The sequence below is a fragment of the Anolis sagrei genome, chromosome 11 (assembly GCF_037176765.1).
Source record: "Anolis sagrei isolate rAnoSag1 chromosome 11, rAnoSag1.mat, whole genome shotgun sequence".
In the NCBI taxonomy this organism is placed as follows: Eukaryota; Metazoa; Chordata; class Lepidosauria; order Squamata; family Dactyloidae; genus Anolis; species Anolis sagrei.
In genome coordinates this window covers 3835264-3979442 of record NC_090031.1, presented here as the reverse complement: position 1 = coordinate 3979442, position 144179 = coordinate 3835264, and the positions used below count along the sequence as shown (strand labels likewise).

The window sequence follows — 144179 nt, the reverse complement described above, 5'->3', positions numbered from 1 at the left end:
TCATTATCTATCTTTCAGGGTTTCTCAACTTTCTTTCTTTCAGTATCCCTCTATCTAATGATAAATCAGGGTTTCTCAATATCTATCTATCTATCTATCTATCTATCAGGGTTAATCAATATCTATCTATCTATCTATCAGTTTTTCCTCAATATCTGCCTATTTATCAGGGTTTCTCAATATGTATCGATCAATATATCAGGGTTCCTCAATTTTCTTTCTTTCTTTCTTTCTTTTTTTCTTTCTAGGTTTCTCAATATCTCTATCTATATCTATCTATCTGGGTTTTTCAATATCAATCAATCAATCAATCAAACCATCAGGGTTTCTCAGTATCTTTCTATCAATATATCAGGTTTTCTCGACTTTCTTTCTTTCAGTATCTATCTATCTATTGGTAAATCAGGGATTCTCAATATCTATCTATCTATCTATCTATCTATCTATCATTTTTTCTCAATATCTGCCTATCTATCAAGGTTTCTCAATATTTATCTATCAATATATCAGGGTTCCTCAATTTTCTTTCTTTCTTTCTTTCTTTCTTTCTTTCTTTCTTTCTTTCTTTCTGGGTTCCTCAATATCTCTATCTATCTATCTATCTATCTAGGGTTTTCAATATCTATCTATCTATTTATCAATCAGTCAATCAATCAATCAGGGTTTCTCAGTATCTTTCTTTCAGTATCTATCTATCTATTGATAAATCAGGGTTTCTCAATATCCATCTATCTATATTTCTATCTATACATTGGGGTTACTCAATATCTATCTATCTATTAGAGTTTCTCAATATCTACATATCTATCTTTCAGAATTTCTCAAATTTCTTTCTTTCTCTTTCTTTCTTTCTTTCTTTCTTTCTTTCTGGGTTTCTCAATATCTATCTATCTACCTATTGGGATTAATCGATATCTATCAATATATCAGGACTTTCAATATCTATCTACCTATAGTGAGAAAGAGAAATAAAGCATTCCTACACACACACACACACACACACACAATGTAGAAAATGCAGCTTTCTGCACAAAACCATCAATTTGGACACAAAATAAGTCCGAACTAGGCAAGATGTCCACACATACACAGAGGGCATTAGAAAAGCATTGTTTTGGACCAGTTCTTCCCCAAACGCACCCTAATCATCCCATTGGGGGGGGGGGGGGAGAGGGTTCACTTTCCTCTTGCCGCTGCTGAATATTCAAAGAGTGCGGCTTTAATTAAAAACTTTAATTAAAAGGCCTTGGGAGCTTTATTAGGCCATTGATCTAACGCACCGCCGCGTGAGTTCTATCAGAGGAGAAGGTCTTTGCTCCCGTTTAGAAGAGACAGCATGGCTTCCCCCTTTGGCTAAATAATATTGACAAAACGTATGAAGAGGAGCGAAAGTTGCAGGTTTCGTGACCGTTCACGCTGAATTCAAAAGTAATTCAATTGACTCCTGGAATATTTTGGACTGCGACTCCCATCATCCATACAAACGAATGCAACACAGTTAAGAGATGCATTCAATGATGAAGAAAACAAGAGATTGTTGCGGGTTTTGTGATCAATTCAAAAGTCATTCAATGCACTCCTGGAATATTTTGGACTGCAACTCCCATCATCCATGTAAACAAATACAAAGGAGTTAAAAGACATAATACATTATGAATACGAGCAAGAGTTGCAGGTTTTGCGACTATTCAAACCAAATTAAAAAGTCATTCAATGCACTCCCAGAATATTTTGGACTGCAACTCCCATCATCCATTTAAACAAATACAAAAGAGTTAAAAGACACAATAAGTTACGAATAGGAGCAAGAGTTGCGGGTTTTGTGTCCATTCAAACCAAATTCAAAAGTCATTCATTTCACTTGCGGAATATTTTGGACTGCAACTCCCATAATCCATTTAAACAAACACAGGCAGGTAACCAATACATTATTGGGTTGCTGTGAGTTTTCCTGGCTGTATGGCCATGTTCCAAAAACACAGAAATGCTGGACCACTCTCATAACCACCACCATATCAGACTACACAGAGAAGTCACTGAAATCCACAAGCATGTGGACAATGTCAACAAAAAGGAGGAAACCATGAAAACAAACACAACCTGGCTACGAGGTTTGAAAAACTCTAGAATCATGACAGTAAACAAAGAGTAACACTCAGAAAATGGGAGAATTCCAGACAGGAAACAATCAGGGCCAGTTAACACCTCCCAACAAAGGATTCCCCCAGGCAGGAAGCAGTCAGGCTTTGAAGCTGCAAGGCCACTCAGTACTAATCAAGGTGGCCAACTGCAACATTCCAACAGACAAGAGTTTTTTCTCCCACCCTGTACATCATTCCACAGGTATATAAACCCAATTTTCCTAGTTTCCAACAGACCTCACAATCTCTGAGCAAGACTGCCATGGATGTGAGTGAAACGTCAGGAGAGAATGCTTCTGGAACATGGCCACGCAGCCCGGAAAACTCACAGCAACCCAGTGATTACTGCCATGAAAGCCTTCCACAACAAAAATTATTATTATTATTATTATTATTATTATTATTATTCTCAGAATTCTCCAGGCTATCAAGGTTTATCATTTCGACCACATTCTTCCACTCCCTGACCATCCTTTTATAAGCTTTTATATAGGGAAATATGATGTATTTATTCAATTTTATTAAACTTATTTACTGTATTATTAGAAGTCCTATTTAACTTACTACATAAGAGTTTTGTTAAGTTGTCTCAAGCTTTGCCGTTTGGTTTGGCATGGTGATCTGGCCTAAGGGCTTATCAATAAAATGTATTTATTATTTGTTTATTATGGTTTTAACCTCGATTGTTTTAGTATTAATGTTGTTTAATACTGTTTTCATATTTGTATGTTTGTATATTTTAAGTTGTACTGATATGCTTTTAGTTGTGAGCCACTTTGAGTCTCCGTATGGAGAGAAAAAGCAGGATATTATTATTATTATTATTATTATTATTATTAATTCTCTGGTCAAGTTGGCATTGAAATAGCTGACCTTCTGTGATGGGCAGTTGTGTGATTTTAGTTGTGAGCTGCTGTGAGTCTCTGTATGGAGAGAAAAAGCAGGATATTATTATTATTATTATTATTATTATTATTAATTCTCTGGTCAACTTGGCATTGAAATAGCTGACCTTCTGTAATGGGCAGTTGTGTGCTTTTAGTCGTGAGCTGCTTTGAGTCTCTGTATGGAGAGTAAAAGCAGGATATTATTATTATTATTATTATTATTATTATTATTATTATTATTATTTCTTCTCTGGTCAAGTTGGCATTGAAATAGCTGCCCTTCTATGATGGGCCAAGAGCTCCGCCTAATGGTCAGTTCGAAGAATGCAATTCCAAATTTCCAAGAAGGGATATCTCTGAGGGATTCTGTGAGTTGTAGTCCATTCGATTATACAGTGGTTCTCATCCTGTGGGTCCCCAGATGTTTTGGCCTTCAACTCCCAGAAATCCTAACAACTGGTAAACCAGCTGGAATTTCTGGGAGTTGTAAGCCAAAACACTTGGGGACCCACAGGTTGAGAACCACTGGATTATAATATGGCCCCAGTATCCACGATCTCAGATTTCACATTGAAATAATATTTCAGTATAGTGATATAGTATAATATAGTAATGTATAATAATAATATTGTGCTATGCTAATTATATAACATCTATATAAATAAAAATGTAATGTTCGTTTGTGGGATTAACAGAACTCAAAACTCACTGGGCGAATTGACACCAAACTGGGCCACAAGACACCTACTAACCCAATTTTCTGAGTGACCATCACTCAAAAATTTGATTTTGTCATTTGGGAATTGTAGTTGCTGGGATTTATAGTTAACCTACAATCAAAGAGCACACTGAACTCTACCAATGATGGAATTAAACCAAACTTAGCACACAGGACTCCCATGACCAACACTAGAAGGGTTTGGTGGGCATTGACCTTGAGTTTGAGAGTTGTAGTTCACCTACATCCAGAGAGCACTGTGGACTCAAACAATGACGGATCTGGATCAAACCTGGCGTGAATATTCCATATGCCCAAATACACAGATGGAGTTTGGGGGAAATAGACCTTGACATTTGGGAGTTGTAGTTACTGGGATTTATAGTTCACCTACAATCAAGGAGCATTCTGAACCCCATGAACGACAGAATCGGGGCAAACTTCCCACACAGAACCCCCATGACCAACAGAAAATACTTAAGGCCATCCAGTCCAACTCCCTTCACCAGGAAAAGAAAACGTAAACAAAGCCCTCCTGACAAGGAGCCATCCTGCCATAGATATAGATAGATATGATTCACACACACAGAGATATAGTATTTGAAAGGGACCCCTAAAGAAAGACAATATGTTCCATGTTCCAGAGTAGGCAAACCAGACAATCCCTACATCAACACTGACAAAGAAACAACAAGAAGTACTGTTTATCCACAAACATAAAGAAATTCCATATATTAGAAACCTTTTTTTATTTATTTTCAAGATCACCAGACTGGGTCACAGCAAAGCGTGGCAGGGGAAAGCTAGTATTATATATACATATAATATTGGCAATAATATTATAATGTAATACTATACGATAATACAATATAAAATATATAATAATAATATTGTAATATGGTAAAACTAATATATTAAATATAATTACTGCTGATAATATATAATAATATATAATGATATTAGCTGTCCCCTGCCACGAGTTGCTGTGGCCCAGTCTGTTGATCTGGAAAATAAAATAATGAGAAAGTGTTGGTTTCTAATATTTATAATTTCTTTATGCTTGTGTGTAAACAGTATTTCTTGCTGTTTCTTTGTCAGTACTGATGTGGAGAGTGTCTGGCTTGCCCACCCTGGAACATTCAAGATATCATTGTCCTTTAGGGGTCCCTTTCAAATCTATGATACTATATATCTCTCTCTGTGTGAATCATATCTATCTATCTATCTATCTATCTATCTATCTATCTATCTATCTATATCTATGACTGGATAGCTCTTTTACAGGAGGGCTTTGATTGTGTTTTCTTTCCCTGATGAAGGTAGTTGGATTGTATGGCCTTAAGAATTTTCTGATGGTCATGGGGGTTCTGTGTGGGAAGTTTGCCCCGAATCTGTCGTTTGTGGGGTTCAGAACACTCTTTGATTGTAGGTGAACTATAAATCCCAGCAACTACAACTCCCAAATGACAAGGTCTATTTTTCCCAAACTCCATCTGTGTTCATATTTGGGCATATTGAATATTTGTGCCAAGTTTGGTCCAGATCCATCATTGTTTGAGTCCACAGTGCTCTCTGGATGTAGGTATACTACAACTCCCAAACTCAAGGTCAATGCCCACCAAACCCTTCCAGTATTTTCTGTCGGTCATAGGAGTCCTGTGTTCCAAGTTTGGTTCAATTCCATCATTGGTGGAGTTCAGAATGCTCTTTGATTGTAGGTGAACTATACATCCCAGTAACTACAACTCGCATTTGTCAAGGTCTATTTTCCTCCAAAAGTGCCTCAAGAGCGCCCCTGGGCAAAATCAACTATACTGCAAATGCTTACTTCGAGTAATGGGTTGAGCCGCCCCTGATTATACAATAACATAATATAATATAATATAATATAATATAATATAATAATAATATATAATAATATATAATAATAATATTGTAATATAGTAAAACTAATATATTAAATATAATTACTACTGATAATATATAATAATATATAATGATATACTGTTTTATTATTTTATATTTTAAGTTGTAATTTTTTGATTGTGAGATGTTTTGAGTCTCAGTATGGAGAAATAAAGCAGGATATACACAAACAAACAAAGAAACAAAACATTTTAACAGCAAAACTTATTAAAATGAAGAGTTTCTGGTACAAGAATCCCAAAGAATAGTGTCGGAGGACCTAGAAAATGCCTAGAAAGGATGGGTTGTTGTTGGATGTGGATAAACAACATTCTGGATAATAGCGAACCCTATTGAAACAAATAACTTCTGGCTCAAGGATAGCATAGAAATGTGCTGGAGGACCTAGAAAATGCCTAGAGATGACACATTTCGTAAGACATCAATAAGCAAAGCCATATAGAATAGCAAAACCTATTGAAATGAAGGACTTCCATGCTGGAATCCCATAGATTTGTGCTGGAGGTGCTAGAAAATGCCCTTCGTGCAGAAAACAGCCACAATTCATCTTTCCCGGCGTCTCTAAGTTATTCCGCCGTTGATTAAATTAGTCAGTGCAATCAGACCCCAGAGTGATTTAATTGGGAGAATTCATTTGAACCTGACGGCTTTATGGGTGTCTGATGAAGTATTTAGCAGGTGGTTTTGGGGAGTTGGCATAATTTGACTTTAAATCATGCGCAGAAAGAGCGGTGACTATTTATGAGCAAAATAAACTCCTTTTTAATAAATAAATAAATAAATGCACGTATTTATAATCAGGGATTATATTATTGTCAAAGCGAAAGTAGTATTTGAAGCGATTCCGATCCAAGTGGCACCCTTCTCCAGAAAGCACTTAGGAAAGGGACTACAATATATAATATATTAGTATTATAACATTACAATATTATTATAGATAAAATAATACAATATAATATTATACAATAATTTAATTAATTAATAAATTTATTAATAAATTAATTATTAATTAAATTAATAATTTAATTAATTAATTAATTATAGATTATTATATTGTATTATTTTTCATATCACACTAATGAGACTATAATGTATCGTACAATAATGTTGTTTTACATTATAATTTTATCATTATATGTATGCACATTATATATTTACAGTATTTATATTATATTTATTTACAATATTTACAATTATATTGTTAGCATAGCACCATAACAGTATATTCTTAAGTATTGTCGAAGGCTTTCATGGCTGTAATCACTAGGTTCTTGTGGGTTTTTTCAGGCTATATGGCCATGTTCTAGAGGCATTTTCTCCTGACGTTTCGCCTGCATCTATGGTAAGCAAACTCAGAGGTAGTGAGGTCTGTTGGAACTAGGAAAAAAGGGTTTATATATCTATGGAATGACCAGGGTGGGACAAAGAGCTCTTCTCTGCTGGAGCTAGGTGTGAATGTTTCAACTGACCACCTTCATTAACATTTGAAGGCCTGGCTGAGCCTGGGGGAATCTTTTGTTGAGAGGTGTTAAGATGTGCCTGGTTGTTTCCTCTCTGCTGTTTTGCTGTTGTAATTTTAGAGTTTTTTAATACTGGTATATTCTTATATTGTCTCTACTGAGGGGGCTCCCAAGTGATGTTGCGCCTGTTACCTTCTCCTCCTTCTCCTTCTTCTCTGACAGGAATGGAAAGGCTTCTCAAAAAACAACTAGGCCTCCTAGGCCCCGCCCACCCACTCCCGTTGCTAGGCAACCGCTTCCCGGCTGGCTCGCGCGCAGGCGCACACGCCCTGGCTCCTCTTTCCGCGCTGAGGCCGCCGGCGCCGGGTGATGACGCCATCCCCTGGCGCGCGGGAAGATTCTCCTCAGAAGAGGCGGTTAAGGCAGGCGGGAGAGCCAGCGCTGCCTCTTGCCGCCATGGCCGCCCGGAAGAGACCCCGGCCCCGCCGCCTGCCTCTCCGGTGAGTCCCGCAGGAGGCCTCCTCGCTCTCCCCATGAGCAGGCCTCGCCACAGGCCCAGGCCACCGCTTCAGGCCTGGGTCCCAGGGTTAGATAGGCCGCAGCCGCCTTCCCAGCCAGGAGGATGGTTGTGGGCGGTGGGTCTTGACATTGTGGGGGATACGGCTGTGTGGAAGGGAAGGGAGGGCCGCAGAGGCACGCACAGGGAGGCCGGACACATTCGGTCCTTGGGGGAGTTGAAGCCCAAAACACCTGGAGGGCCGAAGTTTGCCCATGCCTGACAGAGAGGGAGAGAGGAACAGGTACAGTGTATGTAAGTTGGAACAGGTACATTGTAACTACAGCCATTTAGATAGATAGATAGATAGATAGATAGGTGTGTGTGTATGTATGCAGGTACATTGTATGTAAGCTGGAAGAGATGCATTGTAACTTCAGCCATTTAGATAGATAGGTGTGTGTGTGTGTATACAGGTACATTGTATGTACGTTGGCACGGGTGCATTGTAATTACAGCCATTTAGATAGATAAATAGATAGATGTGTGTGTGTATACAGGTACATTGTATGTAAGTTGGAACGGGTACATTGTAACTATCCATTTAGATAGATAGATAGATAGATAGACAGAAAGACAGACAGCTGTATGTGTCTGTATACAGGTGCATTATATGTAAGTTGGAATGGGTACATTGTAACTAGCCATTTAGATAGATAGGGGTGTGTGTGTGTGTGTGTGTGTGGTACATTGTATGCAAGTTGGCACAGGTACATTGTAACTACAGCCAGTTAGAGATAGATAGATGTGTGTGTGTGTTTACAGGTACATTGTATGTAAGTTGGCACAGGTACATTGTAACTAACCATTTAGATAGATAGATAGATAGATAGATAGATAGATAGATAGACAGATGTATTTGTGTGTGTGTGGTATATTCTATGTAAGTTGGCACAGGTACATTGTAACTACAGCCATTTAGATAGATAAATAGATAGGTGTGTGTGTGTGTATGTATGTATGTATACAGGTACATTGTATGTAAGTTGGCACAGATACATTGTAACTAACCATTTAGATAGATAGATAAATAGGTGTGTGTGTGTATGTATACAGGTACATTGTATGTAAGTTAGAGTGAGTACATTGTAACTACAGCCATTTAGATAGATAGATAGATAGATGTGTGTGTATGTATACTGGTACAGTGTATGTAAGTTGGAACAGGTACATTGTAACTACAGCCATTTGGATAGATAGATGTGTGTTTGTGTGTGTGTCCGTGTGCATGTGTGTGTATACAGGTACATTGTATATAAATTGGAACAGGTACATTCTAACTGTAGCCATATATATAGGTCAGTGGTTCCCAACCTTGTTTTGATCAGGGATAACTTTAACCAGGGACCACTCTCCAACCCAGAAGGGTTAAGAATCAGTTTTTGGTCAACTTTAGATTCTGTTTTGTTACTTGAGATGCTGAATAGGAAAAATGGAGAAACACCCCTGTGGGATTTGTTTTGCTCTCTGTTCCCCTGTTCAGAAAATTTCCCCTTGCTTTCCATCTGTATTATAATTGAATTTTGGAAAATGTGGCTTGTTGTGGAAACAAAGATTGGGGGGTAAACCTTCAACGGAGATCCCTTTTCCCCATAATAATGGCTCTTCCAAGAGCAGATTTCCTTTCCTTCCAAGGGTTAGATTTCCCTCAGTTCCTGTTGTCTCACCTCAGTCCTTAACTATGAATTGTTTGTAAGTTGGATATTTGTAACTCGAGGACTGCCTGTAGATGTAGGTTGTTGTCTATGAAAACATAAGACTTCCCCTGAAAATAAGCGCTATTGCCTTGGTTTGGGGACCTCCTGCCCTAGTGCATCTTGAGTACAAATTACTCAAATGTAACGCGCACCTCATTTTCCAAAACCCTGGAAAAAAAAATGATTTCCTGGTGAATGCAATTTGTAGCGGCAAAAAGTGCACGCTTTGTCATTTGGCCAAAAAAAGTGCTCATTGAAGTTGCTGCCTGATTAGGATTCTGTCTTTAAAAACAAAAGTTTTAGGACACCAAAGCTTCCAGCAATGGAAAGAAAAACCTTGGACTGCATCTGTGCTGTAGAATGAATATAATAATAATAATAATAATAATAATAATAATAATAATAACTTTATTCATACCCCGCCACTATCTCCCCAAGGGACTTGGAGCGGCTTACATGAGATCAAGCCCAACAATACATGATAAAACAACAAACAATAGTAAAAACAAGCAATAAGCAAAATAAACAATACAATTAGTATAACTCAGACATAGACAATAACACAGAAGAATTGAAAAAATCTATGGCTGGGCCTTTAATTGCTTTGGTTCAGTGGTATGGAATGATGTGGGCAGAACTTTAACAAGGTCCCTTCAGGGAGATAGGGCAGGCTACAAATAAAGTTATTATTATTGTGATTTTGAGCCTTCTCTGACAAAGAGGCTAATGCTTCTACCAATCTCAGGATTGCATAGCATTGGGCCATGGCTGTTAAATTAGATATAATATCCCTCAAAGAGGAGCTTCAGGTGCAACTACTGAAGCAGCATCCCCATTGGCTTTGGGTCAGCACGAAGATTACTGTATGGTGCGAATCTAAGTTTGGAGAGGTCATTTAGCCAGAAAAAGGTGAGCATTAGATTCGAGTAAATACAGTATTTTCAGGGAAATACGGTATGCAACTGTATTTCTTTTTGTCTTTGTGAATGGATGGCCAACTTTCTTGTCCTCTGATGCCTGTCAAGGTATTCCCTTCCTTCCTTCCCCTCTTTCTCTCTCTCTCTCTCCAATGGGCTCTCTTTCTCTTCTTTCCTGCAGGGAAGTCCCTCTCTCCCGGCGCATCCTCGCTGCTCTGACGCTCCCGGTTCAGCGTCCCTTCGTCTTCCCCCCGCTCTCCTCCGTGGAGGCCCTCCAGTCGGCCCCCCTCTCTCTGACTCTGTGAACAGTGGGGTGGCCCTCAATGCCGGTCATCCCCATTCCCCGTCGGGTGCGCTCTTTCCACGGGCCCCACACCACCTGCCTGCACTCAGCCTGCGGGCCGGTCCGGAGTGCACCCTTGGTGCGTACCAAGTACCACAACTTCGACCTCTACCTGAAGTCCCGCTGGATGTACGGCTTCATCCGCTTCTTGCTGTACTTCAGCTGCAGCCTCTTCACCTCCCTGCTCTGGGTGGCGCTCTCCCTCTTGTTCGGTCTCCAGTACCTCGGCATCCGGGTCTTCCTCCGCTTCCAGTACAAGCTCTCCGTCATCCTGCTCCTGCTGGGGAGGCGGCGGGTGGACTTCGGTCTCCTCAACGAACTTCTCATCTACGGCATCCACGTCACCATGCTCCTGGTGGGCGGCCTGGGCTGGTGCTTCATGGTCTTTGTGGATATGTGAATAATAAAAAAATGCGGGCGCATGTCCGCCAGGGACTTGAAACCCAGTGCGCTGCGTCTCTGTGTTGACCATTCGTTCAACTGGGGATATTTCAAATTTGGTGGAGTGCGGGGAAATCAGGACTCCAGGGAGAGCAGAAAATTACAAAGAAATACATTTCTGTGTATTGTTGAAGGCTTCCATGGCCGGAATCACTGGGTTATTGTGAGTTTTCCGGGCTGTATGGCCATGTTCCAGAAGCATTATCTTGTCATGTTTTGCCCACATCTATGGCAGGCATCCTCAGGTTGTGAGGTCTGTTGGAAACGAGGCAAGTGGGGTTTATCTATCTGTGGAATGATGTCCACGGTGGGAGAAAGAACTCTTGTCTGTTGGAGGCAAGTGTGAATGTTGCAATTGACCACCTTGATTAGCATTGAATGACCTACCAGTTTCAAGGTCTGGCTCCTTACCACCTGGGGGAGGCCTTTGTTGGGAGATGATCAGCTGGCCCGAATTATTTCTTGTCTGGAATTCCCTTGTTTTAGAGTGTTGTTCTTTATTTACTGTTATGTGTTTTTTTAAATACAGGTAGCCAAATTTTGTTCATTTTCATGGTTTCCTCCTTTCTGTTGAAATTATCCACATACTTGTGGATTTCAGTGGCTTCACTGTGTAGCCTGACATGGTGGTTGTGAGAGTAGTCCAGCATTTCTGTGTTCTCAAATAATATCCTGTGTCCAGGCTGGTTCATCAGGTGCTCTGCTCTGGCTGATTTCTCTGGTTGAATTAGTCTGTGGTGCCTTTCGTGTTCCTTGATTCGTGCATGGGCAATTCTGCTGGGTTGGGTGGTTCCAATGTAGTCTTGTCCACAGTTACGTGGTACACGGGGACTCCTGCAGAGGTGAGAGGGATCCCTTTTGTCCTTTGCTGAATGTAGCATTGGTTGAATTTTCTTGGTGGGTCTGTAGATAGTTTGTGTTTCTTCATCAGGTTTCCTATTTGGTTAGTGGTTCCCTTGACCTCACAACTTCTGAGGACGCCTGCCATAGATGCAGGTGAAACATCAGGAGAGAATGCTTCTGGAACATGGCTGTACAGCCCGGAAAACTCACAACACAAATACATTTCTATTTTTTTTAACCTGAGAGAACACCTCTCTAGTACAGGCCCTCCCCAACTTACAAATGACTCTTAGTTAAGAAAGTAGAGGCAGAGAGGACAGGAAGTGCAGGAAATCTATCAATCAGAAGGGAAATGCTCTCCTGGAAGAGTTGTTATCATAGGGAAAAGGTGTCTCAATTGCAGCTTACTCTCCAATCCTTATTTCCACAGCAAACCACATTTTCCAAAATCTAATTCTCACAGGGACAGAAAATGAGATGGAATCTTCTGAACAGGGGCACAGGCAGCAAAACAAACCCCAAAGGGGCATTCACATAGAATCATAGAGTTGGAAGAGGCCTCATGGGCCATCCAGTCCAACCCCCTGCCAAGAAGCAGGAATATTGCATTCAAAGCACCCCTGATAGATCCAGCTTCTGTTTAATAGCTTCCAAAGAATGAGCCTTTATCACACTCCGGGGCAGAGAGTTCCACTGCTAAGCGGCTCTCACAGTCAGGAAGTTCTTCCTAATGTTCAGTGGAATCTCCTTTCTTGTAGTTTGAAGCCATTGTTCCATTGCGTCCTAGTCTCCAGGGCAGCAGAAAACAAGCTTGCTCCCTCCTCCCTGTGACTTCCTCTCACATATTTATACATGACCCTCATCATGTCTCCTCTCAGCCTTCCCTTCTTCAGGCTAAACATGCCCAGCTCTTTAAGCCGCTCTTCATAGGGCTTGTTCTCCAGACCCTTGATTGTTTCCCTATGCAGTCCAAAGCTAATAAATGTATATATTTGGCTAGAGTCGCACTCAAAAAATGTCCCTGTTCCGTCTTGCATACAAATTCAACTTAAGAACAAACTATATTGCATTTATTTACTAGCTGAGGTACCCAGCGATGTCTGGGTTAGATCTTCATTACTGTTTTTTTTTTTTAAGATTATTTGCGTTTGTTTTTATGAAGGGCCCCATTAGAAAACACATAAGGATGTGGGCGAACTACAGCTCCCAACCTCGTCAGTATCTAAAATTGGTCATGTTGGTTAAGTGTGTCATGTTTGGTCCAGATGTGTTGTTGGTGGGAGTCACAAGGCTCTTTGGATGAGGTTCCTTCTTGGAAATCACATACAAACAGATAGATATCTGAACGGATAGGTAGATGCCTACATACATACATCCCAACAGATTTACACTTTTATTATATACTAGCTTGGGGACTCAGTGATGCCCGGGTTATTTGAAAAAGTCATTTTAAAAAAATTAATGGTCCCATTAAGAACAACTCCCATCATGCCAGGTTAACCCCCTCAAACTCCAAATGTACTTAAAGTTGGTCATGTTGGGCATTTGTGGAAAGTTTGCTCCAGATGCGTCATTGGTGGGGTTCAGTGTGCTCTAAAGTTGCGGGGTGAACTACAACTCCCACCATGGTGGATAGGTTTCCTCAAACCCCCTCCTGTAGGATCAGTTGGTCATACCAAGTTTGGACCTGGTTCTTTTGTCGGTGGGGGTCACCTCCAGATGTAGGTGAACTTCAACTCCCAGAAATCAAGATGAATTCCCCCAAAATTGCTCCAGTATGTTCAGTTGGTCTTGGTTCTGTGTGCCAATTGTGGTCCAGATCCATTGATAGTTGAGGTCATAGTTTCTTTGGCTGTAGGTGAACTACAACTCCCAAAAATCAAGGTCAATCCCTCGCAAATTCCCCCAGTATCCAGATTTGGCCATATTGGGTATGTGTGTGAAAATGTATTTTCACTACTTCTACTTCAACCAGAGAAGTCAGCCATAGCAGAGCACCAACCTGGACACAGGATACATTGCTACATATAACTATGAACTTAAAATCCATTAAAATGAATTATATATGAAAATGAACAAAATCTGGCTACCAGTATTAAAAAAACTCTAAAATTACAGCAGCAAAACAACCAAGAGGAAACAATCTGGGACATCTAATCACCTCTCAACAAAAGATTGCCTCAAGCACTGCCAGGCCATTAAATGCTAATCAAGGTGGTCAGTCGAAACATTCACACCTAGCTCCAACAGACAAGAGTTCTTTGTCCCACCCTGGTCTTTCCACAGATATATAAATCTTTTTCCTAGTTCCAACAGACCTCACTACCTCTGAGGATGCTTGCCATAGATGCAGGCGAAATGTCAGGAGAAAATGCCTCTAGAACATGGCCATATAGCCCGAAAAAACCTACAACAACCATATGTGTGTGAAGTTTGGACCAGATCCATAATATTTGGTCCAGATCCATAATAATAATAATATTTTAATATATATTTTTTTCTTATTTATTTATTTACTGTATTTATATACCGCCTTTCTCACCGGGGGGGGGGGGGGGGGGGCTCAAGGCACTTTACAACATACAGTACACAAAGAAATAATAGTAACTAATTGCTACATATAACTATGAACTTAAAATCCATTAAAATGAATTATATATGTATATATCAGTCTTGGGCAATCCATGGTTCTAAATGGTTCTAAAGTACTTACAAAACTAAAGTTCTGGTGGTGAAAATTTCAGAACTCTAACAAAACTCTCAAAATTTCATAATAAATGGCAGTTCCTAATTGGTTCTGTCATTAAAATCACCAATAATGAAATAATAATTAAATTTTGAAAGTTTTGTTAGAGTTCTGAAATTTTCACCACCAGAACTTTAGTTTTGTAAGTACTTTAGAACCATTTAGAACCATGGATTGCCCAAGCCTAGTAAATATATGTAAAATATAAAGATAGATATACTGCATATAGATTGATAAATAGAGATTGATGAGATATAGATATTGACAGTCACAGTGCTCACCCCTCAATTGGGAAAATATAGCTTAGGGGGGAGAAGACATCTAGGTATAGATGAAGCACACATATGGGATAGTAGACACAAAAATACTACAGAATCAAGCTGCCAATGCACTAAAATAATATAAAATAATGTAAAACATAGAATCATAGAATCCAAGAGTTGGAAGAGACCTCCTGTCCAACCCCCTGCCAAGAAGCCATCCAGTCCAACCCCCTGCCAAGAAGCAGGAATATTGCATTCAAATCACCCCTGACAGATGGCCATCCAGCCTCTGCTTAAAAGCTTCCAAAGAAGGAGCCTCCACCACACTCCGGGGCAGAGAGTTCCACTGCTGAACGGCTCTCACAGTCAGGAAGTTCTTCCTCATGTTCAGATGGAATCTCCTCTCTTGTAGTTTGAAGCCATTGTTCCATTGCGTACTAGTCTCCAGGGAAGCAGAAAACAAGCTTGCTCCCTCCTCCTCCCTGTGGCTTCCTCTCACATATTTATACATGGCTATCATATCTCCTCTCAGCCTTCTCTTCTTCAGGCTAAACATGCCCAGTTCCCTAAGCCGCTCCTCATAGGGCTTGTTCTCCAGACCCTTGATCATTTTAGTCGCCCTCCTCTGGACACATTCCAGCTTGTCAATATCTCTCACCATAAAAAGAATAGCTAAAAAGAAAAGGAGTTGTTGATGGTGAGAACCGTTTCCTTGCTTTCCTAAAAAATAAAATCCCTACCTTCTATATATCGTATGTCTTGTCTCTCGGGGTGCATCTGCACAGTAATTTGATCTCATTTGAACCGCCATGGCTCAATGCTATGTGGGACTGGCTCGAAAATGGGCTTCCAGGCTGTATTTGTGTTTCTTTTCCAACACGCTCTTTGATTCTCTTTGGGGGAGAATCCTGGCGGCCGGACAAGGGCCCGCGAATCAGGTGGCGTTGCTCTATTTTGTTGACTCTGTTTCCATAGATCTCAAGCAGGGCGTTCTCATCGCCAGAAAATTCCCTTTTCGTTCCTGTTCTTCACCCACCAACATCTTGCTTTGGAGCAGAAGACTGGGAGCGGAAAATGTAATTGGAAAACCTCCTTTTTATATTAATGTATTATTATTATCATTATCATTTACTTTTATCATCTTTTAAGGAGCCCCCGGTGGCGCAGTGGGTTAAACCCCTGTGCTGGCAGGACTGAAGACCAACAGGTCTCAGGTTCAAAACCGGGGAGAGGCGGATGAGCTCCCTCTATCAGCTCCAGCTCCTCATGCGGGGACACAAGAGATCGATGGAGTCAACCAGTAGCATCCAGCCCAAGGGGGTTAATAGTAGGTGGCCTGGGAGTTGTAGTTTAGCAAGGATGGTAAAAGATTAAAACATCCTGGCGTCCCCTGGGCAATGTCCTTGCAGACGGCCAATTCTCTCACACCAGAAACGACTTGCAGTTTCTCAAGTCGCTCCTGACACAACAAATAATAATAATCTTTTATGTCGATAGTAAGCTTTTTTTAATTTTTATTAGCTCTTAGGCCATATCACAATACCAAACCAAACAAAAAGGCTTGATACAATGGGATTATTGTTACTATATTTCATTATATATTTTTATCTATTACATGGATAACAAACTTTTTTCCCAGGGGCATCTATTATTATTGTTGTTGTTGTATTATTTTTTATTATATATTATGATTCCATGCAGTCATGCTGGCCACATGACCTTGGAGGTGTCTATGGACAATGCCGGCTCTTTGGCTTAAAAGTTGAGATGAGCACCACCACCCCAGAGTTGGATGCAACTGGACTTAATGTCAGGAGAAAACCTATACCTTTTCTTCTTATACAGTATAGGTGTCTTTACGATCCAATATTAGGGTATAGTATGAGTTAGGCCTATTAACTGAGAGTCTGTTTTATTGTTGTTGCTGTTGTTGTCATTTGAAACACAACAAGATGAGTCCACAGCAAACAAAATCATTCTGCTGGCTTTTGTATTGGATCACACGTCGGACACTTCCCAAGTGTCTAGGACTGTTGTTGTTGTTGTTGTTGTTGTTGTTGTTGTTGTTGTTATTATTATTATTATTTTACTGACACAAAAACACAGTATGTCACAGGAAACGAGATCTCTATGCTGGATTTTGTATCACAAAATCACAAGTTGAACACTTCCCATCTAGAACTGTGTGATGTATATTATTATTGTTGTTGTTGTTGTTGTTATTATTATTGACACAAAAGCACAGTATGTCACAGCAAACGAGATCTATATGCTGGATTTCGTTATCACAAAATCACAAGTCGAACACTTGCCAAGCGTCTAGGACTGTGTGATATTATTATTATTATTATTATTATTATTATTATTATTATTATTATTATTATTATTAACTTTTGCCACCTTTTAAATGGATAGCAAACCTCCCTGGATTACTGTTATATTTTATTACATACTTACATACATACATACATACATACATACATACATACATAATAGTAATAATTCGGAATGCTCAGGTTCAGAGGAAAATATGATGATATAATAATAATAATAATAATAATAATAATAATAATAATAATAATAATAGACAATAATTATTCTGAATGCTCAGGTCCTGAGGAAAATATGATGATGATGATAATAATAATAATAACAATAATAATAATAATAATCAATAATCATTCTGAATGCTCAGGTCCTGAGGAAAATATGATATAATAATAATAATAATAAAAATAATAGTAATTCTGAATGCTCAGGTCCTGAGGAAAATATGATGATGATGATGATATAATAATAATAATAATAATAATAACAACAACAACAATAATAATAATAATAAACAATAATTATTCTGAATGATCAGGTCCTGAGGAAAATATGATATAATAATAATAATAATAATAATAATAATAATAATAATAATTCTGAATGCTCAGGTCCTGAGGAAAATATGATGATGATGATGATGATGATATAATAATAATAATAACAATAATAACAACAACAATAATAATAATAATAATAAACAATAATTATTCTGAATGCTCAGGTCCTGAGGAAAATATGATATAATAATAATAATAATAATAATAATAATAATTCTGAATGCTCAGGTCCTGAGGAAAATATGATGATGATGATGATATAATAATAATAATAATAATAATACAATAATTATTGTGAATGCTCAGGTCCTGAGGAAAATATGATATAATAATAATAATAATAATAATAATAATACAATAATTATTGTGAATGCTCAGGTCCTGAGGAAAATATGATATAATAATAATAATAATAATAATAATAATACAATAATTATTGTGAATGCTCAGGTCCTGAGGAAAATATGATATAATAATAATAATAATAATACAATAATTATTGTGAATGCTCAGGTCCTGAGGAAAATATGATATAATAATAATAATAATAATTATTATTATTATTGTGAATGCTCAGGTCCTGAGGAAAATATGATATAATAATAATAATAATAATAATAATAATTCTGAATGCTCAGGTCCTGAGGAAAATATGATGATGATGATGATGATGATGATGATATAATAATAATAATAATAATAATACAATAATTATTGTGAATGCTCAGGTCCTGAGGAAAATATGATATAATAATAATAATAATAATAATAATAATTCTGAATGCTCAGGTCCTGAGGAAAATATGATGATGATGATAATGATGATGATGATGATATAATAATAATAATAATAATAATAATTCTGAAATGCTCAGGTTCTGAAAATAACAACAATAGACATACTGCTAATAATACTAATAGTGGACAATATATACTGATTGTAATGATACTAATATTAGTAGTAATCTTTGCAAACTCTTGGCCTGACAACAGTTGGGGGGTGAAATTGGCCATGTTTCTAGACCTCATAAAGCCAGTCGTTGGGTCTTTCCTGCGTAGAGTCGATTCTGTTTAATTCCCTTTAATTTGGCTTCTCCGTCCCGCGCCGTCCATCACTCGTGGCCCCCCGAAATGGCTTTCTTTTCCCATTTAATCGCCTTGGACGCCGGATACGGATGCTTTTCGAAATCCCTCCTGTCACGCCATCCATCAGATCCATATTTACAATCGCTCATTAAAACCCGAGTGTACATTTCCTCCTTCCTCTTTGGAATATTAATGCCACTCTCATGAATATTCATCGAGGGAAAGGGGTGTGTGTGTGTGTGTGTGCGGATGTCACTTGACATCGAGAGGCGCCAGGCCTATGTGTCCGCATTGCAGAACCAAAGTGATATTGATCCCCAAAAGAGGAAGGTCTGTAACGGCTTGCAGCGTTGGGATTTGTAGTTTCCAGACCGTCTTCGAACCCAGAATGGAAAGGATGGCCTGGAAGCCCATTTGCATTTCTAACTTCCGAAAAATGGCTCAAGGCGCAGGAATCACATTAATGCGGAGGGTTTGGGGAAGGAAAACAGACTGAAAACGAGAGTCATATTTTGCATTGATGGCTATGAGAAGCCTGGCCTAGATTCCCAACCACAGGCCTTTTCCGACGTTTATTTTTGGGCCGCCGGCGTAACCGTATTGTAGTTCCTGCCGTTCCAAAATTGAGACTCTTTTCATTCTGAATTTGCAAGGCACGGAGGTAAAAAAGTTGCACATTAATAGGCTCCTCTGCCTATTAATGTGCAGGAAAGAGCACTGAAACCAGGGTTGCCAAATGAACTCCAAGCAAGGGCTCCTATGCCTATTAATGTGCAGGAAAGAGCACTGAAATCGGGATTGCCAAATGAACTCAGAGCAAGGGCTCCTATGCTTATTAATGTGCAGGAAAGAGCACTGAAATCAGGATTGCCAAATGAACTCAGAACAAGGGCTCCTGTGCCTCTTAATGCGCAGGAAAGAGCACTGCAATGAGGGTTGCCAAATGAACTCAGAGCAAGGGCTCCTATGCCTATTAATGTGCAGGAAAGAGCACTGCAATCAGGGTTGCCAAATGAACTCAGAGCAAGGGCTCCTGTGCCTCTTAATGAGCAGGAAAGAGCACTGCAATCAGGGTTGCCAAATGAACTCAGAGAAAGGGCTCCTATGCCTCTTAATGTGCAGGAAAGAGCACTGCAATCAGGGTTGCCAAATGAACTCAGAGCAAGGGCTCCTGTGCCTATTAATGTGCAGGAAAGAGCACTGCAATCAGGGTTGCCAAATGAACCCAGAGCAAGGGCTCCTATGTGTATTAATGTGCAGAAAGGTGCACTGAAATCAGGGTTGCCAAATGCAACCACAGCCAGGGCTCCTATGCCTCTTAATGTGCAAGAAAGAGCACTGCAATCAGGGTTGCCAAATGAACTCAGAGCAAGGGCTTCTGTGCCTATTAATGTGCAGGAAAGAGCACTGCAATCAGGGTTGCCAAATGAACTCAGAGCAAGGGCTCCTATGTTTATTAATGTGCAGGAAAGAGCACTGCAATCAGGGTTGCCAAATGAACCCAGAGCAAGGGCTCCTGTGCCTATTAATGTGCAGGAAAGAGCACTGAAATCCGGGTTGCCAAATGCAACCACAGCCAGGGCTCCTGTGCCTCTTAATGTGCAGGAAAGAGCACTGCAATCAGGGTTGCCAAATGAACCCAGAGCAAGGGCTCCTGTGCCTATTAATGTGCAGGAAAGAGCACTGAAATCAGGGTTGCCAAATGCAACCACAGCCAGGGCTCCTGTGCCTCTTAATGTGCAGGAAAGAGCACTGCAATCAGGGTTGCCAAATGAACTCAGAGCAAGGCTCCTATGCCTATTAATGTGCAGGAAAGAGCACTGCAATCAGGGTTGCCAAATGAACTCGGAGCAAGAGCTCCTGTGCCTATTAATGTGCAGGAAAGAGCACTGCAATCAGGGTTGCCAAATGAACCCAGAGCAAGGGCTCCTATGTGTATTAATGTGCAGGAAAGAGCACTGAAATCAGGGTTGCCAAATGCAACCACAGCCAGGGCTCCTGTGCCTCTTAATGTGCAGGAAAGAGCACTGCAATCAGGGTTGCCAAATGAACCCAGAGCAAGGGCTCCTGTGCCTATTAATGTGCAGGAAAGAGCACTGAAATCAGGGTTGCCAAATGCAACCACAGCCAGGGCTCCTGTGCCTCTTAATGTGCAGGAAAGAGCACTGCAACCAGGGTTGCCAAATGAACTCAGAGCAAGGGCTCCTATGCCTCTTAATGTGCAGGAAAGAGCTCTGCAATCAGGGTTGCCAAATGAACTCAGAGCAAGGGCTCCTATGCCTATTAATGTGCAGGAAAGAGCACTGCAATCAGGGTTGCCAAATGAACTCAGAGCAAGGGCTCCTATGCCTCTTAATGTGCAGGAAAGAGCTCTGCAATCAGGGTTGCCAAATGAACTCAGAGCAAGGGCTCCTGTGCCTATTAATGTGCAGAAAAGAGCACTGCAATCAGGGTTGCCAAATGAACTCAGAGCAATGGCTCCTGTGCCTATTAATGTGCAGGAAAGAGCACTGCAATCAGGGTTGCCAAATGAACTCAGAGCAAGGGCTCCTGTGCCTATTAATGTGCAGGAAAGAGCACTGCAACCAGGGTTGCCAAATGAACTCAGAGCAAGGGCTCCTATGCTTATTAATATGCAGGAAAGAGCACTGCAATCAAGGTTGCCAAATGAACTCAGAGCAAGGGCTCCTATGCCTATTAATGTGCAGGAAAGAGCACTGAAGTCAGGGTTGCCAAATGAACTCAAAGAAAAGGCTCCCATGCCTATTAATGTGCAGGAAAGAGCACTGCAACCAGGGTTGCCAAATGAACTCAGACCAAGGGCTCTTATGCCTATAAATACGCAGGAAGGAGCACTGAAACTAGGGTTGCCAAATGAACTCAGAACAAGGGCTCCTGTGCCTATTAATGTGCAGGAAAGAGCACTGCAATCAGGGTTGCCATATGAACCCAGAGCAAGGGCTCCTGTTCCTATTAATGTGCAGGAAAGAGCACTGCAACCAGGGTTGCCAAATGAACTCTGAGCAAGGGCTCCTATGTCTATTAATGTGCAGGAAAGAGCACTGCAATCAGGGTTGCCAAATGAACCCAGAGCAAGGGCTCCTATGCCTATTAATGTGCAGGAAAGAGCACTGCAATGAGGGTTGCCAAATGAACTCAGAGCAAGGGCTCCTATGCTTATTAATATGCAGGAAAGAGCACTGAAACAGGGTTGCCAAATGAACTCAGAGCAAGGGCTCCTATGCTTATTAATATGCAGGAAAGAGCACTGCAATCAAGGTAGCCAAATGAACTCAGAGCAAGGGCTCCTGTGTCTATTAATGTGCAGGAAAGAGCACTGAAGTCAGGGTTGCCAAATGAACTCAAAGAAAGGGCTCCTATGTGTATTAATGTGCAGGAAAGAGCACTGCAATGAGGGTTGCCAAATGAACTCAGAGCAAGGGCTCCTATGCCTATTAATGTGCAGGAAAGAGCACTGCAATCAGGGTTGCCAAATGAACTCAGAGCAAGGGCTCCTGTGCCTCTTAATGAGCAGGAAAGAGCACTGCAATCAGGGTTGCCAAATGAACTCAGAGAAAGGGCTCCTATGCCTCTTAATGTGCAGGAAAGAGCACTGCAATCAGGGTTGCCAAATGAACTCAGAGCAAGGGCTCCTGTGCCTATTAATGTGCAGGAAAGAGCACTGCAATCAGGGTTGCCAAATGAACCCAGAGCAAGGGCTCCTATGTGTATTAATGTGCAGAAAGGTGCACTGAAATCAGGGTTGCCAAATGCAACCACAGCCAGGGCTCCTATGCCTCTTAATGTGCAAGAAAGAGCACTGCAATCAGGGTTGCCAAATGAACTCAGAGCAAGGGCTTCTGTGCCTATTAATGTGCAGGAAAGAGCACTGCAATCAGGGTTGCCAAATGAACTCAGAGCAAGGGCTCCTATGTTTATTAATGTGCAGGAAAGAGCACTGCAATCAGGGTTGCCAAATGAACCCAGAGCAAGGGCTCCTGTGCCTATTAATGTGCAGGAAAGAGCACTGAAATCCGGGTTGCCAAATGCAACCACAGCCAGGGCTCCTGTGCCTCTTAATGTGCAGGAAAGAGCACTGCAATCAGGGTTGCCAAATGAACCCAGAGCAAGGGCTCCTGTGCCTATTAATGTGCAGGAAAGAGCACTGAAATCAGGGTTGCCAAATGCAACCACAGCCAGGGCTCCTGTGCCTCTTAATGTGCAGGAAAGAGCACTGCAATCAGGGTTGCCAAATGAACTCAGAGCAAGGCTCCTATGCCTATTAATGTGCAGGAAAGAGCACTGCAATCAGGGTTGCCAAATGAACTCGGAGCAAGAGCTCCTGTGCCTATTAATGTGCAGGAAAGAGCACTGCAATCAGGGTTGCCAAATGAACCCAGAGCAAGGGCTCCTATGTGTATTAATGTGCAGGAAAGAGCACTGAAATCAGGGTTGCCAAATGCAACCACAGCCAGGGCTCCTGTGCCTCTTAATGTGCAGGAAAGAGCACTGCAATCAGGGTTGCCAAATGAACCCAGAGCAAGGGCTCCTGTGCCTATTAATGTGCAGGAAAGAGCACTGAAATCAGGGTTGCCAAATGCAACCACAGCCAGGGCTCCTGTGCCTCTTAATGTGCAGGAAAGAGCACTGCAACCAGGGTTGCCAAATGAACTCAGAGCAAGGGCTCCTATGCCTCTTAATGTGCAGGAAAGAGCTCTGCAATCAGGGTTGCCAAATGAACTCAGAGCAAGGGCTCCTATGCCTATTAATGTGCAGGAAAGAGCACTGCAATCAGGGTTGCCAAATGAACTCAGAGCAAGGGCTCCTATGCCTCTTAATGTGCAGGAAAGAGCTCTGCAATCAGGGTTGCCAAATGAACTCAGAGCAAGGGCTCCTGTGCCTATTAATGTGCAGAAAAGAGCACTGCAATCAGGGTTGCCAAATGAACTCAGAGCAATGGCTCCTGTGCCTATTAATGTGCAGGAAAGAGCACTGCAATCAGGGTTGCCAAATGAACTCAGAGCAAGGGCTCCTGTGCCTATTAATGTGCAGGAAAGAGCACTGCAACCAGGGTTGCCAAATGAACTCAGAGCAAGGGCTCCTATGCTTATTAATATGCAGGAAAGAGCACTGCAATCAAGGTTGCCAAATGAACTCAGAGCAAGGGCTCCTATGCCTATTAATGTGCAGGAAAGAGCACTGAAGTCAGGGTTGCCAAATGAACTCAAAGAAAAGGCTCCCATGCCTATTAATGTGCAGGAAAGAGCACTGCAACCAGGGTTGCCAAATGAACTCAGACCAAGGGCTCTTATGCCTATAAATACGCAGGAAGGAGCACTGAAACTAGGGTTGCCAAATGAACTCAGAACAAGGGCTCCTGTGCCTATTAATGTGCAGGAAAGAGCACTGCAATCAGGGTTGCCATATGAACCCAGAGCAAGGGCTCCTGTTCCTATTAATGTGCAGGAAAGAGCACTGCAACCAGGGTTGCCAAATGAACTCTGAGCAAGGGCTCCTATGTCTATTAATGTGCAGGAAAGAGCACTGCAATCAGGGTTGCCAAATGAACCCAGAGCAAGGGCTCCTATGCCTATTAATGTGCAGGAAAGAGCACTGCAATGAGGGTTGCCAAATGAACTCAGAGCAAGGGCTCCTATGCTTATTAATATGCAGGAAAGAGCACTGAAACAGGGTTGCCAAATGAACTCAGAGCAAGGGCTCCTATGCTTATTAATATGCAGGAAAGAGCACTGCAATCAAGGTAGCCAAATGAACTCAGAGCAAGGGCTCCTGTGTCTATTAATGTGCAGGAAAGAGCACTGAAGTCAGGGTTGCCAAATGAACTCAAAGAAAGGGCTCCTATGTGTATTAATGTGCAGGAAAGAGCACTGCAATGAGGGTTGCCAAATGAACTCAGAGCAAGGGCTCCTATGCCTATTAATGTGCAGGAAAGAGCACTGCAATCAGGGTTGCCAAATGAACTCAGAGCAAGGGCTCCTGTGCCTCTTAATGAGCAGGAAAGAGCACTGCAATCAGGGTTGCCAAATGAACTCAGAGAAAGGGCTCCTATGCCTCTTAATGTGCAGGAAAGAGCACTGCAATCAGGGTTGCCAAATGAACTCAGAGCAAGGGCTCCTGTGCCTATTAATGTGCAGGAAAGAGCACTGCAATCAGGGTTGCCAAATGAACCCAGAGCAAGGGCTCCTATGTGTATTAATGTGCAGAAAGGTGCACTGAAATCAGGGTTGCCAAATGCAACCACAGCCAGGGCTCCTATGCCTCTTAATGTGCAAGAAAGAGCACTGCAATCAGGGTTGCCAAATGAACTCAGAGCAAGGGCTTCTGTGCCTATTAATGTGCAGGAAAGAGCACTGCAATCAGGGTTGCCAAATGAACTCAGAGCAAGGGCTCCTATGTTTATTAATGTGCAGGAAAGAGCACTGCAATCAGGGTTGCCAAATGAACCCAGAGCAAGGGCTCCTGTGCCTATTAATGTGCAGGAAAGAGCACTGAAATCCGGGTTGCCAAATGCAACCACAGCCAGGGCTCCTGTGCCTCTTAATGTGCAGGAAAGAGCACTGCAATCAGGGTTGCCAAATGAACCCAGAGCAAGGGCTCCTGTGCCTATTAATGTGCAGGAAAGAGCACTGAAATCAGGGTTGCCAAATGCAACCACAGCCAGGGCTCCTGTGCCTCTTAATGTGCAGGAAAGAGCACTGCAATCAGGGTTGCCAAATGAACTCAGAGCAAGGCTCCTATGCCTATTAATGTGCAGGAAAGAGCACTGCAATCAGGGTTGCCAAATGAACTCGGAGCAAGAGCTCCTGTGCCTATTAATGTGCAGGAAAGAGCACTGCAATCAGGGTTGCCAAATGAACCCAGAGCAAGGGCTCCTATGTGTATTAATGTGCAGGAAAGAGCACTGAAATCAGGGTTGCCAAATGCAACCACAGCCAGGGCTCCTGTGCCTCTTAATGTGCAGGAAAGAGCACTGCAATCAGGGTTGCCAAATGAACCCAGAGCAAGGGCTCCTGTGCCTATTAATGTGCAGGAAAGAGCACTGAAATCAGGGTTGCCAAATGCAACCACAGCCAGGGCTCCTGTGCCTCTTAATGTGCAGGAAAGAGCACTGCAACCAGGGTTGCCAAATGAACTCAGAGCAAGGGCTCCTATGCCTCTTAATGTGCAGGAAAGAGCTCTGCAATCAGGGTTGCCAAATGAACTCAGAGCAAGGGCTCCTATGCCTATTAATGTGCAGGAAAGAGCACTGCAATCAGGGTTGCCAAATGAACTCAGAGCAAGGGCTCCTATGCCTCTTAATGTGCAGGAAAGAGCTCTGCAATCAGGGTTGCCAAATGAACTCAGAGCAAGGGCTCCTGTGCCTATTAATGTGCAGAAAAGAGCACTGCAATCAGGGTTGCCAAATGAACTCAGAGCAATGGCTCCTGTGCCTATTAATGTGCAGGAAAGAGCACTGCAATCAGGGTTGCCAAATGAACTCAGAGCAAGGGCTCCTGTGCCTATTAATGTGCAGGAAAGAGCACTGCAACCAGGGTTGCCAAATGAACTCAGAGCAAGGGCTCCTATGCCTATTAATGTGCAGGAAAGAGCACTGCAACCAGGGTTGCCAAATGAACTCAGAGCAAGGGCTCCTATGCCTCTTAATGTGCAGGAAAGAGCTCTGCAATCAGGGTTGCCAAATGAACTCAGAGCAAGGGCTCCTATGCCTATTAATGTGCAGGAAAGAGCACTGCAATCAGGGTTGCCAAATGAACTCAGAGCAAGGGCTCCTATGCCTCTTAATGTGCAGGAAAGAGCTCTGCAATCAGGGTTGCCAAATGAACTCAGAGCAAGGGCTCCTATGCCTATTAATGTGCAGGAAAGAGCACTGCAATCAGGGTTGCCAAATGAACTCAGAGCAAGGGCTCCTGTGCCTATTAATGTGCAGGAAAGAGCACTGCAATCAGGGTTGCCAAATGAACTCAGAATCAAGGGCTCCTGTGCCTATTAATGTGCAGGACAGAGCACTGCAATCAGGGTTGCCAAATGCAAAGGAATCCCAGGGAGCAGAAGTGGGCAAGGATCCCATTCCCTTCCAAGGCAGAGGCTCCCTTTGGGGCTGGGAAGTTGGCCACCCGGGGAGGGGCCCTGGGCTTCTTGGCCTCGCCCCCAGGCCTTCCTCCTCCTCTTCCTCCTCCTCCTCCTCCGCCGCCATAATCCCTTCCAGCCGGGAAGAGGAGCCAACGCCGCCAGGAAGGAAGGAAGGAAGGAAGGAGGAAAGGAAGGAAGGAAGGAGGAAGGAAAAATAAAGGAGTGCAGGGGACTCCCCTCTTCCAAGCCTTCAGGTAGCTCATGGGGAATTGGATCCTTTCCCCGGGGGGGGGGGGGTTATAGGGGACCCCCATCCCAACAGGAGTAAGCAGTCCACCCCTCCCAGTTTGGTATTTAAAGGGGAGGAAAGTTCCCCCAGTTCCCCCCAGTTTAATATTTACTGGGAAGGGATATCCAGAGTCCCTTTCTCCCAGCCTCTCCCCAGTTTCTTTCTAAGTTTCCCCAATATCTCCCCAGCTTGTTTATAAGTTTCCCCAGTATCCTCCCAGTTTGTTTATCAGTTCCCACAATATCTCCCCAGTCTATTTTATGTTCCCCCAGTATTCCCCCAGTCTAGTATATGTTCCCCTAATGTCTTCCCAGATTAATTATGGGGAAGAAAGTTTCCCCAGTACCCTCCCAGTTTGTTTGTAAGTGCCTCCGGTATCTCCCCAGTTTCTTTCTAAGTTCCCCCAATGTCCTCCAGTTTATATATTCCCCCAGTATCCTCCCAGTTTGTTTATAAGTATCCCCAATCTTTCCCCAGTCTAATAGATGTTCCCCTAATGTCTTCCCAGTTTAATTATGGGGAAGAAAGTTTCCCCAGTATCCTCCCAGTTTGTTTATAAGTGCCTCCAGTATCTCCCCAGTTTATATATAAGTTCCCCCAATGTTTCCCCAGTTTATATATAATTTCCCCCAATATCTCCCCAGTTTACATACAAGTTCCCCCAATATCTCCCCAGTTTATATATAAGTTCCCCCAATATCTCCCCAGTTTACATACAAGTTCCCCCAATATCTCCCCAGTTTATATATAAGTTCCCCCAATGTCCTCCAGTTTATATGTTCCCCCAGTATCCTCCCAGTTTGTTTATAAGTATCCCCAATCTTTCCCCAGTCTAATAGATGTTCCACTAATGTCTTCCCAGTTTAATTATGGGGAAGAAAGTTCCCCCAGTACCCTCCCAATTCTCCCCCAATATCACCCCAGTTTATATATATGTTCCCCCAATATCCTCCAGTTTATATTTATCAGTTCCCCCAATATCCTCCCAGTTTGTTTATAAATTCCTCTAATAATCTCCCCAGTATATTTATAAGTTTCCCCAGTATACTCCCAGTTTGTGTATTACTTCCTCCAATATCTCCCCAGTTTAAATATAAGTTCCCTCAGTATCACCCCAGTTTATATATAATTTCCCGCAATATCTCCCCAGTTTATATATAATTTCCCGCAATATCTCCCCAGTTTATATATAAGTTCCCCCAATATCTCCCCAGTTTATATATAAGTTCCCCCAATATCTCCCCAGTTTATATACAAGTTCCCCCAATATCTCCCCAGTTTATATATAATTTCCCCCAATGTTTCCCTAGTTTATATATATGTTCCCCCAGTATCTCCCCAGTTTATATACAAGTTCCCCCAATACACCCCCAGTTCCCCCAATATCTCCCCCACTCCTGGTTTGGACTTTGGGGTCTTGTGGAATTTATTGTTATTATTCCCATTCCAGACAAGGAATGCTGATATTATTAGTATAATTGTTATATTTTGAAACACATTATTGTTGTTGTTGTTGTTGTTGTTATTGTTGTTATTATTATTATTATTATTATTAGTCCAATTTCAGATAAGGGATGCTGAACCTGTGTTGTTGATGTGGCTGTTGATGTTTTATTATTTCTGTTTTGGATAGGGGATGCTCAAGCATTATCGTTATTATTATTATTATTATTATTATTACACCTTCAAGATAAAGGATACTCAACTGTTGTTGTTGCTACCACTTTTGGATAATGAATGCTGAACCTGTTTATTATTATTATTATTATTATTATTATTATTATTCCAGTTCCACATAACAGCCGCTGAACCTGTGTTATTGTTGTGGTTGTTATTCCAGCTTCTGGATAGGGGATACTCAAGTATTATTATTATTATTATTATTATTATTATTATTATTATTATTATTATCACTATTATCATTACAGCTTCAAGATCATGGATGTTCATCTCTTGTTGTTACCACTTTGGGATAACTAATGCTGAACCTGTGTTGTTGTTGTAATTATTCCAGTTCCAGATAATGGGCACTGAACCCATGTTATTGTTGTGATTGTTATTCCGGCTTCTGGGTAGGGAATGTTCAAGCATTGTTGTTGTTATTATTATTACTATCATTATTACAGCTTCAAGATAAAGGCTGCTCAACTGTTACCACTTTTGGCTAACGAATGCTGAATTTATATTATTATTGTTGTTATATTGTTATTGTTGTTGTTATTGTTATTATAATGATTACACCAAAGGCTGCTCAACTATTATTATTATTATTACCACTTTTGGCTAATGAATGCTGAATTTATATTATTGTTGTTGTTATATTATTGTTGTTGTTGTTGTTGTTGTTGTTGTTGTTATATTGATTACACCAAAGGCTGCTCAACTATTATTATTATTACCACTTTTGGCTAACGGATGTTGAACTTATATTGCTGTTGTTATATTATTATTGTTGTTAGTATTATTATTACTGCACCTTCAAGATGCTCAACTGTTATTGTTGCAACTTTTGGCTAACGAATGCTGAACCTATATTGTTGTTTTTGTTGTTGTTATTCCAGTTCCAGATAACGGGTGCTGAACCTGTGTTGTTTTTCTTGTTGTCTGTTTGTTATTCTACCTTGTCAATAGGGGTGTTCAAGCATTATTTGTTGTTGTTGTTGTTAATAATAATAATAATAATAATAATAATAATAATAATCTACCTTCAAGATAAAGGATGCTCAACTGTTGTTGTTGTTACTACTTTTGGCTAACGAATGCAGGGTCTATATTGTTGTTGTTGTTGTTGTATTATTATTATTATTATTATTATTATTATTATTACTACAACATCCTCAAGATAAAGGATGCTCAACTGTTGTTGTTGTTACTACTTTTGGCTAACGAATGCAGGATCTATATTGTTGTTGTTGTTGTATTATTATTATTATTATTATTATTATTATTATTACTACTACATCCTCAAGATAAAGGATGCTCAACTGTTGTTGTTGTTACTACTTTTGGCTAACGAATGCAGGATCTATATTGTTGTTGTTGTTGTATTATTATTATTATTATTATTATTATTACTACAACATCCTCAAGATAAAGGATGCTCAACTGTTGTTGTTGTTACTACTTTTGGCTAACGAATGCAGGATCTATATTGTTGTTGTTGTTGTTGTATTATTATTATTATTATTATTATTACTACAACATCCTCAAGATAAAGGATGCTCAACTGTTGTTGTTGTTGTTACTACTTTTGGCTAACGAATGCAGAATCTATATTGTTGTTGTTTTATTATTATTATTATTATTATTACTACAACATCCTCAAGATAAAGGATGCTCAACTGTTGTTGTTGTTACTGCTTTTGGCTAACGAATGCAGAATTTATATTGTTGTTATATTATTATTATTATTATTATTATTATTGTAATAATAATCATAATACTAATAATAATAATAAATATAGATTCTGCATTCGTTAACCAAAAGTAGTAACAACAACAACAATTGAGCATCCTTTATCTTGAGCACAAGATAACAACACCCTCAAGATAAAGATTGCTCGAATGTTGTTGCTGTTGTTACGACTTTTGAACTTGTATTGTTGTTATTGTTATATTATTATTAATATTTCTATTGCTACTACTAGCTCAGTTTGGGGTGTATGTGGGGAGGGGGGAGGCTCTTGACCTCTGTCTAAGTAACTTTTACAAGTATTGTCGAAGGCTTTCATGGCTGGAATCACTGGGTTGTTGTTTGTTAACAAACAAGGACATGTAATCACCTCTCAACAAAAGATTGCTCCAGGCACTGCCAGGCAATCAAATGCTAATCAAGGTAGTCAGTTGAAACATTCACACCTAGCTCCAACAGAAAAGAGTCCTTATTCCAGATATATAAACCCTTTTTTCTTAGTTCCAATAGACCTCACTACCTCTAAGGATGCTTGCCATAGATGCAGGCGAAACGTCAGGAGAAAATGCCTCTAGGATATGGCCATACACCACGAAAAAATAGGAGGAAGTGCAGGACGTCAAGCTGCCCTTCCTTGTCTTTGTATGCGTCTCTGTCTTTTTCCCCAGGCCTTTTGGTTTTGTTTTGTTTTCACTCTTTCGCCCCAGGAATTTTCTCCCTCCCTTCTTCCTTTTTCTTCCCCCCTGAAAGGACCCTTTGTGCTTTTGGAACATAATAGGTATTTTGTTGAAAAAGAACTTTTTTGCTTTCTGCCTTTCCAGGCTGAAAAAGCAGGCCTTCCATCCATTTCAGAGTCTCATCATCATCCACAGATCCCATCATCCACAGCTTCAATTTTTCAAAGACTGCCCCAAATGAATATCCCTTATCCAATATATTTAGGATATTGGATAATGGGAAATATTATTATTATTATTATTATTATTATTACAGTTGTGCTTCTTTTCTAAAAAAAAAACAGGAAATTATTATTAATAATATTAGTAGTAGTAGTAGTAGTAGTAGTAACAAAAGCAATAAATATTGATTTCCCTATTTTTTGGAAAGGAATACCAAATGTGAAATAATAATAATAGTTATTCTTTTCAAGTTTGTGCTTCTTTTCCAAAAACAGGGATGATGATGATGATAATAATAATAATAATAATGGGTTGTTGTAGGTTGAATATCCCTTACCCAATGTATTTTGGATCAGAAGCCTTGGGAATTATTATTATTATTATTACATTTGTGCTTATTTTCTAAAAAATACAGGAAATTATTATTAATAATATTAGTAGTAGTAATAGTAACAAAAGCAATAAATATTGATTTCCCTATTTTTTGGAAAAGAATACAAATTGTGAAATAATAATAATAGTTATTCTTTTCAAGTTTGTGCTTCTTTTCCAAAAAAAGGGATAATAATAATAATAATAATAATAATAATAATGGGTTGTTGTAGGTTGAATATCCCTTATCCAATATGTTTTGGATCAGAAGCCTTGGGAATTATTATTATTATTATTATTATTATTATCACATTTGTGCTTCTTTTCTAAAAAATACAGGAAATTATTATTATTAATATTAGTAGTAGTAATAGTAACAAAAAGCAGTAAATATCGATTTCCCTATTTTTTGGAAAGGAATACCAAATGTGAAATAATAATAATAATAGTTATTCTTTTCAAGTTTGTGCTTCTTTTTCAAAATCAGGGATGATTATGATAATAATAATAATAATAATAATAATAATAATAATGGGTAGTTGTAGGTTTTTTTGGGCTATATGGCCATGTTAATAATAATAATAATAATAATAATAATAATAATAATAATAATGGGTTGTTGTAGGGTTTTTTGGGCTATATGGCCATGTTAATAATAATAATAATAATAATAATAATAATAATGGGTAGTTGTAGGTTTTTTTGGGCTATATGGCCATGTTAATAATAATAATAATAATAATAATAATAATAATAATGGGTTGTTGTAGGGTTTTTTGGGCTATATGGCCATGTTAATAATAATAATAATAATAATAATAATAATGGGTTGTTGTAGGGTTTTTTGGGCTATATGGCCATGTTAATAATAATAATAATAATAATAATAATAATAATGGGTTGTTGTAGGGTTTTTTGGGCTTATGGCCATGTTAATAATAATAATAATAATAATAATAATAATAATGGGTTGTTGTAGGGTTTTTTGGGCTATATGGCCATGTTCTAGAGGCATACTGATATAATGATTAATACTAATAATTTAATAATAATAATAATAATAATAATAATAATAATGGGTTGTTGTAGGTTTTTTTGGGATATATGGCCATATTCTAGAACCATAATGATACAATGATTAAGACTAATAATTTAATAATAATATATAGCATGTATAGGTATGTACATGTACAAATCAATGGACCTCACAACTTCTGAGGATGCTTGCCATAGATGCAGGCAAAACGTCAGGAGAGAATGCCTCTAGAACATGGCCATATAGCCCGAAAAAACCTACAACAACCCAGTGAATTCCGGCCATGAAAGCCTTCGACAATAATAATAATAATAATAATAATTATTATTATTATTTCATATTTGGGGTGCCTTTCCAAAAAAATAGGAGAAGCAATATTTATTGTTGTTACTGTGATTGTCGTTGTGGTTGTTACTGTTACCTCGTGTGCTTCTTTGTCAAAAAAATAGGGGAAATTAGTAGTGTTGTTATTGTGGTTGGTTGTTGTTATTTTCAAGATTGCGGTTCCTTTCCAAAAAAGGAAATTGTTGTTGTTGTTGTTACTGTTGTTATTATGTTTGCATTTCCTTTCCAAAGAAAGGGGGAAATTGTGTCGTTGTTGTTATTATAATTGCTAATTTTATTATTTATTTATTGTATTTACCGTATTTTGCATTATTATTATTATCTATATAAATAAAAATGTAATGTTCGTTTGTGGGATTAACAGAACTCAAAAACCATTGGACGAATTGACACCAAATTTGGACACAAGACACCTAACAACCCAATGTATGTCCTTCACTCAAAAAAATTGATTTTGTCATTTGGGAGTTGTAGTTCCTGGGATGTATAGTTCACCTACAATCAAAGAGCATTCTGAACTCCACCAACAATGGAATTGAACCAAACTTGGCACACAGTTCTCCCATGACCAACAGAAAATACTGGAAGGGTTTGGTGGGCAGAGTCCTTTGGTTTTGGAGTTGTAGTTCACCTACATCCAGAGATCACTGTGGACTCAAACAATGATGGATCTGGAGTAAAATCTACACAAATACTCAACATGCCCAAATGTGAACACTGGTGGAGTTTGGGGAAAATAGAATCTTGACATTTGGGAGTTGTAGTTGCTGGGATTTATAGTTTCACCTACAATCACAGAGCATTTTGAACCCCACCAACGATAGAATTGGGCCAAACCTCCCACACAGAACTCCCATGTGGGCCACAGCAACGCATGGCAGGGGACTGCTAGTTATTATTAAAAATAATGTTTGCACTCCCTTTCCAAAACGGTGAAGTTGCTTGTATTATTATTATTATTATTATTATTAATGTTTGCACTTCCTTTCTAAAAAAAAGGGGGGTTGTTTGTGTTGTTGTTGTTGTTATGTTTGCACTTCCTTTCCAAAAAAGGGGGAAATTGTGTTGCTGTTATTGTTGTTAATTTCAAGATCGCGGTTCCTTTTCAAAAGAGGAGAAATTGTTGTTGTTGCTATTACTATTGTTATTATGTTTGCATTTCTTTTCCCAAAAAAGGGGAAATTTGTTGTTGTTGTTATTATTATAATTATTAATTTGCACTTCCTTTCCAAAAAGAGGCGGAAATTGTATCGTTGTTGTTATTATAATAACTACTAATTTTATTATTTATTAATTGTATTTATTTTGCATTATTATTGTTATTATTAAAAAATAATGTTTGCACTCCCTTTCCAAAATGGGGAAGTTGCTTGTATTATTATTATTAATAATGTTTGCACTTCCTTTGCAAAAAAGGAGTTGTTTGTGTTGTTGTTGTTATGTTTGCACTTCCTTTCCAAAAAAAGGGGGAATTGTGTTGTTGTTATTTTTATATCATTAACGTTTGCACTTCCTTTCCAAAAGGGGGGTTGTATTATTATTATTATTATTATTATTATTATTATTATTTGAAACACAACAAGATGAGTACACAGCAAACAAGTATTATTATTATTATTATTATTATTTGAAACACGGGGAAGTTGCTTGTATTATTATTATTAATGTTTGCACTTCCTTTGCAAAAAGGGGTTGTTTGTGTTGTTGTTGTTGTTGTTGTTGTTGTTGTTGTTGTTATGTTTGCACTTCCTTTCCAAAAAGGGGAAATTGTGTTGTTGTTGTTGTTTTTATATCATTAACGTTTGCACTTCCTTTCCAAAAAAGGGAGTTGTATGTATTATTATTATTATCATCATTATTGTTATTAACACAACAAGATGAGTACACAGCAAACAAGATCACTCTGCTGGCTTTTGCATTGGATCCCACGTTGGACACTTCCCAAGTGTCTAGGACTGTGTGATGCATTGTGGTGGCCTTTTTGCAGCTGACAGCACCGATTGTGTTTAAGTGCAGGCCAAGATCTTTAGGCACTGTACCCAGTATACTGGGGGTTGTATATTATTATTATTATTATTATTATTATTATTTGAAACACAACAAGATGAGTACACAGCAAACAAGATCACTCTGCTGGCTTTTGTACTTGATCCCACGTTGGACACTTCCCAAGTGTCTAGCACCGATTGTGTTTAAGTGCAGGCCAAGGTCTTTAAGCACTGTACCCAGTATGCTGGGGGTTGTATATTATTATTATTATTATTATTATTATTATTATTATTATTATTTGATGCACAACAAGATGAGTACACAGCAAACAAGATCACTCTGCTGGCTTTTGCATTGGATCCCACTTTGGACACTTCCCAAGTGTCCAGGATTGTGTGATGTATTGTGGTGGCTGACAGCGCCGATTGTGTTTAAGTGCAGGCCAGGGTCTTTAGGCACTGTACCCAGTGTGCCGATCACCACTGGAACCACCTTGACTGGCTTTTGCCAGAGTCTTTGGAGCCACCAGATGGTCATTTTGTCAGCGCCGATTGTGTTTAAGTGCAGGCCAAGGTCTTTAGGCACTGTACCCAGTGTGCCGATCACCACTGGGACCCTCTTGCCAGAGTCTTTGCAGTTTGATCATAATCATTATTATGTTGGCACTTCCTTTCCAAAAAGGGGAAGTTGTTTGTATTATTATTATTATTATTATTATTAATAATAATAATAATAATAACTTGCTTCCCTCCCAGTGTGTCTTCTCCCCCTCTTCCTTCCTCCCGGGCTTTTTGTGTTTGGTGCATTCATGGCCATTCATCCTTCAAAACAAGAAAACCAAGCCCGCTAAGTGCTTTCCCCTGGGTGGCGCGGGCGGGCGGGCGCTGTGTTCCTGAGCATGCGGTGGTTAAGAAGTGCACTTGGAGGCCCCCGAGGATTCCTCCAAATGGCTTCCACCAAATCATAATCAGATATAATAAAGTAAATACATTGGCTCCGGGAAATACGTGAGCCTCTCTCGGTGCGCAAAGTACAGGAGCACTTAAAGGAGTGACGTCCTCTCCCTTCTTTGCCGGAGCACTTGCTCCTTTCCCCAATTCGATTCGGCTTTATTTTATGTCTCGGAACGAGGCGTTTCGCTAAGGACCGGTAGATGGATCCGCTGGCCGGCGTCCAGGACTTTGGGTCTTGGGACCTGAAATGGGCGTTTTGGCCCTGAAATACTGAAGAGCGGCTAGGCTTGGGAAAGTTGGGCGGTGATTTGTAGTATCCTCTGGTGATTTTTTAGTTTCCTGCAGTGATTTGTAGTATCCTCTGGTGATTTGTAGTATCCTCTAATGATTTGTAGTTTCCTCTAATGATTTGTTGTTTCCTGCAGTGATTTTTTTAGCATGCTCCAGTGATTTGTAGTTTCCTCCGATAATTTGTAGTATCCTCTGGGGAAAAATAGTTTCCTTCAGTGATGTGTAGTTTGGTGATTTGTAGTTTCCTGCACTGATTTTTTTAGCATGCTCCAGTGATTTGTAGTTTCCTGCAGTGATTTGTAGTATCCTCTAATGATTTGTCGTTTCCTGCAGTGATTTTTTTAGCATGCTCCAGTGATTTGTAGTTTCCTTCAGTGATTTGTAGTATCCTCTAATGATTTGTTGTTTCCTGCAGTGATTTTTTTAGCATGCTCCAGTGATTTGTAGTTTCCTCCGATAATTTGTGGTATCCTCTGGGGATAAATAGTTTCCTCCAGTGATTTGTAGTTTCCTCTGATAATTTGTAGTATCCTCTGGGGAAAAATAGTTTCCTTCAGTGGTTTGTAGTATCCTCTAGTGATTTGTTGTTTCCTCCAGTGATTTGTAGTTTCCTCCAATAATTTGTGGTATCCTCTGGGGATAAATAGTTTCCTTCAGTGATTTGTAGTATCCTCTGGTAATTTGTATTTTCCTTCAGTGATTTATGGCACACCCCAATGACTTGTAGTTTCCTTCTGTGTTTCTTAGCATCTTCTGGTGATTTGTAGTTCCCTTCAGTAATTTGTAGCATGATCCAGTGCTTCATAGCATCCTCTGGTGATTTGTAGTATCTTCCGATGATTTTTAGTGTCTTTTGATGTTTTATAGTTTTCTCTGGTGATTTGTAGTATCCTCCAGTGATTTGTATCTTCCTGCAGTGATGTATAGTATCTTTTTGTTGATATCGTTGCTTCTATAAGATCCTGAGCTTTTGCTGCCAAACGGTGCCTTTCTGAACTGCAGATCCCAGGGTTCTGTGGCTATAGGCTGATAGAGTGTGACCCAGGGTGCCCCAGCATACAAGCTGCACTTGCACTGCAGGATGAACTACAACTCCCAACATAATGGGTCAACCCCCCCCCCCCCAAACATTATTTTGTGTTAGTCATGTTGGGTTTGTATGCCAAGTTTGGTCCAGATCCGTCTTTGGTGGGAGTCATGGGGCTCGCAGGATGTGGAGTGAACTATAACTCCCATCACCCAGGGTCACTATAACTCCCAACATCCCAAGTCAATTCCTCCCCAAACCTCTCCAGTATTTCCCAATGGTTGAGAGGGGTCTGTGTGCCAAGTTTGGTCCAGATCCATCGTTGGTGGGAGTCACAGGGCTCTCTGGATGCGGGGTGGACTATAACTCCCATCAACCAGGGTCACTATGACTCCCAACATCCCCGGTCAGTTCCCCCCAAACCTCTCCAGTATTTTCTGATGGTTGAGGGGGGTCTGTGTGCCAAGTTTGGTCCAGATCCGTCATTGGTGGGAGTCACAGGGCTCTGGATGCGGGGTGGACTATAACTCCCATCAACCAAGGTCACTATGACTCCCAACATCCCTGGTCAATTCCCCCCAGACCTCTCCAGTATTTTCCAATGGTTGGGGGACGGGGTCTGTGTGCCAAGTTTGGTTCAGATCCATCATTGGTGGGAGTCACGGGGCTCTCTGGATGCAGGGTGGACTATAAATCCCTTCACCCAGGGTCACTATAACTCCCAACATCCCGGGTCAATTCCCCCCAAACTTCTCCAGTATTTACCAATGGTTGAGAGGGGTCTGTGTGCCAAGTTTGGTCCAGATCCATTTTTCGTGGGAGTCACAGTTCTCTCGGAAAGTGGAAATCCCATACGAACATAGATACATTCATGCTACATATATATATATATAGATATAGATATAAATATATTGTTTACAGAGCCTTGGCTTGTGATTCACGGTTCCCAGCAAGTGAGCAATCGGGAGGAAAGGCGCCCAAGAAACATATTTTGACAGTGATCTCACTGGAAAAGGAGAGACAGATGAACAAAAAAAATTCCCCTTCGTTTGTATATTTTTCAGTGCAACACCAGGAACGGGCAAACGTTGTTTCCCCTGATTTTCGGACACAATTTTTCGGCCCGAGGAACGTCGCACTTGCTTTAGGAGCCGAGTCTCTCTCCAAATCCGGGCCATATATAGTCATTTTTTTTCTCCACTCCTTCTTTTCAAAATCAACCTCCATCGTAAACGGTTGCCAATGTGAAAATCCAAACTGCGAAGTTGTAGTGACCCTGGGTGATGGGAGTTATAGTTCACCCTGCATTGAGAGAGCACTATGGTCCCAATCCTGTCCCACTTTAAATATCGCAGTGCTTTGGAGAGAATTGACCCTGGGTGATGGGAGTTGTAGTGACCCTGAAAGATGGGAGTTATAGTTCACCCCACATCCATAGAGCACTGTGATTCCTGCTAACAAAGCATCTGCGCCAAACTTGGCATACAGACCCATCATTGAAGTGGTTTGGAGAGAATTGACCTTGGATTTTGAGAGTTGTAGTGACCCTGAATGATGAGAGTTATAGTTCACCCCATATCCACAGAGCACTGTGGTCCGCGCTAGTGACGGATCTGGGACAAACTTGGCACACACACCAATCAGGAGCAACATTAAATATAGGAGTGGTTTGGAGATAATTGACCATGGATGATGGAAGTTATAGTTTACCCCTCATCAAGAGAGCACTGCGGTCCCCGACAATGACTGATCTGGGCAAAGCTTGGCACACCGACCCATCATGAGCAGCTTTAAATATTGGAATGGTTTGGAAAGAATTGACCCTGAATGATGGGAGTTATTGTTCACCCTGCATCCATAGAGCACTGTGATTCCTGCCAACAAAGCATTTCGCCCAAACTTGGCACAAAAAGCATCATCAGCAGCTTTAAATATTGTAGTGGTGTGGAGAGAATTGACCTTGGATTTTGAGAGTTGTAGTGACCCTGAATTATGAGAGTTATAGTTCACCCCATATCCATAGAGCGATGTGGTTTCCGCCAATGATGGATCTGGGCCAAACTTGGCACGCACACCCATCAGTAGCAGCTTTAAAAATTGGAGTGATTTGGAGAGAATTGGCCCTGGATGTTGGGAGTTATAGTTCACCCCACATCGAGAGAGCGCTGTGGTCCCTGACGACGACGGGTCTGGACCAAACTTGGCACACAGAACAGCCATGAGCAGCTTTAAATATTGGAGTGGTTCGGAGGGAATTGACCGTGAATGGTGGGAGTTACAGTTCACCCTGCATCAAGAGAGCACCGTAGTCCCCGGCAACAATACATCTGGGTCAAACTTGGCACACAGACCGATCATGACTAACTTTTTACAGAGTTTGGAAGGAATTGACTCTGGATAATGGGAGTTATAGTTCACCCTGCATCGAGAGAGCACTGTGGTTCCCAACGATGACAGATCTGGGCCAATCTAGGCACACATACCAGTCGTGAGCAGGGTTTAGATATTGGAGTGGTTTGGAGGGAATTGACCCTGGATGATGGGAGTTGTAGTCTACCCCATTCTAATACATTTTCTAATGGGACTATTTATAATGTCCAAAACCAAACAATCACTACTTCTTTGGTTTACCCTTCAAAATCCCTAACCTGGGCATCCGCCAGGGACCTAACTGATGGATGGATGGGTGGATTGGTGAATGGATAAATAGGTAGGTAAATAGATGGATAGATGGATAAATAGGTAGATGGATGGATAAATAGGTAGGTAGGTAGGTAGGTAGATAAATAGATGGATAAATAGGTAGGTAGGTAGGTAGGTAGGTAGATAAATAGGTAGGTAGGTAAATAGATAAATAGATGGATAGATGGATAAATAGGTAGATGGATGGATAGATAGATGGATGGATGGATGGATTGATAGATTGATGGATTAATGGATAAATAGGTAGGTACGTAAATAGATAGATAAATAGATGGATAGGTAGGTAGGTAGGTAAATAGATAAATAGATGGATAAATAGGTAGGTAGGTAGGTAGATTGATAGATTGATAAATAGATTGATTGGTAAATAGATGGATTGATAAATAGGTAGGTAGGTAAATGTTTGGATAAATAGGTAGGTAGGTAGATAGATGGATAGATGGAGAAATAGGTAGGTAGGTAGATAAGTAGATGGATAGATGGAGAAATAGGTAGGTAGGTAAATAGATAGATAGATGGATAAATAGGTAGGTAGGTAAGTAGATGGATGGATGGATAAATAGATAGGAAGGTAAATAGATGGATAAATAGGTAGGTAGGTACATACATAGATAAATAGATGGATAGATGGACAAATAGGTAGGTAGGTAGATAAATAGATGGATCGATGGATAAATAGGTAAGTTGGTAAATAGATAGATGGATAGATAGATGGATGGATAAATAGGTAGGTAGGTAGATGGATAGATGGATAGGTAGGTAGATGGATGGATAAATAGGTAGGTAAGTAGATAGATGGATGGATGGATAAGTAGGTAGGTAAATAGATGGATAAATAGGTAGGTAGGTAAGTAGATGGATGGATGGATAAATAGGTAGGTTAATAGATGAATAGATGGATAAATAGGTAGGTAGATACATACATAGATAAGTAGGTAGGTAGGTAGATAAATATAAAGATAGACAGATAGATACATACATAGATGGATAAATGGGTAGATAAATACATAGATAGATAGATGCATAGATGAAAGGATGGAAGGATAGATAAAGATATATATATATACATACACGCATGCATGCATGCACATATATATCTCCAAACATATATATCTCCCTTCTTTGCAAAGTTTCCTTGTCCTTTTCCAAGTGGGTTCAGTTCAAAAACAATCAAATGGGAATATCAGCACTTTTAAGCCGAGGGGGACGCAATGGATGCCTGAGCAAGCTTTCCGAAATTAACATTTTAATTGTCAGGCGTCCTTTTTAAATCTTCCTTCAAACGCCGAACGACTTCAAATAAAATTAAATAAAGTAAAATAAAAGAGGGAAGAAAGTGCTGAGAACAAAAGGGCCGGGTTTCACTCCATAATGAGAATTGAAATAAATGGGAAGAGGGCTCCTCCACGGCACATTAAGGGGACGGCCGCACTGGAGTTTTCTGCAAGCGCCAGGAAAATTCGAAACGGGAAGAGGCAAAAAGAAAAAAAGAAGAAGAAGAGAGAACGTATTATAAAAGAGCATAAAAGTAATGAAGTCGGGGCCTTACATGCCTTAAAAGTCTTGATTTTTGGATGCTAAGCAGGGCCAGCCCCGGTTGGTCCTTGGGTGGGAGACCGAATTGCAGCGAGAGATCGTAATCTTTTATTTAAAAAAGTCATAGACATGGCAATAGTATAATAATAATAATGGCCTAATAATAATAATCATAATAGTTATAATAGTAGTAGTAATAGTAGTAAATTTGATTGATTAGCCCATAGTAGTAATAATAATTAGAATACATTTGTATCTCGCTTTTCTCTCTGGATTGAGACCCAGAGCAGCTCAGGCTATTTGTATATTATTATTATTGTTATTAATACATTTATATCCCACTTTTCTCTCTGAATTGAGACCCAAAGCAGCTTAGGCTATGTGTTGTTGTTGTTGTTGTTATATTTGTACCCCACTTATCTATTTGAATCCAGACCCAAGCTGCTTGGACTTTGTGTATTATTATTATTATTATTATTATTATTATTATTATTATTGTATCCCACTTTTATCTCTGGACTGAGACCCAAAGCAGATCAGAATATGTATGATGATGCTAATAATAATATACCTTAGGCACATAGCCTGAAGTTCATTTAATATGCAATATTTTTCATCGGCCTTTAACAAATACATGGAGTCACGAGGAATCAAAAGTGAGCCACATAATGTATTATTAGTATTTTGGATTTCAGAATTCCAAATAAGGGATATTCAATAATAATAATAATAATAATAGTTGAAAGTAATTGCCAATAGTTGAAATAAGTTGAAAGTCATTGCCTAATAATAATAATAATAATAATAATTGAAAGTCATTGCCAATAGTTGAAATAAGTTGAAAGTCATTGCCAAATGATAATAACAGTTGAAAGTCATTGCCAATGTTTGAAATAAGTCATTTCCTAATAATAATAATAATAATAATAATAATAATAATAATAGTTGAAAGTCATTGCCAACATATGAAAGAAGTTAGAAGTCACTGACAGTCAAGGTGGTCCCAGTGGTGATTGGCACACTGGGTGCAGTGCCTAAAGACCTTGGCCTGCACTTGAAAACAATCAGGGCTGACAAAATTACCATCTATCAGCTCCAAAAGGCCACTATGCAACAGCCAGCAGAGTGACCTTGTTTACTTTGTACTAATCTTGTTGTGTTTCTAATAGTAGTAATAATAATAATAATAATAATAATGCCATTGCCAATAGTTGAAAGAAGTTGAAAGTTATTGCCAAATAATAATAACTGGGGAGGGGGGGGGGGCTCAATCCGATCTTTGTCATCTGAAAAGGGACCTTTTCCAACTGCAGATAAGGAATGCTGAAGCAATCTCAATCTGCATTGGTTCTTCAGTGTAGACGTGTTTTGTCAGAAGTGGAGCAAAAAGAAAAAAAGAGAGAAATGTCAAACCCAGAGCAGAGCATTGATTATTATTCATTATTATTCATTTTCAAGACACCTTTTTTTTTTCTTTTTCTGGCAAAGGGAAAACAACAACGGCGCAAAGTCGGAATAATCAGGGCTCCTGCTTTGAATTTGCATCCGGAATTGGCTGTTGTTTTTCCCCCTTCTCTCGGCATGAAGAAGAAGGGGGAAAAACATTGAGAAACATGTCACTGCAATATGCAGACGGAGCTTAACTCTTTAGGGAGGAGTTCCTAGTACACTAAGGCTCCCATATCCTATAGCCTCAGCCTCTCTAGGCATTGTTTTGGTCCTCCACTGCAACTCTGTGACATTATTGTGCCAAAGTCATGCATTTCCATGGGGTTCACTGTTATCCACATCTGACAAAACGTACACTGAGAGAGAGAGAGAGAGAAACACACGTCATTCCTGCGCCTGAATTGGGTTTGATTTCATTAAATCCTTTACGACAATAATACTAATAATGCAGTAATATAATAGATATAATTGCTATCAAAAGTTATAATACAATATAATGTAATAGTATTATAATAGATTATATATGTATTCATATATGAAATTACAGACATTGTTTATATACATAATATATACTACACACACATACACACACATATTCCTTTTATGCTACTATGTATACCTTTAATATTATAGAACCTTATATAAAACTGGTATTATATAATACACATAAATTGATTAGGTATGTGTAATACAATAATATTACTAATATATATATACACATATTCCTTTATAATGTCGTATAGGTAAAGGTAAAGGTAGTCCCCTGACATTCAGTCCAGTCATGTCTGACTCTGGGGTGTGGTGCTCATCTCCATTTCTAAGCCGAAGAGCCAGCGTTGTCCGTAGACACCTCCAAGGTCATGTGGCCGGCATGACTGCATGGAGCGCCGTTACCTTCCCGCCGGAGCGGTACCTATTGATCTACTCACATTTGCATGTTTTTGAACTGCTAGGTTGGCAGAAGCTAGGGCTGACAGCGGAAGCTCACGCCGCTCCCCGGAATTGAACCTGCGACCTTTCGATCAACAAGCTCAGCAGCTCAGTGCTTTAACCCACTGCGCCACCAGGGGCTCCTGGTGTCGTATACACCTGTAATATTATAGAATATTATATATATTTATGTATAACATTTTATATATGATTAATATTATTAATATAATACAATAATATTATTAATCTATACCATGTGTAGATATGTACACATGTATCTATATCCCTTTTGTGTTGCCATGTACACCTGTACTATTAAATAATATTACTTACTTACTTAAGCAATCCCTCGTTGGCCGAGTCTTCCAGGATCAGTGTTCTGGTGGGTCCGTAGATTAATGTGGGGCCCTATTGTTGACCTGCATGTTCTCCTGCAGTGAGGGCATCGGTTTCCAGGTGGAAGGTGGTCTCGGTCGGGGTCAGCTTGATGCGCCTTCCTCTTGGCACGTTTCTCTCTTTCACCCTCCATTTGTGCCTCTTCAAATTCTGCAGCACTGCTGGTCACAGCTGACCTCCAGCTGGAGCGCTCAAGGGCCAGGGCTTCCCAGTTCTTAGTCTCTATTGCAGAGTTTTTAAGGTTGACTTTGGGCCCATCTTTCAATCTCTTTTCCTGTCCAACAACATTCCGTTTTCCGCTATTGAGTTCAGGGTACAGCAACTGTTTTGTGAGACGGTGGTCGGCCATTTGGACAACGTGGCCGGTCCAGTGGAGTTGATGGCGGAGGACCATCGCTTCACTACTGGTGGTCTTTGCTTCTTCCAGCACACTGACATTTGTCCGCCTGTCTTCCCAAGATATTTGCAGGATTTTCCGGAGGCAGCGCTGATGGAATCATTCCAGGAGTTGCATGTGACGTCTGTAGACAGTCCACATTTTGCAGGCATATAGCAGGGTTGGGAGGACAATAAATAGGTTTATCAACAAGCCCCTTGGTATCCCTATGGATGTCCCGGTCCTCAAACACTCTCTGCTTCATTCGGGAAAAATGCTGCACTCTCGGAGTTCAGGCGGTGTTGTATTTCGGTTGATGTTGACTTTGGTGGAGAGGTGGCTGCCAAGGGAGCAGAAATGGTCAACATTTTCTAATGTTACACCATTAGGCTGTATTTCTGGCATTGGAGAGGGGTTGGCTGGTGACTTCTGGAGGAGCACTTTGGTTTTCTTGATGTTCAATGGCAGGCCAAGCTTCTCGTATGCTTCTGCGAAGGTGTTGAGAGTGGCTTGTAGGTCTTCTTCTGAATGTGCACAGACGACGTTGTCATATATATATATGTATATTGTTGATAATATTATATAATAGTACAGGTGATAATATATAACCTTTTATTATTGTATTATTGTAATAGTACAGGTGCAATATATACCATATATAGATATGTACAGGTACATATCTATATTCCTTTTAGGCTACCATGCACACCTGTAGTATTATATAATTTAATTATTTATATGTATGTATGTATATAATATTATGCATAATGATTAATATTAATAATGTAATATTAATATATAATGATATTTACGAATGCATATCTATAATCCTTTTATGCTGCCATGCACACCTATAATATTATATAATATTACAAATATAACAGTAATATATACTATATATAGATAAATACAGACACATATCTATATTCCTTTTATGCTGTCACGCATGCCTGTAATATTATATAATAATGCTATAATAATAGTTTACTGTATGTAGGTATATACAGACATATATCTACCTTTTATTCTGCCATATATGCACATATATGTAAATTATATATATAAATATTAATAATATAATATAATATTATTATTAATAATACCACATATTATTGATATTAATTATTAATATTATATTAATAATACTATATATAGATATATACATACATGCACATATATGTAAATTATATATATATATATATATAATATTAATAATACCACATATTATTGATATTAATTATTAATATTATATTAATAATACTGTATATAGATATATACATACATGCACATATATGCACATATATGTAAATTATATATATATATATAAATAATATAATAATATTAATAATACCACATATTATTGATATTAATTATTAATATATTAATAATACTGTATATAGATATATACATACATGCACAAGTGTACACACACATATGTATGTGTATATATATATATATATATGTATATATTCCTTTTATGCCGCCATGTACGACTTTAAGAGCCCAGGAGGCACTGCGTCCGTAAAATCCACGCGTATCATGTCTTTCTCTGGGAAAGAAGAAGAAGAAAGGCGCCTCGACGGGATTAATCACCGTCAGCATGAAATCTAAGTCGTAAAGTCGGCGCTAAAAAGACGGTAAAATTAAATGCCGACACGCTTTGCTTCTGGGAAGCCTCGGCTTCTGTTGCTTTATTGCCGAATTTCGGATCTCATCGGCAAATGTCCGTTTCATCTTCCTCTCCTTCCAAACAGAGGAAGATAGCAAGACTTTTAAGTTCCCTCTGATGTATGGAATGGCCAAGGGGGAAATATGGAGATATATATATGTGTGTGTGTGTGTTGAACAATTGGACAATGCAGATTTACTCGCCGCAAAGAACGGGGTCGTGTCTGCGTTTCTTGAAAAAGGAAATTACTCTTGTTTTTTAGGGCCTGCATTGGAAAAAAAACCCAGTGGTTGGATTATATGCTCGAAAAGCTGCGTTGGGCCTCCATGCAAAGTTGGTGGAAGTTCATTTGGGGTGTTAAGTAATATCAGTTTGGTAACAAAGCCAGCCTTTCCTGATGTTTTTTTAAATGAATTATCCCATTACAAAATGCATAAGGATGTGGGTGAACTGCAAATCCCAAAATCGTGGGCCAGTCACCCCCAAACCCTGCCAGTATTCGCAGTTTGCCATGCTGGGTCTCTGCGCCAAGTTTGGTCCAGATCCGACGTCGGCTGGGTTCAGAGATCTCTCTTGATGCGGGTGAACTACAACTCCCAGATTCCAAGGGCAATCACCTCCTAACCCTGCCAGTATTCGCAGTTTGCCATGTTGGGTCTCTGCGCCAAGTTTGGTCCAGATCCGACGTCGGCTGGGTTCGGATAGCTCTCTTGATGCGGGTGAACTACAACTCCCAGATTCCAAGGGCAATCACCCCGTAACCTACCAGTATTCACAGTTCGCCATGTTGGGTCTCTGCACCAAGTTTGGTCCGGATCCAACGTCGGCTGGGTTCAGAGAGCTCTCTTGATGCGGGTGAACTACAACTCCCAGATTCCAAGGGCAATCACCCCCTAACCCTACCAGTATTCGCAGTTGGCCATGTTGGGTCTCTGCGCCAAGTTTGGTCCAGATCTGACATCGGTTAGGTTCAGAGATCTCTCCTGATGTGGGTGAACTACAACTCTCAGATTCCAAGGGCAATCACCCCCTAACCCTGCCAGTATTCGCAGTTTGCCATGTTGGGTCTCTGCGCCAAGTTTGGTCCAGATCCGACGTTGGCTGGGTTCAGAGAGCTCTCTTGATGCAGGTGAACTATAACTCCCAGATTCCAAGGGCAATCACCCCCTAACCCTGCCAGCATTCACAATATGTTCAGCTGGTCATGCGCCTTCCCTGTGCCAAGTTTGGTTCTGGTCCATTGTTGGTGGGGGTCACCATTCTCTGGATGTAGGTAAACTATAACTCCCATAAATCAAGGTCAGTTTCCCCCAAATGTGTTCAGTATGTTCTGTTGGTTATGGGAGGACTGTGTGCCAAGTTTGGCCCAGGTCCGTCATTCGTGGGAATTGCAGAGGTCTTTTGGGAACTGAATCAAGTGAAGATACTGCAAATCCCATCATCCATGGTCCATTCTCCCCCAAACTGCACCAGGTCGTAAAGTGGGTCATTGGGGGGGGGGTGTATGCCCAGTTTGGTCCGGCTCTGTTATTTGTGGAGTCATAGTGGTATCTGGAAGTGAGTGAAGGTACTGCAAGTCCCATCATCCTTGGTAAATTTGGTCCCGATCCATCGTTGGTTGAGTTCACAGTGCTCTCTGGATGTAGGTGAACTACAACTCCTATAAATCAAGGTCAATTCCCCACCAAACCTGGTCATGGGGGTTCTGTGTGCCAAATGTGGCCCATTGTCGGTGGGAAGTCACAGTGCTATGTCATGATGCAGGGTGAACTACAACTTCCATCATGTTGAGTCAGGCCCCCAAGCCCCTCCAGTATGTTCCTCTGTTTGCTGTGTGCCATAGAAAGGAATAGGAAAGGCTTAAGAGGGAGGCAGTGGGCGGGGTCATGCAAATTCCACACCAATGGAGAGAGAAAGGAACACTGGGATGTCTGTGAAATAGAAATATTTCACATATATTCGAAAAGTAAATCCCAAAAGCAAACTTTTGAGCCGATATTTATCTCTCCGGAAGGGAGAAGAAGAGGCCGGTAGAAGGATGCGGTTGAAAACAAAACTAGGGACGTAGAAAAAAAGGGAAGAAAGGGGGGATTGAGAAAAGATTGCTGCCAGTTTCCTGTGTTTCTCAATGGTTTGGGGGCTGTGATTTCTCTCATTCTTCCCACTAAAAATAGAGCACGATCCTCCCCTCGTTGCGCAAAGGGGCCTTTATGGTGTCTTTTCCTTGGATGACCCCTTAAATGCCTAGAGAAAGACCCCTCTAGGGATATTATTGGCCCTCCTAGCAATTCTGTGGTATGTTTCCCCTGGCAATGTTCATATGACCTGTAAATGGCGGGAGAGACTCTTCTAGGGATATTCTTGGCCTTCCAAGCAATTCTATGGTATCTTTCCCCTGGAGACCCAGTCAATGTCTAGGAAGACTCCTCTAGGAATATTCTTGGCTCTCCAGGCAATTCTATGGTATCTTTCCCTTGGAGGACCCATTCAATGCCTCGTGAAAGGTCCCTCTAGGAATATTTTTGGCTCTCCAGGCAATTCTATGGTATCTTTCCCCAGGAGACCCATTCAATGCCTAGTGAAAGGCCCCTCTAGGAATATTCTTGGCTATCCAGTCAATTCTATGGTATCTTTCCCTTGGAGGATCCAATTAATCCCTAGAGAAAGGCCCCTCTAGGAATATTCTTGGTCCTCCAGGCAATTCTAGTGTGTTGCTCCTGGAAGTGATGATAGAGTTGCCTTGGAAGACACAGTAAATTGTAAGAAAACCCCCTCTAGAAATATTCTTGGCCCTCCAGGCAATTCTATGCTAACCTTTCCTTGGAGGACCCAATCAATGCCTAGAGAAAGGCCTCTCTGGGAATATTCTTGGTCCTCCAGGCAATTCTATTGTGTGTTTCTCCTGGAAGTGATGATAGTTGCCTTGGAAGACCCAGTAAATTGCGAGAAAACCCCCTCTAGAAATATTCTTGACCCTCCAGGCAATTCTATGCTAACCTTTCCTTGGAGGACCCAATCAATACCTAGAGAAAGACCCCTCTAGGAATATTTTTAGTCCTCTTGACAATTCTATGGCATCTTTCCCTAGCAGGACTTAATCAATGCCTAGAGAAAGATCCCTCTAGGAATATTCTTGGCCCTCCAGGCAATTCTATGGTATCTTTCCCTTGGAGGATCCAATTAATCCCTAGAGAAAGGCCCCTCTAGGAATATTCTTGGTCCTCCAGGCAATTCTATTGTGAGTTTCTCCTGGAAGTGATGATAGAGTTGCCTTGGAAGACCCAGTAAATGGCAAGAATGACCCCTCTAGGAATATTCTTGGCCATCCAGGAAATTCTTTCCCTTGGAGGAGCCAGTCAATGCTTAGAGAAAGACCCATCTAGGAATGTTCTTCGTCCTCTGGGTAACTGTATAGCATGTTTTCCCTGAAAGTGATGATAGAGTTGCTTTGGAGGACCTATCAAATGCATAGAGAAGATCCCTCTGTGATTTTTCTTGGTCCTGCAAACAATTCTATGGTGTGTTTCTATAGAGCTGGCCTGGAGGACCCAGTAAATATCCAGAGAAGACACTTCTAGGAATTGTATGGGTATATTATTGTATGTTTTCCCAAGAGGTAAGCATAGAGTTGCCCTGGAAGATCTAACATAACTCCTAGAGATTGCCCCTCTAGGAATATTAATGGTCCTCCAGGGAGTTCTGTGGTATGTTTCCCTTGGAAGTGACCACAGAGTTGATCAGGAGGAGCCATTAATATCAAGAGAAAACCCCTCTAGGCATTTTCTTGGTCCTCCAGACAATTCTATGGTATGCTTCTATATCATGCATGGGCAAACTTCGGCCCTCCAGGTGTCTTGGACTTCAACTCCCACCATTCCTAACAGCCTACCGGCTGTTAGGAATGGTGGGAGTTGGAGTCCAAAACACCGGGAGGGCTGAAGTTTGTCCATGCCTGTTCTATAGTCATCTTGTAGAACCCAGTAAATGACTAAACAAGACCCTTCTAGGAATTGCCTTGCTCCTCAAGGTGGAAGTAACCATAGAGTTGCTTTGGAGGATGTAGTAAATTCCTAGAGGTGACCCTTCTAGGCATGTTCCTGGTCCTCCAGGCGATCCATAGAGCCAGCCTTGGTTCAGGGCCTCCCAGGATTCCTTAGCAGCATTGAGCCTGATGGTAGTTGAAGTGGCACCAAAGTGATTCAGTTCTGCAGTGTGGACAGTCTTGCCCGTTTTGGCGCCCCGGCTGATGGATCCCGCACTGAGGAAGTGTTAATAACTCCCCCCTCCTCCCCCCGCTCTGTCTTTAATATTCATAGCCGGCTTTATTTGCATATCGCGCCATAAATAGCAGCCGCGCGGCTCACAAAGTGCCCCGTTTGCATTTCTAATTGCGCCGAGAAATCAAAGGGAATATTTCATCCCTGGGAGGGGCTCGGATCTTCCTTTACACTTTGGATGGCGAGAGATGCAGAGATAGATAGATAGATATTAATAAAAATCCTTGCCAAACACAAGAGGAGAAATGAGCCTTGCCTCTGAGCATGTAAAGGCTGCAAAGTGGGGGGGGGGGGGGTGTGGGCGGGTCAGGTCACCTTTGATGCTTTTTGTCCTGCCCCGCTTTGCCTCCATCCCTTTCTGAGGCTGAGAGAGTGTGTTTTTTTTCACCAAGCCAGGAATTCAGACCCTGGCGTTTGATGCTCAAACCAATAGAAGCCGCCTCTTCCCTTTCCTGCTTTGCCCCTCCCATCTGAGGCTGAGAGAGCCAAGCAAGGGGTTCAAACCCAGGTTTGCAATGCTCACATCTATATTTACTGAGACAGAGAGTGTGACTTCCTGTCTCTGAGGCTGAGAGGCCATGACTTCCCATATCTGAGGCTGAGAGAGTGTGATTATGTATCTGAGACTGAGAGGGTGTGACTTTCTCTCTTTGAGGCTGAGAGAGTGTGACTTCCTGTCTCTGAGGCTGAGAGAGCGTGACTTCCTGTCTCTGCAGCTATGAGAGAGGGTGACTGCCTGTCTCTGAGGCTGAGAGAGCATGAGAGGGTGTGACTTTCTGTCTCTGAGGCTGAGAGAGCATGAGAGGGTGTGACTTTCTGTCTCTGAGGCTGAGAGAGCATGAGAGGGTGTGACTTTCTGTCTCTGAGGCTGAGAGAGCATGAGAGGGTGTGACTTTCTGTCTCTGAGGCTGAGAGAGTGTGATGTAAGGAGATTGTGAGTTGCTGTATCATAGTCAGAGCACGAATTCCTGTCTTTGGGGCTGAGAGAATGTGACTTCCTGTCTCTGAGTGAGCATGACTACCTTATCTGATGTGAGGAGAGTGTGACTTCCTGTATCAGAGGCTGAGAGAGCACAACTTTTTGTCTCTGAGGTAGAGAGAGTGCAACTTCCTGTCTCTGAGGCTGAGAGAGTGTGACTTCCTGTCTCTGGGGCTGAGAGAGTGTGACTTCCTGTCTCTGTGAGAGTGTGGCTTCCCATATCCGAGGCTAAGAGAACGTGACTGCATCTGAGACCAAGAAAATGCAATTTCTTTCCTCTCTCAGCATGGCCTTATGTATCTGAGAAAGTGTGATTTACTTTCTAAAGCTGAGAGCATGTGACTTCCTGCCTCTGAGGCTGAGAGAGCGCAATTTTATGTATCTGAGGGTGAGAAAGTGCAATTTCCTGTCTGAGGCTGAGAACATGCGGCTTCCTATATCCGAGGTCGAGAGAGCGCAGCTTCCTGTCTCTGAGGCTGAGAGAGCTTGACTCTGGATATCTGAGACTAAGAGAGAGTGACTATGCATCTGAGACCAAGAAAGTCCAATTTCCTCCCTCTGAGGCTGAAAGAGTGCAGCTTCCTGCCTCTGAGGCTGAGAGAGCGTGACTTTATGTATCTGAGGCTAAGAGAGTGTAACTTCTTGTCTTTGGGGCTGAGATAGCGTGGCTTCCCATATCTGAGGCAGAGAGAGTGTGACTATGCATCTGGCACCAAGAAAGTACCATTTTCTGAGGCTGAGAGAGCGCAGCTTCCTGTCTCTGAGGCTGAGAGAGCGTGACTTTATGTATCTAAGGCTGAGAGAGTGTAACATCCTGTCTTTGGGGCTGAGATAGTGTGGCTTCCCATATCCGAGGCCAAGAGAGTGTGACTATGCATCTGAGACCAAGAAAGTCCAATTTCCTGCCTCTGAGGCTGAGAGAGCGCAGCTTCCTGTCTCTGAGGCTGAGAGAGCGTGACCTCATGTATCAGAGGCTGGGAGAGTGTAACTTCCTGCTTTTGTGGCTGAGATAGTAGAGAGTGTGACTATGCATCTGGCACCAAGAAAGTGCCATTTTCTGAGGCTGAGAGAGCGCAGCTTCCTGTATCCAAGGCTGAGAGAGCGCAGCTTCCTCTCTCTGAGGCTGAGAGAGTGTGACTTTATGTATCCAAGGCTGAGAGAGTGTAACTTCCTGTCTTTGGGGCTGAGATAGTATGGCTTTCCATATCCGAGGCCGAGAGAGCGTGACTATGCATCTGGCACCAAGAAAGGGCCATTTTCTGAGGCTGAGAGAGCGCAGCTTCCTGTCTCTGAGGCTGAGAGAGCGTGACTTTATGTATCCAAGTTTGAGAGAGTGTGATGTTTTGGCCGAGCAAGGCTTTCGAACCCAGATCTGCAATGCTCATCCCTTTCTCGTGCCTCTCCCTCTGAGGCCGAGAGAGTGTGACTCCCTGTAGTCGAACCAGGTGTGTGTGTGTGTGTGTTCTTGCCAGACTTTCACCTTAATGGGCTTTTTGGAAAACCCCTTTCCTCCTTAATGGGCTTTTTGAGCTCCTGCCTTGCTGTTCCTGCTGCCTGTGCTGCGATGCCAGCCAGCGCTGGGTTGCATCAGAGGCGGGCATGGCTCTCCTGCTTTGGCGCTTTTCTGCTGACTCACAGAGTAACTTGCCAAAAGGAAAGGGAAGGGAAGGGGGGGGGAGAGAAGGAGAGAGAGGCGCACCGAAACACGCAATTGCCGCACAACAACACGCAGCCGGGCCATGAGAAGCAGGAGGGCGACGCGTGTAAGTGCCATCCCTGCCCAACACACATCTTCCTTTCTCTCCCCCCTCCCCTTACTTGCTTTATTATTTCAGGGCGTTGTGCCGGAACGTATTGTATTCCTCTCTCTTTGCAATGCACCATTATTGATGGAGGAGGTCTCAAAGGCATTATGTCATCCCCCCAAAAAACTGGCATTTCTGACCATTTTCATTTGCAGGGATGTCTAGAAATATAAATATATATACTCCTGTGCTGGGATTCCCTCCTGCAAATGGCACGCAAACCGATTTCTGCTCCCAAAGGGGTTTTTATTTTTGCTGATCTCTTGGGGCCCTTCAACTTTTAAATATAAATAGAAATTGTATATATTAAGATTCATTGTTTACCTGCTCGGCCCTTTTATTTCTGGCTTCCTTTTTGCCCTTGTTTCTCAACGTTCGGTCGGCATATTAATACAACAAAACCCACACTAAACTCAACTTTAGTGTGGGTTTTGTTGCCATTTTATGCCAGTGTTCAAAGATTGTGAATTTTGGGGGCGTTTAAAGAGGAATTATTGGTGGGCAGAACGGGTTTCTGGGAGGTGATTGTTCCCTCCAGAAAGTGTTGAATAATAATAATAATAATCATCATCATCATCATCATTATCATTATTATTATTATAACACAATAAATAAAAATTATTATTATTATGATTAAAGATTCAATGCAACTCAGGCTGTATTATTATTATTATTGCTATTATTACTGTTATTACATTTGTAAACCACTTTATCACTATTTTGAGAAACCACACTACTCAAGGTTATTTATTATTGTTTTTATTATTATTATCTCTTGTGTGTATTATTATTATTATTATTATTATTATTATTACATTTGTAAACCACTTTATCACTATTTCGAGAAACCACACTACTCAAGGTTATTTGTTGTTGTTGTTATTATTATTATCTCTTGATCGAGACTCAATACAACTCAGGCTGTGTGTATTATTATTATTATTATTGTTATGACTATTACTATTATTACATTTGTAAACCACTTTATCACTATTTCGGGAAACCACACTACTCAAAGTTATTTGTTGTTGTTGTTGTTACTATTATTATTATATCTTGATCGAGACTCAATACAACTCAGGCTGTGTGTATTATTATTGTTACTATTATTACATTTGTAAACCACTTTATCACTATTTCAAGAAACCACACTACTCAAGGTTATTTGTTGTTGTTGTTACCATCATCTCTTGATCGAGACCCAAAGCAGCTCAGGCTGTGTATTTTTGTTATTTTTATTACATTTATAAACCACTTTTGGTTTCAATAAACCACAAAACTCAAGGCTATGTGTTGTTTTGTTGTTGCTGTTGGTGTAGTATTTGTATCACTCTGAATCCAGACTCAAAGCTGCTTGGGCTATGTCTGTTATTATTATTACATTTATAAACCACTTTATCTCTGTTTTGAGGAACTGCACTACTCAAGGCTATGTGTTGTTGTTGTGTTGTTCTTATATTTGCATTAATCTGAGTCCAGACTCAAAGCTGCTTGGGATATTGGTCCATAGTTGGTCCATAGTGGGCTCTAAATGTAGGTGAACTACAACTCCTATAAATCCCTCCAAAGACCTCCAGGACTTTTGGTGGATTCGATAGGAAAGGATCTCTCTAGGAATCTCTCGGTCCTCTGCTTCGATGCAAGTCAACGTTCGGTTAGACTATGATTGCGTGGCCATCTGTCAGGAGGGCTTGAATTGAGCCTTCCTCCAGTGTATAGTTGAACTGGATTACCTATGGCCTTCCCTTCCAACTCTTGGACTTTAACAGAGACTCGATGGCCATCTGTCAGGAGAGATCGGATGGTGTCTTCCTGTAAATTAGATGGCACTTGGACTACCATAGATGACCTTTAAAGCCCTCTTCCAACTAGATTTCAATGGAGCCCTTGATCAAAGTCTGGATGGCCATCTGACAGGAGGAATTCGATGATGTCTTCCTGCATAATGGAATCGGGGTGGACTAGATGACTGTTGGCTGCCCCTTTCAACTATAGGATTCAGTTGGATTGAGTCTCCTTCTCCAAAATTTGGATGGCCATCTGTTTGGAAGGCTTGGGTGGTATCTTCCTGCATAATAGAATAGACTAAATGACCCTAGGGTACCCCTTTCAAGTCTAGGTGTCAAAGTCTGATGGTTTCTGCTTCGCTCGAGGTTTTATGGCCATCTTTCAGGAGGGATTGGATGATGTCTTCTTGCATAATGTAATGGGGCTGGACTAGATGACCTTTAGGGTCCCCTTCCAATGCTAGGATTCAGTGTGATGGTTTCTGGCCATCTGTCTGGAGGGCTTGGATGCTGTCTTCCTGCATAATAGAATGGGGTTTGACCTCTAAGGTCCTCATTGAACTCTTAAGTTTCAGAATCCAATGGAGTCCCCATCACTGGAGGTTTTTATGGCCATCTGTCAGGAGGGCTTCAATGGTGTCTTCCTGCATAACAGAATGGAGCTGGACTAGATGACCTTTAGGGTCTCCTTCGAACTCTAGGTCCCCATTCTAGGTTTCAGAGTACCGAGATCTGGATGGCCATCTGTTGGGAGGGGTTGCATGCTGTCTTCCAGCATAATAGAATAGACTAGATGACCCTTGGGTGCCCCTTCCAACTAGGATTCTATGTCAGATAGGATCTGCTTTGCTGGAGGTTCATGACTATCTGTCAGGAGGGCTTGGGTGGTGTCTTCCTGCATAATAGAACGGGGGTGGACTAGATGACCTTCAGGATCCCCTTGGAACTCTTAAGTTTCAGAGTTGGAACTCTAGGTTTCAGAGTACTGAGATCTGGATGGCCATCTATTGGGAGGGCTTGCATGCTGTCTTCTTGCATAATAGAACAGACTAGATGAGCCTTGGGTGCCCCTTCCGGCTCTAGGATTGCACGTCAGATGGGGTCTGCTTCGTTGGAGGTTTCATGGCCATCTATCTGGAGGGATTGAGTGGTGTCTTCTTGCATAATAGAATGAAGTTGGACTAGATGACCTTTAGAGTCCCTTTCGAACTCTAGGTCTGATGGAGCCCCTTTCACTGGAGGTTTTTGTGGCCATCTGTCAGGAGGGCTTAGATGATGTCTTCCTGCATAATAGAATAGACTGGATGACCCTTGAGTGCCCCTTTGGGTGCCCCTTTTAGGCCTGTGCATGGCTAGTACATAGCACTCTGTGCCTCTATGTGCCTGGCTTCTCTCTCCTCTCCATTTCACTGCCATCTGTCAGGAGGGCTTAGATGGTGTCTTCCTGCATAATAGAACAGACTGGATGACCCTTGGGTGCCCCTTCCAGTTCTAGGATTCAGAGTCTGATGGGATCTGCTCTATTGGCGGTTTAATGGCCATCTGTCAGGAGGGCTTAGATGGTGTCTTCCTGCATAATAGAACAGACTGGATGACCGTTGGGTAACCCTTCCAATTCTAGAATAGACTAGATGACGCTTGGGTGCCCCTTTGGGTGCCTCTTCTAGGACCGTGCATGGCCAGTCCATAGCACTCTGTGTGTGCCTCTATGTGCCTGGCTTCTCTCTCCTCTCAATTTCATGGCCCTCTGTCAGGAGGGCTTAGATGGTGTCTTCCTGCATAATAGAACAGACTGGATGACCCTTGGGTGCCCCTTTGGGTGCCCCTTTTAGGACTGTGCATGGCTAGTGCATAGTACTCTGTGTGTGCCCCTATGTGCCTGGCTTCTCTCTCCTCTCCATTTCATGGCCATCTGTTAGGAGGGCTTAGATGGTGTCTTCCTGCATAATGGAACAGACTAGATGACGCTTGGGTGCCCCTTTGGGTGCCCCTTTTAGGCCCGTGCATGGCTAGTCCATAGCACTCTGTGTGTACCTCTATGTGCCTGGCTTCTCTCTCCTCTCCATTTCATGGCCATTTGTCAGGAGGGCTTAGATGGTGTCTTCCTGCATAATAGAACAGACTAGATGACGCTTGGGTGCCCCTTTGGGTGCCCCTTTTAGACCCGTGCATGGCTAGTCCATATGGCTCTGTGTGTGCCTCTATGTGCCTGCCTTCTCTCTCCTCTCCATTTCATGGCCATCTGTCAGGAGGGCTTAGATGGTGTCTTCCTGCATAATGGAACAGACTAGATGATGCTTGGGGTGCCCGTTTGGGTGCCCCTTTTAGGCCCGTGCATGGCCAGTCCATATGGCTCTGTGTGTGCCCCTATGTGCCTGCCTTCCCTCTCCTCTCCATTTTATGGCCATCTGTCGGGAGGGCTTGAATGGTGTCTTCCTGCATAATAGAACAGACTAGATGACGCTTGGGTGCCCCTTTTAGGCCCGTGCATGGCTACTCCATAGCACTCCGTGTGTGCCTCTATGTGCCTGGCTTCTCCTCTCCATTTTATGGCCATCTGTCAGGAGGGCTTAGATGGTGTCTTCCTGCATAATAGAACAGACTAGATGACCTTTGGGTGCCCCTTTGGGTGCCCCTTGTAGGCCTGTGCATGGCCAGTCCATATGGCTCTGTGTGTGCCCCTATGTGCCTGCCTTCTCTCTCCTCTCCGTTTCATGGCCATCTGTCAGGAGGGCTTAGATGGTGTCTTCCTGCATAATAGAACAGACTAGATGACGCTTGGGTGCCTGTTTGGGTGCCCCTTTTAGGTCCGTGCATGGCCAGTCCATAGCACTCTGTGTGTGCCTCTATGTGCCTGGCTTCTCTCTCCTCTCCATTTCATGGCCATCTGTCAGGAGGGCTTAGATGGTGTCTTCCTGCATCATAGAACAGACTAGATGACCCTTGGGTTCCTCTTCCAATTCTAGGATTCAGAGTCTGATGGGGTCTGTTCTGTTGGCGGTTTCATGGCCATCTGTCAGGAGGGCTTAGATGGTGTCTTCCTGAATAATAGAACAGTCTAGAACAGTCCCCTTCGGGGTGAGAAGGGCGGGGTACAAGAACCCCAAATAAAATAGATGACGCTTGAGTGCCACTTTGGGTGCCCCTTGTAGGCCCGTGCATGGCCAGTCCATATGGCTCTGTGTGTGCCCCTATGTGCCTGGCTTCTCTCTCCTCTCCATTTCATGGCCATCTGTCAGGAGGGCTTAGACGGTGTCTTCCTGCATAACAGAATAGACTAGATGATGCTTGGGTGCCCCTTTGGGTGCCCCTTTTAGGCCCGTGCATGGCCAGTCCATGGCACTCTGTGTGTGCCTCTATGTGCCTGGCTTCTCTCTCCTCTCCATTTCATGGCCATCTGTCAGGAGGGCTTAGATGGTGTCTTCCTGCATCAATGGGAACAGACTAGATGATGCTTGGGTGCCGCTTTGGGTGCCCCTTTTAGGCCTGTGCATGGCTAGTCCATAGCACTCTGTGTGTGCCTCTATGTGCCTGGCTTCTTTCCCCTCTCCATTTCATGGCCATCAGTCAGGAGGGCTTAGATGGTGTCTTCCTGCATCAATGGGAACAGACTAGATGATGCTTGGGTGCCGCTTTGGGTGCCCCTTTTAGGCCTGTGCATGGCTAGTCCATAGCACTCTGTGTGTGCCTCTATGTGCCTGGCTTCTCTCTCCTCTCCATTTCATGGCCATCAGTCAGGAGGGCTTAGATGGTGTCTTCCTGCATAATAGAATAGACTAGATGACACTTGGGTGCCCCTTGTAGGCCCGTGCATGGCCAGTCCATATGGCTCTGTGTGTGCCTCTATGTGCCTGGCTTCTCTCTCCTCTCCATTTCATGGCCATTTGTCAGGAGGGCTTAGATGGTGTCTTCCTGCATAACAGAATAGACTAGATGATGCTTGGGTGCCCCTTTGGGTGCCCCTTTTAGGCCCGTGCATGGCCAGTCCATGGCACTCTGTGTGTGCCTCTATGTGCCTGGCTTCTCTCTCCTCTCCATTTCATGGCCATCTGTCAGGAGGGCTTAGATGGTGTCTTCCTGCATCAATGGGAACAGACTAGATGATGCTTGGGTGCCGCTTTGGGTGCCCCTTTTAGGCCTGTGCATGGCTAGTCCATAGCACTCCGTGTGTGCCTCTATGTGCCTGGCTTCTCCTCTCCATTTCATGGCCATCTGTCAGGAGGGCTTAGATGGTGTCTTCCTGCATAATAGAACAGACTAGATGACCTTTGGGTGCCTCTTGGGGTGCCCCTTTTCGGCCCGTGCATGGCTAGTCCATAGCACTCCGTGTGTGCCTCTATGTGCCTGGCTTCTCTCTCCTCTCCATTTCATGACCATCTGTCAGGAGGGCTTAGATGGTGTCTTCCTGCATAATAGAATAGACTAGATGACGCTTGGGTGCCCCTTTGGGTGCCCCTTTTAGACACGTGCATGGCCAGTCCATATGGCTCTGTGTGTGCCCCTATGTGCCTGGCTTCTCTCTCCTCTCCATCCCAGGAGGAGTGAAAACAACCCCAAACTGCGCCAGCTCTGCAGACTGTTTGGAATACTTCAAATGCCTTGACACTCTGCCGCCGCATGTCCTAGATGGCTTTGCGGCGCAGCGAGGAGGAGGACGACGACCATTCGTATGCAAAGCTGCGCCATAAATTTCCCCCAAACATATCTCTCTCTCTCTCTCTCTCCTTTCCCCGGAGTGGCATTTCATCAGCATACAGTACAGTATTTCTGCCATCTTTGTTTGCATTGCAGTGACTCATCAAAAGTCTGTTTTGGGACCCACATCTCCGGCACCGGACTCTTTTCCCTTCTTCTTTCTTTGCCCTTTTCTTTCTTTCTTTTTCCCTATCCTCCCCCCTTGAAAAAAGAACTCGCCTTGGCTTTGAGTTCCCCTATGAAAGGGCTCCATTCATTGCAGAGAATGGCTTGAGTGTTGGAGAGAAGAAGAACGGCATCCGGAGATGCTTTTGTGCCGAGATTTGACTTGGAGAGAGAGAGAGAAAGAGACACACACATACACACACACACTGGAGGCTGGCCTTTTGGTTATGATTATTGTCATCATTACCAAACACACACACAGACATGCAAACGCGCAATTTCCCCGGGAAGAGCGTACGGAAACACGGATTTCAAGGTACGTTCCTGCAAAGAGGGGCGGAGAGGAAGAAGGAAGTTTTTTTGGAGAGGTTTTGTGTTTATTTTATTTGCAGGGCTTTTTTTGTGCATTGCAGAGGCAACACAGGCAACAACCCGTTGTGCGGCCCTTCTCTCTCTCTTTCTTCTACTCCCAATTGCACTCCAAACAGGATTAAATAGGACTCCACGTCGGGACCAGTCTGGCTTGCGGGTTTAATGCGACCCAATGGGACATCGGCGTGAGTTGTAGTTTAATGCGACCCAATGGGACATCGGCGTGAGTCGTAGTTTAATTTGGATCCTGATTTATGTCGGACTCTTTGTGACTTCTTTGGATCGCAGATAGGACTCTCTGTGCATCTTGAGTTGGATCGTACCTTAAACTGGACTCAATATGGATTATAGATCTATTTATTGATCTATTGATTAAATATGGGTATTGGTTGTCATTTCAGTCGGACTCAATTGGGGCACTGATTTGGATCGTAGTTTAAATACAACTCAATACTAAGACCAGTTCTTATTTGAATCCTGATTTATGTCGGACTCTTTGTGACCTCTTTGGATCACAAATAGGACTCTCTGTGTGTCTTGATTTGGATCGTAGCTTAAACCGGACTCAATATGGATTATCGTTTGGTATTGGTTGTCATTTCAATCGGACTCAATTTTGCCACTGATTTGGATCATAGTTTAAATAGGGCTCAATACTAAGACCAGTTCTAATTTGGATCCTAATTTATGTCGGACTCTTTGTGACTTCTTTGGATCGCAAATAGGGTTCTCTGTGAGTCGTAGCTTAAACTGGACTCAATGTGGATTATAGATCAATAGGATTCAGTATGGGTATTGGTTGTCGTTTCAATCGGACTCAGTTGGGGCACTGATTTGGATCATAGTTTAAATAGGACTCAGTACTAAGACCAGTTCTTGTTTGGATCACAAATAGGTCTCTTTGTGGGTCTTGATTTGGATCGTAGCTTAAACCGGACTCAATGTGGATTATAGTTTGGTATTGGTTGTAGTTTCAATTGGGGCACTGATTTGGATCATAGTTTAAATAGGGCTCAATACTAAAACCAGTTCTAATTTGGATCCCGATTTATGTCGGACTCTTGGTGACTTCTTTGGATCATAAATAGGTCTGTCTATGGGTCATAGCTTAAACCGGACTCAATATGGATTAAACATCAATATGATTCATTATGGGTATTGGTTGTCATTTCAGTTGGACCAATTGGGGCGCTGATTTGGATCGTAGTTTAAATAGGGCTCAATACTAAGACCAGTTCTAACTTGGATCCTGATTTATGTCGGACTCTTTGTGACTTCTTTGGATTACATATAGGACTCTCCGTGTGTCTTGATTTGGATCGTAGCTTGAACTGGACTCAATATGGATTATAGATCAATAGGATTCAGTATGAGTATTGGTTGTCATTTCAATCTGACTCAATTGGAGCACTGATTTGGATCGTAGTTTAAATAGGACTCAATACTAAGACCAGTTCTAATTTGGATCCTGATTTATGTCAGACTCTTTGTGACTTGTTTGGATGCAAATAGGACTCTCTGTGTGTCTTGATTTGGATCGTAGCTTAAACTGGATTCAATATGGATTATACTTTGGTATTGGATGTTGTTTCAGTCAGACTCAATCGGGACGCTGATTTGGATTGTAGTTTAAATAGGGCTCAATCCTAAGACCAGTTTTTATTTCGATCCTGATTTATGTCGGACTCTTTGTGACCTCTTTGGATCACAAATAGGACTCTCTGTGTGTCTTGATTTGGATCGTGCCTTAAACTGGACTCAATGTGGATTATAGATCAATAGGATTCAATATGGATATTGGTTGTCGTTTCAATTGGACTCAATTGGGGCACTGATTTGGATCGTAGTTTAAATAGGACTCAATGCTAAGACCAGTTCTAATTTGGATTCTGATTTATGTCAGACTCTTTGTGACTTCTTTGGATTGCAAATTGGTCTCTCTGTGGGTCGTAGCTTAAACCGGACTCAATGTGGATCCGATATGGGTATTGGTTGTTGTTTCAGTCGAACTCTATTGGGATGCTGATTTGGATGATGGTTTAAATAGGACTCAAAATATTGGTTCTAATTTGGATTCCTGATATTTTTTTATTATTATTATTATTATTATTATTATCATCATTATTATTATTATTATTGTTAGGACTTGATATTGGTTCTCATGTGGATCCTGGATGTGTATAGGACTCTGTTTTGAAACCAGTTTGGATTGTGCTTTAAACTGGATTCAATAAGTTACCGATGTGGATTGTAGTTTCGACTGGACGTCATAGAGGTGTTTGGATTGTGGGTTAAATAGACCTCAGCAGGGATTCTGGTTTGGATTGTGGTTTCAATTGGACTCAGTACTGGTACAGATTTGGATCGTAATTAAAATGGGACTCAATATCGGCACCAAACTGGATCCTACTTTCAACCAGACTCACTGTGATTAGGATGATAAATAAATAGGATTCAGTATGGGCATTTGTTTTGATTGTCGTTTAAATGGGACTATAAAAGTAGTGCTTCGGATTGTCGTTTGTATTGGACTCGGTCGAGATCGTAGTTTAAATTAGACTTAATATAAGTGCCACATAGAATCATAGTTTACATGAGTCCTGATTTGGATCCTAGTTTAAATCGGACTTATTATTGCTGCTGCATTTGGAGTTTGGAAGCATCCTTTGGGGTTTGTGCCGAAGTCCAGCTTCATTAACTCCCATAATAGGAAACCCCATAAGATCTCCAGGCTGTTGATGGGGTTGTCTATTGCACCCCAAGGGGGGAAAACATGCTGTGATGCTCCCTCGCTTTTCTGATTTAATGTGGGTTGTTTTTTAGGGGATGCCCTTCATGGCTGCGAGACGATCCCAAAATAGCTCTTGCTGCAGTTTTGATGCAACGTCGAGAAAGAGAAGCAACCCTTTGCAGCCAGGTGGGATCCCATGCCAATTGGGAGACCCCAAACACCAAGGGCCATATGGGGATTCTATAGGAACCAAGCATCCCTGTCTCTTTTCCGTCCTCCGTCTTTATGATATGATGCCAAACTACTGCAGTGTCGAGACATTTAAATGTGGCACAAAAACTTGCCACATTAAATCCCGGGAAAAGAAAAACACCTGTTTTTTACCATTTTCAAGCCTTTAGGGATTATTTACATTTTGGTTTATGGACTTTTTGGGGGTCGGTGAATTATTGCCCCAGAATTTGGGTGTTTCATCTCACTTTTGGGGTCAGGGGAATATTCGTCCCTATTGGATATAATGCAATGTTTCTCAACCTGGGAGTCGGGACCCCAGGGAGAAATCGCGAAGGGGTGGCAGAGGGGTCATCAAAGACCATCACAGTATTTTCTATTGGTCATGGGGGTTCTGTGTGGGAAGTTTGGCTCAATTCTATCATTGGTGGGGTTCAGGATGCTCTTTGATTGTAGGTGAGCTATAAATCCCAGCAACTACAACTCCCAAATGTCAAGGTCTGCTTTGGGTATTTGTGTCAAATTTGGTCCAATGAAAATACATCCTGCATATCAGATATTTACGATTCACAACAGGAGTAAAATTATTATGATTGGTTGGCCATCTGTCCACCTTGATTGTGCTTTTCCTGCATGGCAGGGGTTGGAATAGATGGCCCATGTGATCTCTTCCAGCTCTGTGATGGTGATCATGATGATGATGATGATGATGATGATGATGATGATGACGACGGATGGATAGCCATCTGTCTGGGATACTTTGATTGTGTTTTTCCTGTATGGTATATTGGGGTTGGACTGGATGGCCCATGTAGTCTCTTCCAACTCTACGATGGTGGTGGTGATGACGACGATGGTGGCTGGATGGCCATCTGTCAGAGATACTTTGATTTTGCTTTTCCTGCATGGCAGAGAGTTGGACTAAATGGCCCATGTGGTCTCTTCCAACTCTATGATGGTGGTGGTGGTGGTGGTGGTGGTGGTGACGATGATGATGATGGCTTGATGCCATCCATCAAAGACGTTTTGATTGTGCTTTTCCTGCATGGCAGATTGGGGCTGGACTGAATGGCCCATGTTGTCTCTTCCAACTCTATGATGGTGGTGATGATGATGATGGCTGGATGCTATCTGTCAGGGATGCTTTGATTGTGCTTTTCCTTCATGGCAGATTGGGGTTGGACTAGATGGCCCATGTGGTCTCTTCCAACTCTATGATGGTAGTGATGATGATGGCTAGATGCCATCTGTCAGGGATGCTTTGATTATGCTTTAATTTCATGGCAGATTGGGGTTGGACTAGATGGCCCATGTGGTGTCTTCCAACTCTATGGTGGTGGTGGTGGTGGTGGTGGTGATTATTATTTTTATTATTATTATTATTATGACAATGGCTGGATGGCCATCTGTCAGGGATACTTTGTGCTTTTCCTACATGGCAGATTGGGGTTTGACTGCATGGTCCATATGGTCTCTTCCAACTCTATGATGATGGTGGTGATGATGATGGCTGGATGGCTATCTATCTGGGATACTTTGTGCTTTTCCTGCATGGCAGATTGGCCTTGGACTGGATGGCCCATGTGGTCTATTCCAACTCTGTGATGATGATGATGATGATGATGATGATGATGATGATGATTGGATGCCATCTGTCAGGGATGCTTTGATTGTTCTTTTCCTGTATGGCATATTGGGGTTGGACTGGATGGCCCATGTAGTCTCTTCCAACTTTCTGATAGTAGTGGTGGTGAGGATGATGATGATGATGATGATGATGATGGCGGGATGGCCATCTGTCAGGGATGCTTTGCTTGTTCTTTTCCTGCATGGCATATCGGGGTTGGACTAGATGGCCCATGTGGTCTATTCCAACTGTGATGATGATGATGATGATGATGATGATGATGATGATGATGATGGCTGGATGGCCATCTGTCAGGGATGCTTTGCTTGTGCTTTTCCTGCATGGCAGATTGGGTTTGGACTGGATAGCCCATGTGGTGTCTTCCAACTCTATGATGGTGGTGGTGGTGGTGGTGGTGGTGGTGGTGGTGGTGGTGATGATGATGATGATGATGGTTATTATTATTATTATTATTATTATTATTATTATTATTATTATTATGACGATGGCTGGATGGCCATCTGTCAGGGATACTTTGTGCTTTTCCTACATGGCGGATTGGGGTTTGACTACATGGTCCATGTGGTCTCTTCCAACTCTATGATGATGGTGGTGGTGGTGGTGGTGATGATGGTGGTGGTGGTGGTGGTGGCTGGATGGCTATCTGTCTGGGATACTTTGTGCTTTTCCTGCATGGCAGATTGGGGTTGGACTGGATGGCCCATGTAGTCTCTTCCAACGCTCTGATAGTAGTGGTGGTGAGGAGGAGGAGGAGGAGGAGGAGGATTATGACGATGACGACGGTTGGATGGCCATCTGTCAGGGATACTTTGTGCTTTTCCTACATGACACATTGGGGTTTGACTACATGGTCCATGTGGTCTCTTCCAACTCTATTATGATGGTGGTGGTGATGATGATGATGATGGTGATGATGGCTGGATGACCATCTGTCAGGGATACTTTGATTGTGCTTTTCCTGCATGGCAGATTGGGTTTGGACTGGATAGCCCATGTGGTCTCTTCCAGCTCTATGGTTGTATTATTCTATGTCTCCTTTCTTGTTTCCGTTCTCGGTCTGACCCTGTGCCGCTTTCCTCTCTGCAGATGCGCCCTCCTTGTGACTCCGCTGCCTCTGCCGTGACCGCGTGAGGAGCCTTCCACCCCGGGCGCCATGTCGTCGCAGCTGCTGCACATCGAGATCCCCAACTTCGGCAACACGGTGCTGGGCTCCCTGAACGAGCAGCGGCTGCTGGGCCTCTACTGCGATGTCTCCATCGTGGTCAAGGGCCAGGCCTTCAAGGCCCACCGGGCCGTCCTGGCGGCCAGCAGCCTCTACTTCCGGGACCTCTTCAGCGGCAACAGCAAGAGCGCCTTTGAGCTGCCCGGCTCGGTGCCGCCCGCCTGCTTCCAGCAGATCCTCTCCTTCTGCTACACGGGCAAGCTGACCATGGCGGCCAGTGAGCAGCTAGTGGTCATGTACACGGCTGGCTTCCTCCAAATCCAGCACATTGTGGAGAAAGGCACCGACCTCATGTTCAAGGTCAGCTCCCCGCACTGTGACTCCCAAACCGCCACCGCCGAGGACCCCGGCTCCGAACCCCAAAGCCCATGCAACCCGCTGCAGGCTGCCCCGTACGCCGCTGCGGCCCCGCTCCCGCTTCTAGCCAGGGTCAAGCACGAAAACCTGGAGTTGCACCCCAAAAGGGGAGGCGGCGGTGGTGCCACCGACAGTGGGGGACCCCTGAGGCTGTCTCGGGTCTCGTATTACGGGGTGCCCGGCCTGGCTGCCCTCGTGCCCGGGGCTCCCACGGCAGGGCCGTACTCGCAAGGGGAGCGAACCAGCCCTGGAGCCAGCAGCCTACCCACAACCGACAGCCCCACGTCCTACCACAACGAGGAGGACGAGGAGGAGGACGAGGCCTACGACACCATGGCCGAGGAGCAGTACGGCGGGCAGCAGATGTACATCAAGGCCAGCGGCGGGTATGCCGGTAAGGTCCAAGCGCTCACTACCTTAATAAGTCGGATATTAATCATATTACTAATAGGGGTACACCCAGAAAACCCAAGCGCTCACTACCTTGATTAGGCATAAGAGGAAAGTGGGGTATCAGTACTATTTATTTATTATTTTATTTACGACATTTATAGCTCGCCTTTCTCAACTATACAGCGACTCATACTACTACTATTATTATTATTAGCGGGAGGTATGTTCATAAGGCCCAAACACTCGCTAGCTCAATTAGATATAAGAGGAAAGTGGGTATTAATTATAATACCATTATTATTAAGAGCAGGGGTACACCTGTAAGGCCCAAGAACTCGCTACCTCGATTAGGCATAACAGGAAAGTGGGATATTAATAATACTTCTACTATTGTTGTTGTTGTTATTATTATTATTAGCGGGGGTGCACCCGGATAACCCAATGCTCATTGCCTGGATTGGGCATAAGAGGAAAGTGGGATATTACCGTAATAATAATACTACTATTATTATTAGTGGGAGGTACGCCCATAAGGCCCAACACAAATAGTAATAACAGTATTATTTATAATATTGATATTATTTATAATAGTATTATTATTTGTAATAATACTAGTATTACTATTATAAATAATAATAATAATATAAATAATTATACTTTTATTACTATCATCTATATATATAAAATGCTCTGTGCATAATGAGTACCTTAAAAACAAAACAACCAATGGATGAAATCACACCAAATTTGGCAACAAAACGTCTCACAACACAAGGAGTGACCATCACTCAAAAAATTATGATTTTGTCATTTGGGAGTTGTAGTTGCTGGGATTTATAGTTCACCTACAATCAAAGAGCATTCTGAACCCCACCAATGATGGAATTGAATCAAACATGGCATACAGGACTCCCATGATCAACAAAATACTGGAAGGGTTTGGTGGGCATTGACGTTGAGTTTGGGAGTTGTAGTTCACCTACATCCAGAGATCACTATGGACTCAAACAGTGATGGATCTGGACCAAATTTGGCACAAGCACTCAATACGCCCAAATATGAACACAGATGGAGTTTGGGGAAAATAGACCTTGACATTTGGAAGCTGTAGTTACTGGGATTTATAATTCACCTACAATCAAAGAGCAAAGAGCATTCTGAACCCCATGAACAACAGAATCGGGGCAAACTTCCCACACAGAACCCCCATGACCAACAGAAAATACTTAAGGCCATCCAAGGCCATTTTCCAGATCAACAGACTGGACCACAGCAACGCGTGGCAGGGGACAGCTAGTTACATATATATCTGTATAGATATATAAGTATTAATATAGTTTATTAGTATCTATGGATCTCTATCTCTATGTGGGTATCTCTATGTAGATGTAGGTATAAATATATTTTATGGGTATCTGTCTGTGGATATCAATTTCTCTCCTCCTCCCCCCCCCCCCGTGTGTGTATGTGTGTGTGTGTGTGCGTGTGTATATGGGGGTATATATCTTATATACATATTGATATTCACACACACACACATATATGAGTATAAATATATTTTATGGGTATCTGTCTCTTTATGGATATTGATTTATCTATCTGTGTGAGCATGTGTGTGTGTGTGTATATAAATAAAAATATAATGTTCGTTTGTGGGATTAACAAAACTCAAAAACCACTGGGGGAATTGGCACCAAATTTGGACGGCATACAGCTAACAACCCAATGTATGTCCTTCACTCAAAAAAATTGATTTTGTCATTTGGGAGTTGTAGTTGCTGGGATTTATAGTTCACCTACAATCCAAGAGCATTTTGAACTCCACCAATGATGGAATTGAACCAAACCTGGCACACAACACTCCCATGAACAACAGAAACACTAGAAGGGTTTCATGGGCATTGACGAGTTTAGGAGTTGTAGTTCACCTATATCCAGAGAGCACTGTGGACTCAAACCATGATAGATATGGACCAGACTTGGCACGAAAATTCCATATGCCCAAATATGAACACAGATGACGTTTGGGGGAAATACACCTTGACATTTGGGAATTGTAGTTACTGAGATTTATAGTTCACCTACAATCACAGAGCATACAATCACAGAGCAATTCTATCGTTGGTTCAACCCCACCAACAATAGAATTGGGCCAAACCTCCCACACAGAACCCCCATGTGGGTCACAGAAACGCGTGGCAGGAGACGGCTAGTATATATATATGTGTGTGTGTGTGTGTATATATATATATTAGTATCTATGTATGGATATTCTCACACATACACATATATATATGGGTATACATATATTTTATGGGTATCCAGCTATGGGTATCTACTTATGTGTAGATATCTATCTGTGTAGATGCATACGGGTATAAATATGTTTTATATACCTTGGAAACTAAGTCGGGTCAGGCCTGGATGGCGCTTGGAGGGGAGTTGTAGTTACTGGGATTTATAGTTCACCTACAATCACAGAGCATTCTGAACCCCACCAAAGATAGAATTGGGCCAAACCTCCCACACAGAACCCCCATGTGGGTCACAGCAACACATGGCAGGGGACGGCTAGTATATATATATATATAGTATAGTATAGTGTGTGTGTGTATATATATATATATATATATACACACACACACACACACACACTAGTATGTATAGTATATATAGTGTGTGTGTGTGTGTGTGTGTGTGTGTGTGTGTATATATATATATATATATATATATATACATACATACACACACACACTAGCCGTCCCCTGCCACGCGTTGTCTATTTCCCCCAAAGTGTGTGTGTGTGTGTGTATTAGTATCTATGTATGGATATTTACACACACACACACACATATGGGTATACATATATTTTATGGGTATCCAGCTATGGGTATCTACTTATGTGTAGATATCTATCTGTGTAGATGTATATGGGTATAAATACGTTTTATATACCTTGGAAGCTAAGCTGGGTCAGGCATGGATGGCGCTTGGAGGAGAGACTGGCAAAAGCCCCTCTGGAGATTCCCTAGGAAAACCCTACAAAAGTCATGGGATCAAAGATTGACTACGACTTGAGAAGACCAACAACCAGGGGCTGTTTGTCCTCAGGGGTTGTTCCTTTGGGCCAAATTTCCCATTTTCTCATTGTCCTTCTTTCCTTCCTTCTTTCTTTTGGGATTAACTGGGGCAAAACAAGGGAGGGTTCCCGTTCTGCAGCGAAAGCACAACCTTAATCCAATGCCGCAGACAGGCTGTTTGCATTGATTTGACGCCTCAAATATTTTTGCTCCACTGTTAGAATCATAGCTAGGAATCTCGGATTGGCTTGACCAATATGAAAAATACAAACAGGGTTGCATCTTGTATATTATCTCATTTCTGCTGTTTGTGTTGCAAGCCTGAGTGTGAGCGCTTTGCCTTGTGGTAGGGCCGAAAGAATCAAATGGAGGCATTTTTGCTGATGAGGCAGCTTTCCTTGGCAATGCGGCTGTGATGGAGAATGTTTCCGCCTGAATTTACCCCATTTATTTGGCTTATAGTCCTCAAAGAAAACTGTTTAATGTCCCCGAGGACTTCTAGGTATTTCCAATTAGGGAAAAGATGCTCAGGGAGTGGGGTGGGGAATTAATATTTATAAATTCAGATCTTTTGCATGAATTATACTATTTTAATAATGATATTGTCATTATTACCATCATATTTATTAGTATTATATTATTCTTATTATTAACATCACTGTCATCATCATTTAATATGTATTATTATCATTATTTAATATTATTATTATATCATTATCATATTTATTATTTATTGCTATTATCATTTAATATACATTATCATTATTTAATATAATTATCATTCTATCATTATTATCATATTTATCATTTTGTCATTATTATCACTATCATCATTTAATATGTATTATTATTTAATATTATCATTATTACCATATTTATTATCATATTATTTTCATCACTGTCATCATCATTTAATATGTATTATTATCATTATTTAATATTATTATATCATTATCATATTTATTATTAACATATTACTATTATCATTTAATATGCATTATCATCATTATTTAATATAATTATCATTCTATCATTATTATTAACATATTTATTATCATATTATTATCATCACTGTCATCATCATTTAATATGTATTATTATCATTATTTAATATTATTATTATATCATTATCATATTTATTATTTATTACTATTATCATTTAATATGCATTATCATCATTATTTAATATAATTATCATTCTATCATTATTATCATATTTATTATCATTTTCTCATTATTATTATCACTATCATAATTTAATATGTATTACCATTATTTAATATTATCATTATTACCATATTTATTATCATATTATTATCACCACTATCATCATCATTTAATATGTATTATCAACATAATTATATAATCATCATCATTATTATCATATTATTATTATCACCATTATCATCATCTTTTAATATGTATTATTATCATTATATCTTTACTCTTATTATCGAATAGTTATCTATATGTAAAGCCACCTTGAGTCCCCTCCGGGATTGAGAAAGGCGAGGTATAAATGTGGCAAATAAATAAATAATATTGGATATTTATTATCATCATCATCATCATCATCATCATCATCATCATCATCATGTCATTATTATGATTTTTATTATCATGATTCTTTAATATTTATTATTATCATTATGTCCATAGCGTTGTGTTGGAGGACCTAGAAAATGCCTAGAGAAGATGCATTTTGTCATATAAATCCCGGTGCTAGGATAGATATGACAATTGATAGGAAAAAAGCAAACCTTCTATCCCATGTAGTACTCACTAAACCCTCTTCACAGTTTCAAGTATACAAAGCCAGAGTGGAAATCTCTAGGATTTTTCTCAGTCCTCCAAGTAATTCTATGGTATGCTGACAGTGACCACAAAGTTGACTTGGGTCAAGTTCCTAGTGTAGGAGGACCAGCTCTAGGTCTTCCAGTGCAATTCTATTATGTGTAGTTGGCCTGAAAGCTACCATAGAGGTGACTTGGGGTCAAGTTCCTAGAGAGGACAAACTGTTTTAAGTCTTCCATGTGATTCTAGTGTATGGTTTAAGTCTTTCATGTGATTCTAGTGTATGCTTCTCCTGAAATTACCATAGTGACTTGGGTCAGATTCCTAGAGAAGACCACCTCTTGGCCTTCCAGTGCAGCTCTATGATATTTTTCACTTGAATGACACCATAGTTGACTTTGATCAAGTTCCTAGAGAGGATTAACTCTAGGTCTTGCCTGAAAGCTACCAGAGAATAGACTTGGGGCATCTTCTTAGAGAGGACAAAGTCTTGTATGTAGTCCAGGTGATTCTAGGGTATGGTTTTCCAGAAATTACCATAGAGTTGACTTGGGTCAAATTCCTAGAGAGGATTAACTCTAGGTCTTGCCTGAAAGCTACCAGAGAATAGACTTGGGGCATCTTCCTAGAGAGGACAAAGTCTTGTACGTATTCTAGGTGATTCTAGGGTATGCTTCTCCAGAAATTACCATAGAGGTGACTTGGGTCAAGTTCCTAGAGAAGACCACCTCACAGCCTTCCAGTGCAACTCTATGATATTTTTCACTTGAACGACACCATAGTTGACTTTGATCAAGTTCCTAAGAGGATTAACTCTAGGTCTTGCCTGAAAGCTACCAGAGAATAGACTTGGGGCATCTTCCTAGAGAGGACAAAGTCTTGTACGTACTCCAGGTGATTCTAGGGTATTCTTCTCCAGAAATTACCATAGAGTTGACTTGGGTCAAATTCCTAGAGACGACTAACTCTAGGTCCTTCAACACAGCTCTGGTATGCTTAGTCTGAGATAGATAGAGTTGACTTGGGTCAGATTCCTAGAGAGGATCAACTCTAGTATTTCTAGAGGCGGCCAACTGTTGGTCCTAAAATGCAACTTGACCCAATGCAGAATATCGTGGGATTGTTTACTTCCTTTCACCTGGAAATGAAGCTTCGATTAATGCAGGCTGCAATGGTACTCTGCCTTGGTTGCTGCAGCACCACGCTTGCGGGCTCCTGCTCCGTTCAGGATGGCCGATACTCCCAATACGCCATTTCACGTCTTGTTTTCCTTTCTCCCCGAAAGGGCCTCCAGAGAAGCCGGAGCCGGTGCCCTTGGAGAGCCGATCCTGCGTCCTCATCCGCCGCGACTTGGTGGCCCTCCCAGCCAGCCTCATCAGCCAGATCGGCTACCGCTGCCACCCCAAGCTCTACTCCGAGGGCGACCCTGGCGAGAAACTTGAACTCGTGGCAGGTACGGTGAACTACAACTCCCATCATCTAGATAGATAGATAGATAGATAGATAGATAGATAGATAGATAGATGCAGTCTAGGATCGTATTGGCCTTTTTCGCTGCCTCATCACACCCTTGACTCAGGTTCAGCTTATGGCCTCTTAAGATCCCGTTCATTCATATAATGGCACTCATGTATATCCAATATTAGTATCGTATTCGCCTTTTTCGCTGCTGTATCAAACTCTTTATTCACGTTCAGGTTGTGTTCTCCTAATACCTCTTTCATACACGCACACATATATATAGAGAGAGAGATTGATTCACCTATGTATATCCAATATTAGATATAGATGTATATATATTTAGAGAGAGAGAGAGATGCGGCCTACAATCGTATTGGCCTTTCTTGCTGCCGCATCACACTCTTGTTTGTGGCCTCCTAAGACCTCTTTCATTCACACTCATGTATATCCAATATTAGTATGAGATATATGTATGTATGTATGTATGTATTTGTATTGGTGCAGCCTAGAATCGCAGTAGCCTTTTTTGCTGCCGCATCACACTCTTAACTCATGTTTAGATTGTGGTCTACTAAGACCTCTAGATCCCTTTCATGTATATAGATTGCTTCACTTATGTAGATGGTGTATTATATATGTGTGTGTGTGTGTATGTATATAGTATATGTATATCTGTATTGATGCATCCTAGGATCGTATTGGCCTTTTTCGCTGCCGCATCACATCCTTGACTCAGGTTCAGCTTGTGGTCTCTTAAGATCCCATTCATATATATATATACATATATATGTGTGTGTGTGTGTGTGTGTGTGTGTGAATGAATATATATAGGTAGGTAGGTAGGTAGGTAGGTAGGTAGGTAGATAGATTTACCTATATATAGGCAGATAGGTGTGTGTGTGTGTGTGTGTGTATATATATATATATAGGTAGATAGAATAGAATACCTATAGAATACCTATATATAGGTAGATATATATATAGGTAGATAGAGTACAATGTATATAGGTATAATATATATATAGGTAGGTAGGTAGGTAGGTAGATAGATAGATAGAGATATATAGATAGATAGGTATAGATATATATAGATATCTAGATATAGATATATAGATATAGTTTCACTCATGTATAACCAATATTACTATGATATGTGTGTGTGTGTATTGATGTGGCTTAGAATTGTATTGGCCTTTTTTGCTATTGCATCACACTCTTGACTCACATTCAGTTTGTGGGCTCTTAAAGCCCCTTTCATATATATAGGTAGATAGATATATAGTTTCACTCATGTATATCCAACATTAGTATGATATATGTGTGTGTGTGTGTGTGTGTTGATGTGGCCTAGGATCGTATTGGCCTTTTTTGCTGCCCCCTCGCACTCTTGACTCACATTCAACTTTGACTCCCAAATCCCTTTCACTTATTGTCAAGCCCTCCACCCAGATACTTCCCTCCTCCTCTTGATGCAGCCTGGCCTTTCTCGCTTCTCTGCCCCCTTCCCAGGCTCGGGCGTCTACATTACCCGAGGGCAGCTGATGAATTGCCACCTATGCGCTGGCGTCAAGCACAAAGTCCTCCTGCGGCGCCTCCTGGCCACCTTCTTCGACAGGTAAGCATATGGCGGAGGGAAGAAGCAGAGCCACACTGGAATGAGAAGGAAAGGAAGGCATCAGTGGGATCTTTGGAACTCCTTCACCTTCTCTTCCTTCTCCTCCTTCATTGTCATCTTCTCCTTTTTCTCCTTCTCTTCCTCCTCCATCATCACCTCTTCTTCTATCTTCTCCTTCTCCTCAATTGTCATCTTCTTCTCCCTCAGCTTCTATTCCTTCTCCTCCCTCTCTTCCTTTATCTTCGTCTTCTCCTTTTTCTCCTCCTTCTCTTCCTCCTCCATCATCACCTTCTCTTCTTCTCTCTTCTCCTTCTCCTCAATTGTCATCTTCTTCTCCTTCAGCTTCTATTCCTTCTACTCCTCCTCTTCCTTTATCATCATCTTCTCCTTTTTCTTCTCCTCTTCCCCCTCCATCATCACTTTCTCTTCTCCTCTTTCTCCTCCTCCTCCCCCTCCCCCTCAATTGTCTCCTTAATTTTTCCCCTTCAACTTCTCTTCCTTCTTCTTTTCCTCCTCTTCCTTCTCCATTTTTCTCCTCTCCTTTTTCTCCTTCTCTTCCTCCTCCATCATAACTTTCTCTTTTTTTCTCCTCCTCCTCCATTGTCATCCTCTTCTTCCTCTCCTCCTCTTCCTCCTCTGCCTTTTCTTTCTTCCCCTCCTCTTCCTCCATTGTCATCAGGTTCTCCTCTTCTTTCTTCTTTTCCTCCTTCTCCTCCTCCTCTTCCTCCCCTATATCTATCTATCTATCTATCTATCTATCTATCTATCTATCTATCTGTCTATCCATCCATCCATCCATTTGTCTGTCTCTATTTCTTCTTTTCTTCCTTCTCTTCTTTTTTCCTTATCTATCTATCTATCTATCTATTTGTCTATCCATCATCCATTCGTCTGTCTGTCTATCCATCCATCCATTCGTCTTTCTGTCCGTCCATTTGTCTGTCCTTTTGTCTATCTATCTGTCTATTCATCGATCAATCTATCAGTCTGCCTGTCTGTCTATCTTACCATCCATCCATCCATCCATTCGTCTGTCTATCTATCTATTTGTCTATCCATCATCCATTCATCTGTCTGTCTGTCTGTCTATCCATCCATCAATCCATCCATTCGTCTTTCTGTCCGTCCATTTGTCTGTCCTTCTGTCTATCTATCTGTCTATTCATCGATCCATCTATTGGTCTGCCTGTCTATCTATCTTACCATCCATCCATCCATTCGTCTATCTATCTATCTATCTATTGATCAATCTGTCTGTCCATCCATCCGTCTATCTATCCATCCATTTGTTTATCTGTCTATCTGTCTATCGATCCATTTGTCCATCCATCCATCTATATTTCTTCTCCTTCCTTTTTCTTCTTCTCTTTCACCATCACCTCCTCTTTCTTCTCCTCTTTCTTCTCCTTCTCTTCTCCTCCACCGTCTCCTTATCCTTCTCCTCCTCCATTTTTGCCTTTGTCTTCTTATCAATGGCTGTGGTAGAGGGAAGTGGGTGAATGGGATATTTTTTACCGCTGCTCTGCTCCTGACCTTCGGTTCCATTCTTCCTTCTTCCGGAAACAGGAACACTTTGGCCAACAGCTGCGGAACGGGAATCCGGTCTTCCACTAGCGATCCCAGCCGGAAGCCCCTCGACAGCCGGGTCCTTAATGCTGTGAAATGTAAGTGAGAAAATGGGCAGAAGTATGTGTGTGTGTGTGCATATATATAATTGTATATTATATATATTAAATTGGGCACTATTTGTGCCAAATTTGGACCAGTGAATGAAAATACATCCTGCATATCAGATATTTACTTTATTTATTTATTTAGTTGCAACATTTATACCCCCCCTTCTCACCCCAAAGGGCTTGCAAGATATATATACATACAATATATTATATTATTATCATAGCACAATATCAGTATTATATATTGTACTATACCATTATATTGTAATATTATTAGTAATATTACATGTAATATAAAATATATAATTATAATATAATATTATTAGTATTATATTGTATTACATTATAATATTATAAATATTGTATGTTTCTATATAAATAAAAAGGTAATGTTCGTTTGTGGGATTAACAGAACTCAAAACCCACTGGGGGAATTGACACCAAATTTGGACACGACACCTAACAACCCAATGTATGTCCTTCACTCATAAAAACACTGAAAAACACAGCAGAAGGGACTTTAAAAGCCCCAAAAAGCTAAATGTCGAAAAGCTAAATGACAATACAGAAAAAAGGGAAGAAAGAGGGAGGGAAGGTGAGAAAACAAAGAAAGAAAGAAAAGAAAGAGGGAGGGAGGGAGGGAGGGAGGGAAAGAAGGAAAGGGAGAAGGAAGCAAGGAAGCAAAGAGAGCCGGAAGGGAAGAGGTAGAGAAGGAAGAAAGGAGAGAAAGAGGGAGGGAAAGAAAAAGGGAGGAGGAAGGAAAGTTAGAGAAGGAAAAGAAAAAGGGAAAGAAAGAAGGAAAGAGGGAGCGAAGGAAGGGGGGAAGATGGAGAGAAAGAGAGAAGGAAGAAAAGAGACAACAGAAGAGAAAGAAAAATGAGAAGGAAGGAAAGAGATAGAGAAGGAAGGAAGAAGAAAAGGAAGGAAGGAGGGAGTGAAGGAAGGAGGGATTGAAGGAAGGAGGGAAAGAAGGAGAGAAAGAGGGAACGTTGGCCACAGCAACGCGTGGCGGGTACAGCTAGTATACAAATGACAATACAGAAAAAAGGGAAGAAAAGAAAGAAAGAAAGAAAAGAAAGAGGGAGGGAGGGGGGGAGGGAGGGAAAGAAAGAAGAAAAGGGATAAGGAAGGGAAGAAGTAGAGAAGGAAGAAAGGAGAGAAAGAGGGAGGGAAAGAAAAAGGGAGGAGGAAGGCAAGTTAGAGAAGGAAAGAAAAAAGGGAAAGAAAGAAGGAAAGAGGGAGCGAAGGAAGGGGGGAAGATGGAGAGAAAGGGAGGGAAGGAAAGAGATAGACAAGAAAGGAAGAAGAGGAGGAAGGAAGGAAGGAAAGAGGGAGTGAAGGAAGGAGGGAGTGAAGGAGAGAAAGAGGGAACGTTGGCAACAGCAACGCGTGGCGGGTACAGCTAGTATACAATCTATATAAATAAAAATGTAATGTTCGTTTGTGCTACCATCAGAACTTAAAAACCACTGGGGGAATTGACACCAAATTTGGACACAAGACATGAATTTATGTCCTCCACTAAAAAAAACCCCCCAAAGAAACTGCAGTAACCCCAAAAATCTACACAAGGGAATAGTGGCCATTACAGCACTAAGAGCCAAGCGCGTGTGCACGCACGGCCATACAAATAGAACTGGCACAGCGAGCGGCACCCAGCTCCCTCCCTCACTGTGGCCAGACGTGGCCCGCGCATGCACACACACACACATATATGGATGGATGTTGGATCACTGGTTGGTGATATATTCACACACACACACACACACACACATAACAATACTTTATATATTACTATTATATATATTTCTATATAATACATATATATTATATATATTATTTTTATATATACTACTATATAATATAATGTTGCTACTATATATTACTATATTAAATAGACTCATAGAATAGAGTTAGACGGGACTCTACCGTGGTATTGGGGGAGAACAGACAGGAAGGAAGGAGAGAAGAAAGGAGGGAGGGAAAAAGGGAAGGAATGAAGGAGGGAAAGGTGGAAGGAAGGAAAGAGAGAAGGAGAGAGGGAAAGAAGGAAAGAGGGAAGGAAGGAGAGAAGGAGGGAAAGAAAGAGGTACCGAAAGAAGAAAAAAGAGAAAATAGGAAAGAAAAAGGAAAGGAAAGGCAGGAAAGAGATAAAGAAGGAAGGAAGGAGAAAAGGAAATAAAAAGGGAAAGGAGGAAGGAAACAGGGAGGGAAGAAAGGAGACAAAGAAGTAGAGAAGGGGAGGGAAGGAAGGAAAGAGAGAAGGAAGGATGAAACCAAAGAGCGAAAGAAGGAATGAAAGCAAGAGGTAGAGAAGGAACAAAGGAGAAAAAGGGGGAAGGAATAGGTACGTACCTCTCTTTCATAATAGTTCAGATATCTACCTCTACTTTGAAAATTCTTACTATAGGCCACAGCAACGCGTGGCAGGGCACAGCTAGTATATTGTATTATATTATATTATATTATATTATATTATATTATATTATATTATATTATATTATATTATATTATATTATATTATATTATATTATTAGCATAGCACAGGAGACAAGGAGGAATTGTCCTCATGCCCCCCCCCCTTTCTCTTCACTCTGGCCCAGAGCAGCAGTTGGTGCTGGGTGGAGGGGGTCCCCAACTGATGACATATGCAGGAGACAAGGTGGAATTGTCCCCTGGCCCCCTCTCTCTTCCATTAGGATTCATAATGGGAGCAAAATTACAGCTATGAAGTAGTTACAGTAGTTTGGGGTCACCATAACATGAGGAACTGTATTAAGGGGTCGCAGCATTAGGAAGGTTGAGAAACACTGCCTTATGGTGTCCTGGGGACCCCAAATCCTCGCTTGACAGTCCTTGAATGAACGCTAAACAAAGTCCTCCCTTTCCTTGGCAGTGTACTGTCAGAACTTCGCCCCGAGCTTCAAGGAGAGCGAGATGAATGTCATCGCGGCCGACATGTGTACCAACGCCCGCCGGGTGCGCAAGCGCTGGCTGCCCAAGATCAAGTCCATGTTGCCGGAGGGCATGGAGGTCTACCGCTCTGTCATGGGAGCCACCGCCGCCGCCGCCGCCAATGGTCTCCACTTGGACCCGGATTTCCAGCCGCCCACCGCCCAGATCTTCGAACAGCGCATCTACGCCGAGAGGCGGGGCGAGTCCGGGACCATCGTGGCGCTGAGAACTAACACGGTCACCGTCGACCAGGGCAACGGGTCCGGCCCGCTGTTCGAGGCGAGTGACGAGGGCGAACCCGTCACCGCCCTCCGAGAGTCTGCCGGCGATGAAGCGCTGGCTTCGGAGGAGGAGGCCCAAAGCTCCGCGGTGGCACCTTTCGAACCCGGATCGGGGCCCGGCAGCCGGCCGGAAACCCCGGCGAGACGACAAGACGGCGCTTACGGCGGGACTTTATGAACGGCGTTGAGTTCGGACGAACGGAAGGGGCTCGGCCGACGAGGGATCGATCATACTAAAAAAAGCTGCTTGCATGCGTTATTAATTAATAACAGAGAAATAATAATAATGATAATAATGATAATAATGTGACCGAACCCGTGACCTACTGAACTGCTACTGTTGCCTGAACAAAAATGTGATTTTTTAAAAAGAATTATTATTATTATTCTGCTTGTCTTTAGAAAGAAAAAACGATGAAGGAAAACAAAAACCAACATATCACGGTCCTGATAATACTGTAAGCGACTCTAGGTCTAAGGAGAGCAAACATAATCCTGGGCTCCTTTTTTAAAAAAATATATGATAATTCCCAAGGTCAAAGTCTAGAAGATGGTAGCATTCCTATCCCAGAAGAGCTATACCGCATCCCTGAAGGTTTTCCATCCGATTGTATCAAGACGGGACAAATGGGAGGAACGAACGAACGAGGAAAAGGTGAAACGAGAATGCGCCAAAACGCCGTCTTTTGGGGGATTTTCATTGTTTGGTTTGTTTTAATTTGCGGACAAAGGTACAGTTGGTTGTTTTGTCAACACACATTCATCTATCTCAGGCATGGGCCAATTTAGGCCCTCCAGGTGTTTTGGACTCCAACTCCCACAATTCCAAACAGCCTCAGGTTTGAGGCTGTTAGGAATTGTGGGAGTTGAAGTCCAAAACTCCTGGAGGGAGGGCCTAGGTTTGCCAATGCCTGATATAGCTAGATAAACAGCTTTGGATTTATCTGAGCTGGCAGGAAATCCCCTCTCTCTGCACACAAACACATGAACAATGAGTTTAGTTAATTGCCTTGGCTTGGGAAATGGCCAGAGGGGTTTGCGAGTCCAAAACACCCGGAGGGCCCAAATCTATCTATATCAGTGGTTCTCAACCTGAGGTCCCTAGATGTTTTTGGCCTACAATTCCTAGAAATCCTAACAGCTGGTAAACTGGCTGGGATTTCTGGGAGTTGTAGGCCAAAAACATCTGGGGACCCAAGGTTGAGAACCACTGCTCTATATATTGTTGATACACCATTGGTATCCACAATATAAACCGAGTATCCCTTATCTGAAATGATCCAAACTTCGGTGGCTGAGATGAAGGCACCTATTTGCTTTTTGATACAACACAAAATATAGTTTCATGCACAAAATTATTTTTTAAAATTACATAAATTAATGTATTTATGTTTAGTTTTATCTATCTGCCTATCTATATGTATGTATATGGATATGTGTATGTGTGTGTATCTCTAGTTGGCCTTTAGTATCCATTGGAGCCCCCAAAGGCGCAGTGGGTTAAACTGCTGTGCTTCTGAACTTGCTGACCAAAAGGTCAGCAGTTCCAATCCGGGGATCAGGGTGAGATCCAGCTGTTAGCCCCAGCTTCTGCCAACCTAGCAGTTCGAAAACATGCAAGTGTGAGTAGATCAGTAGGTACTGCTTCTGTGGAAAGGTAATGGTCCTCCATGCTGTCATGCCAGCCACATGACCTTGGAGGTGTCTGTGGACAACGCTGGCTCTTTGGCTTAAAAAGCTGCTCCTCGGATTCGAACCGCTGACCTTTTGGTCAGCAGTCCTGCTGGCACATTGTGCCACTGGGGGCTCCAGGCTTTCAGATAAGGGATACCCAAGCTAGAAAAATGCCCAGCTTGGAGTTTGGGAGTCTTCCGAGTTGCCTTTTGTTTCCTTTCCATTTCCTCATTTTGGTTTCCTCCTTTTCAACGTCACGTTCTTCCGCTTTCTTCCTTCGCTTTTGGCTTTCGTTTTGGCGAAGCTGGCAGGGTTCCGGGATTGAAAGCGATATCCAAGGTCTTCCGCTTGTGTGTGCGCGTGCGTGTGTATGTTGTGTAGTGCCGAGCAGAACATTCCGAAATTATGACGATCGTTACGATTACGAATTCCCATTTTTCCCAATATGGGGACAGTTCGTCACCTGGGCCCGTCATTGTCAAATGGTGTATTTGGCGCCTTGTTTTTGAAGTGGAATTGCACTCTGAATGGAACGTTTCTGGCGACCGAAGTATGAAATAGAGGACCTAGGCCTTCTTGGTTGGAGATCTCTCAAGTCGCCACTATTTTGGCGTGTTTCCTTCCTTTCTGAATAGGAAATGGCTTTGCTTGGAGCCGTGGGTTTTGCAATTTGGGGTGCGCCGGCCAACGGCATCCACTTTTGAAGTCTTCATGGTTGTGGCCAATTGGGATGTCGTCCTTATCTCAATCAGCCTCAGTGGTTAGACAGGTAGAGTTAAAGCAGTTGGTCTCAACTTGGGGTCCCCAGATGTTTTTGGCCTTCAACTCCCAGAAATCCTAACAGCTGGTAAACTGGCTGGGATTTCTGGGAGTTGTAGGCCAAAACACCTGGGGACCCACAGGTTGAGAACCACTGAGTTAAAGGATGGAGGAGATATGCTATGTTTCCCTTTGCAGAAAGGTGGAAAAGGTAAACGACAGGATAGAAAGGGAATGGAGACCCTTAGGCCTTCTGTTGGTTGTCCCCCTTCGTCTGAGATATCTCAAGTCGCCGTAAGTTGAATATGATATGGCCGAAATGGGTGCGTCAACCATATTGACTCCCCCTTTGAGGTCTTCTCAGTGCATTATAGGGCTGTGATGGGTCCCAATTAACCCTCAATGGCCAGAGTTCCAGTGATGGAGGAGTTCTGCCATGTCTTCGTTTCAGAAAAGGTCAAAGATTGGAATGGGTTGCTCTATGAGTTGGTGTTGAGCTTCATCTCTCCGTTGGCCTCTGTGTCCGAGACGGATGAAGTCCAACTTGGCGTATAGAAGCCATATTGACTTCCCATTTGAGGTCTTCACAGTGCATTATAGGGCTTTGATTGTTCCCAATTAATTCTCAATGGCCAGAGTTCCAACGATGGAGGAGTTCTGCCATGTCTTCCTTTCAGAAAAGGTCAAGGATTGGAATGAGTTGCTCTATGAGTTAGTGTTGAACGTCATCTTTCCATTAGCCTCTGTGTCCGAGACGGATGAAGTCCAACTTGGATAATTGAAACCTTCTTAAAAAGGGGAACGGATTGGTAGCCGGTATGTGAGAATATGGCAGAGGAGGTTGGGATGGGATCGACATGAAGGGACACCAAATATATAGTTATATATGGACAGCTTTGGAGAGGTTTTCACAGAAATGTTTTGTTCTGATTCTTTTTTTTTTGCCCAGGTCAGGATAGATAGTTGAGCGTCTTCAACCCAGGTTCTGGGTTCATGGATTGTAGAGCCGGCCTCACAAGCGCGTAAGATGGATAAAGCAATGTATGGTTTAAGAGCAGGCAAGGCAGGGATTGTTGCCGTTTGGAAATTAGGAATTTTGCCACATTTCCCAACAGCTCCTTCTCACCAAGGCGGCCCTCTCTTCCTTTCCTTTTGATGCTCATTGCTTGCCTTTGGCCCCATTTTTGGAAGGATTACCAATTCCTATAAGCTTGGTTTAGAGTGTCATTCGAACCAAGGAATCCTGGTTTGTTGCTCTGTTTACGAAACAGGATTTGGAAACAAACCCTAGTTTGTGATCCTGGCTTGTGTTGGAAACCGGGATTCTAGATTTTTCATTTTATCTTGATTTGTCGCTCTGTTTACAAGCCATGGGTTGTGATCCTTGCTTGTGTTGGGAATTGTGATCCACGCTTGACATTTCAGCCTAGAAAGCCTGATTTGCTGCTCCATTTACAAACCCCAGTTTGTGATCATAGCTTGCGTCAGAAACTGGGATTCTAGGTTTGTCGTTTTTACCTAATCTTGGTTTGTCACTCTGTTTACAAACCCTGGTTTGTGATCCTGGCTTGTGTCGAAACCAGGATTCCATGTCTGTCATTTTATTTTGGCAATCCTGGTTTGTTTTGAGAAATGGGATCCACACTTGGCATTTCAGCCTAGGAAGCCTAATTTGCTGCTCCATTTGCAAACCCCAGTTTGTGATCTTGTTTTGAGTCGGAAACCATGATTCTGGGTTTGTCTTTTTTCCTAATGATCCTGGTTTGTCCCTCTGTTTACAAACCCTGGTTTGTGGTCAGAAAAGCAAGGTTATGAGTTTGTCATTTCAGCCTAGGAATCCGGGTTTGCTGCTCCGTTTACAAACCCTGGTTTGTGATCTCGGCTTGTGTCGGAAATGAAGATTCTGAGTTTGTCATTTCAATATAGCAATCCTGTTTTGCTGCTTCGTTTACAAACGAGGATTCAGAAGCAAACCCTGGTGTGTGATCCTGGCTTCGGTCAGAAACTGAGATTCTGTGTTTGTCATTTCAATCTAACAATCCTGGTTTCCCATTCTGTTTACAAACCCAGTCTCGTGTGGAAACCAGGATCCTATGCTTGTTTCTTCAACCTAGCAATCCTGGCTTGAATATAAACCAATATTTGGAAACGAGCCCTGGCTTTTGTCAGAAACCCAAGGGTTTGAGTTTGTCATTTCAGCCTAGGAATCCTGTTTTGCTGCTCCGTTGACAAATCTTGATTTGTAATCCTGGCTTGTGTCGGAAATTGGAAACCAGGATGATGGATTGATTTAATTGGCGGGACATGGAAAGAAGGGAAGGAAGAGAGAGTCACAGATTGATACTTGAATGGCTCCAGAATAAGTCTCACATTGCACAAAAGAATAATAAGTATTTTTGTATCGAGCACAATTTCATTGTTCGTTTTCGTTGGGGTCGTGTTTATTTCCTTCTCGTTTTTGTACATTCAAAGGAGGAAAATGAGAGAGAGAGAGAGAGAGAGGTGGAAGTGCGTGTGGACAAATGTGAATAGTTTTCGGGGCGTTTTGTTTTTCTTTTCGAACTTCCAGGGGTGGGTTTTGCATTTTGCACTGAACACACAAACAAACACACAATACTCCTCATTTGCGGGGGGGATTTTGCGGCATCTTTTCGAAGCAGGGAGAATGTCTTGAAACCGAAAACAAACCCCACAAATCCTTGGGAGGAATCGAATTTTAAGAATGTAAAGGGAGCGCGAAGCCCGTCGTTATCAGGCTTTTCCGAGTGCCTTAGCCTTGTTTCCCTCAAGGAGAAAACAGAGATAAAAATATATATATTCAAAATATCAAGATCCGTAGACGAACGCTCTCCCTCCAGGCCCCCAAATTTCTCCTCCTTTGTTTACAATAGTGTTAAATAATGTCACTATATAGAGTCTGGGAGCTACTTTCTGACTGTAATAATGCATTAATGTGAATGGAAATGGCATCCTTTTAGACCTAAAAAAGAAAAAAAATCCAGAAGCATAAGTATTTATGGTATGTCTGCACCTTTATTCCTAATGCTTGACTGTTAGCAATATTACATGTGTATATTATATAAATATATATAAATATATATATATTATATATATATTTAAAAAGTTATATCAAGCACCTTTTTCAAAGAAGAGGGGAAGAAGGAAAAAAAAACCGGCGAAGCCCCCGAACCGGATGGACTTTTCGTCGCAACCGAACTTTGGACTCCTTCCGCTCCTTTTTTTCGTCTGGAATGAAGAAGCAAAACAAAAAAGGCTGCCTACTTCACCACCTAACATTGCTTTCTAGTTTAGCATGAATTTTCCAGAGGCTGCTTTTATAATATAATCCATGTGCAATTTTTCCAGGAAGGGAAGAGAAGGGGGAATAGAGCGTTTCCTCAAAACCAAAAGTTGGAACGGGAAAAAACCCATTGAAACCATGAGATAATTGCAGAAATCTGATCTCGTTGCCAAGATGAGACAACGCAAAGCCATATTTTTGCCGTTTCTTCCACTTTGGAGATCAATCTCCGACAGTTCTTCTAAAAGTATCTGCAGAGCTAAAGGAGGAAACATTAAGCCTTTTAATTTGTCTTGCCCATAAAAAGGCTTGAAAACACTGTTGTAAAATCCATATATCTTCCTGGGATGCTGGACTACGTCTCCTTTCCTGGCACTGGGGGACGATGGGGTCTGTAGTCCCAACGTCCGAAGGTCTGGAGAAAACCAGTCCCTTCTGGGTCGCCAAAAAACACACGTTCCTTGATTTGTTTCCGTTCCATCGTAAGGAATCGTCTGGGAACGAGGATGCCGTTTCCTAGTCATTTGTCTTGAAATCTTTATTGTGATGACGACCACAAAATGAGGAATGCTGTTGAGTGGAGAGATTGGTTTCTTTTGCCAATGTCATCTTTACAGACATTTGCTTTCGGTCCAGCCCTTTGCGGACTTTCGAAACCAACGCAAACATTGGGGAACCCTTTCTGGTCTCTCTCTTAACCCAGGCCAATCTTTTCCCCGATTTGTCATCCGACCGCCAAGCCCTGCTTTCCAAAGCAAACCCTCTTCAAGGCTCCTGCGAATGTCGAGGTCTGCATATTCCGGAGATTCGGTTGCGTCTGGTCCCGAAAGTGGCAGGAAAATGTTTTTCCTCATCTCTCGGTCGTTCAAGGCCTTTCTTTTCAACCCGGAAACAATGACTTGAAATGGGCCTCGTGGAAGAATGGTGCCGAAAAGCCATCTGGCGTGCCTTTTGTGACTTTCTACTCCTTTCCGTCGATTGGTGCTCAGCTTCCCGGTTTCTGAGAAATTGAGAAATTGTCTTTTGAAGAGGAAAATACCAGAATTGCGGCCAAATTTCTCGGAAAGTGCCATACTGTGAAACTACGAATCCCCATGAGCGGTGGGGACAGCCATGTCTCAATATTTGAACGTCTTTGTCCATCTTTATGGGGAAACCGAGCTATTCTTGACGCACAACATTTGTGGCAATGGTGCGTCCCTCCAGGGTCGCCAATTGGAAACCACAGAGGGCTCTTATACCTTTTGGCGTGAACAAACAGGGATTTTGAGTCTGTCGGAAACAGATAGATAACATGTTATTTCTCGATAATGGATTGCCCTTCTTTCAGTAATGTGATTTGAAAATGGGACTTGATCATGGGTTGCCTTTCTCCCCAAAACAAGATGCAACGATGTGCCATCTTTCCCCCAAAATTGGGACTGTCAGACTGTCATTGGCTGCCTTTCTCCCCAAATTGAGAGTAAAAAATGACCGCCTTTCTCTCAATATTAGGACTCAATAATGGGTCACGTTTTTCCTGAATATGGGACTCAAAAATGGACTATCGTTCTCCCGATAATATGATTTATTAGTGATCTACCTATCTTCCGAAAATGGGACAATAATGGGCCACCATTCTCCACAAAACAAGATGTAGCAATGGACCACTTCCCGCCCCCCCCCCCCCAAAATTGGGATTTGATAATGGGCTACCCTTCTTTCAATAATGTGATTTGTTAATGAGCTTTCTCCCAAAAATGGGACTCATAATGGGCTGCCTTTCCCCCCAAAACAAGATGCAACAATGGGCCACCTTTCCCCCAAAATGGGAGTAAAAAATGGCTGCCTTTTTCTAGATAATGGGCCACATTTTTCCCAAAATGGGGACTCGATAATGCTCCGCCTTTTCCCCAATAATATGCTTTATTAATGAGCTAACTTTCTCCCGAAAATGGGGCTCAATCACGGTCCGCCTTTCTCTCCAAAACGAGACACGACAGTGGTTTTCACCAAAATTGGGAGTCGATAATGGGCTGCCCTTCATTCAATAATATGATTTATTAATGAACTTACTTTCTCCCAAAAATGGGACTCAATTGTCGTGTCTCCCCAAAACGAGACCCGACAGTGGGCCACCTTTCCCGAAAATCGGGACTTGATGATTGGCTGCCTTTCTCCCCAAAATGGGAGTCAAAAATGTCCGTCTTTCAATATTGGGACTTGATGATGGGCCATTATTTTTCCCAGAAACGGGACTCGATAATGGGCCGCCTTTCTCCCAATAATATGATTTCTTGTAAAAATGAGACTTGATAATGGGCCACCTCTCTCCGCAAAACAAGACGCAACAACGGCCCACCTTTCTCCCAAAATCGGGACTCAATAATTGACGGCTTTTCTCCCCAAAATAGAGTTTAAAATGGCCGTTGTTCTCTTGGTTTTGGGACTCGATCGTGGACCTCTTTTCCCCCCAAAACAAGATGCAATGATGGGCCATCTTTCCCCAAAATAGACCATGTTTTTCCCAATAATAAGGCGTGACAATAGGCTTCCTTTCTCCCCCAAACGAACCTTGATAATAGGCCTCATTTCTGAAAATTGTACTTGATAATCTTAAAATCTCTTAAAAACGAGACTCAGTTATGACTTCTCATTTCACCCCAAATTGATTTTATATATAAACATTCAGACTGAGAAAGAGAGCAAGGACAGGGCCAGGCAGGACTCTAATGGAAGGGAGTTGCTGAATTGGGAGCCTCCACCCAAAAGACCCCGTTTTCCTTGGATTTTCCCCAAAACCAGCTTAAAAGGTATGCAGAGAAATCCTATTTCCTAGAGGTTTGTCAAGGCGTCACAAAAAAAGGTACAAGAGCCGCCTTCGCTTTCCATCCTGGCAACTCTTTTTGGAAACCGGTGGACATTCACCGCAAAGGAGAAGCATGACTCGGAGGCATACGAAAACAATCTAATTTTGCACAAGGATCGGGTCCTCTTTCCGCTTTGTAAACATGTATTTCTTGCACCAAAAAGGGGAGAGAGAATTGTGGGACGTAACAATACTGTATTCCGAGCAACGGCTGGTTCTTTTCCATAGCAGTGAGGCCGATGATCCGCTCCGGAATCTGGTCCAAACTTTGCAATCTAAATTTGGGAGGATTTTGCCTTTGAAGCGTCAGGAAATTGAGATAAATTATCCGCCTTTATCTCGGTTCTTTCCTGACGAGGGTTATGGGCCCAGCGTGCTTCCACTTTTCCGGAACGGATTTGTCGCTCTTAACTGCGACTGTTGGATATATCTATTGCATTTCCGAAACACTTGAGTGAATTTCCTTATTGTTATGTCTATTTCTCTTTCTTTCTAATCCGTTTCTTCCACCACCACCGCCGCCGTCTCCTTTTTGCACTTTTTTTGGGGGTGAATTTTGTATGTATGAAGAAGTGGGACTTCGAAATTTGCAATACTATTTTTCAGAGTCGAAGGAAGCGAAAATGTGATTTGAAAAAGGGGGTTTGATTGGATGCGTCTTTTTAATCTGAATTTTGGGTTGCGCTTGAATCAAAACAAGGGTTGGATTGTCAGAGAAAGAAGGTTGTTTCTAATGCCTGAAAATATCCAGTACTACTGTAACTCATGACTGTTAAATATGATAATAATCATAACAATAAAAAATAAATAACAATAACAATAATGAAATAACAATACTTCCAGTGGTATTTAAGGAATGATTTCAGCCACACAAAGCGACTAATTTGTTCAATACGTTGTGCCATTTTCTCATCTATTCGGTGGAGACTGTTATTTTTCCGATCGACGACCCAAAATAAATACAAAAAATAAGGGGATAAATAAGACTTTGAGGACGTATCCCTTCCTGTTGTTCCCAAGACTTTCCAGGTAATGAACAAGAAATCCCGACTAAAGCGAAGTAATGTGATCATTCGAACAATTTTTGCTTTGTAAAATTCACATTTACAAAATAATAAAAAGTAAAATTAAAAAACAACCACAACAACCACATTGTATCGCTTTTTGGGTGTTTTGCAGACCGGTATGAAAATCCAAACAAGCCAAGTTGGAATTGCAGCCTTTTTAAGTATTGGAATCTCAGGCTACTTTTATGGGGGAATGCACATCCTCTATTAGTAGTAATCGCTCAGAGCGGCTTACAAGATAGATATGCACACAATATATTATATTATTAGCAATATTACATGTAATATAAATATATAATTATAATAATATATTATTAGTAGTATTATATTGCATTACATTATCATATTATACATTTATGTATATGCAATATATTATATTACACTATATTATATTATTAGAATAAAACAGGTGGAACTGTCTTGCCCCCCCCCCCCCTCACTGTGGTATATATTATGCATATATATATATATATATATGTAATGCAAATATTCCCCAATATAAAGTATGAAAATCCAAAGTACGGGACACTTCTGGTCCCAAGCACGTGAGACTTTGCATCATTCCCCTAAAATTATTTATTTATTTACAGTATTTATATTCTGCCCACCTCACTCCGAACGGGGACTTGGAGCGGATCACAGAACATACATACGGCAAACATACAATGACAAGACAGACAACTCTACATTGATAGAGGTATATATGAGCTTTTCCATCTTCGGCGTCTTGGAGGCTGTGCTTGATTCCGGCCACAGGGAGTAATATCACAGCACTTTCTCTGCTGAAGAGCTTTGTTCGTAAATTTCCTTCTTGATTGAATCGCCGACATTTTTCTGGCATTTCCTTATGGGTGCCTTAACCACCTCCCCGCTTAAGTGGTATCTATTTATCTACTCACATTGCTGTAGGTAGGCAGAGGCTGGGCTAAAGGCCAAGAGCTGACCCTGACCAAGGCTTCGAACTGTCAACCTTTCGGTTGGCATGTTTTACTGCTGGTGGTGGTTAACCTGTAGGCATGTGCGATCCATGCTTCTAAATGATTCTAAAATACTTCCAAAACTAAGGGGCGCTTGCTGCTTTGCTTCTAAAGTGTTTCTAAAGTTCTGGTGGTGAAAATTTCAGAACTCTTAACAAAACTTTCAAAATTTTGTTTTAAATGATAGTTCCTAATTGGTTCTGTCATAAGAATCACCATTAACGAAATAATAATTAAATTTTGAAAGGTGTCACTCTCTCAGCCGCAACATCAGGACAGTTTTGGAAGGCTTTGGAATTGCAAACAAAAATAAATAAAGCCACTAATACTAATTATATATACGTATATACACACATATACTGTAATTAAATTAATATTATTCATAATAGTAATTATATATATATATATATGTAGAAATGCTTATACTGTATTAAAGTTATTATTTGATACAGAAACGATTAGTACATATTATTATTATTACAAAGGTTGGACAGCCATCCGTGTGTGCGTGTGTGTGTATTGATGACAATTATGATAATGTGATAATAATAGTAATTATATATATACATAAATACACATACTGTAATTAAACTAAGTATAATTATCATTATTTAATAATAGTAATTATATATACACATACATACACATACTGTAAACTGTAATAATATTATTCAAAATAATAATTATATATATGCACACACACATACTGTAAGTAAAGTTATTATTATTTGATACACAAAAGATTAGTACATATTATTATTATTACAAAGGCTGGACGGCCATCTGCTGGGAATGCTTTGATGGTGCTTTTCCTCCAGGGCAGAATAAAGGGGGTTGGACTGGATGGCCACTGGAGTTGCTCCTCCTCCTCTTGTTGTTGTTAGAAGGCTGAGTGGCTGACTTTTCCAAGTCAAGGGGAAAAAAAGTCGAATGGGAACACGGAAGTGTCATGTCTTAACACAAGACCTTACCTCTACAACTGGTTGGCAGTCTTTTGCAAGTCTATGAAAAAAAGAAGTCAAATGGGAACACGGAAGTGTTATGTCTTAACAAAAGACCCCAACCTCTACGACTGGTTGGCTGTCGTTTCCAAGTCTATGGGATGAAAAGTCGAATGGGAACTCGGAAGTGTCACATCTTAACAAAAGAAGTCTACCTCTATTTCTGTTTGGATATTTTTTTCCAAGTCTATGGAAAAAACAAGTCAAATGGGAACACGGAAGTGTTAGGTCTTAACAAAAGAACTCTATCTCTACGGTTGTTTGAGGGTCTTTTCCAAGTCTATGAAACCTCCACCTCTATAGAGAGATCTACTGAGTGCGTGACGTCACTTCCTGCAGAACGGGCGGCCCAAGACTACGACTCCCAGAAGGCGGTGCGGGCACTTCCGGCGGGGCCTTCCTTCCTGCCTGCCTTCCCTCAGCCGGCGGGCCGGGCGTCGGAGGCGGCGATGTTCGTCCAGGAGGAGAAGATCTTCGCGGCGAAGCTGCTGCGGCTCCGCATCTGCTCGCTGGAAGGCGCCGAGTGGCTGGAGGAGGTGCCCGAGGACACGGCCGTGGAGCGCCTCAAGGAGCGATGCCTCAAGCACGTAAGCCAGCGGCGGGCAAGGAGTGCGGCCTAGTCAGGCCTAGCTAGGCCCCAAGAGCCAACTCCAGGCCTCCGGGTGTTTTGGACTTCAACTCCCACAATTCCTAACAGCCTACCGGCTGTTAGGAATTGTGGGAGTTGAAGTCCAAAACACCCGGAGGCCTGGAGTTGGCCCAGGCCTGCAGTATCACTGTAGGTGAACTACAACTCTCAAAACTCAAGGCCAATCCCTCCCATCCATTTCTGTGGATGTGGGTGAACTACAACTCCCAGGAAGGAAGGCCAGTTCTTCCCAAATATCAGGTCATATCATCATTAAAGGAACAAATAGCCTTTGTAATAATAATAATAATAATAATAATAATAATGATTGAACTGCAAAAACTCTGGCACAAGCCAGTCAAGGTGGTCCCAGTGGTGATCAGTACACTGGGTACAGCGCCTAAAGACCTTGGCCTGCACTTAAACACGATCGGCGCTGATATCAGACCATATCATGATTAAAGGAACAGATAGCCTTTGTAGTAGTAGTGTAATAATAATACTAATAATAATGATTAAACTTCAAAGTCTGTGGCACAAGCCAATCAAGGTGGTCCCAGTGGAGATCGGCACACTGGTTGCAGTGCCTAAAGACCTTGGCCTGCACTTAAACACAATCAGCACTGAAATCAGGTCATATGATGAATAATAATAATAATAAAGATTGAACTGCAAAGACTGTGGCACAAGCCAGTCAAGGTGGTCCCAGTGGTGATCGGCACATCGGGTACAGCGCCTAAAGACCTTGGCCTGCACTTAAACACAAATTGGCGCTGATATCAGGCCATATCATGATTAAAGGAACAGATAGCCTTAATAATAATAATAATAATAATAATAATAAAGATCGAACTGCAAAGACTCTGGCACAAGCCAGTCAAGGTGGTCCCAGTGGTGATCGGCACACTGGGTGCAGCGCCTAAAGACCTTGGCCTGCACTTAAACACAATCGGCGCTGATATCAGGTCATATGATGATTAAAGGAACAGATAGCCTTAATAATAATAATAATAATAAAGATCGAACTGCAAAGACTCTGGCACAAGCCAGTCAAGGTGGTCCCAGTGGTGATGGACACACTGGGTGCAGTGCCTAAAGACCTTGGCCTGCACTTAAACACAATCGGCTCTGACAAAATTACCATCTGTCAGCTGCAAAAGGCCACCTTACTGGGATCTGCATGCATTATTTGCCGATACATCACACAGTCTCAGATACTTGGGAAGTGTCCAACATGGGATCCAGTGCAAAAGCCAGCAGAGTGATCTTGCCTGCTGTGGACTCATCTTGTTGTGTTAATAATAATAATAATAATAATAATAATAATAATAAATGGATACAAGGATTTAAAGATCAAACTGCAAAGACTCAGTCAAGGTGGTCCCAGTGGTGATCGGCACACAGGGTGCAGTGCCTAAAGACCTTGCCCTCCAACTAAAAACAATCTGCGCTGACAAAATCTGACAGCTGCAAAAGGCCACCCTACCTGGATCTGCACACATTATTCACTGATACATCACATAGTCCTGGACACTTGGGAAGTGTCCAGTGCATGATCCAATACAACAGCCAGCAGAGTGATCTTGTTTGCTGTGTACTGATCCTGTTGTGTATCAAATACTAATAGAAACCCCAGGGGCCAGTCAGTCCAACCCCCTTTATTCTGCCATGCAAGAAAAGCACCCCCCAAAATATGGCCACCCAGCCTTTGCAATAGTAATAATTTTAGAAACACCCAATTATTCGCCCTTCTCCCAATTTTGTAATAATAATAATGATGATGATTTTATTTCTTACCCACCTCTCCTTTTGATTCCTTTCTCTCCCCCCCCCCCCCCAAGTGTGTCCCTGGAAGCCTGGAGGACCCCAAATGCGTCACGCACCATAAGCTGATCCACGCGGCTTCAGAGAAGGTGCTGAGCGACACCAAAACGGTGCTGGAGGAGAACGTCCAAGACAGAGGTACATGGAGAAGCAGCTTCAGGAGCTCCTCTTTGAGGGGCGTCACCTCTCATTTAATGGCCATGGCTCAATGCTATACCATCCTGGGATTTGTAGTTTGGTGAGGCATCTGCACCCTTTGGCAGAGAAGCCTCAAGGCCATGCAAAACGACATTCCCTGTGACATCATAACATCAAACCAGGGCATTTAAAGTGCATTCATTCCATGGTATAGATGCACCCCAAGGTTTTCCTTTCTATGGCTAAAAGTTTGGATACCCTAACATTTGTGTTTTTAAAGAAGGAGTCCTAAGTATAATAATAATAATAATAATAATAATAATAATAATAATAATAATAAGTATGCCGCACCTCTAATGTGGCTAAATTACAAAGAGGGTCCTTTTTTAATGCTATTTATTTATTATGTCAGGAGCAAATGGAGAATACAGTTGTAATGCATACAAAAACCACAAACAAAGTTTGGCATTGTACTAAATTAGCTTTGACCACTTGCCTCCGATGTCACTGTGAGAAGGAAGTTTCTCATTCGGTATTGGTCATGGCTTGAGTTCCCTGGTTTTCACCTGCCACTTTTGGACTCTTACTTGCTGAGGTGTTCCTGCGAGTATCACTGTAGCTCTTAGAAAGCTATTTCTTGATTTGGCGTGCTAGCTGAGATGTGAACCGATGATGGGCTGGAGATGTCTCTGCCTTGGTCCTTTCATTATTGGCTGCTACTTCCCAATGGGTATCAGGTGGTGCAATACCAGCTAAACAGTATAATTTCTCCAGTGGCGTAGGGCGTAGACATCCTATGATACTGCGGCATGTCTCATTAAGAGCCACATCCACTGTTTTAGCGTGGTGAGATGTGTTCCACACAGGACATGCGTATCCAGCAGCATAGCAAAGAGCAAAGGCAGATGCCTTCACTGTGTCTGGTTGTGATCCCCAGGTTGTGCCAGTCAGCTTTTTTGTGATATTATTTTTAGCACCCACTTTTTGCTTGATAGTCAAGCAGTACTTCTTATAAGTCTGAGCACAATCCAGAGTGACTCCCAGGTATGTTGGTGTGTTGCAATGCTCCAGTAGGATTCCATCCCAGTTAATCCTCAGAGCTTGAGATGCTTATCTGTTCTTGAGATGAAAAGCACACGTTTGCATTTTAGATGGATTAGGAATCAGCTAGTTTTTCCTGTAATAGGCAGTAAGAGCACCTAGAGCTTTGGAGAGCTTCTGTTCAACCATTTCAAAGCTCCCTGCTTGAGTGGTGATGGCACGATCGTCAGCATATATTGAACTCTGTCCCTTCTGGCAGTGGCTGGTCATTTCTGTAAATGTTGAACATGGATGGTGCAAGCACGCTCCCCAGAGGCAGGCCGTTCTTCTGTTTTTGCCATTTGCTTCTCTGGCCTTGGAACTCAACAAAAAAGCTCCTGTTCTGTAGCAGAATAAATACTAATAATAATAATATTGTTGTGAGCTGCTCCGAGTCCCCTTGGGGAAATGGAGTAGGATAAAAATAACATTTATTATCATTATTCTCCTCTACAAACTTCATTTTTCTGACACAAACTATTGGTTGAGACTCAATGAGATGTTCATCGAAAAACTAGAGCAGAAGGTGCTGTAGCAGGATGTCACTCCCGCAAAAACAAAGAGTTTTTCCAGTTTCATAAACTTTTCCCATATTTTGATGATAGAACCAATTAGGAAACGGCATTTATAACCCGGCAACAAAAATCATGGTACATAGTGTTATATTTATATATTATACTATATATTATTGCATTGCTTATATGATATTTATGTTAATATATTGTAGTATATTATAGTATATATTCTCCGCACCCCAGCATAGTTAACCTGCTCTGTGGAACACTTCTGGTCCTAAGTGTTTTGGATATGGAAGACTCAAAGCTGTATTTAATTAATTCACCCATATTTATTTATTTACGACAGTTATATGCCGCCCTTCTCACCCCGAAGGGGACTCAGTGCGGCTTACAAGATATATATACATACAATATATTAAATTATTAGCATAGTACAATGTTATATATTACTATATTGTACTACACCATTATATTGTAATATTATTTGTAATATTACATGCAATATAAAATATACAATTATATATTTATATAATTATAATTATATAATTGTATTATTAGTAGTAGTATTATATTGTATTACATTATAATATTATAAATTGTATTACATTATATTATAATATTATATTATTAGCATAGTAAAACATCAGTATTATATATTGCTATATTGTACTATACCATTATATTGTAATATTGTATTGTAGTTTTATATTGTATTACATTATTATAAATTGTATTACATTATATTATAATATTATATTATTAGCTTAGTAAAATATCAGCATTATATTTTACTGTATTGTACTATACTATTATATTGTAATGTTATATTGTAGTATTATATTGTATTGCATTATATTATAATATTATATTATTAGCATAGTAAAATATCAGTATTATATATTACTATATTGTACTGTACCATTATATTGTAAAATTATATTGTAGTATTATATTGTATTACATTATAATATTGTAAATTGTATTACATTACATTATAATATTATATTATTAGCATAGTAAAATATCAGTATTATGTATTATAATATTGTACTATACCATTATATTGTAATATTATATTGTAGTATTATATTGTATTACATTATAATATTATAAATTGTATTACATTATATTACATTATAATATTATTAGCATAGTAAAATATCAGTATTATATATTACTATATTGTACTATACCATTATATTGTAATATTATTAGTAATATTACATGTAATATAATATATATAATTATTTTATATTACAAACAATATAAAATATACAATTATTTTATATTACAGACGATATAAAATATATAATTATTTTATATTACAAATTGTAGTGCTGTTATTCAACTTTATCAACCATGGTAACTTCCTATGGAATCATGGGATTGACAGGAAAGGGAAGGGAGATGTAACAACCTCTCTTTGATATCCCACATCCTGTTTATGTTTGTGTTATTGTTTTGCCTTCTCAGATGTGTTGGTGCTGGTGAGGAAAAGAGCGCCCCCGGCTCCCCCCAAAATGGCGGACGTTTCGGCGGAAGAGAAAGTGAGTCTGGGATTTAGGATTTTTAGTGGACCCCATGTTGAGCATGAGCCAAGAGTGTGATGGGGCGACAGAAATGACAAACACAGTTTTTTAACATGTAATTTTGATGATGTTGCTTGTTTATGTTTTTGGTTTTATTTTGATGCAATATATTGTCCAGGCTTGGCCCCAAGTAAACCACTCCGAGTCCCCATTGGGAAGATGGTGGCGGGGTATAAATAAAGTTTATTATATTATTATAGGCTGCATCTAGAAGAAGATAGTGTCCATATTTATTTATTTGCTTTATTTCTATACCGCATTTTTCAGCCCTTAACAGGCGACTCAATGCGGTTTACATGGTACAATTATCAAACAGTGTCAGTGCAATTAAACACATGGTGGGAAATCCTGGTTGCACTCTGTTCTGCTTTGATCCGACCTTGACTTGGAATAATCCCGATCTACCTATCAAATGTTTCTCTCAGTCATTATCTTCTTCTCTCCCAATAATACTTATGGCTGGATGGTTGGGCTGTGCAAAATTATTGTTAGTTGTCGTAAGTCGGATAAAATTTGTTCCAATTCATATTTACAACACAATATCCGACGTGCCGAAAACTCAAGAACCAAAACTTTTCGTTTGCGTTTTGTAAACATTGCAAGCCTCCCAAAGTCAGTTCCATGTTTAGCGCAAGGAAACAAAGCAAAGCCAAAAAGGCCACCTTTCCTCTTTAGATAATGGAGGGAAATAGCAGAGTTTGCTGGGGAAAAAACGGAGAAAGCACAGAATTCTGGGAAATGTAGTTTAAGAAGGCAAGGAGCCCTATGCCAGTTTTGGCAAAATGATATAAATAAAGTTTTTAGTAGGTTTTTTCGGGCTATATAGCCATGGTCTAGAGGCATTCTCTCCTGATGTTTCGCCTGCATCTATGGCAAGCATCCTCACTACCTCTGAGGATGCTTGCCATAGATGCAGGCGAAATGTCAGGAGAGAATGCCTCTAGACCTTGGCCATATAGCCTGAAAAAACCTACAACAACCCAGTGATTCCGGCCATGAAAGCCTTCGACAATACAAAGTTTTTAGTAGTAGTAGTAGAAGCAGTACTACTGCGAAAACATGCAAATGTGAGTAGATCAATAGGTACCGGTCCGGTGGGAAGGTAACGGCGCTCTATGCAGTCATGCCAGCCATGTGGCTTTGGAGGTGTCTACAGAGAACGCTGGCTCTTTGGCTTGGAAATGGAGATGAGCACCACACCCCAGAGTCGGACACAACTGGACTTAATGTCAAGGGAAAACCTTGACCTAACCTAGTAGCAGTGCAGTAAATAACAACAACAACAACAACAATAATTGACTCAATAGAACTATGGGTTCAAATGACAAGAGAGGAGATTCCATTGAACACAAGGAAGAACTTCCTGAGTGTAAGAAGAGCTGTTATGTAGTGGAACTCTCTGCCTCAGAGTCCGGTGGAAACTCCTTCCTTGGAAGCTTTTAAACAGGCTGGATGGCCATCTGTAGGGGGTTCTTTGATTGTGCCTTTCCTACATAGCAAGGGGTTGGACTAGATGGTCCATGTGGTCTCTTCCAACTCTATTATTCTAGGCAGGAAAAGCACCATCAAATCCCTCCTGACAGATGGCCATCCAATCCCTAAAAGTGAATGAAGTGTTGATTCCCCCTTTTGCACCAGAGGAAGGAAGTCACCTTCAAGGCTTCCCCTCTGGAGCCATCTGAGCGCATAGTTCATGTGTGTGCGGCCGCATTGGCCTGCAGCCTCTTGCGTGTTCCTATTTCGGACAAGGGCCGTCACTCTGGAGTGCTATCTTTAGTCGGCTGCTGGCAAGCTTCCCTTTTTGCCTGGCTTGACCTCTAAAAGGGTTTGTCCTTTCTTCTCCATATGTGAAACGAAACTTGGGAGACCTTTTTCAATCTGACTAATATGATGTATAGTTTATCATCTGTGCTTTTCACAAGATATCCGCAATCCCAACACCTATATGTGATATATATGTATGTATGTGTACATGTATATGTATGTATGTATGTATGTATGTATATATATATATATATATATATATATATATATGTACTAGCCATCCCCTGCCACGCATTGCTGTGGCACAGTCTGTGTATATGTGCTTTATGTGTGTATGTTGGTGTATATATTTGTGTTTATTTGTGTTTGCGCATATATTTTTATTTATTTATTTATATTATTTATTATTTATATATGTAGTTTTGCGCATGTGTTGTAGTGTATTTTTGATTTTTTGGTCTTTTTAAGTCCCTTCTGCTGTGTTTTTCGGTGTTTTTATGAGTGATGGTCACTCGTTGGCCTGAGAGGTGTCTTGTATCCAAATTTGGTGTCAATTTGTCCAGTGGTTTTTGAGTTATACTAATCCCACAAACGAACATTATGCTTTTATTTTTATACTAGCTGCCCCCTGCCACACGTTGCTGTGGCCCACATGGGGGTTCTGTATGGGAAGTTTGGCCCAATTCTATCGTTGGTGGGATTCAGAATGCTCTGTGGTTGTAGGTGAACTATAAATCCCAGAAACTACGACTCTCAAATGTCAAGATTCTATTTTCCCGAAACTCTGTCATTGTTCACATTTGGACATATTGAGTATTCATGTAGAGTTTGGTCCAGATCCATCGTTGTTTGAGTCCACAGTGCTCTCTGGGTGTAGGTGAACTACAACTCCAAAACCAAAGGACACTGCCCACCAAACCCTTCCAGTAGTTTCTGTTAGTCATGAGAGAACTGTGTGCCAAGTTTGGTTCAATTCCATCGTTGGTGGGGTTCAGAATATTCTTTGATTTTAGGTAAACTATAAATCCCAGCAACTACAACTTCCAAATGACAAAATCAATTTTTTTAGTGAAGGACATACATTGGGTTGTTAGGTGTCTTGTGTCCAAATTTGGTGTCAATTCGTCCAGTGGTTTTTGAGTTCTGTTAATCCCACAAACGAAAATTACATTTTTATTTAGATAGATTGTATTACATTATATGCTTCTCCTTCCCCCCACACACACACATATATTGAACCTGGTCTGTGCCTGGATGTAATGCCTCTCCTTCCTCTTCCAGCGGAAGCAGGAGCAGAAAGCGCCCGACAAGGAGGCCATTTTGAAAGCCACTACCAGCCTCCCGTCCCATAGCGTGGACCGCAGCGTGGCTCACCACAACATGCGAGATGTGAGTATGAGAATGTTGACGATATGCACGACCAGACATTTTGTCGACGGTCTCCAACAACGTCCCCTCCTTCCTTCCAGTTCCAGACCGAACTCCGGAAGATCTTAGTCTCGCTGATCGAAGTTGCCCAGAAGCTGTTGGCGCTGAACCCGGACGCGGTGGAGCTCTTCAAGAAGGCAAACGGTACAGGGCAGCCTCTAATCCCAAAGGCTCAAAACAATATTTGTAATCCAAACAGGAGGCAGGGAAACAAGCTACAGGCCCAAGAACAGAGCTCCCAAGACAGTCAACTTGACACATGAAAATCCAGTGTTGATCTCCCCACCAAACATTCCTTAAGAATACTCCTTCTTGCCCATGACATTAACCTTTCTCATACCTGGGTTCCCTTTGCTTATCTTCCAGTCTCAGGGAACACTGGGTTTGTCTCTCTTTTGCACTATCCCTTCTGATCTGTAAACAATGGGTTATCGGTAACCCTTCTTTCAGAGTCAATCCCTGGGAATCATTGCCTGTTTCCCCGATAACATTCCCATCATCCCAAAAAACACTTTCCCCAACAGAAGCACCAGGCTCAACCAGAAAATCCTCATCCTTAGAGGCTCCACAGGCCTCAGCAGACGTAGGTCTCCTAATGCCCTGCCCTGACCTGCCCCTCTTTGTCTGCAGCCATGTTGGACGAAGACGAGGACGACCGGGTGGACGAGATCGCCTTGCGCCAGCTGACGGAGATGGGCTTCCCGGAGAGCCGGGCCATCAAGGCCCTTCGCTTGAACCAGTAAGTGGAAAGGGCCACTCCGTGACGTTCGGGTCTCCACTCGTGGATTTGCAGTTTGAGTGACGCATGTGACCCTCCGCCATTGCAGCATGTCTGTGACGCAGGCCATGGAGTGGCTGATTGAACATGCCGACGACCCCGCAGTTGACGCCCCTTTGCCGGGTCAGCAGCCCTCAGCGGCTGAGGAGAACCACGCCAACGGTGCCGGGACCTCCTCCTCCTCCTTGTCTGTGGGGCAAGCGTCCGGTGGGGCCGGCCCCGAGTCGAGCCAAGAGGAGCCCAAGGACGAGCTGACGGAGATCTTCAAGAAAATCCGCCGGAAAAGAGAGTTCCGCCCCGACCCCCGGGTACGTCCAGACATATCTCGGCATTAATATGTATCTTTTATAGAACTACATTTTACTATGTGTATTTGTAGAATTTTTGCAGTGTTTGTATGTTTCGACTTTGCTGTGACTTGCCTCGAGCCACAAGGAGAGACCGATAAGAAATAAAATTATTATTAATATTAATATTTGTATTATATACATGTATTTTATTATATTGATTTCCATATATAGATATTTGGAAAAATGCTTATTTGTATGTATGTGTATATATGCCCACACACAAATATATGCATAGACATGGTTTTCCAAATTTATATTATATTTCCAAATTTATATTATTATTATATTTCCACATTTATAAACCGCTCTGAGTTGCCTGAGGGTTGAGAAGAGCGCTATACAAATATAGTAAATAAATAAATATTATATTATATTATATTATATTATATTATAGTATATTATAGTATATTATATTATATTATATTATATTATATTATATTATATTGTAGGTTTTCCATATATATATATATATGAAAAAATGCTTATATGTGCGCGTGCGCACACACACACATATATATATTAAAATGATAATAAAATGTAATATATATATTTGAAAATTTGCCTATATACATATACACACACATCCACACACACATTTTTCCAAATATATATTATGTTATGTTATATTATATTATATTATATTATATTATAGGTTTTACATATATACACACACACATACTCACGCGCACACACATATATATATACACTTAGTTTTCCAAATGTGTGTTATATGATATTCTATAGTTTGTTTATATATATATATATATATATATATGTACTGTATATATGGAAAAATTGCTTATTTGTGTGTGTGTGTGGTTTTTCCAAAAGATACTATCTTTATACCCCGCTTTCTCTCTCTACAAAAATGACTAAAAGCGGCTCATAATGAAAACCAATTTAATACCATTTAAAATACAGATTAAAATCTGTACTAAATGCATATTAAAAATCATAATAAAATTTCTAATAAATACAGATTAAAATACATTATAAATTCAGATTAAAAACCTAATAAACACAGAACTGAAATTCATAATAAATCAATATTAAAATACATCATAAAATAATCACATCACAACCTGTCCACCCCTGGACCTCTCAAATCCCAATTTAACTGTTCTGTCGGCCAGTTAAAAATAAATAAGCCAAACTGCTTTTGTGATGGTTCCAGGCCGTCGTTGCCTTGATGGAGATGGGCTTCGACGAGAGAGAAGTGGTGGACGCCCTCCGAGTCAACAACAACCAGCAGAATGCCGCTGTGAGTATCCTCTCTCGATGCGAGGTGAACTATAACTCCCACCACCCAGGGTGTTTTCCCTCCAAACTACTCCCAATATTTTAATCAGCTCGTGATGGGCCTGCGTGTCAAGTTTGGTCCAGATCCGTCGTCAGTCAGTGGGGTTCACAGTGCTCTATGGATGCAGGGTGAACTACAACTCTCAAAATTTAGGCTGATCCTGGGGTTTGTTTTATTATTCTTATTGTTATTATTATTTATTTCTCAGTGTGAGTGGCTGCTGGGCGACCGGAAGCCCACCCCGGAGGATCTGGACAAAGGCATCGACCCCGCCAGCCCCCTCTTCCAAGCCATTTTGGAAAACCCAGTGGTGCAGCTGGGACTCACCAACCCCAAAACACTCCTGGGTAAGTGCCGCTTAGGATCCTAGGGCTGGGAGAGGGCCCCCCAGGGCCATCTAGACCTTCCCCTATTCAGCAGGACACAATTCAACCCCTCCTGGCAGATGACCATGCAGTCACAGACAAGAGACTGACAGATATGTGGGAACAATATTGGCCTTTTTTCGCTGCAGCATCAGATTGTTGGCTCATCTATGTCCTCTGTTATATATTTGTTTTGATGGAGCCTAGCATCGCATTAGCCTTTTTGGCTGCAGCATCACGGTCTCGACTCACGTTCAGCTTGTAGTATTCTAAGAACATAATAACAACAACAGTAGTAATTTATTTATATTTATTTATTTATGACATTATTTATTTATTCACCCCAAAGGGGATTCAGAGCGGCTTACAAGATATATATACATACAATATACTATGTTATTAGCATAGTACAATATCAGTATTAAATATTACTATATTTTACTGCACCATTATATTGAAATATTATTAGTAATATTACATGTAATATAAATATATAATTATATTATTAGTGTTAGTATTATATTGCATCACATTGTATTAATGGAGCCTACATTTATTATTATTATTTGTCAAGTAGGTGTCAATTATCTATTATTATTAATAATAATAATATTATTATAATTATTTATACCCCGGTTTATCTCCTATCTTATCTTTTTGTATTGATGCAGCCTAGCATCGCATTGGCCTTTTTGGCTGCAGAATCACACTCTTGACTCACATTTAGCTTGTGGTCTACTAAGAAATAATAATAATAATAATAATAATAATAATAATAATAATAATCACACAGTCCTAGATGCTTGGGAAGTGCTCAACTTGTGATTTTGTGATACGAAATCCAGCATATAGATCTCGTTTGCTGTGACATACTGTGCTTTTGTGTCAGTAAAATAATAATAATAATAACAACAACAATAACTGTATTGTTGGAGCCTACATTTATTATTATTATTATTATTGTTATTGTTATTATTATTACTCTTGTTTGTCAGGCCTAATATCGCATTGGCCTTTTTCGCTGCAGCATCACACTCTTGACTCACATTTATCTTGTGGTCTGCCAAGAAATAATAATAACGATAATTGTATTGATGGAGCCTAGAATAATAATAATAATAATAATAATAATAACAATTATTATTATTATTATTATTATTATTGTCATGCCAGGTGTCAGTTATGTATATCCTAAATTATGTATTTGTATTGATGCAGTTTAGGATGGCATTGGCCTTTGCTGCAGCATCATACTCTTGATGTTTAGCTTGTTGTATACTAAGACATGCTATTAATAAATAATAATAATAATAATAATAATAATAATAATAATAGTGTATTGCTGGAACCTACATCTATCATTATTACTATTATCATTATATTATTATTATGTTTCAAGCCCGATGTCAGTCATCTATGTCCTATATTATCGATTTGTATTGATGGAGCCTAGCATCGCATTGGCCTTTTTAGCTGCAGCATCACACTTTTGACTCACGTTCAGCTTGTAATACACTAAGACGTAATATTTATTTATTTATGACGTTTATATTTATAATAATAATAATAATGTTGATGATGATAATAAGTCAAGCCTGGTGTCAGTCATCTATGTCTTGTGTTATTATATATTTGTATTGATGCAGCTCAGGATCGCATTGGCCTTTTTGGCTGCAGCATCACACTCTTGACTCATGTTCAGCTTGTAATATGCCAAATCATAATAATGGTGGTAATAATAATAAGTCAAGCCAGGTGTCAGTCATCTATATCTTGTATTATTATATATTTGTATTGATGCAGCTTAGGATCGCATTGGCCTTTTTGGCTGCAGCATCACACTCTCAACTCATGTCCAGCTTGTAATATGCTAAGGTGTAATAATTATATATTTTATTTATTTATTTACGACATTTATATTTAGAATAATGATAATAATAATGATAATAATAAGTCTGGTGTCAGTCATCTATATCTTGTATTATATATTTGTATTGACGCAGTTTAGGATTGCATTGGCCTTTTTAGCTGCAGCATCACACTTTTGACTCATGTTCAGTTTATAATATGATAAGACCTAATGATGATAATAATAATAATAATAATAATAACAACTCAAGCCTGGTGTCAGTCATCTATGTCCTATATTATATATTTGTGTTGATGCAGCTCAGGATCGCATTGGCCTTTTTTGCTGCAGCATCACACTCTTGACTCATGTTCAGCTTATAATATGATAAAACCTAATAATGATGATGATATTAATAATAATAAGTCAAGCCTTTCTCTCACCGCAGCCTTTGAAGACATGCTGGAAAACCCGTTGAACAGCACGCAATGGATGAACGACCCCGAAACGGGGCCCGTCATGCTGCAAATCTCCCGCATCTTCCAGACGTTGAACCGCACGTAGGAACCGAGGGCGGAAAAGCCCGATTCATATCCGCTGTGCCATTTTTGAAGGACTTTCCCTCCTTTTGGGGGAGGGCAGAAATCCGTGTGTTGGGTGTGTCATTATTATTATTATTATTACGATAATTATTTTATCCCTCTCCCTCCATTACGAACTTTTTGTTTCCGTTTGCAGTGTGGCTTTCATTTTCCTTTGAGCAGAAAAGGGCCCGAAAAAAAGTAGATCTTTTTGGGATTCATAGTTCAACGGAGGAGGCCCTGGTTGTACTATACATCCCAATTCAGGGCCACGCTTTTAAACTCTTGGAGCGTGGCCACGTCGTCGGCGTTCAAGCCAGTTCCGTTTGGGGATCGATTAAAAGCAGGCAGTATTTGGAATGTCTTCTTCAGCTGTGTCTGTGTTGAAAATGCAGAAGGCTTTTTAAAACCGGATTTTTGTGTGCGTTGTTTTATTATTATTATTACTATGTTATTAAATGGGGAACAAAGGAGTGAATTAACCCCTCGTACAGGATCAAGTCACAGGGAGAAGCCAGGAATACATTTATTATTGTTGTTATTTCATCAATTCTAAAAAGGTAAAGGTTTCCCCCTTTACCTCTGGGGGTTGGTGCTCATCTCTAAGACGAAGAGCCGGCGTTGTCCATAGACACCTCCACTGGCAGGACTGCATGGAGCGCCGTTACCTTCCTGCCGGAGCAGTACCTATTCCATCTACTCCCATTTACATGTTTTCAAACTGCTAGGTTGGCAGAAGCTGGGGCTAACAGTGGGAGCTCACCCTACTCTCTGGATTTGAACTACAGACCTTTAGGACAACTATTTCATCAGCTCATTAGTTTAATCTGCTGCACCACTGATACTAAGAAGCCCTTATTTATTCCAATATAAACATCTCCAAAAAATGAGATTCACAGGTACTTTTGGAAACAGAAATACAGCTTTTTTCTGTTTTGATGATACTGAAATTAGTGAGTGCCTTAGAACTGATGAAATAAAGTATTATTATTATTATTATTATTCCAAGAGTAAAAGAGAGAGGGGTCCAGGGGACACTTCCACCTTGTCTCCTGTGCTATTCTAATATAATACAGTGTAATATAATATATTGTCTATACAGATAATATTTATAATATTATAATGTAATGCAATATAATACTAATAATAATTTAATTATAAATTTATATTACATGTAATATTACTAATAATACAATATAATGGTATAGTACAATAGAGTAATATTTAATACTGATGTTGTACTATGTCGATAATATAATAGTATATTGTATGTATATATACCTTGTAAGCTACTCTGAGTCCCCTTCAGGATGAGACTGGCGGCATATAAATTTCATAAATAAATAAAAAGCAGGGATATTATTATTATTATTATTATTACAATATAATGGTATAGTACAACGTAGTAATCTGTAATACTAATATTATGCTATTATAATAATATAATGTTTTTTATTTACATATTACTTGTAAGCTGCTCTGAGTCCCCTTCGGGGTGAGAAGGGCGGCATATAAATGTCATAAATAAATAAATAATATCCTACTTTTAAAAAACTATTATTTTAATTATTATTCTAAGAGAGTTAAAAGTTATTAATGTCGTCATCATCCTTTTTCCTCTCTTAGAAGAGATGGAATTATTAAAAGCAAAGCTTATTATTATTATTATTCTATGATTAAAAGCAGATTGTCGTTAATAATAATATTTTGCTTTTTACTACTACTAATAATAATTTAATTTACCATGTGTAAATTAAAACCTAAGACATAATAAACCTCAAAAACAGAATTAAATACAGGACTACGATGAAAAAGCTGTTAAAATACATTAAACTCTTGCAATTAAATTTAGGACTATTAATTTTTTTTAAAAAAAAACCCCATTAAAATAGAAATAGAAATGCAGCACCCCCCTAGGCTCAGTTATTAAGTGGGAAAATATCTTTAAAACCAAATAGGGAAAGGAATAAATCTGGTTTAAAATTAGCAAGAGGGCGCAATGCTCGGTGTGTCCACATAGTATTACACATAGTAGTCCTGGGCAGAGAGATACCCCATAGGCGTCAATAGAGGTGCACAATACCAAGGGGGCGCAATGCTCAATGTGTCCCCCGGAGGGCGGCAAAGGATTGCACATCCTGGACAGAGAGATGCCCCATACTTACTTCTTACTTTACTTAGGCGATCCCTCGTAGTCTGAGGATGATGGTCCTCCAAGTGTAGCATTCTGGCAGTGGGGCCATAGGGGACTGTGGAGCCCTATTCTTGACCCACATGTTCTCCTGCAGTGAGGGCATCGGTTTCCAGGTGGAAGGCCGTCCTGGTTGGGGTTGGCTTGACGTGCCTTCCTCTTGGCATGTATCTCTCTTTCGCCCTTCATTTGTGCCTCTTCCAATTCTGCAGCACTGCTGGTCCCAGCTGACCTCCAGCTGGAGCACTCAAGGGCCAGGGCTTCCCAGTTCTCAGTGTCTATGCCAGAGTTTTTAAGGTTGGCTTTGAGCCCATCTTTCAATCTCTTTTCCTGTCCTCCAACATTCTGTTTTCCATTCTTGCGTTCGGAGTAGAGCAACTGTTTTAGGAGACGGTGGTCAGATATCCAGACAATGTGGCCGGTCCAGCAGAGTTGATGACGGAGGACCATTGCTTCGATGCTGGTGGTCTTTGCTTCTTCCAGCACGCTGATGTTTGTCCACTTGTCTTCCCAAGAGATTTGCAGGATTTTCCAGAGGCAGAGATGCCCCATAGGTTTCAATGGAGGGGCAGTATTATATGATTTATTTACGACATTTCTATGCCGCCCTTCTCATCCTAAAGGGGACTCGGAGTGGCTTACAAGATATATATGCATACAATATATTATATTATTAGCAGAGCACAATATCAGCATTATATATTTGTATACTGTATTATACCATTATATTGTAATATTATTAATAATATAACATGTAATATAAAATATAGAAATATAATGAATTATTATTAGTAGTATATTGCATTACATTATAATCTTATAAATATTATTAATAATACATGTAATATATATATAATTAGAATACCATATTAGTAGCATATTGTATACACTATATATATACATATTATTAATAATACATGTAATATATACAAATATTATATCATATTATTAGTATGTTGTATACACAGTATATATACATATTATTAATAATAGATGTAATATATACATATAATTATAATGTGATATTATTAGTATTATATTGTATACACAGTATATATATAAATATTATTAATAATAATTTGTATTGGATATGTGTTTTATGCTTTTAAACTGAATATTGTTGTTTTTTAAGTGTTGTAAACCGCAATGAGTCGCCGATTTAGGCTGAGATATTAGCGGTATACAAGCGCATTAATAAATAAATAAATAAATAAATAAATAATAATACATGTAATATATAATTATAATATATTATTAGTATTATATTGTATACACAGTATATATATAAATATTAATAATACATGTAATATATATATAATTATAATATCATATTATTTGTATTATATTGTATACACAGTATATATAAAAACATTATTAATAATACATGTAATACATATGTATATATATACATAATTATAATATATTATTAGTATTATATTAAATACAGTATATATATACATATTAATCATACATGTAATATATACATATAATTATTAGTATTATGTTGTATACACAGTATATATATATACTATATATTATATTATACTATATTATTTTATTATCATAGCATATAGAATTGGGAAAGGTAGATTGAATAGGCAGGGCAGTGTGTATCCAAAGTATAATAAAGTGCATTATTATTAAATAAGCCACGCCCCTCGCTCCGCCCATTAGGGGGTAGCTAGAATGGGATAGGCTGGGTGTGTTGAGGAATAGGCCACGCCCCTCGCTCCGCCCATTAGGGGGTAGCTAGAACGGGAACAGCAGTGTATTAAGCGTTAGGCCACGCCCCTCGCTCCGCCCACTGGTATGGCTAGAATGGAAAAGGCAGTGTCTATCGAACAATAGGCCACGCCCTTCGCTCCGCCCATTAGGGTTACTAGAATGGGAATGGTGTATTAAGCATTAGGCCCCGCCCCCTCGCCCCACCCACTGGTGTGGCTAGAATGGGAAAGGCAGTGTCTATTAAGCAATAGGCCACGCCCCTCGCTCCGCCCACTGGTGTGGCTAGAATGGGAAAGGCAGTGTCTATCAAGCAATAGGCCACGCCCCAAGCTCCGCCCACTGGTGTGGCTAGAATAGGAAAGGCAGTGTCTATCAATCAATAGGTCCCGCCCCTTGCTCCGCCCATTGGTGTGGCTAGAATGGGAAAGACTATCAAGTAATAGGCCACGCCCCTCGCTCAGCCCATGTGGGAGACTAGAATGGGTTTGTATTGAGGAATAGGCCACGCCCCTCGCTCCGCCCATTAGAGGTGCTAGAATGGGAAAGGCAGTGTGTTTGGGAATAGGCCCCGCCCCTTCGTGCTGCTGGAATGGGATAGGCCGTGAGTCTCGTTTAAGCCACGCCCCCCTCCTCCCCGCGGGCCAATCCCGTCGCTGCGGCGTTGAACTCCCGCCCGGCCCCAAGATGGCGGCAGCGGGACCGGAAGCGCCTTCCCTGAGGGCCCTCCGCCGCCAGTAGAGCGGAAGTGCCCGTCGTGAGGCGATGCGGTGGCGGGTGTGGCTGGCGACGTGGGTCTTGTCGGCGGGCCTGGCCGGGGCAGTGGAGCCCTTGAGCCTGAGCCTGGCCCTGGCCGGCGCCGCCGCCTCCGCCTTCACGGGCTTCCTCTCCTACCCGCGCCTCTACTGCCTCTTCGCCCACTGCTGCCACCAAGGGGACGGCGCCCAAGTCCAGCCAGGTCAGTCAGGCAGAGGCCTACCTGGCTGCCTGAGGGGCTGTCACCTCAGAAAGTGGGAACTGTATTAACATAATAATGTCATGCTTATATTGTCACTATTAGAATAGTGCTATTATTTCTTCCTTAGTATATATTATTATATTGTTATATTATCATTATTGTGAATACTTATAATATTGGTAATATTTATTTATTTATCGTCTCATCAGCAACCATTGTATTACAATTCTAACAGAGCAAAACAAACACACAGACTAAAAAGAAAAAGGAAAAAAAAACACACAGATTTTGCAAATTTGGTAGTTGGTTAAATGTCCTTTGACCAGTATCTGGCCACTTGGAGTGCCTCTGGTGTTGCTGCAAGAAGGTCCTCCCTTGTGCATGTGGCAGGGCTCAGGGTGCATTGCAGCTGGTGGTCAGTGGTTTGCTCTTCTCCACACTCACATGCCGAGGATTCCACTTTGTAGCCCCATTTCTTGAGATTGGCTCTGCATCTCGTGGTGCCAGAGCGCAGTCTGTTCAGTTCCTTCCAAGTCGCCCCGTCCTCTGTTCGACCAGGGGGGAGTCTCTCATCTGGTATCACCCTTGGATTGAGGCTCTGGGTTTGAGCCTGCCACTTTTGGACTCTCGCTTGCTGGAGTGTTCCAGCGAGTGTCTCTGTAGGTCTTAGAAAACTATGTCTTGATTTAAATCGTTGACATGCAGGCTGACACCCAAACAGGGGATGGGCTGCAGATGTCTCTGCCTTGGTCCTTTCACTATTGGCTGCTACTTCCCGGCGGATGTCAGGTGGTGCAATACCGGCTAAGCAGTGTAATGTCTCCAGTGGTGTAGGGCACAGACACCCTGTGATAATGCGGCATGTCTCATTAAGAGCCACATCCACTGTTTTAGCATGGTGAGATGTGTTCCACACTGAGCATGCATACTCAGCAGCAGAGTAGCACAGCACAAGGGCAGATGTCTTCACTGTGTCTGGTTGTGATCCCCAGGTTGTGCCACTCAGCTTTCGTATGATGTTTCTAGCGCCCACTTTTTTTTGATGTTCAGGCAGTGCTTCTTGTAGGTAAGAGCACGGTCCAGAGGGACTCCCAGGTACTTGGGTGTGCTGCAATGCTCCAGTGGGATTCCTTCCCAGGTAATCCTCAGAGCTCGGGATGCTTGTCTGTTCTTAAGGTGAAAGGCACATGTCTGTGTTTTAGATGGATTAGGGATCAGGTGGTTTTCCCTGTAATAGGCAGTAAGAGCACCTAGAGCTTTGGAGAATTTCTGTTCTACCATCTCAAAGCTCCCTGCTTGAGTGGTGATGGCACGATCATCAGCATAGATGAAGCTCTCTGTCCCTTCTGGCAGTGGCTGGTCATTTGTGTAGATGTTGAACATGGATGGAGCAAGCACGCTCCCCTGAGGCAGGCCGTTCTTCTGTTTCCGCCATCTGCTTCTCTGGCCCTGGAACTCGACAAAAAAGCTCCTGTTTGGTAGCAGGTTTCCTATGAGGCGGGTGAGGTGGTCGTCCTTTGTGATATTATACATTTTTCTCAGGAGGAGGCGGTGGTTCACAGTCTCATAGGCTGCTGACAAGTCTATGAAGACAGCTCCTGTGATCTGCTGCCTTTCAAAGATAGATAATATTATAATATTATATTTCAAAGATTGGTAATATTATAATGGGGTACAATATAATAATAATAATAATAATAATAATAATAATGCTATTATTTTTCCTTAGTATATGTTATTATATTGTTATATTATCATTATTGTGAATACATATGATATTGATAATATTATAAAAGGATACAATATAATAATATAATAGTGCTGTTATTTTTCCTTAGTATATATTTTTATATTGTTGAATTATCATTATTGTAAATACATATATTTATAATATTATAATGTGGTACAATATAAAAATAAAATATGTATGCACAATAATGACAATAATAATAATAGCGACTGGACTTAATGTCAGGGGAAACCTTTACCATTATTATTATTATTATTATTATATAGTTTATATTACATGTAATATTACTAATAATATTACAGTCTAATGGTATAGTACAATATAGTAATATATAATACTAATATTGTGCAATGGTAATGATATAATATATTGTATTTACGTATTACTTGTAAGCCGCTCTTGAGTCCCCTTCGTGGGTGAGAAGGGCAGCATATAAATGTCGCAAATAAATAAATAAATTGTCATTGTCATGGTGTATATCATTGTGATTATGACAGTAATGATAACAGTCAATATTAACGTAACATATAACTATGTGTATTCATTTGTTGAGGATTTCTGTTCCTGTCAAGCTGATCTCACTTTCCTATCCCTACCCAATTGTTCCACCAATTTTTATGTATCTAAAAACACTCAATAAAGATTTAAAAAAAAAAAAAAAGCTGATCGGTGTGTCTTTTTCTCTCCCCGTCTGCAGTGCTACAGGAGAATTTGGACAAGAAGCTCTTTGGGCAGCATTTGGCCAGGAAGGTGATAGTGAAGGCCGTGACAGGGTTTCTGAACAACTCCAACCCCAAGAAGCCCTTGACGCTTTCCCTGCACGGCTGGACCGGGACCGGGAAGAACTTTGCCAGCAAAATCCTGGCCGAGAGCCTCTACAAAGAGGGCCTCAACAGCAAATATGTCCACCAGTTCATCTCCACCTTGCATTTCCCTCACCTGCAGAACCTCACCCAGTACAAGGTAAAGCACAGAGTCAATGATCTGGGCATCATTCTTTAGAGCTGGTCGGGGTTTTAGTGCAAACTATACTCAGGAAAGTCTGGAGTTGCCTCAGTGGCACACAGAGGACAGCCATCCCTTCCCATTTATAATAATAATAATAATAATAATAATAATAATAATAATAATATGTAGTTTCCTTAAAGGCACACAGGACAGTTGTCCCTTATTTATTTATTGACTTATTTACGACACTTATATGCTGCCCTTCTCACCCCGAAGGGGACTCAGAGGGGCTTACAATATATATATATATATATATATATATATACACACACACATACATACATACAATATATTATATTATTAGCATAATACAGTATCAGTATTATTTATTTATTTACAACATTTATATGCCGCCCTTCTCACACCGAAGGGGACTCAGAGCGGCTTACAAGTTAAATGTAAATACAATATATTATATTATTATCATAGCACAATATTAATATTATATATTACACTGTACTATATATTACTATATATATTAGATATTACTATATTGTGCTATTCCATTATATTGTAGTATTATTAGTAATATTACATGTAATATAAAATATATAATTATAATATTGTATTATTATTATTATATTGTATTGCATTATAGTTTAAATATATGTATATACAATATATTACAATGTATTATATTATTAGTGAAGCATAGGAAACAAGATGGAATCCTCTTCTGCCCCTCTTTTCACTCTGGCCCAAAGCCGGGGCGGGGGAGAGGGGGCTCCCAACTGATGACATAGGCAGGAGATAAGATTAGTAATAATAATTACCTTCACATTTAGTAATAATAATGATGATGATGATGATGTCTGCAGTTGGTTCAGTGGCAAACACACAGTCATGCCTTTACATTTATAATAATTACAACAAAAACAATGTTATCTCCGTTTTTGTCAGTGCCAAACAAAGGACAGTCATCCCTTCCCATTTATAATAATAATAATAATAATAACAACAACAACAACAACAACAAAACAGCAGTATTAATAGTATTAAGTAATAATAAAAACAATTAAATTGTTTAAAATATATTAAAATACACAAACAACAATATATAAGTACTGTATGCTTTTTTAAAGTTGCATTTGATTCCTATACTGTAACTATAATAATAATGATAATGATGATTGTGAAAATAATAATGATAATAATATTTTAATTATTACCTGCCTCTGCTGACAGCTTGAGGCGGTATACAAACCATATGAACATAAAGTACAAACAATAACATACATGGATAAAAACACACAGATATATTTCAAAAACATACACCAAACATAAGTATAAAATTAATATATAGCATCAATAGAACGCGAATCAAATCTCATGATTGGAAGTTGAGTGGAAGAGATGGGTCTTCTGACAGCTTATTATTATCATTAATAATAATAATATTATTGCATAATTCTCTAGATTTATTTGCTAAATAGTCAGCCCCTTAGACTCTAGCTCTGTATGTGAAACGAATCCTGAGACTGTTGATAAGGAACCTTTGGCCTGTTAGATGTTGCTGGACTTTGATGCCTGGAAGTCTCAATTGCTGTCTGGTTTATATCTACTAAAAATTCTTATCCCATCTGCTTAGCGTCGGCACCCAGAGCAGCTCAAAGCTCTTTGCGCCAATACGGAAGTGTGTTACAACGCAATGAAATCCACACAATGCTCAAAGGGTGGGAAGTCGAGCTGCAGCTGTGACTCATGATAATCAGGTGAAACCAAGAGTAAATACACAGAAAATAGGGGAATGCCAGACAGAAAACAATCAGGACCAGCTAAAACCTCCCAACAAAGGATCCCCCAAGCAGGGAACAGCCAGGCGTTGAAGCTGCAAGACTATTCAAGATGGCAAATTGCAACATTCACACTTGCCTCCAACAGACAAGAGTTCTTTCTCCCACCCTGGACAGCATTCCATAGATATATAAACCCCAATTTCCTAGTTTCCAACAGACCTCACAACCTCTGAAGATTATTTTTTAAAAATAAAATTAAAATAATTATTTAATTATTACATTTGGCCCAGCCATAGGTTTTTAAATGCGTTGTGTTATTGTTAATGTTTATTGCTTATTTTCTGCTTGTGAGTTCATTTATTGTTTTGTATTACTGTTGCTATTGTTTATTGTTGTATTGTGGGCTCGGCCTCATGTGAGCCGCACCGAGTCCCTTGGGGAGATGGTAGCGGGGTACAAATATTATTATTATTATTATTATTATTATTATTATTATTGCCATAGATGTGGGCAAAATGTCAGGAGAGAATGCTTCTGGAACATGGCCAGACAGCCCGGAAAACTCACAGCAAACACATTATTATTATTATTATTATTATTATTATTATTATTATTATTTACATCCCACTTCTTCTCTCCCAAAGGAGACCCAAAGCATCTAACAATAAAAATCCATTATTATTATTATTATTTGAAACACAACAAGAGTCCACAGCAGACACTGCTGGCTGTTGAATTGGATCACACGTTGGACGCTTCCCAAAATTAATATTATTATTATTACTTGAAACACAACGAGAGTCCACAGCAGACACTCTGCTGGCTGTTGAATTGGATCACACGTCAGATGCTTCCGAAGTGTCTACGACTGTGTGACGTATCGGTGAATAATGCGTGCAGATCCGAGTAGCGTTGACTTTTGCAGCTGGCAGATGATAAATTTGTCAGCACCGATTGTGTTTAAGTGCAGGCCCAGGTCTTGAGGCACTGCACCCAGTGTGCCGATCACCACTGGGACCCCCTTGACTGGCTTGTGCCATAGTCTTTGCAGTTTGATCCTTAAATCCTCATATTGTCTCAGCTTTTCCAATTGTTTATTATTATTATTATTATTATTATTATTATTATTATTATTATTGTGTTTAAGTGCAGGTCCAGGTCTTGAGGCACTGCACCCAGTGTACCGATCACCATTGGGACTACCTTGACTGGCTTGTGCCAGAGTCTTTGCAGTTCGATCCTTAAATCCTCATATCGTCTCTGCTTTTCCAATTGTTTATTATTATTATTATTATTATTATTATTATTGTGTTTAAGTGCAGGCCCAGGCCTTGAGGCACTGCACCCAGTATGCCGATCACCATTGGGACCCCCTTGACTGGCTTGTGCCAGAGTCTTTGCAGTTCGATCCTTAAATCCTCATATCGTCTCTGCTTTTCCAATTGTTTATTATTATTATTATTATTATTATTATTATTATTGTGTTTAAGTGCAGGCCCAGGCCTTGAGGCACTGCACCCAGTGTGCCGATCACCATTGGGACCCCCTTGACTGGCTTGTGCCAGAGTCTTTGCAGTTCAATCCTTAAATCCTCATATCGTCTCAGCTTTTCCAATTGATTATTATTATTATTATTATTATTATTATTATTATTGTGTTTAAGTGCAGGCCCAGGCCTTGAGGCACTGCACCCAGTGTGCCGATCACCATTGGGACCCCCTTGACTGGCTTGTGCCAGAGTCTTTGCAGTTCGATCCTTAAATCCTCATATCGTCTCAGCTTTTCCAATTGATTATTATTATTATTATTATTATTATTATTATTGTGTTTAAGTGCAGGCCCAGGCCTTGAGGCACTGCACCCAGTGTGCCGATCACCATTGGGACCCCCTTGACTGGCTTGTGCCAGAGTCTTTGCAGTTCGATCCTTAAATCCTCATATCGTCTCAGCTTTTCCAATTGATTATTATTATTATTATTATTATTATTATTATTATTACTGGGTTACTATGAGTTTTCTTGGCTGTCTGGCCATGTCCCTTTGGTATAGAATCAGGGGACCTGTCGTTTTCATGCCAAAGAGTGCCAAAGGGCTATGGCAGTGCAACTAAGTGTCAAACCGCATTCATTCTGCAGTGTGGATGGCTTCACCTACCCCAGATCTGATCTGAAATAAACCTCCTTTCCAGGACCAGTTGCAGATGTGGATCCGGGGCAACGTGAGCGCCTGCGCGAGGTCCATCTTCATCTTCGACGAAATGGACAAGATGCACGCCGGGCTCATTGACGCCATCAAGCCCTTCCTCGACTATTACGACGAGTTGGACGGCGTCTCCTACCGGAAGGCCATCTTCCTCTTCCTCAGGTAGGCAGCAGGAATCACGCTTCCCGAACTGTGGCTTGGAAGCGATGTCTCTTCAAGCGGCCTCCTCTTAACGCCTGCATCCTTCCTCCCTCCCTCCTGACTTGCAGCAATGCCGGAGCCGAGAAGATCACCGAAGTGGCGCTCGACTTTTGGCGGAAAGGGAAGAAAAGGACCGACCTGGAGCTCCGAGACGTGGAGACCACCGTCTCCGTCTCCGTCTTCAACAACAAAAATAGTGAGTTGGGCAAGTTGATAATATCATATCATATCATATCATATATGTTTATATTATAATATAATATAGTATAATATACATTTATACTATATTACTACTGTCCCCTGCCATGCTTTGCTGTGGCCCAGTCTGTGTGTATGTGCTTTGTGTGTGTATATATCTGTGTATATGTGTGTTTGCGTGCGTGTATATGTATGTATGTGTGTGTGTATATATATCTGGTTTTGATTATGCATTGTAATTTAATTTTTGTTTTTTGGCTTTTGAAGTCTCTTCTGCTATGTTTATCAGTGTTTTTATGAGTGATGGTCACTCATTGGACTGATACGTATATTGTGTCCAAATTTGGTGTCAATTTGTCCAGTGGTTTTTGAGTTCTATTAATCCCACAAACGAACATTACATTTTTTATATATATAGACTAGCCGTCACCTGCCACAGGTTGCTGTGGCCCAGTCTGTGTCTATGTGTGTGTATATATTTGTGTATATGTATATATATGTGTGTTTGAATATATATATCTGGTTTTGCACATGTGTTGTAATGTATTTTTTTTAATTTTTGGGCTTTAAAGTCTCTTCTGCTGTGTTTTTCAGTGTTTTTATGAGTGATGGTCACTCATTGGACTGATACGCATATTGTGTCCAAATTTGGTGTCAATTCGTCCAGTGGTTTTTGAGTTCTGTTAATCCCACAAACTAACATTACATTTTTATTTATATAGAAATGATATAATATAATATATTTTATATTATATTATATCCATCAAGAGTGTTAAGATCGTCTGGAGAGGCCCTGCTCTCTGTCCCACCACTCTCGCAGTTGGTGGAAACGAAAGACAGGGCCTTTTCTGTGGTGGCCCCCCGGCTATGGAATTCCCTCCCAAATGAAATTAGATCTCCTCCTCCCTCCTGACCTTTAGGAAATTGGTGAAAACCTGGTTGTGGAACGAGGCCTTTGCAGAATGATGGGTGAGACCGGTAACCGACCAAAGTTATTGACCACAATACATGGACTGAATATGCGGACTGAGTGGGACATGTTTTGTATCTTGGCGAATGGCTTTTTTGTATTATTTTATATTTATTTGTTAATCTACTGTTGATATATGTTGTTCTAGATTTTTATTGTTAGCATTGAATTCTTGCTGTCAGCCGGTCTGAGTCCCTCTACAGAGGTAGAGAAGATCGGGATCTAAAAGTTTTAAATACATAAATAATAAATAATATTATCTATATAAATAAAAATGTCATGTCCGTTTGTGGGATTAACAGAACTCAAAAACCACTGGACGAATTGACACCAAATTTGGATACAAGACACCTAACAACCCAATGTATGTCCTTCACTCAAAAAAGTTGATTTTGTCATTTGGGAATTGTAGTTGCTGGGATTTATAGTTCACCTACAGTCAAAGAGCATTCTGAACTCCACCAGTGATGGAATTGAACCAAACTTGGCACACAGAACTCCCATGACCAACAGAAAACACTGGAAGGTTTTGGTGGGCACTGACCTTGGGAGTTGTAGTTCACCTACATCCAGAGATCACTGTGGACTCAAACAATGATGAATCTGGATTAAACTCTACACGAATACTCAATATGCCCAAATGGGAACACTGGTGGAGTTTGGGGAAATAGAATCTTGACATTTGGGGGTTGTAGTTGCTGGGATTTATAGTTCACCCACAATCACAGAGCATTCTGAACCCCACCAACGATAGAAATGGGCCAAACCTCCCACACAGAACCTCCATGTGGGCCACAGCAATGCGTAGCAGGGGACAGCTAGTAGAATAATAATGTTTTTTTACATGCTTTATTGATTTATTGTTGTGGTTGCAATTTACGTCATTGAATATTTGCTGCTGTTTGCTGTGACTGTCCTGAGCTTTGTGAGGGTAGATGGATCCCCCTTAAAAGAGGCCCTCCCTGCTTCCTTCTCAGGTGGGTTCTGGCACAGCAGCCTCATCGACCGGAACCTGATCGACTACTTTGTGCCCTTCCTGCCGCTGGAGTTCCGCCACGTCAAGATGTGCATCCGGGCCGAGCTCGAATCCCGCGGCTATGTGGTCGACGAGGACATTGTGACTCGGGTGGCCGAGGAGATGACCTTCTTCCCCAAAGAGGAGAAGATCTATTCCGACAAAGGCTGCAAGACGGTCTACACCAAGCTGGATTTCTACTATGACTTGTAACCCTTTTGTTTTTGTAATGAAGCCAATTGCAGAAGAAACGGAATCATTTTAAAAGAATTTTTAGACGAAGATAAAAACATGGTCCTCATTTCAAGCTACGGCTTGGTGCCGATACTGTGAAGCCGCTTGAGCTCGTTTCGGGCCTTGTTTTGTTTCGTTTCCTACAACCCTGGATCTATATGAGACTATTTTGTGATTCCAACGATAATCAAAAGTGTCTGTACTGGGAAACCACTCTGAAATTTTCTCAGGATCTTGCTTTTTATGGACCTGGAACATAACAGGACTGATTGGTAACGTCAATGAGTCCTCCCAATTAATTTGGCGATTTTCCAGCTAATGAAAGACTATTCTAATCTTATCAATGAGAGACGAGAATATTGTTCAGCACGGTTGCACAGTTTTCTCGAGACATTCGTGACCATTTCCACTCAAAGGCGGTAAGGATAATATAACGGGATTTTTTGATTTGTATTTTTTTGCTGTTTGGTTCAGGAAACCAGTAATTCGCATTTCCCTTGCCCTGAAATTATGCATAAAATATTAAGTGTATTTTGGGATGTATATGAAGCTACCCACCCTGGTTATGAGGGGCGGATATTCCAAATATTCCCAGTGATGAATGTTTCGGCGACCATATTTTTCCTTTCAAATTAAATATGACATGAAACATCCTATGTATCATATCATATATATATTTGCATCCCGTCTCTTTGATCCGTCTTTCAAGCTCTTATTTCTGGAAGTGAAAGGTTATTCTGTATTGCTGAGAGTCTTCTGGGCTGTGTGGCCATGTTCCAGAAGCATTGGGTTGTTGTAGGTTTTTTCAGGCTATATGGCCGTGGTCTAGAGGCATTCTCTCCTGATGTTTCGCCTGGATCTATGGCAAGCATCCTCAGAGGTAGTGAGGTCTAAGGATGCTTGCCATAGATGCAGGCGAAACGTCAGGAAAGAATGCCTCTAGACCATGGCCATATAGCCCGAAAAAACCTACAACAACCCAGTGATTCCGGCCGTGAAAGCCTTCGACAATACATTCCAGAAGCATTGTCTCCTGACATTTCACCCACATCTATGGCAGGCATCCTCAGAGGTTGTGGAGTCTTCTGGAAACTAAGCAAGTGGGGTTTATATAACTGTAGAATAATGTCCAGGGTGGGAGAAAGAACTCTTGTCTGTTGGAGGAAAGTGCGAATGTTCAATTGGCCATCTTGATTAGTACTGAATGGTCTTTTAGCTTCAAAGTCTTGCTGCTTCCTGCCTGGGGGAATCCTTTGTTGGGAAGTGTTAGCTGGCCCTGATTTATTCTTGTCTAGAATTCCCCTGTTTTCTGAGTGTTCTTTAATGTGTTGTCCAAGGCTTTCATGACCAGATTCTAGGTTGCTGATTTTTCCAGGCTGTATGGCCATGTTCCCGTAGGATTCTCTCCTGACGTTTCGCCCGCATCTATGGCAGGCATCCTCAGAGTTGAAAGGTCTGTTGGAAAGTAAGCAAGTGGAGTTTATATATCCCAGGGTGGGAGAAAGAACTCTTTGTCTGTTGGAGGCAAGTGGGAAAGTTGCAATTGGCCACCTTGATTAGCATTTAATAGCCTTGCAGCTTCAAAGCCTGGCTGCTTCCTGCCTGGGGGAATCCTGTTGGGACTCCTATGTGTAATCCTTTGCCGCCCTCCTGTGGACACACCGAGCATTGCGCCCCATGGTATTCTGCCCCTCCATTGACGCCTAGGGGGCATCTCTCTACCCAGGACTCCCATGTGCAATCCTTTGCCACCCTGCAGTGGACACATCAAGCATTGCGCACTCTTGATATTCTGCCCTTCCATTTGAGCCTGTTTTATTTATTTATTTACAATATCTTTATGCCACCCTTTTCACCCCGAAGGGGACTCAGAGCGGCTTACAAGAAATATATGCATACAATATATTATATTATTCGCATAGTACAATATCAGTATTATATATTACTATACCATTATATTGTAATATTAGTAATATTACATGTAATATAAAATATATAATTATAATATTATGTTATTATTAGCATTATATTGTGTTACATTATAATATTATAAATATTATATGTATATAAAATATATTATATTACAGATGCACCTTCCCCCTTTTATTTCCTTCCTCTCTCCTACTTTTACTTCTTCCCTCCCTCCCTCTTCTCCCTTTCCTCCTTTCCTCCCCTCCCTCCTTCTTTCCTTCCTTCCCTCCTTCCTTTCCTTTCTTCCCCCTTCCTTTCCTTCCTTCCCATCTTCTTCCCTTCTAACTTAACCTATTGGAGGGGTTTGAGGGGACTGACTGATACCAGAGTGAGAGTTGTAGTTCACCCTACAGCCAGATAGCACACTGAACCCCACTCATGATGAATCCAGAGCAAACTTGCCCAAAATGACAAAATGTAAGTACGGATGGTGTTTTATTATTATTATTATTATTATTATTATTATTATTATTATTATTTTACTGACACAAAAACACAGTATGTCACAGCAAATGAGATATATATGCTGGATTTTGTATCACAAAGTCACAAGTCGAACACTTCCCAAGTGTTGTTGTTATTATGGAGTTTCAGGGGTTAACCTGGCATGATGTGAGTTGTAGTTCACACACAGGCTTATGCATTTTGGATTATTAAAAATTGACTTTTCCAACACTGGGTACCCAAGCTAGCACCTGTATATATGTGTGTGTGTGTATAATATTTTATATAATATAATATAGATATGTATATGTATAATATTTTATATATATTATATATATGTATATATGGTAAAGGTTTTCCCCTGACATTAAGTCCAGTCAGACTCTGGGGTGTGGTGCTCATCTCCATTTCTAAGCCGAAGAGCCGGCACTGTCCCTAGACACCTCCAAGGTCACATGGCCGGCATAACTGCAGGGCATGCCTTCTGCCAGAGCAGTCCCTACTGATCTACTCACATTTACATGTTTTCAAACTGCTAGGTTGGCAGAAGATGGGACTAACAGCGGGAGCTCACGCTGCTACCTGGATTCGAACCTGTGACTTTTCGATCAACAAGTACAGCAGTTCAACCCACTGTGCCACCAGGGCCCACATCTATATAAATAAAAATGTAATGTTCGGTTGTGGGATTGACATAACTCAAAAACCACTGGGCGAATGGACACCAAATTTGGACACGAGACACCTCTCAGGCCAACGAGTGACCAGCACTCATAAAAACACTGAAAAACACAGCAGAAGGGACTTAAAAATACATTACAATGCATGCGCAAAACCACATATATATACACAAACACACATATATACACACATATATGCATACACACACACAAAACACATATACAGAAAGGATGAAGGAAAGGAGAGAAGGAGGGATGGAAGGAGAGCAGGAAGGAGGGAGAGAAGGAAGGAAAAAAAGAAGGGTAGAGAAGGAAGGGAGGAGAGGAGGGAGAAAGAGGGAAGGAGAGAAGGAAAGAAAGGGAGAGAAGAAGGGAAAGAAGGAGGAAGGAGTGAAAGAAGGAAAGAAGGGTAGAGAAGGAAGGAGGAAGAGGGAGAAGAGAAGGGAAAGAAGGAGAGAAGGAAGGAATTAAAGAAGGGTAGAGAAGGGAGGAGAGAAGGAGGGAAAGGAGGAGGGAAGGAGATAAAGAAGGAAAGACAGAAGGGTAGAGAAGGAAGGAAGGAGAGAAGGAGGGGGAGAATGAAATAAAAAAATGAAAGAGGGAAGGAAGGAGAGAAGGAACGAAAGAAAGAGGGAGGGAGGGAAGGAAGGAAAGAGACAAGACAGGATGGAATCAAAGAGCAAAGGAAGCGAGAAAAGAAACAGAGAAGGAAGAAATAAGGGAAAGAAAAAGAAGGAAGGAAAGAAAGGAGAGAAAGAGGGAGGGAAGGTTGGCCATAGCAAGGTGTGGCGGGTACAGCTAGTGTGTGTGTGTCTGTGTGTATATATATATATACACACACACATGCCAATAAAGCCTTGCAAAAGGTTTATTTCCTTGTCGGTCCTTCTTAGCAATTTCCCCCCCTTTAAAAAACACCTGAGATTTCCAAACACGAAGGGGACACATATTCCTTTTATTGAAGCCATCGGGAGGCAATCCAGGCACATTTCACGCATTCAGACTCATTACAACAGAAGGGATGAAAAATGCAACAGTGGGACAAGTAAAATGACCCCTTTCCCCCCATGTAAAACATTATTTAAAGCATATTCAAAATGAATTAATTCACAATCACATTCTCGCATTCCTTGGCTCCAAAGCGGTTCAATGTAAACAGACTCTGCCCATGAAACAGGTGACCCAATCCATCCCTTTTATACATTGATCTCTTGTCATTCCTGTTCTCAAATATATAGAAATATACATTATTTATACAGCAGTGGTTCTCGACCTTCCAGATGCCACGACCTCTGAATACAGTTCCTCATGTTGTAACTCCCAACCTTAAAATTATTTTAATTGTTGTCATGAGTCATAATGTAAACATCCTGATATCCAGGATGTATTTTCGTTGTTCCTTCTCTTTCTCTCTGGGATTGGGCATGGAGGGGCCACTCCACCCTTCCCTCCCTAGGTCAACCTTCCCTCCCCTTGACCTCCATTTATGGCGGTGTTTCTCAACCTGGAGGTCGTGATTGGGTTTCAGAGGGGTCACCAAAGACCACCAGAAAAGACATATTTCATGTTACACAATCGTTGACCACTATTCAGATATTTACACCACATTGAGTCCACATTGCAGTCAAAGAATCCTATGAAAATCTAGTGTTTAGGGACTGGAGGGCTCATATATATATATATATATATATATAAAATATCATATATATTATATTCCAAAGGCAAACCCTTTGCAAAGGCCTCTATTATGCACAATTCCTCACCAACCAAATAAGGCACTCCAGATCTATCTTGAGTTTTGGTCCCAACTGGAATCAATTTATTGAGTTATCCACTGACTTCTGTTTTGTTAGATATTGGCGTTCCTTTCCTTCCCATGTTGACCCCTTGGAGATCATTCTGTGTCTGGAAGAGCGGAAGGAGATTGCAAACAGATATATCCTGTTGCCGGATGCGAAGCCACGGCTTCGGTTGTGGGAAACATCGCCGTTTTGCATCCGGATACAGAGACGCAGCCAGAATAGTCTGCAATTCCAGCAACTCTGATAAATCTGTTCCATCTCATGGTGAGGTACTGGGTCAAATAGCAATGAATGGGGAAACACAATTCTTCCTATTCAGAACCGTGAATAGGATTCAGAACTAGAAGAATATATTTTTTGTATCCAGAAGCTATTGGACTCCAAATCCCAGCATGCCTTGCCACTGGGTGAGCTGGGTAAGCCTGCTGGGATTTTTAGTCCCACTGATTCATCAGTTATTTTTGATTGCCAGCCAGATTTTACAATAAAGAAAACATTGGACTCCAACTCCCAGGATGCTTTGCTATTGGGTGAGCTGGATAAGGCTGCTAGGACTTGTAGTCCCGCCGATCTATCAGTCCTTTTTTATTCCCAATTAGATATTGCACTACAAAAGTAATTGGACTCCAACTCCTAGCATGCCTGACCATTGGGTGAGCTGGATAAGCCTGCTGGGATTTGTAATCCTGCCAATCTATGTCCCATTGATCTATCAGTCATTTTTTATTCCCAGCCAAATCTTGCAATACAGAAGTCACTGGACTCTAACTCCCAGCATGCCTGACCATTGGGTGAACTGGATAAGCCTGCTGGGACTTGTAGTCCCATTGATCTATCAGTCATTTTTTATTCCCAGCCAAATCTTGCAATACAGAAGTTACTGAACTCAAACTCCCAGCATGATTTGTTATTGGGTGAGCTGGATAAGCCTGCTGGGATTTGTAGTCCTGCCAATCTATCAGTCCTTTTTGATTCTCAGCCAGATCTTGCAATACAGAAGTTACTGGACTCCAACCCCAGCATGCTTTGTCATTGGGTGAGCTGGATAAGCCTGCTGGGACTTGTAGTCCCATTGATCTATCAATCCTTTTTTATTCCCAGCCAGATTTTGCACTACAGATGTCACTGGACTCTAACTCCCAGCATGCCTGACCATTGGGTGAGTTGGATAAACCTGCTGGGACTTGTAATCCCACCATTCTATCAGTCCTTTTTGATTACCAGTCAGATCTTGCAATACAGAAGTAACTGGACTCCAACCCCCAATCATTGGGTGAGCTGGACAAGCCTGCTGGGACTCATAGTCCTGCCGATCGATCAGTAGTTTTGATTGTCAATGTTTACCAAGGATTTCTATAGCACGAAAGACCATATTTGAGACCAAAGGGCGACCCTAAAAAAACCCGAAAGGTCCGTTGATTTCTCTTGGAAAGTGCGTCCTTTTGGGGAAACCCCTCGTCCTGAGACCTGCCTTCAGTAGAAGTCCAGCTTGGTCTGCACCGTCTTGCAGCCCTTGTCGGAGAAGATCCGCTCGTCTTTGGGGAAGAAGGTCATCTCGTCGGCGACATTTCGGACAACTTCTTCGTCGACCCGGAGGCCGCGGGAGGCCATCTCCGCCCGGACACACATCTTGACGTGTTTGTACTCCAAGGGCAGGAAGGGCACGTAATAGTCGATGAGGTTCCGGTCAATGAGGCTGCTGTGCCAGAGGCCACCTGGTCGAAAACAAGACAGCGTTGACCATTCAGAAAGAGAATTCAGGAATCCGAGAGAAAATAAGAATATGAAGTTTTAGAGAACTCAATTTCAGTGTCTAAATTGGAGAAAAAAGGAAGAAAGAACTGGCCTCAAATGGAGGTGCGAGTATTATGCGAGGAAAACAAAAATACAATTTTTGGCATCCCCAAACAATGGGGTGCTGCTATTATGAGGTGGTGACTATTATGCAATGAAATTAGTATTATTAGTACAATGTACAAGTTCCACTCTTCTCTTCCTCCCTCCTTCCTCCAAAACCTGGATCCTTGACTCCATTCCAGGTTTTGAAAACTGCCCCCAGGCCTTGGAGGAAGGAGGGAGGAGAGAAGAGTGGAGCTTGTAATAACATTGTACTAATAATACTGATTTCATTGCATAATAGTCACCACCTCATAATAGCAGCACCCCATTGTTTGGGGATGCCAAAAATTGTATTTTTGTTTTCCTCACATAATAGTCGCACCTCCATTTGAGGAAAGAAAAGCAGTGCTTCATAGACCTAAGTTTTGCATTGATGCCGTTACCTTCCCGCAGAAGTGGTAAGTTGACAGAAGCTGTGGCTAACAGCAGGAGCTCAACCAACTCCCCATATTCGAACCAGCATCGAATCTGGAGTGCCTCCAGATTCTGAAGACACCTCCAAGATCATGTGGCTGGCATGACTGCATGGAGCGCCGAAGCATTACCTATTGATCTACTCATATTTGCATGTTTTCAAACTGCTAGGTTGGCAGATGCTGGGGCTAGCAGCAGGAGCTCATCCCACTCCCCAGATTCAAACCGCTAGCCTTTGCATTTGGCAGCTTAGCGGTTTAACCCACTGCACCCTCAGTATGTATTGCTGAATTAAGCAGGAAAGAGCACTTTCAAACCAGGAACAGAACATTTGGCAAAAAAATTTTTTCCTCGCGTAATAGTCTCAACCCTTTTTTGATGGGGAAAGGGGTGTGTGACTATTTTCCTCGCATAATAGTCTCACCCTTTTTTGATGGGGAAAGGGGTGTGTGATTATTTTCCTCGCATAATAGTCTCACCCTTTTTTGATGGGGAAAGGGGTGTGTGACTATTTTCCTCGCGTAATAGTCTCACCCCTTTTTTTGATGGGGAAAGGGGTGTGTGATTATTTTCCTCGCGTAATAGTCTCACCCCTTTTTTTGATGGGGAAAGGGGTGTGTGACTATTTTCCTCGCATAATAGTCTCACTCCTTTTTTTGGAGGGGAAAGGGGTGTGTGACTATTTTCCTCGCGTAATAGTCTCACCCCTTTTTTTGATGGGGAAAGGGGTGTGTGACTATTTTCCTCGCGTAATAGTCTCACCCCTTTTTTTGATGGGGAAAGGGGTGTGTGACTATTTTCCTCGCGCAATAGTCTCACCTTTTTTTGATGGGGAAAGGGGTGTGTGACTATTTTCCTCACGTAATAGTCTCACCTTTTTTTGATGGGGAAAGGGGTGTGTGACTATTATGCAATGAATCACGGCATATTTTAAGTCGACAATAATATTATTTCCGGCTCACTGTTCTTGTTGTTGAAAGCGCCGACGGACAGCACGGACTCTAGATCTCTGAGCTGGATCTTTTCTCTCACTTCGCCTCTCCGCCAGAAGTCGAGGGCCACTTTGGTGATGAGGTCCCCCCCTGCGTTACTAGAGGAGGAAAAGCAAAACATTAGAGAGCTTTGTGCCACAGCGGCTCAAGTGGCATCGAGCCACATGCGTCCGACAGTGTGGACCATACCGACCTGAGGAAGAGGAAGATGGCCTTCCGGTAGGAGACGCCATCGATGTTGTCGTAATAGTCGAGGAAGGGCTTGATGGCATCGAGGAGCCCCGGGTGGAGCTTGTCCATTTCGTCGAAGATGAAGACGGACCTCGCGCAGGCGCTGACGTTGCCCCGGATCCATCGCTGCAACTGGTCCTGAAGGTGGAGAAGACACAAGAGGAGCCATGTTTCAAAAATGGTTGGGAATGACAACCTTCCTCAAGCCTTCTCTAATAACATTTATCTATGATCTTACTGTTTACTGTTTACTGTTACTATGCTTACTGTTTCCTGTATGTATGTTCTGGTATGCAGCTTCCTTTACTCTATGGTTACTGAGAAGTTATAGAACAGGCTGCTTACTGTTTCCTGTATGTATGTTCTGATATGCAGCTTCCTTTACTCTATGGTTCCTGAGAAGTTATAGAACAGGCTGCTTACTGTTTCCTGTATGTATGTTCTGATATGCAGCTTCCTTTACTCTATGGTTCCTGAGAAGTTATAGAACAGGCTGCTTACTGTTTCCTGTATGTATGTTCTGATATGCAGCTTCCTTTACTCTATGGTTCCTGAGAAGTTATAGAACAGGCTGCTTACTGTTTCCTGTATGTATGTTCTGGTATGCAGCTTCCTTTACTCTATGGTTCCTGAGAAGTTATAGAACAGGCTGCTTACTGTTTCCTGTATGTATGTTCTGGTATGCAGCTTCCTTTACTCTATGGTTCCTGAGAAGTTATAGAACAGGCTGCAGACCACGTGTTCTTTTCTATTATTATTATTATTATTATTATTATTATTATTATTATTCTGCCTGAAGGTGGGGCACATAGTTTAGCAGCCAGGGATCAATTCTATGAGATCCTGGGATTTGTAATTTTGTAGGTCCCAGCAATCTCTGGCAGAGGAGGTTCAAAGGGCCTTGTCAAACTAGAACTCCCAGGATTCCATTATTATTATTATTATTATTATTATTATTATTATTATTATTATTATTACCACCTTCCTCAAGTTGGGGTATATAGAACTCCATAAATTTGGTATTTGTTATTTTGTCGGTCCCAGTACTCTCTAGCAGGAGAGGCTCAAAAGGCCTTGTCAAACTAGAACTCCCAGAATCCCATTATTATTATTACTATTATTATTATTATTACCACCTGCCTCAAGCTGGGGTAGACAGAACTCCATAAATTTGGGATTTGTAATTTTGTCGGTCCCAGCCTGGCAGGAGAGGCTCAAAGGGCCTTGTCGAACTAGAACTCCCAGGATCCCATTATTATTGTTGTTGTTGTTAATGTTAGTCTGGCCTGCCCCGAGTTTAACTACTGTGGATGAGTTCTATGAGGCCGTAGCCGGGATGCCCGTCTAGTCCTGAGGAGAGAAGGCCGGAGCCGTGGGGCGCGACTACGTCTCTCTCTCTCTGCCCCACCCTACCCACCTTGTAGAGCTTGACGTGGTGCTGGTGGGGGAAGTGGAGGGTGGCCAGGAAGAGGTGGACGAAGGCGCTGCGCAGTCCCCGCGGGTGGAGGTTCTCGGCCAGGATCTGGCTGAGCAGGTTCTTCCCGGTGCCGGCCCAGCCGTGGAGGGAGAGCGCCAAAGGCTTCTTGGGCTCCGGGTTCTGGACAAAGCCCGAGACCGCCTTCAGGACCACCTCCGAGGCCAGGTGCTGACCAAAGAGCCTCTTCTCCAAGGACAGGCGCAGCGCTGCAAGAGAGAGGCAGTGAGGAGACGACACCCTCCAGTCTCACCCCCTCCTCCCATTATGTAGGAAAGGCACCATCTGATCCCTCCCGACAGATGGCCACACCGCCTCACCGGTTCATAAGAAGGAGGGCTACAGAACCATAAGAGTTGGAAGGGACCCCAAAGGCCATCTTGTCCAACCCCCTTCCGTCATAAAAGAAAAGCACAATCCAATCCCTCCTGACAGATGGCCATCCCGCCTCACCGGTTCATAAGAAGGAGGGCTAAAGAATCGAGATCTAATAATATAATATATAATATAATATAATGTAACATATATTGTATATGCATCAAACCACACTCTACGGATGGCCATCCAGTCTCACAGTAATTATAAGATATATGCAATCTAATCCCTCCCGAGAGATGGCCATCCAGCCTCATAGACATCAGTAGGTTCATTTGAGGTGAGAAGGGCAGCATATAAATGTAAATAAATAAATATGAGTTGGAAGGGACCCCAAAGGCCATCTTGTCCAACTCCCTTCTGTCGTAAAAGAAAAGCACAATCCAATCCCTCCTAAAAGATGGCCATTCAGTGTCATAGACATCGGCAGATTCAAAAGAAGGAGGGTTATAGAATCACTATCGGAAGGAACCCCCTCTAGAAGGCCATCTAATCCAACCCCCTCCTGCCATTATGCAGGAAAAGCACAATCTAATCCCTCCCGAGAGATGGCCATCCAGCCTCACAGGCATTAGAAGGTTCATGAGAAAGAGGGCTATACTAGAGTTGGTAGGGACCCCAAAGGCCATCCAGTCCAACCCCTCCTGCCATTATGTAGGAATAGCACAATCTAATCCCTCCCGAGAGATGGCCATCCAGCCTCATGGCCATCAGCAGGTTCACAAGAGGGATACAGCATCCTAGAGTTAGAAGGGACCCCAAAAGCCATCCAGCCCAACCCCCTTCTGCCACAAAGGAAAAGCACAATCAAACGACACCCTACGGATGGCCATCCAGTCTCACAGTAATTATAAGGTATATGAAAGCTATAGGGCTATAGAGAAGAGTCATGGAGTTTGGAAGGGACCCCAAGAGCCTTTAAGTCCAACCCCCTCCTGCCATTATGCAGGAAAAGCACAATCTAATCTCTCCAGAGAGATGGCCATCCAGCCTCACAGGCATCAGAAGGTTCATGAGAAAGAGGGCTATACTGGAGTTGGTAGGGACCCCAAAGGCCATCCAGTCCAACCCCTCCTGCCATTGTGCAAGGAAAGCACAATCTAACCCCTCCAGAGAGATGGCCACCCTGACCCTGGGGCCTTACCAGTGGCGTTGAGCCCGTCTCCCTCGGTGGGGCAGCACTCCACGAAGCGGCAGTAGAAGCGGGGCGAGGAGAGGAAGCCGGTCAGGGCCGAGGCAGCCCCGATGGCCAGGCCCACGCTCAGCGGCTCCAGCGCCCACGCCACCCGCGCCCCGCAGAGCAGCACCAGCAGCAGCAGCCCCCAGGCCGGCATGGCGGGAAGCGCTGCCCACACAGCCCCGCGCATGCGCACGAGGAGCCGCCACGCCATCTTGCTCCAGGGCGGCTTTAGTGCTACGAAAGCTTAAGGGAAAGTGGCGCCGCCATCTTGGTCGAGGGCAACTAAGGCATTTTAAAGGCTGAGGATGCAGGGCCGCCATCTTGGTCGAGGGCAACTAAGGTGTTTTAAATGCTGAGGAAGCAGGGCCGCCATCTTGCTCAAGGGCAACTAAAGTCTCTTAAATGCTGTGGAAGCAGCGCCGCCATCTTGGTCGAGGGCAACTGGAGTATCTTAAATGCCAAGGAAGCAGTGCCGCCATCTTGCTCAAGGGCAACTAAAGTATCTTAAATGCTGAGGAAGCAGCGCCGCCATCTTGCTCAAGGGCAACTGAAGTATTTTAAATGCTGAGGAAGCAGGGCCGCCATCTTGGTCGAGGGCAACTAAGGTATTTTAAATGCTGAGGAAGCAAGGCCGCCATCTTGGTCGAGGGCAACTAAGGTATTTTAAATGCTGAGGAAAGCAGTACCACCATCTTGGTCGAGGGCAACTAAAGTCTCTTGAATGCTGAGGAAGCAGCGCCGCCATCTTGCTCAAGGGCAACTGAAGTATTTTAAATGCCGGGCAACAAGTCTCTTACTGTCAATGCCGAGAAAGCAGCGCCGCCATCTTGGTCGAGGGCAACTGGAGTATCTTAAATGCTGAGGGAGCAGCGCCGCCATCTTGCTCAAGGGCAACTAAAGTCTCTTAAATGCTGATGAAGCAGAGCCGCCATCTTGCTCTAGGGCAACTAAAGTATTTTAAATGCAAGGCAACTAGTCTCTTAGAGTAAGTGCTAAGGAAGCAGAGCCGCCATCTTGCTCAAGGGCAACTGAAGTATTTTAAATGCCGGGCAACACGTCTCTTACTGTCAGTGCTGAGGAAGCAGTGCCGCCATCTTGCTCGAGGGCAACTAAAGTCTCTTAAACGCTGAGGAAGCAGCGCCGCCATCTTGCTCGAGGGCAACTAAAGTCTTAAAGGCTGAGGAAGCAGCGCTGCCATCTTGCTCTAGGGCAACTGACGTGGCTTAAATACGTCGCCATCTTGCTCGAGGGCATCTCCAGCCTCTTGTTAAATGCTGGGGAAGCAGCTCCGCCATCTTGGTCAAGGGCAAGTCTATTGTTGAAGGGCAACTGAAGTCTCTTAAAGGCTGGGGAAGCAGCACCTTTCTTCTCCCAAATGTGGTCAAACCGACTTAAATTTACAATATGGATGCAGCCAGAGTTAAACCGCTGAAGCGCAGAATAATCTCTGAGGGTCAACCTTGGGGTTGCAATTGCATTCGCCCTTTTTGCCGCAGCATCACGCCGCTGTATCTGTGGAAGGTATTTTCTCAAAATGTAGTAGTGGCACCTGCACGTACAACCAGCTCAATTATGCACAGATTTATTCAATTTTTTTTTCATCCCTCTTAAATCCAGAAGCTGCAGGTTTCAACGGGCAGAGCCAAGCCTGGAGGCCTGGCCTGATGACTCAGTGGGATTTGCAGTCTAGACGTGGTTTCATTATATATTCACAACTGTAATCCGCGAGGTGTTTATACCCTTCTAGGAAGGGAGAAGTTCAGCCGATGTTCAAGCAGCAGAAGCTTCCCATTTTCGATGGAGATTAGAAGTTAGAGAGCTTACATTGAAACTTGGGTGGGACTAGGCCAGGCATGGGCCAACTTGGGCCCTCCAGGTGTTTTGGACATTCCTAACAGCCTACTGAAATCGAGCAATTTCGTTATCCGCGGCCCGGATAGTGAGATCCGAGCCGCGGATAACGAAAACCTGAAGGTTTTCGTTATCCGCGGCTCGGATCTCACTATCTGGGCCGCGGATAACGAAATTGCTCGATTTCAGTAGGCTGTTTGGCTGCCCTGTAGGTCCATGTGCCTAGCAAGACAAAGCTACCCAATCGATACGTCTCACCAAGTTGAAGAAGAAGCCACCGAGGGGGTTATTCAAGTGATGCCAGCTTGCGGTAATCTGCCAAAGGAAGCTGAGATGTCATAACATTGAGAAACACACATTTTTATACAGTCCTTTGACATTCCCACTTGCCGTGATTAGCTGAGCTACGTCAACGTCACGATCAGCTGGGAGGGATTCCCTTGGAGAGGCGGGACTGCAGTGCCCGCCATCCAATTGGAGAGCATTCCCCGCTTCCGATGCAGATTTCTGCTCCCTTATGGCAGACCAGAGGACAGGTTGATGTGCTCTATGGGCGATGGAGCTGGACTGAAGGTCAGGAGCTCACCTTGACTTGGCTTCGAACTGTCAGGAGGGAGGAGGGAGTTTCCTGGGTCATGAGGTCTGCATCAGTGGCTTTGTACTCTATATTTCTATGTTTCTATACAGATAAATATAAAATTTACACATTAAATGGGGAAAATAGGGATCTGTGGATACCAGGGGATCACGGCAAGGGAACACAGTGGTGGAGGTTAGCGAAGGGGTTCGGGACAACCAAAGGGTGGTTAGTATGGGGGAGAGGGAGAGAATAAGCTTGTTATGAGGGCTATAAAGGGCTTTGGGGCCAGGAGGGTCAGGTGGCCCAAATGGCCACCGTGTTGGCCCAGAGGGTTGGGGGGCCATGTTCAACAGTGCCACTTTAACCGTCATATTTAGTTACGCTGACCTTACGTTGAGAATTAGGTTGGACTAGATGGCCTCTAATTGCCCCTTTCAAGCTTATAAGTGCATGTATATTGCCGAATTAATTTTATACCACTTTAACAGCCGTGTTTACTTAAAGATCTTACATGGGTTAGAATAGATGCCCTCGAAGGACCCCTTTCAAGCTTATATGTCGGATCAACGCCATGTTTTACAGCCATGTTTAGTTGGAGGTCTTACATAAAGAATTGGGTTGGACTAGATGGCCTCAAAGGACCATAAGTGCATCTACATTGCTGAATTAACATAGTCTGATACCACTCTAGAGATCTTATATTGAGAAGTGGGTTGGACTAGATGGCCTCTAGTGGTCCCTTTTCTGACTTATAGCTGCATCTAGATAATAGAACTGATTTTGATACCACTTCAACTGCTACGGCTTAGTGCTTTGGGATGCTGGGCATTGTAGTTTGTAGAGGCCTTGGGAAACTACAACTCCAAAGCTCCATTGCATGGGCCGAACGGCATTCGAAGCCAACGCGAAAGAGTTAATTGCTTATGCTATGCTCTACGTCTGTGTTTTTCCAGAAAGGTGAGCTCTTCCAACCTGGATTGAATTACGAAGCTGTGAAAGGAAGCCAAGGCAAAAAAGGGACTGCAATGGGATGATCGACCTGGACAGGTAAGAGGCCTTTGCCTTCCTTACCTTTGCTCTCCATAGGTATTATTACAGTTATTGCTATGTATTGCTATTATAAGCAATAGCGGAAGTATTTGTATAATTAATATTTGATTGATTTATTATTACTGTTATTGCTATTGTCATTGGGGAGTAGTAGCACTTAACCCTGTTATTAGGAGTAGTAATAGTAGTAGTAGTAGCAATATTAGTGTTACTATTATTAGTATGAGCTATTATTATTGTTAGTAGTGGCAGCAGTAGTATTATTAGTAGATATATTATTTTTATTATTGTTAGGTAGAATTAGTATTTTATATATATATATATATATATATATATAGTATTATTATATTTATATTTTATAAATATTATATTTATATTATATTTATTTATAAAATATAAATATAATAATACTATATATATATGTATATGTATATGTATATGTATATATATAATACTAATTCTACCCAACAATAATAAAAATAATATCTACTAATAATACTACGGCTGCCACCACTAATAAATACTAATAAACCGCTAATAAATATTAGTGGTGGCAGCAGTAGTATTATAATACTAATAAATATTATATTTATTAGTATTATATATATATATATACATACACACATATATACCTACATACATACATATACATATACACATAAAAGCATATATATTCCACCCTTCTCACCCCAAAGGGAACTCAGGTGGAGCACAACATACAAATAATAATAATACTAATACTAATAATACTACTACTAATAATAATAATTGGATTTCAGGCAGAAAGCACCTCTGCTTTTGCTGCACCTTGGCTACTAATGATGGGAAGCGCTGTCTGTTCTCCTTTGGTCGACATCTGGGACCCGACCTGCAAATCCATTGTCCCTGACTCCTTGGCGCTCTCTAGTTTTCCCAAGTACCATCGTCCTCAACCGGCCTCCGACGTCCCCGTTATTCCATCATTTCCAGTACCGAACGGAGACCCATTGCCTGCATCTTCTCCGGATATCATTCCCAGCCGTCCATCCATCTGATCTCAGGTGCTAAGCAGGGTCAGCCATGGTTGGGACTTGGATGGGAGACCACCGTTGAACTCAGGGCTGTATTTCGGACCCTGTAAATTCCACAAATGAACAAACATGTTGAAGTTTTCTGCTGCTTCAGCAATTATGACATGAATGGACTCAAATGACCTATAGATTCCATCTAAACATTAGGAAGGACGCCCTGAAGGTAAGAACTGTTCAACTGCGGAAGATGTGTTGCAGTGCTCCTCGTTAAACTGTATTTGGATGGCCACTTTTCAGAAATCGTGTCTCCTTACCTGGCAGAATGGGGTTGGATTAGATGGCCTTTGGGGTCCCCCTTTGAGAGTCTATGAAATGATATAGCTGTGCAAAACAGAATTTGACATTCCCCTTTCCGCCCACCAGGTGGCAACACCCACCACTGGGTTTAGAATAAGGTCCAAATTTATAAGATTTAATATTATCAGTAGTATTATAATTAATATAATAGTATGATTATATTCCATTATTATGATTATGATGATTACAGTTACAAAGAGTGCGAAGCAGATACAAGTTAGTTGTTTCCAGAGGCAAGGGAGAAAGTTGCAATTGGCCAGCTTGATTAGCATTGTATAGCCTTGCAGCTTCACCCTAAGGAGAGTGAGTAGGCCGAAGCCTGTTAGAGTAAGTCAGCCAAAGCTATCGTCGTCTGAGGAGAGTGAGTAGGCCGAAGCCTGTTAGAGTAAGTCAGCCAAAGCTATCGTCGTCTGAGGAGAGTGTGTAGGCCGAAGCCTGTTAGAGTAAGTCGGCCAAAGCTATCGTCGTCTGAGGAGAGTGAGTAGGCCGAAGCCTGTTAGTGGGCCGGAAATAGTGTCACCCTGAGGAGAGTGTGTAGGCCGAAGCCTGTTAGAGTCAGTGGGCCAAAGCTATCGTCGTCTGAGGAGAGTGAGTAGGCCGAAGCCTGTTAGTTAGTGGGCCAGAAATAGTGTCACCCTAAGGAGAGTGTGTAGGCCGAAGCCTGTTAGAGTAAGTCGGCCAAAGCTATCGTCGTCTGAGGAGAGTGAGTAGGCCGAAGCCTGTTAGTGGGCCGGAAATAGTGTCACCCTGAGGAGAGTGTGTAGGCCGAAGCCTGTTAGAGTCAGTGGGCCAAAGCTATCGTCGTCTGAGGAGAGTGAGTAGGCCGAAGCCTGTTAGTTAGTGGGCCAGAAATAGTGTCACCCTAAGGAGAGTGTGTAGGCCGAAGCCTGTTAGAGTAAGTCGGCCAAAGCTATCGTCGTCTGAGGAGAGTGAGTAGGCCGAAGCCTGTTAGTGGGCCGGAAATAGTGTCACCCTGAGGAGAGTGTGTAGGCCGAAGCCTGTTAGAGTCAGTGGGCCAAAGCTATCGTCGTCTGAGGAGAGTGAGTAGGCCGAAGCCTGTTAGTTAGTGGGCCAGAACTAGTGTCACCCTAAGGAGAGTCAGTAGGCCGAAGCCTGTTAGAGTAAGTCAGCCAAAGCTATCGTCGTCTGAGGAGAGTGAGTAGGCCGAAGCCTGTTAGTTAGTGGGCCAGAACTAGTGTCACCCTAAGGAGAGTCAGTAGGCCGAAGCCTGTTAGAGTCAGTGGGCCAAAGCTATCGTCGTCTGAGGAGAGTGAGCAGGCCGAAGCCTGTTAGGGTAAGTGGGCCAAAGCTATCGTAGCCCTGAGGAGAGTGAGGAGACCGAAGCCTGTTAGTGTTAGTGGGCCAGAGCTAGCGTTGCTCTGAGGAGAGTGAGTAGGCCAAAGCCTGTTAGAGTCAGTGGGCCAAAGCTATCCTCGTCTGAGGAGAATGAGTAGGCCGAAGCCTGTTAATGGGCCAGAACTAGTGTCACCTTGAGGAGGGTGAGTAGGCCGAAGCCTGGTAGTTAGTGGGCCAGAACTAGTGTCGCCCTGAGGAGAGTAAGTAGGCCAAAGCCTGTTAGAGTCAGTGGGCCAGAGCCAGTGTCCTCTTCCTCCGTCCTCTGTCTACTTTCATTGCTGCACATTGAATTCAAACGACTCTTTTGCCCTCAATGGTTGTTCCCAGGTAAACATTGTGTTTGGGCTGCAATGCCCTACCTTTATTCAAATGCCAAAGCAGAGTTGTTTTTCGGGTTAAAGATATACCAGAGCATTGTCCCATGACGGGATGGAAAAAAGGAAGAAAGAAAGCGAGAAAGAAAGAGGGAAAGAAAAATAAGACAATTTAATAGGGTTTGCGGTTAATGTGGTGGCCGGGATCCAAGGGTGGGGACGACGGGTGAGGAAGTTGGCAGCACCTGGGCAAAGAGGCAGGTATGCATGGCCGGGGCCTTTTTCAATTCAAAAATATATACATATACATCGATACATTTGACCAACAAAACCCATGCTGGGTGAAGAATGCTGGGTTTGCTAGTCCTTAAAGTTGTCTCAAAGTTTCTAGGCCAAATCTTGAATATTACAAATTATTATTATTATTATTATTATTATCATCATTATTATTATTATTATTTACCAAGAGCCTGGCATGCATTTCTGGTTTCTATCTGCCTATTTATTATTATTATTATTATTATTATTATTATTATTATTATTATTATTATTTACCAAGAGCCTGGCATGCATTTCTGGTTCCTATCTATCTGTCTAATTATTATTATTATTATTATTATTATTATTATTATTATTATTTACCAAGAGCCTAGCATGCATTTCTGGTTCCTATCTATCTGTCTAATTATTATTATTATTATTATTATTATTATTTACCAAGAGCCTGGCATGCATTTCTGGTTCCTATCTATCTGTCTAATTATTATTATTATTATTATTATTATTATTATTATTATTTACCAAGAGCCTAGCATGCATTTCTGGTTTCTATCTGCCTATTTATTATTATTATTATTATTATTATTATTATTATTATTATTTACCAAGAGCCTAGCAACATTTCTGGTTTCTATCTATCTGTCTAATTATTATTATTATTATTATTATTATTATTATTATTATTATTTACCAAGAGCCTGGCATGCATTTCTGGTTTCTATCTATCTGTCTATATATTATTATTATTATTATTATTATTATTATTATTATTAGAGAACAGCAGGCTATAAATATATTACTAATAATATGAGAGGTAAAATAGGATAAAAAAATAAATATAATAATAAATATAAGAGAAAAAAACAGAATATATATGTGTGTGTGTGTGTGTGTGTGTGTGTATGTGTATAAAGATATGTCATAATAATAATGGTAAATATACCTACCATCTTTCTACCTACCTACCTACCTGCCTACCTATCTTTTAATCTACCTGTCTACCTATTTATCTATATTTATACCTATTCACCTACCTACCTATTTATCAGTTTATTTATCTCTAGCTGTCCCCTGCCACACATTGCTGTGGCCTGCTCTGGTGGTCATGGGGGTTCTGTGTGGGAGGTTCATTGGTGGGATTCAGAATGCTCTGTGGTTGTAGGTGAACTACAAATTCCAGGAACTACAACTCCCAAATGTCAAGATTCTATTTACCCCAAACTCCACCAGTGCTCACATTTGGGCATATTGAGTGTTCGTATAGAGGTTGGTCCAGTTCCATCCTTGTTTGAGTCCACAGTGCTCTCTGGATGTAGGTGAACTACAACTCCCAAACTCAAGGTCAATACCCACCAAACCCTTCCAGTATTTTCTGTTGGTTGTGTGAGTTCTGAGTGCCAAGTTTGCTTCAATTCCATCATTGATGGAGTTCAGAATGCTCTTTGATTATAGGTGAACTATAAATTCCAGGATCTACAACTCCCAAATGACTTTGTGGCCCCAATTCTTAAGGTTGGCTCTGCATTTCGTGGTGCCAGAGCGCAGTCTGTTCAGCGCCTTCCAAGTCGCCCAGTCTTCTGTGTGCCCAGGGGGGAGTCTCTCACCTGGTATCACCCACAGATTGAGGTTCTGGGTTTGAGCCTGCCACTTTTGAACTCTTGCTTGCTGAGGTGTTCCAGCGAGTGTCTCTGTACATCTAAGAAAACTATTTCTTGATTTAAGTCGTTGACGTGCTGGCTGATACCCAAACAGGGGATGAGCTGGAGATGTCTCTGCCTCGGTCCTTTCACTATTGGCTGCTACTTCCCGGCGGATGTCAGGCGGTGCAATGCCGGCTAAGCAGTGTAGTTTCTCCAGTGGTGTGGGGCGCAGACACCCTGTGATAATGCGGCATGTCTCATTAAGAGCCACATCCACTGTTTTAGCGTGGTGAGATGTGTTCCACACTGGGCATGCGTACTCAGCAGCAGAGTAGCACAGCGCAAGGGCAGATGTCTTCACTGTGTCTTGTTGTGATTCCCAGGTTGTGCCAGTCAGCTTTCGTATGATATTGTTTCAGGCGCCCACTTTTTGCTTGATGTTCAGGCAGTGCTTCTAGCTACATATCTATCTATCTATCTTTCTTTCTAGCTAGATAGATAGGTTGGTAGATAAATGAATAGGTAGGTAGATAAGTAGATAAAAAAGATAGGTAGGTAGGTTGAGAGAGTATTCGTTATACACAGCGAGTTTTCCTGGCAGAATTCTATCAGCCTGCGTCCCGCTTCATTTTGTTCTCCCAGACCATGCTTGCCTGTGATCCCAGTTGTCATTTGACTTCCCACCTTGGCATTCCAGTCTCCTGTAATGAAAATAATGTCTCTTTTTGGTGTATTATCCAGTAGGTCCTGCAGATCCTCATAGAACTGATCTACTTCTGCTTCTTCAGCAGCTGTGGTTGGGGCGTATATTTGGATCACTGTGATGTTGAAAGGCTTTCCTTGCACTCGAATTGAGATCATTCTGTCGTTTTTTGGGTTGTATCCAAGCACCGCTTTAGCGAATTTCTTATTAATTATGAAGGCTACTCCATTTCTTCGATGTTCCTCTTGTCCACAGTAGTAGATCTGGTGGTCATCTGATGTGAAGTGGCCCATTCCAGTCCATTTCAGTTCGCTGACCCCCAGAATGTCTATCTTTAGTCTTGACATCTCACCAATAACAACATCCAATTTGCCCTGGCTCATAGATCTTACATTCCAGGTTCCTATGGTGTGTTGATCTTTAGAGCATCGGATTCGTCGTTCGCCTCCAGTACCGTCGGCCGCTAGCCTTCCTTTCGGCTTTGAGCTAGCTGCGTCATCACATCTGGGGCTAGTTGAACTTATCCTCTGCTCCTCCCCAGTAGCATTTTGGCCATCTTCTGACCTGGGAGTCCCATCTTCCAATGGCATACCGACATATCTCTGGTTGTACTGGTCCATTTAGTTTTCTTGGCAAGGATACTGGAGTGGTTTGCCATTGCCAAATTCTGCCAGGAAAACTCGCTGTGTATAACGAATACTCTCTTCCAACAACCTAAAAGACGGCTTTATACATGGACCTCACCAGATGGTCAACACCGAAATCAGATTGACTACATCCTTTGCAGCCAAAGGTGGCGGACATCCATCCAGTCGGTGAAAACAAGACCTGGGGCTGACTGTAGCTCAGATCACGAACTTCTTATTGCCCAATTTAGAATAAAACTAAAGAGATCAGGGAAAATACACAGACCAGTTAGATATGATCTCACTAACATTCCTAGCGAATATACAGTGGAAGTGAAGAACAGATTTGAAGGACTAGATTTAGTAAACAGAGTCCCAGAAGAACTATGGACAGAAGTCCGCGACATTGTTCAGGAGGCGGCAACAAAGTACGTTCCAAAGAAAAAGAAAACCAAGAAGGCAAAATGGTTGTCTGCTGAGACACTGGAAGTAGCCCAAGAAAGGAGGAAAGCAAAAGGAAACAGTGAAAAGGGGAGATATGCCCAGTTAAATGCGCAATTCCAGAGGTTAGCCAGAAGAGATAAGGAACTATTTTTAAATAAGCAATGCATGGAAGTGGAAGAAGACAACAGAATAGGAAGGACAAGAGACCTCTTCCAGAAAATTAGAAACATTGGAGGTAAATTTCAGGCAAAAATTGGTATGATAAGAAACAAAGATGGCAGGGACCTAACAGAAGCTGAAGAGATCAAGAGAAGGTGGCGAGACTATACAGAAGATTTGTATAGGAAGGATAACAATATCGAGGATAGCTTTGACGGTGTGGTGAATGAATTAGAACCAGACATCCTGAGGAGTGAGGTTGAATGGGCCTTAAGAAGCATTGCTAACAACAAGGCAGCAGGAGACGACGGGATCCCAGCTGAACTGTTTAAAATCTTAAAAGATGATGCTGTCAAGGTGATGCATGCCATTTGCCAGCAAATATGGAAAACACAAGAATGGCCATCAGACTGGAAAAAATCAACTTATATCCCCATACCAAAAAAGGGAAATGCGAAAGACTGCTCCAACTTCCGTACAGTGGCCCTTATTTCTCATGCCAGTAAGGTAATGCTCAAGATCCTGCAAGGAAGACTCCAGCAATACATGGAGCGAGAGTTGCCAGATGTTCAAGCTGGGTTTAGAAAAGGCAGAGGAACGAGAGACCAGATTGCCAATATCCGCTGGATAATGGAGAAAGGCAGGGAGTTTCAGAAAAACATCTACTTCTGCTTCATTGACTATTCTAAAGCCTTTGACTGTGTGGATCATAATAAATTGTGGCAAGTTCTTGGTGGGATGGGCATCCCAAGCCACCTTGTCTCTCTCCTGAGGAATCTGTACAAGGACCAAGTAGCAACAGTCAGAACTGACCACGGAACAACAGACTGGTTCAAGATTGGGAAAGGCATCCGGCAAGGCTGCATACTCTCACCCAACCTTTTTAACTTGTATGCAGAACACATCATGCGATGTGCGGGGCTGGATGAATGCACAGCTGGGGTGAAAATTGCTGGAAGAAACATTAACAACCTCAGATATGCAGATGACACCACTCTGATGGCCGAAAGCGAGGAGGAGCTGAGGAGCCTTCTAATCAAGGTGAAAGAAGAAAGCGCAAAAGCCGGGTTGCAGCTAAACGTCAAAAAAACCAAGATTATGGCAACAAGAATGATTGACAACTGGAAAATAGAGGGAGAAACCGTGGAGGCCGTGACAGACTTTGTATTTCTAGGTGCAAAGATTACTGCAGATGCAGACTGTAGCCAGGAAATCAGAAGACGCTTACTTCTTGGGAGGAGAGCAATGTCCAGTCTCGATAAAATAGTGAAGAGTAGAGACATCAGACTGGCAACAAAGATCCGCCTAGTCAGAGCCATGGTATTCCCTGTAGTCACCTACGGATGTGAGAGCTGGACCTTCGGGAAGGCTGAGCGAAGGAAGATCGATGCTTTTGAGCTGTGGTGCTGGAGGAAAGTGCTGAGAGTGCCTTGGACTGCGAGAGGATCCAACCAGTCCATCCTCCAGGAAATAAAGCCTGACTGCTCACTGGAGGGAAAGATACTGGAGACAAAGTTGAAGTACTTTGGCCACATCATGAGGAGACAGGAAAGCCTGGAGAGGACAATTATGCTGGGGAAAGTGGAAGGCAAAAGGAAGAGGGGCCGACCAAGGGCAGGATGGATGGATGGCATCCTTGGGGTGACTGGACTGACCTTGGGGGAGCTGGGGGTGGTGACGGCCGACAGGGAGCTCTGGCGTAGGCTGGTCCATGAGGTCACGAAGAGTCGGAGACGACTGAACGAATGAACAACAACAAGGTAGGTTGAGAGAGAGAGATAGGTAGATAGATAAATACATAGATCAGTAGACAGGTAGTTAAATAGATAGGTAGGTAGATAAATGAACAGATAAATAGATAAGTAGGTAGTTAGATAGATAGATCGGTCGATAGATAGATAGATAACTAGATAGACAAGTAGGTAGGTGGAGAGATAGGTAGATAAATACATAGGTAGGTAGGTAGGTAGATAGGTAGCTAGATAAATAGATAAGTAGATAGGAAGGAAGGTAAATAAATAGATAGATCGATAGGTAGGTAAATAGATAGGTATGTTGGTTGGTAGCTAGATCGCAATATCTTTCGTGATCTCTATATATATATATCTATTTCTGGGCTTTATTGATACATAGGTAGGTATAATC

The 144179-nt window shown here is 41.6% G+C and overlaps 5 protein-coding genes across 8 annotated transcripts; 4 read left to right on the top strand and 1 right to left on the bottom strand.

The window, feature by feature from the left end:
• The first annotated feature begins 7493 nt into the window (after positions 1-7493).
• Positions 7494-11087, top strand: TMEM250 (transmembrane protein 250). The gene is made up of 2 exons (XM_060757767.2): positions 7494-7632; positions 10484-11087. The coding sequence occupies exon 2, from the start codon at positions 10626-10628 to the stop codon at positions 11043-11045; it is 420 nt and encodes a 139-aa protein (XP_060613750.1). The 5' UTR covers positions 7494-7632; positions 10484-10625; the 3' UTR covers positions 11046-11087.
• Positions 11088-27104: 16017 nt separating this feature from the next.
• NACC2 (NACC family member 2) lies at positions 27105-89928 on the top strand. 4 transcript variants are annotated; one of them, XM_060757496.2, is made up of 6 exons: positions 27105-27257; positions 66452-67338; positions 73497-73664; positions 75182-75287; positions 76854-76951; positions 79860-89928. In XM_060757496.2, the coding sequence occupies exons 2-6, from the start codon at positions 66519-66521 to the stop codon at positions 80375-80377; spliced, it is 1710 nt and encodes a 569-aa protein (XP_060613479.2). In that variant the 5' UTR covers positions 27105-27257; positions 66452-66518; the 3' UTR covers positions 80378-89928. The 4 variants fall into 4 exon arrangements, with proteins under 4 accessions (XP_060613479.2, XP_060613481.2, XP_060613480.2 ...); XM_060757498.2 differs by lacking the exon at positions 27105-27257 and adding an exon at positions 53586-53694; XM_060757497.2 differs by lacking the exon at positions 27105-27257 and adding an exon at positions 60058-60699.
• A 2277-nt stretch (positions 89929-92205) lies between these two features.
• UBAC1 (UBA domain containing 1) lies at positions 92206-106432 on the top strand. The gene is made up of 10 exons (XM_060757499.2): positions 92206-92413; positions 94296-94416; positions 97488-97561; positions 100649-100756; positions 100837-100939; positions 101426-101534; positions 101623-101881; positions 103098-103184; positions 103432-103570; positions 105886-106432. Exons 1-10 carry the CDS (start codon positions 92276-92278, stop codon positions 105999-106001), a joined length of 1254 nt encoding a protein of 417 aa, XP_060613482.2. The 5' UTR covers positions 92206-92275; the 3' UTR covers positions 106002-106432.
• Positions 106433-110653: 4221 nt separating this feature from the next.
• On the top strand, positions 110654-120856 carry LOC132763742 (torsin-1A-like). Its single transcript, XM_060757500.2, has 5 exons — positions 110654-110889; positions 113337-113602; positions 117572-117747; positions 117855-117982; positions 119932-120856. Exons 1-5 carry the CDS (start codon positions 110697-110699, stop codon positions 120180-120182), a joined length of 1014 nt encoding a protein of 337 aa, XP_060613483.2. The 5' UTR covers positions 110654-110696; the 3' UTR covers positions 120183-120856.
• A 3378-nt stretch (positions 120857-124234) lies between these two features.
• On the bottom strand, positions 124235-131891 carry TOR1B (torsin family 1 member B). The gene is made up of 5 exons (XM_060757629.2): positions 131630-131891; positions 130054-130319; positions 128599-128774; positions 128376-128503; positions 124235-126815 (listed from the first exon to the last, which is right to left on the bottom strand). Exons 1-5 carry the CDS (start codon positions 131874-131876, stop codon positions 126574-126576), a joined length of 1059 nt encoding a protein of 352 aa, XP_060613612.2. The 5' UTR covers positions 131877-131891; the 3' UTR covers positions 124235-126573.
• Positions 131892-144179: the final 12288 nt, after the last annotated feature.

Bases quoted from the DNA above. Each gene is read 5' to 3' on its own strand.
- LOC132763742 (XM_060757500.2), top strand. From the start codon at position 110,697: ATGCGGTGGCGGGTGTGGCTGGCGACGTGGGTCTTGTCGGCGGGCCTG. The intron at 110,890-113,336 runs GTCAGTCAGGCA...CCCCGTCTGCAG, and splicing joins CGGCGCCCAAGTCCAGCCAG to TGCTACAGGAGAATTTGGAC. The intron at 117,748-117,854 runs GTAGGCAGCAGG...CCTGACTTGCAG, and splicing joins GCCATCTTCCTCTTCCTCAG to CAATGCCGGAGCCGAGAAGA.
- NACC2 (XM_060757496.2), top strand. From the start codon at position 66,519: ATGTCGTCGCAGCTGCTGCACATCGAGATCCCCAACTTCGGCAACACG. The intron at 67,339-73,496 runs GTAAGGTCCAAG...TCTCCCCGAAAG, and splicing joins GGCCAGCGGCGGGTATGCCG to GGCCTCCAGAGAAGCCGGAG. The intron at 73,665-75,181 runs GTACGGTGAACT...CCCCCTTCCCAG, and splicing joins GAAACTTGAACTCGTGGCAG to GCTCGGGCGTCTACATTACC.
- TMEM250 (XM_060757767.2), top strand. From the start codon at position 10,626: ATGCCGGTCATCCCCATTCCCCGTCGGGTGCGCTCTTTCCACGGGCCC.
- UBAC1 (XM_060757499.2), top strand. From the start codon at position 92,276: ATGTTCGTCCAGGAGGAGAAGATCTTCGCGGCGAAGCTGCTGCGGCTC. The intron at 101,535-101,622 runs GTAAGTGGAAAG...CCGCCATTGCAG, and splicing joins AAGGCCCTTCGCTTGAACCA to CATGTCTGTGACGCAGGCCA. The intron at 103,571-105,885 runs GTAAGTGCCGCT...CTCTCACCGCAG, and splicing joins CAACCCCAAAACACTCCTGG to CCTTTGAAGACATGCTGGAA.
- TOR1B (XM_060757629.2), bottom strand. From the start codon at position 131,876: ATGGCGTGGCGGCTCCTCGTGCGCATGCGCGGGGCTGTGTGGGCAGCG. The intron at 128,775-130,053 runs GTGGGTAGGGTG...CTCCACCTTCAG, and splicing joins ACCACGTCAAGCTCTACAAG to GACCAGTTGCAGCGATGGAT. The intron at 128,504-128,598 runs GTCGGTATGGTC...TTCCTCCTCTAG, and splicing joins GCCATCTTCCTCTTCCTCAG to TAACGCAGGGGGGGACCTCA.